Raw genomic sequence first — 144,179 nt, 5'->3', positions numbered from 1 at the left:
AATCATCCAGGTGTCTTGAGCCAGGTTTGCAGCAGTGGAAAGAGAGAAAAATGGTCGGCTTTAGGCTCTTTCTTAAAGGCAAAGATGAGAACACTTTACTGATGATTGTGGATTTTAAGGGAAAAAAAAAAAGAAAAATCAAAAAGGACTCCAAGGTTTTTAGCCAGAGCTACCAAACTAGAAATAATAGATGTTGGTACTTCTAACCCAAATGAGGAAGGCTTTGTGGAGGAAGAATATGGGTATGCGGTGAAAGGGAAATCAATAATTCTATATTTGTCGTGCTAATTTTGCTATTCCTATTAGACACCCCAGTGGAGACATTACTTCAAAATGTGGATATACGAGTTTAGAGACAAGAGGCGAGACCTAGGCTGGCAAACAAAATGTGAATGCCACGAGCACATCAATGGAATAGAAAGCCGAGGACTGGAGAACTCACCTAGCAGGAGGGCACGGACAGAGCAGAAGGAGGATGGAGCCCTAGACCATTTTTGCTTTTAATGGTCAGCTCGGGGAGGAGACGTCAGCAAAATAAATGGAGACCTAGTGACCAATGAAGAAGGAAGGAAGTCAGGAGAGTGGGTGTCTCAGAAGCCCAGAGGAAATAAAAAAAAAAGTTTTCAGGTGAAAATTGTCTATCAAGGAATTCTACAAAACGGAGAACTTATTTTCAGTCACCGATTCAGATTCATGATGTCTGATTAGTGACAGAGGTCTGAGAGTTAGAGTCCACTAAGCTTAAAAAAGGAAAAGGCACACACTTCTCCACAACAGATCCTAACCAGTTGGAGAGTTTTGTTCAGACAGTGCAGAGTATGAATAAATCATTTGGCATTTTTAGGGCCACTTTATTGCGTTGCATATTATTTTAATATGTATCATGAACATTTATATTGGGCAGATACTGACTTCCTTTCCTCATGACTCTTCAGTTTCTTACAAGTGGAGTCAATATTTTTGTAATTTGTCTCACTTTTGAAAAACTAAATGTCTGAACATTTCTTTCATGAATGCATTTTACACTCAGCAAATTTTTTTGAAATCACATTCTATAAGTAACCTCCCTGGATAATTATAACAGATATTTGGAGCCTCATCTTTTCAAACCTCCTCTAAGATTGGATTCTAGAATTTGAAAGTTTTAGCACATCAGAAGAAGTCAATTACAACAAGTTTCCCAATGTGTGCCTGAGTGAGAGAGAGAGAAAGAGACAGAGAACATGTATGTCTGATGTTCCCCTGTGATTAAATCCAGGTTCTGTGTCATCTTTGTCAAGAATATCATGGAAGTGATGCTGCGTTCTTCTCAATGCATTCTGTCAGAATCTATTATTGGTGATGTTAACTTCTATCACTTGATTAAGGTGGTATCTACCAGACTTCTCCCATGTAAATTTACACTTCTCCCCTCTGTAATTAATATATATTTTGTAGGGAAGTACTTTGAGAACATATAGACATCCTGTTCCTCATCAATCTTTCAAGTTAGTCATTTACTTATTTACGTCATATTGAATCATGGTTCTATTTTATTCAGTGGATTTTAATCCATTCCTATCAAGCTGGATTCTGCATCCTTTGGCACAAGATATTTCAGGCTCATCCTGTGCTTCCCTACCCCAACCCTGTATCAGCCACTTCTCCAAGGGGCCCTGGATCCTTTTAGTGGAGAATGGTACTTAAAAATCAAGACCTCAGTGCTAGATTTGCTCATTGCTATTGATGTGTACTACGTCCAGGCCCTCAAAAGGGGCAAAGCTAGGGAGCGTACGTATGCGTATGCACACGCACATGCATACACACACACGTGCATACACACACACGTGCATACACACACATGTACTCACACACACATGCACTCATCTGTATTGATTCCCATATCTACCCATCTGTGTATATTGAAAACTATGAACTCACAGTAATCTCTCCAATTCCAAACTCTAACAGCAGAGAGCTCATCAGTTTTCTCCCTTTCCATATTTTAACTCCCTTCTCTGACAGTCAGAAACTTTGCTCTTACTCTCCTCCATACCTTGACATATTGGAGCACTGCTATATGTAACATCCCACCTGCTAGGCCCTCACACCGCCTGCCAGGTTGCCCTCCCCTAGGCAGGTCCCTCTCACCCTATTCGGACTCCCACACCCAGCACCAGGCTACTGATTCCCCTCACCTAAGGCCCTCCTCACCCCACCTGGCCTCTGACAGCACATGCTGGGCTACCATAGGAACGTGCACCCCACCTTACTTGGTATCTGATATCCATGCCAGGCCCCCATCACCCCCTCATGTGCATGCCCTCCTCATGCTGCATGCCCTCCAACAGCCACCCTGGTCTTCCTCCCTGCATGCCTCTCCACCTGAACTTGTTCAGACACTGATACCCTACCTTTCGTCACTGACCTGCCCAACCCCATCTAATGGCTTTAGAAATGGATTGTTCTAGAAGGAAACAGAAGGGAGGACAGATAAGAAAAAAGAATAGGACAACATTCTTCTTTAAATGCTAACTATGATTTCAAAGCTGTTTTTGAAAAATATTCTGTAAAAAGTGGTATGTCCCTTTTAAGTAAAGCTGTTTATAAAAGTTGCGTATTATTTAGGGACAACTCAAACAAATGAAATGCTATCATTTAAATTTAGGAACACGGAAGCAATATGTAAGAAACTCAAAATGCAATAGAGAACAGAAATGTTTCCTTTTTTAAGTTATGTAGAAATTGGATTCTTTTTGTTCAGGAGAAAGGAGGTTTTGTTGTCATCAGAGAGAACGTGGGGTTGATCATCTGCAGTCTCTCTTTCTGCTTTGAAGAGAATACACGGGAATCAGGGGAGGTGGCAGCCTCCCAAGACAGTAAGGAGGCTAGGAGGATACACTTAGGCTTACCTTTTATTAGCTTGGCTAACGCCACATGCAAATGAGGCATCCAGGCCGCTGGGAGAAGTGGAGGGGCCCCAAACTGGCCTGAAGTCCCAAAGTGTGTTCCTTCTTCAGGAGAGTCCTGACTCCAAGATAAGCCTTTGGAGTGAATTATAAAGATTAGGACTGGTAGGCTGGGTATGGTGGCTCATGCCTGTAATCCCAGAACTTTGGGAAGCCAAGATGGGCAAATCACCTGAACTCAAGAGTTCAACACCGGTCTGGGCAACATGGCAATACCCCGTCTCTACAAAAAATACAAAAATTAGCCAGGCACGGTGGTATGTGCCTGTAGTCCCAGCACCTCAGGAGGCTGAGATGGGAAGATGGCTTGAACCCCGGAGGCAGAGGTTGCAGTGAGCCGAGATTGTGCCATTGCACTCCAGCCTGGGTGATAGAGTGAGACTCTGTCTCAAAAAAATAATAATAAATAAATAAAGAATAGGAGTAGCTATTTTACCAGGGTTACTTTACATCAGAACTGATAAAATATTAAAGGCTGAATCCAACTATTAGGAAAGTTACCAAATTATACCACAGTGTTTCTTTTTTTTTATGCTAGATATATGTTTAAATTTCTGCTTTCAGCCATGATAGACTAGATTACACCCAACCAATTCTTCCACCAGGAACAACTAGAAAAGTTGGATAAAATACAGAAGTCATTTATTTAAAAGCATCAGAAAACTACCAAACTAGCCAGGAATTAAGAGCTCAAGATCCTGACTTTGAGTTTCCCCTGAAGCAGATCCCAAAGGAAGGATTTGAACATAAGGAGGAGATTTCAGGAAGCATTAGTAGGGAAGTGAGGAAGAGAAACAAGAAAGGGAAGACAGCCAAAAAGAGCTGGTTGTTAAACAAACTGACACTGTGGGTAACTGGAGCTTGAGTCCACTGGGGAAATCGAGACCTCTTTCTTCAGAGTTATCTCACCCAAAGGGCAAGGGGATCTGCGGCATTTATGATCCAACTGCATTTTTTTGGGTCTTCTTGACCATGAGAGCAAAACTAGATAATGATACTACAAAAAAGAAAACCTGTAGGCCATTCTCTCTTATGAACATAGATGCAAAAATCTGAAACAAAATATGAGCCAATCAAATGTGGCTATATGCTATATATCCCATTCAGATTGGGCTTATTCCAAGAATACAAGACTGACCAGGCGAGGTGGCTGATGCCTGTAATCCCAACAATTTGAGAGGCCGAGGTGGGTGGATCACTTGAGCCCAGGAGTTCAAGACTAGCCTGGGCAACATAGCGATACTCTGTCTCTACAAATAATACAAAAATCAGCCAGGCGTGGTGGTACGTGCCTGTAGTCCCAGCTACTCAGGACGCTAAGGTAGGAGGATGGTTTGAGCCCGGGAAGCACAGGCTGCAGTGAGCCGAGATTGCACCACTGCACTCCAGCCTGGGCAACAGAGCGAGACTCTGTCTCAAAAACTAAAATAAAGTAAAATTTAATTTAAAAAAATATTTTTAAAGAAACAAAAGCAGAGCAAAAGGCTAATTTATACTGAAAATCAATCAATGTGATTTTACCATATGACTAAAATAAAGAAGAAAATTATATGATCATCTACATAAGATGGTATTTAATATTTGGTTTGGATATTTATTAAATATTTCTCTCTTCTTTTGAGACAGGGTCTCACTCTGTCACCCAGGCTGGTGTACAGTGGTGTGATCTCGGCTCATTGCAGCCAGGACCCTTCAGGCTCAAGAGATCCTCCCGTTTCAGCCTCCTGAACAGCTGGGACTACGGGCACATGCCACCACACCTAGTTATTTTTATTTTTTAAAAGAACAATACATGTTCATTCCCACTCAGCTAATTGCATGGCTTATTTTAAATATAATAGGTAAAATGACCAGGGTACAAAAGTAACATACATTAATTATAAAATCAAGTCTTAAGGGGCTTGGGTGGCCAGGTGTGGTGGCTCACACAAACCTGTAAGCTCAGGAGTTCAAGACCAGCCTGGGCAACATGGAAAACCTCATCTTTACAAAAAATACAAAAATTATCCAGGCATCATGGTGGGTACCTGTAATCCCAGCTACTCAGGAGCCTGAGGTGGGAGATCATTTGAGCCCAGGGAGGTCAAGGCTGCAGTGAGCCAAGATCATGCCACTGCACTCCAGCCTGGATGACAGAGCGAGATCCTGTCTCAAAATAAATAAATAAATAAAAGACTTGGGGGGGGGGGACTTCTTGAATGGGCAGATCTACATTAAGAATAATGACAATGACAACAAAAGAAAATGTGTATATCTTATGAACCAGTGAATTAAAACCAATTCTCAAGAGGTGACACATTGGAAAAGACTTAGAGAGGGCAAGACCCAGGCCAAATATACAGGTAATTTATAGTATAGCTATGATTGTAGGGACCAGCACATAGAAGCTTCAGTCTAGCAGATGAAGGAAACCAACATATGGGTCCAGAAATGGAGAGATGGATACCTTAAGTCATGATCCAAGTAAACCCTTAAATGTCAGTCTAAGTAGAGATGGAGCAGGTGGAAAGTGCATTCCCAGAAATGTGTGCCTTCTCAATTCCTAGCTGTTTGGGTGGCTTTCTGATGCCTTCAAATAGATGATTTTTGTATTTTACTCAACTTTTCTAGGAATGAAGCTAGTCTAGCGGAGACTCAGGTCTAGTCGGTGGCCTAAAAGTAAAGGCCTAGTCTGTCAGCAGAGGCTCCACTGGTATATGAGGCAGTTGCCAATGTTGGAAGGCCCAGTACTAATCATTCATTCAGTTGACATTTACGGAGGGCGACCAAATTGCAAACCCATTCCTTTCCCTCAAAGTGGGCGCCATCTGGTGGGGAAACAGGCAAAGACAAGAGCAAATGTTAAGAGAAACAAAAAATTAGAGTAATGCAAAACGTATTTTATGAGCATGAAAAGGAGAACCCACCTCATTCTAGAGCTGCACTATCCATTATGCTAGCCATTAACCACGTGTGGCTATTTAAATTAATTAAAATTAAAAATTCAGTTCCTTAGTCATGCTAGTCACATTGGAAGTTCTCAAAATCACATGTGCCTAATGGCTGCCATATAGAACAACACAGATATAGAATATTTTGCTATGGCAAAAAGTTGTATTAGACAGCACTTCAATTCTAGTGAATTCAGAGAAGGCTTTCTAATGCCTAAATTGACTCTAAAAAATGCTTATCATGGCTCATGTCCATAATCTGAGCACTTTAGAAGGCCAAAATGGGAGGACTGCTTGAGCCCAAGAGTTCAAGACCAGCCTGGGCAACATGACAAGACCCATTTCTATGGAAAAAAAATGATAATTTTTTAAATACATATGAACCAGTGCAAGATGTCACTAAATCACACATAGGTAAAAGACAAATTCAAAGTACAAGACAGGCCAATGGGTTTTATGTAATAGAGCTTGTTACTCTGTTTATTATGGTTTCACATTTTATATTGCAACTAACTTTTAAGAAGCTACCATTTGTTTTATCATAATAGCAAAGAATATCCCCCAATTACTTTAAAAGACTCTTAAAATACTCCTACTTCCTTCAACTACATAACTGTGAGACTAGGGTTCATCCATATTTTTTTAAATGCATAGAATTTAGGCAAGCAAAAAGCAAAAAAAAAAAAAAAAAAAAAAAAAAAAAAAAAAAAAAAAAAAAAAAGTGGAATGAATATTAGTCCAAAAAGAGAAAATGAACATGACAAAGAATAAAAAGTGAATCTAGAAATTCAGGCAGAAGAAGATCATTCAGGCTTATATGCCATGTAAATGAGTTTAGGTTTCATCCCATATGTAGGAGGGCCCCAGATTAACTCTCAGTTCAACTCAGAATGCAAAGAAAACGTAGGCTTCTTTTAACCATGACTTATGTAATGTCACAGTGGCAGGGAAAGAAGGTGTCAGAGCGACATCTAGATCTCTTTGCTACTTTTGGATTCTCCCTGGCCTCTGTGGGGATGGGATCCCTCGTCACTGCTTGCCTCCTGATAATGATTCTAGAGGAGTTCATCCCAGCCATCAAGAGCTAACTGTATACATCTTTTCTCACATCTGTGTCCGGTAACATGTTGATAGCTTGAAATCAACTACATTAGGAGTAGTTACACCACAGACATTAGCAAAAACTATGAATCTTTTATACTAGGCTGTTTTGGTTTTGTTTTTCCTGGAGGGCTAATTTACCAGCACATCACCAATTCCCACTTCCACGATACAGTAGCTAGGCTGGCCTCTCAGGTGAGACTCCTTGGCTGCTTCAGCCTGGTCTTGGCCTTCACTTGTCCTGCAGATCCCTCCGAGTCTTCCCTACATCTCCCCAATGACTCTGGGCCCAGGATTCAGGGTCCCCTTGCATTTTGCTGTGGCAGGCTCCAGGGAAACTCCTGGCTCTCGCTTCAGCGGACAATGTGAAGATGGGGCTACAAAGGGGAACAGAAGGGACTAATACTGAGCCCTCAGCTCAAGAGGCTTACATTCAGTGAGTAGTTATTTCACACTTGGCCTGGATTTTTTGTTTGTTTTTGTTTTTGTTTTTGCATGGCAGTTTTGTGATGGTAATTCACTATTTCATAATGTTCAACACATCTTTTTAGCCTAAAAGGTGCTATAGTCCTCCTTTTTTATTTGGCATATAATTAGGTATTCCCAGGTAAGAGGCTTAAGACATGAAATTTCCTGATTTTTTAACTTAAACAACATTCGTAAAGTTCAAAGTGATGTTTTTGGTCACAAGATCCCTCTGAAAAAATTATACCACAAGACATACAGAAGCATAAAGAAGAGAAGATCACTAAGCGTCCCACGGATGACAAGACCTTGTGAATGGTGGCAAACACACCATTCACAAGCCCTCTGAGTCCACCCAGACACTCCTTCCCCTCTGCTGTGTTTGTGAGTTGTGGATTGTTATGGTGATGGGGAGTAGGCTGAAGTGGGAGGTGCTTTTTGAAAGATTTGTAACATGCAATTTACAGTATAGGTCCTGTCAGCATTTACTACCCTGAGCCAGCTTTGAGACAGCACATTCCCCATGGGCACATTTCCAGTGGACCCCACATGGTCAGTGACGCGGCCTGGAGGTCTGCAAGGCAAACTTCTGCCTGATCTCATTTCACTGCCCTGGGACCCAGGGGAGGCTGTGATTATACTGTGAGAAAAACAATCCCAGCAGAGGACCAGCTAATGATGGGGCAAAAGACTGCATCTGGTCTTTCTCCAGTAATGCCTAACCTTATGTCTATAGGAAGAGAGAAAACAGATTTATTTAGGTTTTGAATTATATGGATGAGTGTGACAGAAGGGTAAAGGTGCAAAGGAAGTGGTAGATTACGTGAATAACCATGAAATGGCCGGGTAGAAAATGAAGAAAGCCTAGGAGGCTGAAAAGACGGGAAGAAAACTGAGGGATTTAGCATTACAGATGGTGGAAAGGAGGTTAAGAGGAAGGTAAGGTGGGAGTTAGGCCATAGGAAAGACAGAAAGACAGCTGATTGGTGGAGAAAAATAGAAAATTAAGGTGAAACTTTTTTTCTTTTTTTTTTTTCTTTTTTTTTGAGACAGAGTCTCACTCTGTTGCCCAGGCTGGAGTGCAGTGGCACAATCTCAGCTCACTGCAACCTCTCCCTCCCAGGTTCAAACGATCCTCCCACCTCAGCCTCCCAAGTAGCTGGGACCACAGGCATGCACCACTCTGCCCAGCTAATTTTTTTTTTTTTTTTTGAGATGAGTCTTGCTCTGTTGCCCAGGCTAGAGTGCAGTGGCACAATCTTGGCTCACCACAACCTCCGCCTCCCCAGTTCAACCAATTCTCCTGCCTCAGCCTCCCAAGTAGGGACTACAGGCATGCACCACCATGCCCAGCAATTTTTGTATTTTCAGTAGAGACAGCTGGCTGGTCTCAAACTCCTGACCTCGTGATCCACCCACCTCAGCCTCCCAAAGTGCTGGGATTACAGGCGTGAGCCACCGCATCCAGCCAGACTTTTGGTAGTTGCTTCCAATTTTAACACAATTGACGATGAGGCCCAGGAAGCAGGTAGTTACCAAGGATTAGAAGTGAAACTCATGGGAAGGTCAAGAACTGCAAGGCCAAGTTCTGGGTTGGGAGACTTACAGGCCGTCAAAATATCCTAGTTTGTGGCAGACTTCTTCAACAGGAAGAATAAGCTCAACCCCCAGGTTTTCAGTGAATGAGGGGGATAAACTCCAACTTGCTAGTGGGTGACCCCCAGCAGAACGTGGGGAAAATCTACCTGAACACCAGGCCCTCAAAGGAGGATGTTCTTGGACATGAGAACTAATGATCCACAGCCAAGAAGAGGCTGAGACGAGCCAGGAGGAAGCCAACACCTCCTCCTTCCTTTCCTCCACCAACGGTCCTTGGAGGGGAAGAATAAAAGAGCTACAGAAGAATGTTTTTGGGGATTGAGCCAGGTTTTAGTTCAGGCCAGGAGCGGGAGATAGGAGTCTGAAAGTACAGGAGATGTGGAGGAGTTTGCTAACAATGGAATAAATGCTGCAGGCTGTGCAGGGGAAGGAGGCTGAGAAAGTGCAGACCAGGAAGATAGGAAAAGTACAGAGAGGACGAGGGAGCAGAAACCGGGGCGGGGGTTTGGGGGTGGACTTGGCTTTTCCAGTGATCACAGAAAGGAGAGGACCGGTTGGAAGTGACTGACAGAGCTGGGATTAGGATGAGACAAGGGAGGCACTTACCTGGGGCACAAAATTTAAAAGCGCCAAAAAAAAAAAAAAAAAACCACTCATTAACCAAAATAAATAGTTTAACATAGGGTCGGGTGCAGTGACTCACGCCTGTAATCCTAGCACTTTGGGAGGCCTAGGCAGGTGGATCACCTCAGGTCAAGAGTTCGGGACCAGCCTGGCTGGAACGTGCCTGTAATCCCAGTTACTCGAGAGACTGAGGCAGGAGAATCGCTTGAACCTGGGGGGCGGAGGTTGCAGTGAGCTGAGATCACTCCACTGCACTCCAGCCTGGGCAAAAGAGCAAAACTCTGTCTCAAAAAAAAAATATATATATATATATATAAAATATGTATATATATGTATAGTTTAACATAAATATTTAAGAATCAAAAGTAACGCCAAAAAAAATTCGTGATGAACCAAATATCAAAATTTTAAACAAAGACAAGCTGTGTGTCTTACTACCTGGTGTTATTGTACAATGGGAACCGTCATTTCCAGTCAGCCCACTGTTCTCAGGTCTAGCCCTTCCAGACTGTTGCATCCCTTAAGAGTTGACAGTGGCACGTGGACAGATTGAGCAACACAGGGCTTTATATACAGTTATGTTTACAGACTGTTCAAAATATGGGAGGAAATTTTGATAAATGTACATAGAGGTCCACATTTCTCTTTTTGCCTCAGGCTTCCCTATGCAAGTTAGGACATCTGACCAAGCTCAGATGTCCTAACTTTAGCCCAAATCTCTGTGTGCCAGAGTGATAAAGGGCCCAGGGAGAACCAGCCTGGCCTCAGAGAGGTGAGGAGGGTTTCCCAAGACTGTGAGCAGCCTGTTATTTGAACAGGCTGAGCCACAAAGTGCAGAGCAGTGGAGGAGCCATGGTTAGTGTCAGGGGTCGCACGCATTTGTGAAGCAGATGTGAGGTGTCCACAGACCCCAGAGACCCTGAGCAACTGCTCTGGAAAGCAAGGCAGTGGGAAGCACAGGCAATGCCGAAACCCAGACAGACCAATAAATCGAGATCAGAAACCAGCCACAAAGCAGGTGGGTCACTAATGGGAGATGAACCCATTAGCTGGGTTGCTAAAAAGCTGTGTTCCAAGGAAGCATTTAAGACTTGATTACTTAGGACAGAAACCTGCTCTCAAACACTGGGCCACCAAGGTGAGGGAATATTCAGCAGCAAGATGACTTGATGCTGAGTTCTTGTCCATACTTGCCAGGTGAGGATCAGGCTCAGGGTAGGCAGAGAGGCCAAGATACTGGGAAAGGGGTGAAGGGGGGTAAAGGGCTTATGGCAGAAAGAGAAAAAGACATGGGCCACACCTGATCTCAGGAAGACAGACCACCAAACGCTTTGTAAACTTCGTTCAAGTGAGGTTGGAATTTCAGAATCCAAGTGTTGGTGTCCGGTTTTCACAAATCAGCTCTGTGGTGGTGGGAAGGACATTACACTAGGGGTCAGGAGACTCACCATCCTGAGATATGACTGAGTTTCAATTGCCTCTTCTATAAAATGACGATATTAATTCGGCCACTCACTAAATAGGTGTCAGGATCGAAGGATGTAATATAAGTGAAAGAACTTGGAGAAAAAAGCAACCTGCTCTTAAATTGTATAGTGTCACTTAGTTTTTTTGTTTGTAAAACATATTTACATCTGTGTCTAACTTAGTCCTCAAACTTGCTCATTCATTCATCCAGGAAATAATTTAGAGTTGATCATCTGCCGAAAGTGTTACACCAGGTGCTATGATATTTGTTGGGTGATCTTTTGGTGGCTAGAAATAAAAAATGAGGATCTTTGCAGCTCTGGGCCTCTGGTAAAAACTTCTTCATTTCTTTCCCTTATTTCCTCAGTATCCCTATGAACAGTCTCTGGTATAAGCCTATTTGGGTGTACACAGCTAAATCTTCCACAGATAATAGAAAAATGATTTAGGAATGTCTGCCATAAGCTATGGGTTTTTTCTTATTGTTTTTGTTGGTTTTTTCTTTTTTAGAGTCACTCTCTGTCACCCAGGCTGGAGTGCAATGGTGCAGTTAGGGCTCACTGCAACCTGGAACTCCTGGGCTCAAACGTAAGCTATTTTTAATTAAACTATTATTTATGAAATCGAACTCCTCTTGCTAAAGAGATCAATTTACTAACCTTTTTTTTTTTTTTTTTTTTTTGAGACAGGGTCTCACTTTCTCACTTAGACTGGAGTGCAGTGACATGAACACGGCTCACTGCAGCCTCAACGTACTGGACTCAATGGATTCTTTTTTGAGACTCCGTCTCAAAATTTTATTTTTTAAAAAAATTAAAATAAATGTACTTAAATTGTACCTTTAAACATAGTTTTTCTGGCTAATGAAATTATAATTCATTTTATTTTTCTTGTACGTTAATGTAATTTTATTCTGTATCACATTTGTTATATGTATTATACTTACGAGACAATAATTTTAAATGTTTATACCTTTTGACAACGTGATAGCATTTCTAAGAATCTCTCCCCTAAGGAAATAATTTGAAACATAAATGTATTTGATGATTGTAGTATTATTTATAATAATGGAAAATTGAGACCATTTTGCTCAAGGCAATTCCCTGAATTGTTTTTGAATGACCTCAAAATGTTGCTACTACAATTTGGAGATGGTGCCACTAGGTGGCAATAGAGAGTCTCTGCCATGAGAGTCCAACTTCAAGGTTAGCTTGCAAACTTTTCAGAGCCCAGCCTGATGGAAAATTCATTGAGAATCTTTATCAAAGTGATCTCAAAATGTTACCCAAAAGAACCACAAACCTTTAACCTTGGTTAACCTTTAACCAAGAAACCAGATTGTTAGAGATAAACTACAGAAAATAACAAGACTAAGTGAACAAGATGTATGTATGTGTATTAGTCTGCAAAAACAGAACCAATATGATATACAGATAGATAGATAGATAGCTACAAACAGACTTACCATAAAGTGTCAGCTCACATGATTACAGAGGCTGAGAAGTGCCCAGGAGAGCAAATGGTGTAGTTCCAGTCCAAGTCCAAAGGCCCAAGAACTAGGAGAGCTGAAGCATGCTCCAGCCTGAGTCTGAAGGCAGAAGACCGATGTCCTGGCTCAAACACAGAAAGAGCAAATTCTTCCTCATGAAGCCTTTTTGTTCTATTCGGGCCTATGACAGGTTGGAGGATGCCCACCTACACTGGGGAAGGCAATTGGCTTTACTCAGCCTACCAGTTCAAATGTTCATCTCATCCAAAAGCACTCACCACACTCCCAGAATGTTTTTGTTGTTATTTTTAAAATTTTATTCTTGTTTTTTGTAGAGATGGGGTTTCACAACGTTGCCCAGGCTGTTCTCAAACTCCTGGACTCAAGTGATCTTCCCACCTCAGCCTTCAAAGTGCTAGGATTACTGGCGTGAGCCATCACCCCCAGCCCTTTATTTATCTTTTTACTCTTTAAAACTTTTTTTTCAGAATAATGGTTCTTCTCCTTCTCCTTCTTCTCCTTCTTCTGACAGAGTCTTGCTCTGTTGCCCAGGCTGGAGTGCAGTGGCACAATCTCAGCTCACTGCAACCTCCACCTCCCGAATTCAAGCGATTCTCCTACCTCAGCCTCCCGAGTAGCTGGGATTATAAGAGCATGCCACCACGCCTGGCTAACCTTTGTATTTTTAGCAGAGACAGGGTTTAACCATGTTGGCCGAGCTGGTCTTGAACTGACCTTGGGTGATCTGCCCGCCTCAGCCTCCCCAGAATAATGTTTAACCAAATATCTGTACACCCCATGGCCCAATCAAGTTGACACATAAAATTAACCATCACAGTATACAATAGCAAAAAATGTAAAACAACTTAAATGCCCATCAATGGTGGATTGAATACATACAATATGATACCTAACTAATGACCAAGCTCTATATTGACATGGGAAGATGTCCATTATACACTGTTGTTAAGTGAATAGAAAGCAGATTACAGAACACTAATATAGAAGGTAATTTGCTATAACAGCTAAAAGTACACAATCTAGAGCCAAATGGTCTGGGTTCATAGTCCTACTATTAGCTGTGACCTTGGGGAATTTTCTTAACCTCTCTAGGTTAAATGAAAATGATATTACTATGAAATGAAAGTGATACACTGCCTCACCACATTGTTGTGGAAATTAAACCGAGTATTACAGGTAAAGCTCCAAGAATAGCGTCTGACATACAATAAGCTCTCAGCAACTATAGCTACCATTATAATGTAACGTGCGATCTCACTGTCTTCTTAAACATCCACTATATCTATATTTAGACACATGCATTTTCTAGAAAGACACATATCAAAATGTTATAATTGTTATATCCCAGTGGCGAGATTGCAGATAATATTTTGATTAAAGCTCTTAATAATTTGGTGAAAAAAATTCTGACGATGGCTCTATATACTCAAATACAGAGATCTGTAACTATGACTTCCATACCATCTTTCTAAAAAAATTAAATATGTATGCATCTGTAATATATATATATATTTTTTTTTCTTTTTTTTTTTTAAGAGATGGTCTCACTCTTACCCAGGCTGTAGTGCAGTTGCGCAATCATGACTCACTACAGCCTTGATCTCCCAGGCTCAAGATATCCTCCCACCTCAACCTTCCAAAGCGCTGAGATTACAGGCATGAGCCATCCACACCCAGCCCCAAATTAAAGATTTTTATTCAGAAAAATTTTATTTAATAACAAAAAAAATCAGTTTTAAAATAAGTTCTAGTGTTTCTCCCTTCTAATAATTTTCCTTTTTAAAACAATGTTTGATTCCATCTCTCATCTCAGCAGAGCCTGTTTGGAAAGCTTCTTTACACCGCACCCTAATTGGAGCTTGGAGCAGGGCCCTCCGCCCAGCCCAGAACTGCCCCAGCCCCGCAGCGCGGGTCCCCTTCCCAGAGCCCTGGCGGGCTAAAATGGGATCCTCCCATTCTACTCCTACTTCCTTTCTTCCTACCACAGGGACCCCAAACCATTCCCTGTTTAAGAAAAACTAATTCCTCCAGTTAAGTTCCCTCCAGTCAGACCTCGTCTCAGCCTCTGAACCACCGTTTCCCTTTTTCTTCCCTTTAAACAGACAACAGCTCCTCGCCTACTCCGCGCACTCCACCCACCCTGTCCAACCCCCTTCCTTTTTCATTGTCTAGTCGCCTTGTGTACAACGTCCCAGCGATGAAACACCCTCCAGCTGCTTCCCTTTTCAACCTTGCCAGTTCCTTCAGAAACCAAGATGAAAGTTTCAAAATCCCGACCTACACCAGAACGTTTTGTTTAGAAAATTAACAGCTATTTAAACTGCTTCTATCACTGCAATTCATGGTGTCTGCCTTAATTGCGCTCCACTCAATTGCTAACGCAAACTTGATGCTGGTTATTGAGTTTTTCTCCATTAACTATTTCACCTAATGAATGGCCTTCAAATATTAGCCTCTACTTTTGAAACTTTGGAAGTAGAAGCCAGCAAATTAATTCTCAGTAGTAAAAAGAAACCAAAACTGAAGTTGACCCCCTCTGCCGATTTAAAAGGGCTGGAGCTCTGCTGACACTGGAATTCACAGATAACTGACTCTGGCATAACACAATTTTTTTGCATTTAGCGATTAATGCAATTAGAAGCAACTGCTACTACAATTTTATCTTATTTTTTAATTGAAGCAAGAAGTAGCTACTACATTTTATTAATGTAAATGTATACTGCAGGTAGGATAATGGTATGATTTTGTAAGGATAAAATACAGTAAATGAAAGTAACTTCTGATTTTACTCCCATCAGTCTTACACATTTAGATTGGTTCAAAAGTAATTTTTAACTCGGGTGTGGCTCACACCTATAATCCCAGCACTTCGATAGGCCAAGGCAAAAGGATCACTTGAGCCCAGGAGTTCCAGACCAGCCTGGGCAATATAGCGAGACCTCATCTTTACTAAAACTTCTAAAAATTAGCCTGGTGTGGTGGTGTACACCTGTGGTCCCAGCCACTGGGGAGGCTAAGGCAGGAGGATCGTTTGAGCCCAGAAGTTTGAGGCCTCAGTGAGCCTTGGTGACAAAGCGAGACCCTGTCTCAAAAAATATAAATTAAAAAAAAAATTTTAATTAGCTTTATATTGTTTTATATTTAAATCACAAAGTTCTCACAAGGATAGAGGTTGTTTTCTCGTTAATGAAAAACAAAGCTTATTTTGAGGATTTATTCATTCATCAAACAATAGCTTGGAATTGATAACTAGCATACTGTTGGGAGTGTGGTGGGGGAGGGGTTACAAAAAGCAAAAGACAGTTTCCACTTTCAAGTTTATGATCTACTTAGAGAACAAAGCATATACATAAAATCACTCATAGGAAATTTTGATCACCACCATAAGACAGGGGGAGAAAAACAAAATAAGATAAATAAAAAAGAAAAAAAATTTTTTAAAGAAAATTTTGAGGCCAGGCCTGCTGGCTCACGCCTGTAATCCCAGCACTTCGGGATGCTGAGGTAGGCAGATCGCTTGAGCTCAGGAGTTCGAGACCAGCCTGGCCAACATGGTGAAACCCCATCTCTACCAGAAACAAAAAAAAAAAAAAAAGAAAAGAAAAGAAAATTTTGAAAATAACATAATAAACAAGTATAACAATGGGGATTATGTGTTTTTCATGACCTTTACGACTTGAGTTGTCAGGTGAAATATAGGACCCCCAGTTAAACTTGAATTTCATAAACAACAAATAATTTTTAGGTTATGTATAGCATGCCTCAGGCTAAAAAAAAAAAAGCATTCATCATGTATCTGAAATTCCAGTTTAACTGGACATCTTGTATTATTCTTTGCTAAATTCAGCAGCTCTAAATTTGAGGCATGTGGGTTACAAAAAGGATCTTGACAGAGTGGAGTTCATCAAATGAGCTTCCTGGAGAATGTGAGTTTTCAGCCAACTGCTGAGGAAAGCAGTGGCTGGAAACAGAAGACATTCCACATGTGGCCAATGCATGTCAATGGCTCTGAAACCGAGATGAGCAAGTAATTCCTGGCCAGGACAACAACCGGATCAGCTTTGCTGGAGGGAGACAGATGGACAAAAGAACTGAAAACCAGCAATGGGAGTGATCAGTCATCACTGGATTTATTTCTGTGGAGTTTGTTTAAAGGCTAATATAGCTATTTTCCAATCAATGATAACTTATTCTTCACTATTTCCTCCATATAAGCAAGGACCACAAGCTTTAATGGTTTGGACTCACAGGATTTAAAGTGTAGAGGGGCTGGGTGTGGTGGTTCATGCCTGTAATCCCAACACTTTGGGAGGCTGAGGTGGGCAGATCACCTGAGGTCAGGAGGTCGAGACCAGCCTGGCCAACATGGTAAAACCCTGTCTCTACAAAAAAAAAAAATATATATATATATATATATGTGTGTGTGTGTGTATATATATGTATATATACACACACACACACACACACACACACACACACATATATATACACACCCACACACAAAATTAGCCAGGTGTGGTGTTGCGTGCCTGTAATCCCAACTACTCAGGAGGCTGAGGCGGAGAATAGCTTGAACCCAGGAGGTGGAGGTTGTAATGAGCTGAGATCATGCCACTGCATTCCAGCCTGGGCAACAGAGCAAGGCTCTGTCTCAAAAAAATAAATAAAGTGTAGAGGCATTTATCTCTAAGGTATGTACATGGGCATTAGAACTTGAGTTTTGGAGGTACACATCTTAAAGATCAAAAATGTCTTTGAGATGGGTACCTCTGGGAAAGAAAAAAAAAAGTCTTTCAGAGAAAGAGAGAGAGAGGGCTATTCCAAGTGGCTTCCAACAGTAGGTTTCTGGTATCTGGCAGGTCTTTGTGGCATGGTGCTCAGCAGGGTTGGAGGGAAGAGAAAGAGTAAGACCTTACATGCTCTGTACAATGAAAAGAGCAAGCATGAGAGGGAGGAGTTTGTAGTCTGAAGATTGTTCCTGATGGTGTAGAGAAAGGTTCTTGGGAGAAGTGAAATAATTACAGAAATAATGAAATTAAACTTTTTGTCCTTCTGCTTTCAAATCTTCCATGTCTAATAGCCCTGTTTCTAGAAATTGATCAAAAACATACGCTGGCAAAATTAAAATTAGATATATGCACAAAGCTACTCATTGTAGCACTATTTGCAACAACAAACTGGGAAAAACCTAGATGTCCATGAATGAGGGACCAGGTGAGTAAAACATAGGGCATCCAAACAGTGGAGGACTTCACAGCTGTCAAAGGGAGAGGAGGGGGCGGGGAGAAAGGAAAAAAAAGGGGGAGAGGATACATTGTTAAGTGAAGAAAGCCAGATCTAGGACTGTGTATAGCATGCTCTAGCTACATATAAGGACTGAGTCTAGGCCGGGTGCAGTGGGTCACACCTATAATCCCAGCACTTTGGGAGGCCAAGGCAGGCAGATGACCTGAGGTCAGGAGTTCAAAACCAGCCTGGCCAATGTGGTGAAACCCCATCTCTACTAAAAACACAAAAATTAGCTGGGCATTGTGGTGGGCACCTGTAATCCCAGCTACTCAGGAGGCTGATGCAGGAGAATCACTTGAACAATGAGGTGGAGGTTGCAGTGAGCAGAGATCATGCCATTACACTCCAGCCTGGGTGACAAGAGAGAAACTCCATCTCATAAAAAGAAAAAAAAAAGAACTGAGTCTACAGATTTGTTTATATTTCACACATTTATATGATTATATTTTTAAAACAAAACTAAAGGATAATTATAAAACAAAAAATCCTAATGCCTACCTCTGGGGGAGGGGGGAAATAGGGTAGAGAAAAAAGAGACAGAAGGCTGGGCATGGTGGCTTATGCCTGTAATCCCAGTACTTTGGGAGACCAAGGTGGGAGGATCACCTGAGGTCAGGAGTTTGAGACCAGCCTGAGCAACATGGTGAAACGCCACCTCTGCTAAAAATACCAGAATTAGCCAGGCGTGGTGGCAGGTGCCTGTAATCCCAGCTACTCAGGAGGCTGAGGCAGGAGAATCACTTGAACCTGGGAGGCAGAGGTTGCAGTGAGCCAAGATTGTGCCACTACACTCCAGCCTAGGTGACAGAGCAAGACTCTGTCAAATAGAAAGAAAGGGAGGGAGGGAGGGAGGAAGGAAGGGAGGGAGGGAGGGAGGGAGGGAGGGAGGGAGGGAGGACTTTTTTTTTTTTTTTTTTTTTTTGTGAGACAATCTTGCTCTATAGCTCAGCCTGGAGTGCAGTAGTGCGATATCAGCCCACTGCAGCCTGGACCTCCCTGGGCTCAAGTGATCCTCCCACCTCAGCCTCTTGAGTAGCTGGGACCACAGGCGCACGCCACGATGCCTGGCTAATTTTTGTATTTTTTATAGGGAAGGGGTTTTGCCGTGTTGCCCAGGCTGGTCTCAAACTCCTGGGCTCAAGCAATCCACCCACCTTGGGCTCCCAAAGTGCTGGGAGAACAGGTGTACACCGCCATGCCTGGCTAGACTTCTTAAAATGTGCCTCATTGGGTAGATATAACTTTGGGATCATGTAATTATTTAAATAATGTATCATTAAATTATGAAAAAGCAATCCTCAAAATCAAAAAATAAAAGGAAGCAAATGAACATGTACAACCAGTTGGTGGCATAACACCAAAGAGGAACCACTTTAAATGACTTAAAAACACAGTAATTTCATGGGCATTCCCAATGGTATATACTGTAAGGATAAAATGAACTGTAAAAAAAAATAATAATTTTAAAAATCGTAAAATTTTTAGAGTTTGTGATGTTGGTATCAGAGACTGACATATATATAACTTGGGACAAAGCAAATGAGTAATTATCTGATGTTCATTCTCTCATACCCAGTGTTACTGAGACCAGATTCTTGGCATGGGAGGAAGGAAATAAATAACTTAGGTGGAAGAGGTTAACTAAAAATCCTGTAGTCATGAATTGCAATATGGAGTACCAATATGAACAAATGCGGCATTTTATCTTTAAAACCAAACCAAAAATATTTCCTAGTTCCATTTGACAAGAAGTCCTAGAAATAATAACAAAAAAGGTAGCAATGAGCACTCTAGTGCCCCAGTTGTGACCTTAAATACTATTTCCACTAAAAGAAACAAGATTCTTTAGAAAGAACTAATTCTAGGGGCCAGAGAAATACATGACCTTGGAACATCTTGTCATATCAGACAACGAAGTGGCTACCGCAGACCACAGTATCATGTCAAAAGGGCTCAGGTGCCAACCTAAAGAGACTCCTACTGGCAAGAGATGAAACAATTCAAGCGTAAATATGAATCATAATAGCAAGGGCTTGAAATTCATCCAACGTGTTTGTGAGTTTGCAAAGGCAGTAAAGCAAAATATAGCCTAATTGGTCACTGTTGCAGGATACTCATGAGCCAGCTTATTATTTTGAAAGCTGATAGAGAAAGAATCAAGCATTTATCCTGTCTTTCCTATACAAACTATGCCATTGTGTAACCAAATTGTATTCAGCTGGAAAATGAAGAATGAGTGACAGAATTAGAATGTCACCATTCTGCAATCACTAATGAATTAATGGACGTAGGCATTAACCATCAATGGCTGCTAGTATCACAGAGACAATCAGACCTACAGATGGAAGGACTATATAACCTATGAAGTGGTCTCGCTGAAAACTCAAACTTGAAGCTGACAAAGCTTCAAGATCTAACTACCAGGTCATAAGAACCTTAGCAGACGAAGGAACATGCTACACACTATGGGGGTGCAATTAGCAAAATCCACATGACCTACTATCTTCGACAATTAAATTGCAAGGGGAAAAAACAAAGAAAGGGTGAGAACAACTATGGATTAAGCCAGACTTAGGAGACATATCAACAGTCACAATGTGTGGACATTAATTGCCTCCTGAGTCAAATAAGTAAATCAATTTTTTTTTAATTATGATCTTTCAATTAGAAATTTGAACAGTGGCTTTAAAAAATTTTTTAATTTTTTTTCTCGAGACAGGATCTGTCTCTGTCACCCAGGCCAAAGTGCAATGGTGAGACCTCAGCTTACTGCAACCTCCACATCCCAGACTCAAGCGGTCCTCCCAACTCAGCCTCCCAAGTAGCTGGGAATGCAAGTGTGCATCACCAATACCAGCTAATTTTTTTTGTATTTTTGTTAGAGACAGGGTTTCATCATGTTGCCCAGGCTGGTCTCAAACTCCTGAGCTCAAGTAATCTGTCCACGTTGGCCTCCCAAAGCGCTGGGATTACAGGTGTGAGCCACGGTGCCTGGCCTGTAGGAATTTTTATTAACGTTAATATGTGATAATGGCATTATGGTTATTTTACAACATGAGGCTTTTTTAGCTTTTTTATCTTTCAAAAACATATACTAGGGCTGGGCTCAGAGGCTCACTCCTGTAATCCCAGCACTTTGGGAGGCCGAGGTGGACATATTGTTGAGGTCAGGAGTTCAAGACCAGCCTGACGAACAGAGTGAAACCCTGTCTCTACTAAAAGCACAAAAATTAGCCAGGCATGGTGGCGGGCACCTGTAATCTCAGCTACTCAGGAGGCTGAGGCAGGAGAACGGCTTGAAGCCAGGAGGCAGAGGTTGCAGTGACCCGAGAGCGCACCATTTCACTCCAGCCTGAGTGACAGAGTGAGACTCAGTCTTAAAAAATAAATAAATAAATAATAGATAAATAAATAAATAAATACTGAAATATTTATGAGTAAAATTATATGAAATCTGAAATTTGCTTCAAATGGGTAAAGAGTGAGAAATAAGATGAAATAAGATAGTCCATGAACTAATTATCATTGAGGCTGGAAGACCAGTACATGGGAGTTTATTGTACTTTTCTCTTTACTTTTATATACACTAGAAACTTTCCTTAATCAAATATTTTTTAAAATCTATATTACCAATTAAAAAACAGCTACAATGTATTGAACAATTAACATAAATCATCATTTTTTAAATCTTAGCAACACAGTAGTACCTACTGTGAGGTAGGTACTATTACCATAATCTCCATTTTAGAGGTAAGGAAACTGAGGCTTGCAGAGGTTAATTAATGTATCAAAGATCACATAGCAAAAGACTCAAATCCACGTACTAAGTAACCGTTGTCTCATCAGTGGGTTTTCTGGAGACTGCATAATGATGCCAAGCCATGTGTCTAGGTTTGCATGAAATGAGAACAGAAGCTGTCCTTGGGGACAGTTGGCATCTGGGTTTCAGCCATTCAAAAACTTCGGCTGGGCACAGTGGCTCACGCGTGTAATCCCAGCACTTTGAGAGGCCAAGGCGGACGGATTACCTGAGGTCAGGAGTTCGCAACCAGCCTGGCCGACATGGTAAAACCCTATCTCTACTAAAAATACAAAAAATTAGCCTTACGTGGTGGTGCACACCTTAATCCCAGCTACTCAGGAGACTGACACAGGAGAATCGCTTGAAGCCGGGAGGTGGAGGTTGCAGTGAGCCAAGATCATGCCACTGCACTCCAGCCTGGGCAGTGGACAGAGCAAAACTCTCTCTCAAATAAATAAATAAATAAATAAATAAATAAATAACTCTCCAAAATACATAACAAAAATAATTGGGAAAACAATAGCATGTCCAAGCCGGGCCAAGGAAAATGTATCACTACTTCTAATCATAGTAAAAAGCCTATTTAGACCAACACGTTATCAAAAAAAGTATTACCGAGCCTTTCAAGGAATGAAAAAGCAGGCATAATACTTGTAGACAGGCAAAGAGACATATGGTCCTCAAGGGAATATGAATTTGAATGGAAAAATTTGAACAATGGAGAACAGCCTGCCTCTTACATCCCCTGATGTATGAAGTTTGGTCCATTTCCAATAGCAATCAGAAGCTTCTGGCAGTGGCCCAGCTGGCCTGCCTGTAAGACCATCTGGGAGAAAGGGAAGTGTCTGCCACACACTGGTCAGGCTGACACCAGCACTGAACTGTTTGTTCATTTCTGCAGTGCCTGCGGAGCTGCTATATAAGGTTGGAGGAGTGACATCAACTCTAAACCATTCACAACTCCAAAGAAATTAACTTGTCTGATCAAGATATTAAAGGGGACTTTTGGTCAGGCACGGTGGCTCAGACCTGCAATCCCAGCACTTCGGAAGGCCGAGGCAGGAGGATTGCTTGAGCCCATGAATTTGAGACCAGCCTGGGCAACATAGCAAGACCTTGTCTCAATTTTTTTTTAATAAAATTAAAAAAAAAAACTAAAAGGGTCATGTGAGGTGGCTCATGCCCGTAATCCCAGCACTTTGGGAGGCTGAGGCAGAAGGATTACTTGAACCCAAGAGTTTTAGATCAGCCCAGGCATATAGGGAGATCTCCTCTCTACAAAAATACAAAAACTAGCTAGGCATGGTGGCACACACCTGTAGTCCCAGCTACTCAGGAAGCCGAGGTGGGAAGATGACTTGAGCCTGAGAGGTCAAGCCTGCAGTGAGCCATGCACGCCACTGCACTTCAGCCAGGGTGACAGAGACCCTGTCTCCAAAAAGAAAAGAAAAGAAAAGAAAAATATAAATAAATAAAGAAGACTTTTCAGAAACGTAATGAACAAGCTTAGAATAACTTAATACCAAGTTTTTAAAAAATTGGTCTGGAGTTCATCCCCGGTCTAATTAAGACCACTATTATCTTTTCTCCTAAATATAAGTCAGGATAGCTATCTTCATTATTCTGCTTGTATCTAACGACCCAGACATTAAGTCTCTGACTTTAATATATAGCTTTGAGGTTGAAAACTGTTATCTACCCAACACATTCGGTTGTGGGAGGAGAATGCTTTTTATGTCATAAGAGACCAGACTAATTCTTTATTCTTTTCTAAGAAACAGAGATAAATATTCACAAGGATTCTTCAAACACCAGAGATAAAATACTGGATCATAAAAACGTGATTTTTAAAAAATTTTACTAGATTCATAAGTAAAACAAGATGAATTTGAACCATATACAACCAGAGTTGTTTCACCACAAATTTATGATTCTAAGGGCTTTCACATGGTAATAAGAGGTGAGAAATTAAAAGAAAGAGTAGAGGCAGGCATGGTGGTTTATGCCTGTAATCCCAGCACTTTGGAAGGCTGAGTCAGGAGGATTGCTTGAGGCCAGGAATTCAAGACCAGCCTGGGTAACATAGCCAGACTCTGTCTCTACAAAAAATTTAAAAATTAACTGACTGTGGTGGTGTATACCTGTAGTCCTAGCTACTCTGAAGGCTGAGGCAGGAGGATCGCTTGAACCCAGGAGTTTGAGATCACAGTGAGCTTTGATCACACTACTGCACTCCAGCCTGAGTGACAGAACAAGACCCTGTCTGTTAAAAAAAAAAAAAAAAAAAAAAAAAAGTAGAGAAAATGCAGAATCAATCACTATAATTAGAAAAATCTAAAATATTATAGATTTCCTATTTTATCAGTTTTTTCCACTGAAGAGAATATGTCAACATTTTGTGTGCAATCAGAGAAATAATAGGTGCCCAATTGTTGAAAAGACATAACTGCAAATCAAGTCCACCATCACACTCAGATTACTGATAATGTAGATGCTGTCATCCTCATTTTCAGTTTTGGAAAGCACTTATTTATCATTCACTTACGTAACTCTCTTCCCTTCTATAGGTCAAAGCAATATAGATTGTATACATATTCATTCATTTAACAAATGCAGCAGTAAGTTTGACAAACTACTGTATTATATGCCAGACACTGTGCTCAGAACTCGGAATACAACTCTGAATAAAACAGACATGGTCCCTGCCTATATGAAGCTCTGGGAGGGACAAATAACTGAACAGATCATTACAATAGAGAGTAAGAAGATATTAGGAATTAATGTAATCTCAACTATGGTGATGACTAGAAAGGGAAATACAGCGTGCTATGAGAGAATATAAGTGGAGTCTAAATTTGAATGTTTATTGTACCAGGAACCTCAGAAATACTTAATGTTGTTAGAATATCCTTATGATCCCTCAAATTTCCCAAACTTTCTTCCAAATAGGCAGTCATGTGATTAGTTTTGGCCAATGGGTTGGGTGGAGAAGTGTATCATTTCTAGGAGGAAGCATTTTTTTTCCTTTTTTTCTTTGTCTCACTCTGTCTCCCAGGCTAGACTGCAGTGGTGCGATCTTGGCTCACTGCAACATCTGCCTCTTGGGTACAAGTAATTCTCCTGCCTCAGCATCCCGAGTAGCTGGGACTACAGGCGCACACCAGCTAATTTTTGTATTTTTTTGTAGAGATGGAGTTTCGCCATGTTGGCGAGGCTGGTCTCGAACTCCTCACCTCAAGTGATCCACCTGCCTCGGCCTCCTAAAATGCTGGGATTACAGGGGTAAGCCACTGCACCTTGCCAAGCAGGCACCATTTAAGAGACAGAGCTACTCTCTAGCTCTTTCCTCTCCAGCCACTACAGTCATGGAGGCCATGTATTGAGATGAAGTTTCAAAAGATGGAGGTAGCCTACATTGCTAGGTCACAACAAGGACAGGTACCCTGGAAAGTTGCTGACATTCATCAAATGTCCACAACTTTGTTGTGCCAAACCACTGAGATTTAGAAGTTATTACCACAACATGGCTTATTCTTCCTTGCCCATACTCTCAAAGGAGTCACATTCATTCTTATGACATCTCTCCATTTTGCCAATGCAGAAATGAAGACAGAAACATTTAGAGAGTTGCCTAAAATTAGTCAGTAGTGAAATACAACATCCTGCCTTCCACGTAAGAGCTGTAGTCAAAAGATCAGTATTTTTCGAAACCAGATTGAGACATACTAACTTTAAAATCAATCAATTTAAGTCACAGTTAGGAATTTTTATTTTATTTATTTATGTTTGCTATTCCATAGGGGTTTTGTGGATATTTTTATTATTAATTTAGGTTCAGGGGGTACATGTGCAGGTCTGTTACTTGGTTATATTGTGTAAGGCTGAGGCTTGGGCTTCTAGTGAACTCATCACTTGAATAGCGAACACAGTACCCAATAGGTCATTTTTCAGCCTTATACCTCTTCCCTTCCTCCCCCATTTTGGAGTCCCCAGTGTCTATTTTTTCCATCTTTGTGCCCATGTGTACCTATCGTTTAGCTTCCACTTACAAGGGAGAATGAGTAGTTCTTAATTTTCTACTTCTGAGTTACTTCACTTAAGATAATAACCTCCAGCTTTACCCATGTTGATGTAAGGGACATAATTTCATTCTTTTTTATGGCTGCATAGTATTCCCAGGTATATGTGTACCACATTTTCTTTATCCAAACAACTGTTGATGGGTGCTTAGGTTGATTTCATGACCTTACTATTATGAACAGTGATAAACATACAAGTGCAGGTATCTTTTTGATAAAATAATTTATTTTCCTTTGGGTAGATACCCAGCAGTGTGATTGCTGAGTTAAATGGTAATTCTATTTTTAGTTCTTTGAGAAATGTCCATACTGTTTTCCACAGTGGTTGAACTAACTTACATTCCCACCAACAGTGTGTAACCATTGCCTTTTCTCCGAATCCTCCCTAGCATCTGTTATTTTTTACTTTTTAATCATAGCCATTCAGGTCGGGAGCAGTGGCTCATGCCTGTAATCCCAGCACTTTGGGAGACCCAGGCAAGTGAATCACTTGAGTTCAGGAGTTCGAGACCAGCCTGGCCAGTATGGTGAAACTCTGTCTCTACTAAAAATACAAAAATTAGGTAGGCATGGTGGCGCATACCTGTAATCCCAGCTACTCCAGAAGCTGAGGCAGGAGAATCACTTGAACCAGGAGGTGGAGGTTGCAGTGAGCCAAGACTGTGCCACTGCACCCCAGAGTGAGACTCTGTCTCAGAACAACAACAACAACAAAAAAACCATAGCCATTCTGTCTGGTATGAGATGGTATCTCATTTTGGTTTTAATTTGCATCCCTTTGATGATTAGTGATATTGAGGATTTTTTCATGTGTTTGTTGGCTGCTTGTATGCCTTCTTTTGAGGAATGTCTGTTCATGTCCTTTGCCCACTTTTTAATGGAGTTATTTTGTTTTTTCTTGTTGATTTGTTTAAGTTCACCATCAGAAGTTTTTAAAAAATAAATTAGGACACACTAACCTTGGGTAAAAAAACACCAAGGTGCACTCCATTAAGTGTTTTGCTTTAGGAAACTTTTGTTAAAAACATATATACATATAAACATTTTATTACATTACACATACATACACATATGTATGCATCAGAGACCTGTCATGTAAAATGCATTTCTTACTGTGTCATGGACAAATAGATTTGAAAAATATTACATTAGACTGCACAATAATTGTTTAATGAGAGCCATTTAGATGAAGCAATATAAGAATATTAATGAAGTGGCTGGGCACAGTGGCTCACGTCTGTAATCCCAGCATTTTGGGAGGCCAAGGCGGAAGGATCACTTAAGGGCAGGAGTTTGAGACCAGCCTGGCCAACATGGCGAAGCTCCCTCTCTACTAAAAATACAAAAATTAGCCTGACATGGTGGTGGGTGCCTGTAGTTCCAGCTACTCAGGAGCCTGAGGCAGGAGAATCGTTTGAACCCAGGAGGTGGAGGTTGTAGTGAGCTAAGATCGTGCCACTACACTCCAGCCTGGGAGACAAAGTGAGCCTCTGTCCTAGAAAAAAAGAAAAAGAAAATAAAATAGTATTTATGAAGTGAATGCATTGTTTTTATACCATTTAACAAGAAGATTTGTTATCGGGGAAAACATAGTACAGCATAATTATAGATTCATTCTAAGATGTCACAAAAAAATGTTATTACATAATTAAAGTTAAATGTGTAAAATTAAAGTTAAATGTTTCATAATTGATATTAAATGTAAGAAAATGTTAAGTGGCCAGGCATGGTGGCTCACACCTGTAATCCCAGCACTTCGGGAGGCCAAGGCAGGTGAATTGCCTGAGCTCAGGAGTTCGAGACCAGCCTGAGCAACATGGCAAAACCCTGTCTTTATTTTTTTTTAATTAAATATATATATATATTTATAAGAAAACATTAAATGAATCATTGGCAGCAGGAAAACAAAAGTCAGGATTTGGATTCACTCATTCATCCATCCATTCATCAAAAAAAAACATTTACTGAGCATCTGCCAGGTGCCAAATACTGAGCCAGGGTCTGAGAAAATGGCTATGTATAAAACAGAAATGTGTTCTGCCCTTATGGAGCTTATATTCTAAGCAAGGAAGACAGACATGAGATTTTTTTTAATACACGTTTAGTTATTGAGCTATGATTGTAGTGAGTGTAAGGAAGAGACGAAGACCTCAAATGCAGCAGTGTGCTAGTAAATGATTAACAACCGGAGCTCCAAGAAAAAAACTTTTCGCGGCCGGGCGCGGTGGCTCACGCCTGTAATCCCAGCACTTTGGGAGGCCGAGGCGGGCGGATCACAAGGTCAGGAGATCGAGACCACGGTGAAACCCCGTCTCTACTAAAAATACAAAAAATTAGCCGGGCGCGGTGGCGGGCGCCTGTAGTCCCAGCTACTCGGGAGGCTGAGGCAGGAGAATGGCGTGAACCCGGGAGGCGGAGCTTGCAGTGAGCCGAGATCGCGCCACTGCACTCCAGCCTGGGCGACAGAGCCAGACTCCGTCTCAAAAAAAAAAAAAAAAAAAAAACAACCTTTTCGCATATCTAGATACATGTGTTTGTTATAAATTTTACTGACATAAAGGATATATAGTACACAATTTTAAAATAACAATAAAACATACAATACTCTATTTTAAATTCAGTGTACACCATTGATTCTCATGGAATGTTTTCACAGGTTTTTTATGAATTCTTTTATCTGTAGCCAATATATGGTTGCAACTAAGGAAAGATTTCATTCTAACATAAGTGTTGGTGGATACTTTCATTTATGTTGAAGAGTAAGATGAAAGAGAAACAATATTTCTGTCAGAACTTGACTCAATTGTCAATTAAGTGAGTGACTTTGCAGAATCAGATTAATAGCTTCACATACTTGAAGAATATTTTCTCAATTTCTCAATTTTTGTGCTAGTCACAAAGGAACTGTTTTAGCCATGAAACACTTTTAAGTTTAATCTGCATTACTAACATTTTCTCTATCAGTTTTTTAAGTATAAACAACCAGTAAAACAACAAATCACATTCCTGCGACATTTGCAGATTTCCCTGGTGGAAATGTCCATGGGAACACGGTAACTGATTTCAGCCACCAAGGTGGCATCACAGGACATGGGAACACAGGGTTGGGAAGAGCTTTCTTTGCAGTAGCACATCATTACATAATGTTTCCATCATACAGATGGAATAAATACAAATAACCTCAAGATCTCAAATAATAGTAACACATTGTAAAATAATTGGGGCATGAAGAACTTTTAGTATTGATCTTTGTTTTGAATATAACTTATTTGATTGTAAGGTGTATATAATTTATTTATTATGTATTTATTTATTATTTATTTGTGGAGACAGGGATCTCACTCTGTTGCCCAGGCTGGAGTGGAGTAGTGTGATCTTTGCTCACTGCAGCCTCGACCTCCCCGGTTCAAGTGATCCTCCTAAGTAGCTGGGACTACAGGCGTGTGCCACCACACCCAGCTAATTTTTTTGTAAAGACAGAGTTTTGCCATGTTGCCCAAACTGGGAAGGGGTATATAATTTAATTCTTAATTATGGTTGCGTTTGACAACTGCCCTACAAAATTCTTGAAATTTTAACAATAGGTTCTTTAGAACACACCCTGCCTAAACCCCACAAGATTTGAGAAAGAGTAAACTGAAAATGGGGGAGGATCTTTAGGGAGAAGCGCTGCTCTTTGTGTCCTAGGACAGGGAGGGCTGGATATCATGGAAGACATTGGTGACAGTGGGACCCAAGCCCACTGATGCCAAGTGTAGCTCCCAGAAATTATTCTCCATCAATACCAATAGCCAAGTGAACTTCTCTCTGGCTTCTCCTCCAGAGTAGAGAAAATCCTCCAGAGCAGAGAACAGGCTATGCAGGCAAACAAAAAAAATACTTCTTTTTCTTTTCTTTCTTTTTTTTTTTTTTTTTTTTTTCTTACCAGAAGCCCAAACCTCACCAGAACAACAAAATATTTCTAAAATCATTCCTGGCCAGCCACAGTGGCTCATGCCTGTAGTCCCAACACTTTGGGAGGCCAAGCTGCTTGAGCCCAGGAGTTTGAGACCAGTCTGGGAACATGGTGAAATCCCATCTCTATAAAAAATGGAAAAGTTAGTCAGGCATGGTGGCAGGCCTGTAGTCATAGCTACCCGGGAGGCTGAGGCAAGAAAATCACCTAAGCCTGGGAGGTCGAAGCTGCAGTGAGCCATGATCATGCCACTGCACTCCAGCCCAGGTGACAGAGAGACAGCTTGTCTCAAAAATAAATAAATAGATACATAAATAAAATCATTCTCTCTTTAGTCCCTTCTCATTATCTCTTTATTCTCCTTAAAACGGCTGCTGGATTTTTTAACATGGAGTATATTTCAGATTTTACTTCTCTTACCTCCAACATCTCTCTATCAGCTTGTTGAAATCCCTTTAACAGCACAAAAATTATTTTATTCCAAAGTTTAATTTAGGCTGGGTGGGTGGGCATAGTGGCTCACACCTGTAATCCCAGCACTTTTGGAGGCTGAGGCAGGAGGGTCACCTGAGCCTAGGAGTTTGAGACCAGCCTGGGCTACAGAGTGAGACCATATCTTTGCAAAAAATAAAAACACTAGCCAGGCATGGTGGCACACACCTGTGGTCCCAGCTACTCAGGAGGCTGAGCAGGGAGGATTGCGTGAGGCCAGGAAGTCAAGGCTTCAGTGGGCTATGATCATGCCACTGCACTCCAGCCTGGGCAACAGAGCAAGATCCTGTCTCAATAAATAAATAAATAAATAGGCTGGGCACGGTGGCTCAAACCTGTAAGCCCAGCACTTTGGGAGGCCAAGGCAGGTGGATCACTTGAGGTCAGAAGTTGGAGACCAGCCTGGCCAACATGGCAAAATCCTATCTCTACTAAAAATACAAAAATGCATGTGCCAGGTGTGGTGACTACTCAGGGAGGCTGAAGCATGAGAATCGCTTGAATCTGGGAGGTAGAAGTTGCAGTGAGCCAATATGGCACCATTGCACTCCAACCCAGGCAACAGAGCAAGACCCTATCTCAAAATAATTAATTAATTAATTAAAATAAAATTGAATTTAAAAGACTAAAAAATGTGTTTTTAAGTAACACAGTCATGCGAATAGTCCATAGTAAGGGATAGGCTCACAGTCCATCAGTAAATAGTGATGCATGAGATCCTTTCCTGTTTGATAGCCTGATGAGAATACTGGGAAATACAAAGACTACTGAGTAGGGTAGGAAGCCAACTCAGAGAGCTAAAGTTGCTACTGTTTACCAACTTACTTGGACCAAACAGAAGATGTTAATGGGGATACCTTTAAATATCGTCGCTTGTGGCCGGGCTCAGTAGCTCACATCTGTAATCCCAACACTTTGGAAGGCCAAGGCCGGTGGATCACCTGAGGTCAGGAGTTCGAGAACAGCCTGGCTGACAAAGCGAAACCCCGCCTCTACTAAAAATACAAAAAATAGCTGGGCGTGGTGACATGCACCTATAGTCCCAGTTACTTGGGAGGCTGACGCAGGAGAATCACTTGAGCCCAAGAGGCAGAGGTTGTAGTGAGCCAAGATTGCTCCACTGCACTCCAGCCTGGGCAACAGAGTGAGGCTCGTCTCAATCAATCAATCAATCAATATCATGGCTTGAGACAACACAGCAACATCTCCATAACCCAGCACTTTGTGTTTTAATATAATGCAGCAAAATAAAGAAGTCTCCTTCTCTGCTGGGAGTGGTAGCTCACGCCTGTAGTCCCAGCTATTCAGGAAGCTGAGGATGAGGATCAGTTGAGCCCAGGAGTTCAAGGCTGCAGTGAGCTGCTATGATCATGCCACTGCATTTTATCCCGGAAGAAAGAGTGAGACCCATCTCCAAAAAAAAAAAAAAAAAGAGAGAAAAAAAGTTCATGAATCACTAAAAGGATTCCCTGCAGTAGTTAAGACAAACTTTCATCTTACTAAAAAGGTATGTAATGTTTAAATTACTTTTTAAAACATTACGTTGTAATTATTTGTGTATATGTTTGCCTTCCCCAAAGAGAAGTAAACTTCTCTTCTAAATTGTGTCTTGGGCCGGGCACGGTGGCTCATGCCTGTAACCCCAGTACTTTGGGAGGCCAAGGAAGGCAGATCACCTGAGGTCAGGAATTCAAGACCAGCCTTGCCAAAATGGTGCAACCTCATCTCTACTAAAACTACAGAAAATTAACTGGGTATGGTGGCCAGCGCCTGTAATACCAGTTACTCTGGAGGCTGAGGCAGGAGAATCACTTGAACCTGGGAGGTGGAGGTTGCAGTGAGCCAAGATCACGCCATTGCACTCCAGCCTGGGCAACAAGAGGAAAACTCTGTCTCAAAATAAATAAATAAATAATAATAAATTGTGTCTCCCAAAAATTTGTATGTTGAAGCCCTAACCCCTAATATGTTGGTTGTATTTGGAGTAAAGAAATAATTAAGGTTAAATGAGGTCATAAGAGTGGGGCCCTAATTTGATAGGAGAAACCAGAGGGCTCGCTCGATCTCTCTCCAGCATGCTACAAAATTGAGAAGGCAGCTGTCTGCAAGCCAGGAAGAGGGCCCTCTCCAGGACCCAAATCAGCCCACACCCTGATCTGGACTTCTCAGGCCCCAGAACTGTGAGAAATAGGTTTCTATTGTTTAAGCCCCCCAGTCTATGGTATTTTGTTATAGCAGCTGAGGCTGACTAATCCAGAGGGATTCTATGCTATGTATGTTTCTAGATGTGACACATAGAAGCACCCGGCACAGAGAAGGAACTCACAAAGAGGACCTTGAAATAAGTGAGGCAATATATATTGTATCTGTTCTTTGTGTTTAAGATCCTCAGACCCTCAGTCTAGCTTGATTCCCTTCTGTCCATAGCACCAAGAAAAATTATCCTTTTCCACCGTTCACAGGAATCTATCTCACCTAGCAAATAACTCAGGACAAATGTTTAAGAGGCTTTCTGTCCTCACTTATTCATTAATCTCCCGTCAGCTAGATTCACTGTTTCTTAATTGATACCTTCTCTAACACAGCTATATCCCATCCAGTGGTATGCTGGTAAATGTTTAACAACCAGCTCTTAGGCAGTGGCATGGGAGAGAGACCCGATTGGTAGGTAGCACTTGCCAGTTTCAGTGGCATAGATATGCTTTAATGAGGGCTGATTTCAAGCTACTAGTGTGACTTCATTAAATGCATATTTGAGAAGAGATGAACATAACAGACTCTCACAACCCTACTTTAGCTCACCATTGATTTTCATCTTATCAATAGACAGTGGTTACCAGCATGACCTTGAAGTTGGACAAAGCTAAAATCTAGTCCCAACTCTACTACTGTGTGATGCTGGGCAACTTGTTTAATGTCTCCAAGCGTCCATTTCCTTATTCATAAACTGGAGATAATAATAGCTACCTTAGTTCATAAGTATTAAATGAGAGAAGGCATATCAAGTGCTTACCACAGTGGCTAGCACATAGTAGGTGCTTAAGAAATATTAGCTATTTCATGTTCAGAAGGCAGATTTTAAAAAAAGAAATATTAACTACTATCATCGTCATCGTCGTCTTTATTAACCCCTACCCTCTGAGGTCACCATTCAGCGCTTACTCAGATCCATAGATATCACCTGCTCATCTGCATGGCTTGCTAGGGATCACAGGCATCCATACTTCATCTGGTTTATTGTATAATATTTGCATAAACATTAGCACCCAAAAATCCTGTTTTATTTTTGTTACTCAACTTTAAACTAGTAGGACATAGGTCTGGAATATTTGCCACTGACCATGAATGAGACTAATTTACTTCTGTAACAGGAAGAGAGAAACAGAGCCTGCCATTTGTTGAGTACCTACTTTGTGGCCCACAAGGCCTTGTGCTAGAGATTTTCCCTGTTATCTCAGGTAATCCTCATAACAACCAGGAGATATTAAATATTTGTCTCATTTCTATGGATGAGAAAACTAAAGCTCAAAGAAATTAAGTCACTTGCCTGAGGTCACACAGCTGGTGATAGAAACCCAGGACTCTTCTGGCTGATCCCAAAGACACTCTTGGCAGTGTGCCATGGCACTAACCTCAGTAAGAATACCCAGGTGGTGAGATGACAGGCTAAAGCAATTGAAGAATGCACTGGCTGCCTGCCATACTGGCCAGTAGCGAAGGTCTTGGACAATTAACTCCAGATTAAATTGAAGCATTTTTGCCCATTATTCTAGTTAAGTTTGAGTTAGCCTGCATGTAACAGAAATTCAATTACAGTGTCTTAAGGAAAATTCTTCTTATGTAACAAGAAGTCCAGAAGGAGGCTCCTTTCACTTCCTGATCATCCATTGTTTGTGTGTGGCTTTCTTCTTCATGGTCATAAAGAGCTACCCCATCTCCAGGTATTACATCCATGTTCCAGGCACAAAGAAGGAAAAACACATCTATTCCTAAATATCCTTTTTTTTTTAATAAGGGAAATCATCAATCTCCCAGAATTTTCATCTTGTGGATCTTGCTTATATCTCATGGGCTGGAACTAGGTCACAAAGCCGATCCTAGTTGCAGGGGACCCAGAGAAGATTATGTCTCCTTAACTGGACACTCTAATTCTCTAAGCACAATTGAGACTCTGTTACAAAGGGAAATGGAGACCACATACAGGAAAAGCAAGCAACAGGGCGTACCCTTGCATAGATACTCAGAAAAGCCTGGAGTTTTTCAGGGTTCAAAGGAGCATAGAATCATAGGATGAAAATGGAACTTTGTGATCATTGGTCTAGTCCAATTTCTTGCCTAATGAAGGAATTACTCCTTCAACTTCTCTAACAATGATCACCCAGCTTCTGCTGAATACAGATAAAGTGGCAATGTCTGGATGCTTGGCTATTATATGCAGGAGAACAGGATTTAGGGTCAAAGTGTTCGGGTCACATTTTTCTATTGTGTCAATGGGGGCAAGTCCATCCCTTTTGTCATACGTCTCCTCTACATCTTTCAGATTTTTATCCTTACTCAATTCATTGCTAAAAAAAAACTTCCCCCCAAAATTTTTAATTGTTTGTTCCATAAAACTGTATCATTAATACTAACATTGATGTGTTTTTGGGTTTTTTCCTGAGACAAGGCCTTGCTCTGTTACTCAGGCTGAAGTGCAGTGGTGCAATCACAGCTCACTGCAGCCTTCACCTCCCAGGCTCAAGCAATCCTCCCAGGTCAGCCTCTCCTGTAGCTGGGACTACAGGCATGTGCCACCACACCCAACTAATTTTCTTAGTTTTTTGAAGATGGGGTCTCACTATGTTGCCCAGCCTACTCTCAAACTCCTGGGCTCAAGCAATGCTCTCACCTTGGCCACCCAAAGTACTGTGATTTTAGGTGTGAGCCACTGCCACAGGCCTATTAATATTATTTTTAAATGAATCAATAAAAAATTTTAAAAATTTTCTCAGATTTAATTTCTATTGTAGTAAATATCAATAGTTATAATCCATATAAATAAAAGCTCTTTAGGGTTCTCAATAATTTTTTAGGGTAAATGGGGTCCTGATGCCCAAAATTTTGAGAACCACTAATCTAATTCAGAATCCAAAGGGGGATTTTGAGAACTAGTAATGCCGGCCTAAGACGGTAAATCTACTTATTGGGTAAGTGACTCTACAACATGAAAATAAGAATAAGGATGGTGAAGGCCAGGTGCAGTGGCTCACACCTCTAATCCCAGCACTTTGGAAGGCTGAGGCACAGGATCACCTGAGATAAGGAGTTCGAGACCAGCCTGGCCAACATGGTGAAACCCCATCTCTACTATATAAAAATACAGGAATTAGCCGGGATTGGTGACAGCCACCTGTAATCCCAGCTACTTGGGAGGCTGAAGTGTGAGAATCATTTGAACTGGGAGGCAGAGACTATAGGGAGCCAAGGCTGCAGTTGCGCCACTCCAACCTTGAGCGACAGCACGAGACTCCATCTAAAAAAAAAAAAAAAGAAGAAGAAGAATGGTGAAAGGATGGTGAAGTAACCAAACCCATGCATTAATTATTTTGTGCTTAGTAATAAGTTTCATAAACATCAAGCACATCCTCGTGAGTTTGCAATTGAAGGTGTTTGGAATGTTCAAGAGAATCTGACATATTATAGAAATTTTCCCTTTTTTTAACTTATTGCAGAATGTGTAACAGAGTTTGGTTACATTTATAAACAGTACTTAAATATTTAATATATACTACATTTAGAAATCTGTATATTAATTTAAATGTGTTTAGATTCACAAGAGCTGTGTAAATGCTTACAAAGATTTTGCTTGTTTCAAACCTAACATTTGCACTATTTGAGATATCAGATACATAGTGTTTTATCAATTCTAGATGCACATTTCTTCCTCATTTTAGCAAATGTGCAAAATGGATCTGCATGTCTTACAATCAATATACGATTGTACTGGTGGCAGTTTCCCTTTCTGGTAGTACATAAAATAATGGTGCATTTTACAACTAGTGGCAGTTTAGATTTGATGCTATAGTATGAAACTTGTAAAAGTAGTTTAAAATGTTTAAGAAAACTCAATAAACTACTTTTATTTAGGGAACTTTAACTTGTTAAATTTATAAATTGATGAAACATGGATTTTTTAATGAAAGCAATTTTTCTTAATTTTTACAAAAATGTGTAACATTTATTAATAAAATAACAAGTTGTAAATTTAACTAAGAGGCATAAGAGAAACAAAAGTCTCCAATTTATAATTCTAATTAATTGGACATTCATTAAATATAAGCAAATATAGGCAGCCCTTTCCATGCATAATTTCACCCTCAGCTAAAAACTCAAAAGATGTCATAGAATGGCATGCAGAATGGGGTAACAATCTGCATTGAGAGTTCTTAGTACCAATGGGTTAAGAAATATATTATTGGCTGGGTGCCATGGCTCATGTCTGTAATCCCAGCACTTTGGGAAGCCAAGGTGGGCGGATCACTTGAGGTCAGGAGTTCGAGCCCAGCCTGGCCAACATGGTGAAACCTCATCTCTACCAAAAATACAAAAGTTAGCTGGGTGTGGTGGCACATGTTTGTAATCCCAGCTACTGGGGAGGCTGAGGTGGGAGGATCACTTGAACCCAGGAGGTAAAGGTTGCAGTGAGCTGAGATCATGCCACTGCACTCCAGCCTGGGCGATGGAGTGCGACGCCATCTCAAAAATAGTAATAATAAATTAGCTGGGTGTGGTAAGGCACACCAGTAATCCCAGCTACTCAGGAGGCTGAGGCAGAAGGATCACTTGAGCCCAAAAGTTCAAGTGAGCTACGATTGTGCCATTGCACTCCAGTCTGGGCAATAGAGAAAGCCCCTGTCTTTAAAAATGTGTGTGTGTGTGTGTGTGTGTGTGTGTGTGTGTATAATATATATATATAGGCCTTACACAAACTTTTGGACTTTTTTTCCATAACAAAAATGTTATATACAAGGAGTCCAACTGCCCTGGATAATATGTGGTGAGTTTACAAAGGTTATCCTAGGGGAACACTCATTGTAAGCACTACAAAGACAGAAGAAAATCACCTTACTAGAGGAAATTCTCTGACTGTAATGGTATTACCTACAAAAGCAAGAAGCAAGCCAATGAGAACACCTTGGTGTGAACCCCTTGGCTTGCCTGTAGTTAATAATATTACCGGGGCCGAGCACAGTGGCTCACACCTGTAATCCCAGCACTTTGTGAGACTGAAGCAGATGGATAACTTCAGTTCAGGAGTTCAAAACCAGCCTGATCAACATGGTGAAATCCTGTCTCTACTAGAAATACAAAATTAGCCAGGCGTGGTGGTGCATACCTGTAATCCCAGCTACTTGGGAGGCTGAAGCAGGAGAATCGCTTGAACCCAGGAGATAGAGGTTGCAGTGAGCCAAGATTGCACCATTGCACTCTAGCCTGGACAACAAGAGCGAAACTCTGTCTCAATAATAATAATAATGATAATATTACCTGCCATTCAGGTTATCAAGCTTGAGTCCTTCTCTGTTCTCATATCCAATCAACAGCCAAATTTTGGTTCTTTGTTTCACAGAGCTTGTCTCTACCCTTCCCACCCCATTCTCACAGCCACCATGACACAATCCAGCCTTTATTCCTTCCCATGAAATGCCTTCTAATTATGGAAACATTTAAAAGTTCAAAATCTAAGTGTGACAGGCATCTCTCTCGATTATTACAAAATTTAATTTAAATAAAAGGTTTGTTTTGCTTTTTTAAGGCGTTATCTATTTTGTCTTCAGCAGATCCCTAAAGAACTAATACAGTACCTGTATGTGGAAACAGTATCTTAAGAGTTCTGCAGTTCTCTTTGCAACGCCCAATCTTTGGTCTCCTGCTGGGACACCGGTCCTTCCAATGTCCATCCACTGTCCCTTCTAAAGCGTCAGAGCAGAAGACTCAGGCTGCCCTCACAGTTGCTCTCAGAATGACCAGCTCAGCCTCTCCAGCCAGGGTCAGAACACCCCAACAAGACCTTCACAGCCTATCAGCTGTTTCTTCTGGCTCCCTTTCAGTCCCAATCTGTAGTCTGTTTAAAGGACTGAAAGTTAAATTTGAGCCAAAGAAATAGCTAGAAGGTGACAACAGCTAAGTCCCCACGGCTTTAAATAGAGTGAGCCGTGTAAGGAGAAGCCTCCCTGGAGGCGCCTACCCGATGAAAGGGATCTCAGGAAAGTCACTGTCTGTGCATCATTCACGCGTGCACGGGAGTCAAAGGCCAGGGCGCAGCCAGTTTAGGAAAACAGTGGAGGCAGCAGTGTCTGGCTTTGCTGGGAGACAGATTACTGTCGTTATAATGTATGGGAAACATTCCATTTGTTATGCCAGAGAAAAAGATATTTCACACAACAAATAAGAGGAATGGATCTATTGGTCAGTTATTTCATCTTACTCCAGGAATTACTGAACTTCAGATAAATGATTCTTCATCGTGGAAGATATTTGTTGCCAAAGAGTCCTCTGAAGATAAGGCCAGGCAGGCCTTAAATGTGTGAAATACAAATGTGTAAAATAGAAGTTAACAGGTGAGTGCACCCCCACCTAAAGGCATTCAGATTTTAAGATATTTGAAAACATTGATCTGGTCATACAAAACCAAAACATAGCTGTATGCAAATCTGGCACACAGATGCCGGCTTTCCTCTCTGGCTCTCAGGTTAAGCAAAGAGATTATTAAAATAATCAAAGATCTGGAAACATTTTTGTTTCTTTCTTAACTACGTGGTTTAATTTTAGACAGCACGGGTTGACTCCCTGCTGAGAAAGATGAGGTGATTACACTCAAAACAATTTCTCCTACCTACATTTTTCTCCATTTCTCTTCTCATTAATTATAATATATTTTACTTTGCCAGGTTATAAACCATCACATCATGTTCTGTAATTATGATACCCCTAGTTACTTAGTTTTTGTTCCATTTTTAAAAGGGTCTAATGCTCATTTCCAGTTCTTTTACCACTCCTACATTCTTGATTTTGATTCATTTCTTTGGCTGGATTTCAACGTCCAATGGTTTTGTTCGTTAGAGGCTTACTTCTATATCTTTTACACACTAGATTCTAAGTAATACTTTCCCTCTGTCTTTTCATATTTGAGAATGCCTGCTTGTTGACTTTATAACTGAACAGTTTTGTTGGACTACACTTTTTTTTTTTAACCGGCTTAATTCATTTTATTTTACTTGTATAAAAACCTTATGTTGTAGCCACAGCTGGAGCCTGGGTCCTCTGCACGTAGACTCTGGGGTGGGTCTTGACAAGGTGGTCAGTGAATTCATGATAGGGAGACTTGTTGAATCCAGTCTCCTTCCAGAGGTCGGGGGTCAAGTAGCTGTAGGTCTTGGAGATGGCATCAAAGGTGGCCTTGGCAAAGTTGCCCAGGGTGGCAGTGCAGCCCTCAGCTGAGGCGTGCAGTCATGGATACTGGCCATCATCAGCAGCTTCTTAGCTACCAGGGTCGAGACGATGCCAGTGTCCCGGGCGCAGGGATGAGGTGCACCAGCACAGAGCCGCAGCGGCCTGTCAACTTGCAAGGGACGGTGTGGGGCTTGCCCAACTTGTGTCCCCAGTAGCCTCTGCGCACGGGGACAATGGAGAGGTTGGCCAGGATAATGGCCCCTCAGGTGGCAGTGGCTACCTCCTTGGAGCACTTAACACCCAGACCAACGTGGCCATTGTAATCCCCTATGGCCACCAGCGCCTTGAACCTGGTGTGCTGGCCAGCACGGATCTGCTTTGGCACCAGCATAATCTTCAAAATCTCATGCTTGAGAGAGGCCCCCAGGAAAAAGTCAATGATCTCAGACTCCTCGATGGGCAGGGAGAAGAAATAGATCTCCTCCAGGGACTTGATCTTCATGCCCTTGACCAGGCTGGCCCAGCTTGGTGATGGGCATCTACTCCTTGGCCTTGGCCTTGCCTCCGCAAGCTCTGCGGCCTCGGCCACGTCCATCCCCAATCATGGCAGCAACCCCGGCCGAGGATGCCACTGCCGCAGCCTCCGCAGAAGACGCCGCGGTTCCCCATCCCAGGGCCCCTTTCTCTCTCCGCTGCCCCCGAGCCATCTACCATTTGGTGTTTTCTCGGAGAAGAAGCAGGCTACACTTTCTTGTCCTCAGAAGTTAGTGGATATTGCTCCATTCCCTTCTGTACTACAAGCCCAGCCCACTTTCCCTCCTTATAGGAATAAGTGTATTAACATGCATAATATATGAGTATTTTATATATAATATATATATTTATGAGACTCTATATAATATACATATTTCTTATTATTTTACAGTCTATGACCTCCATATTGATTGCCTTCCACTTATTTTAATCTCCTTGTCCATTTTCTCTGCATTTACTGATTATTATTGTTGTTGTTTTTATCTTTTTTTTTTTTTCCAGAGACAGTGTGGTCTCACTCTGTCACTCAGGCTGGAGTGCAGTGGTGTGATCATAATTCACTGCAACCTCGAACCCCTGGGCTCAAGCAATCCTCCTGCCTCAGCCTCCAGAGTAGCTAGAACTACAGGCATGCGCCACCCCACCAAGCTAATGTTTTGCAGAGGCAGGGTCTCACTATTTGGCCAGGCTGGTCTCAAACTCCGGGGCTCAAGTGATCCTCCCACCTCGGTCTCCCAAAGTGCTGGGATTACAGGCATGAGCCACTGTGCCTGGCCCTGCATTCGCTGATTATTGTCAGCATTTCCTCCATGACACTAATTCTATTTTCAGTCATGTCTATCCTGTTCCCTGCTCTTCCTAAATTATTTATTAGATCTATGGTGGCTGTCTTTGGGGTCTCAATTAGTTTCCTTAGCTCTGAAAATTTCTCCATTCTTTTCATTCTGTTATTTTATTACCTCATTTTGGTGCCTTAGTTTTCTAGAATAATAGTACCATAAAATTATCCTATATCTTTTTTGTTTGTTTGTTTGTTTGTTTTGAGATGGAGTTTTGCTCTTGCCCAGGCTGGAGCGCAATGGCATGATCTCGACTCACCGCAACCTCCACCTCCCAGGTTCAAGCGATTCTCCTGCCTCAGCCTTCCCAAGTAGCTGGGATGATAGGCATGTGCCACCAAGCCCAGCTAATTTTGTGTTTTTAGTAGAGATGGGGTTTCTCCGTGTGGGTCAGGCTGGTCTCAAACTCCCGACCTCAGGTGATCCGCCCACCTCAGCTTCCCAAAGTGCTGGGATTACGGACGTGAGCCACCATGCCCCGTCGTTATCCTATATCTTAAAGTACTTCCAGAGGATCTTTTCTGTTTGTTTGGAGGAGGTGTATTTTCATTATTTTAAAAGCTATTTTTCACCTTTAAACACTTGTCTTTTTACACCATGTTTTGTCTTCTTTCTTTCTTCTTTTCTTCCTCTTTTTATTTTTCTCATTCTTCTTCTTTTCCTTCCCTTCTTTTTCTTCCTGCTCTAATGTGTTTGCTTACTTGCCTTGCCTTTATTTCTTCCATTCTTCTTTTAAATTACATAGCTCTGGCCGGGCTCAGTGGCTCACACCTGTAATCCCAGCACTGTGGAAGGCCAAGGCAGGTGGATCACCTGATGTCCAGAGTTCAAGACCAGCTTGGCCAACATGGTGAAACTCCGTCTCTACTAAAACTACAAAAATTAGCTGGGCATGGTGGCACACTCCTGTAATCCCATCTACTCAGGAGGCTGAGGCAGGAGAATTGCTTACACCTGGGAGGTGTCAGTTGCAGCGAGCCGAGATTGTGCCACTGCACTCCAGCCTGGGTGACAGAATGAGACTCTATCTCACATGGAGAAAAAAAAAAAAAAAGAAAAATTGCATAGCTCTGTACTGATTTGACTTCTCATTGGGTCTGATATAATGTTTCCACATTAATATTCAGAGCCAGTCTGTCTGCTTCATTTGGAGCTATTTAAGTTGTTGGTGTTGCTTTCAATCCACTTATCTTTAGCCTGAGGACATGGTGAGGGTCATGTGAAGGGAGACCCACAGTAGGTCAAGAGGAGCTCTGATTTCTCAAGTCCAGTTAAACATCCTGTACCAGTGCCTCCCACTGCCCCCCGCCCCCCCCCCCCGCCCCCGCCCAGCTAGCTGTGGGTATATCCGTCTTGTTCTTCTAACTCATCACAGAGACCTGGAAAGATGGGAAGCCAGGGAGGCCCTTCCTGCCTCTGTCAGGCCCGGAGGGGTAAGCAGGGTCTGCCACACATGAGGCATTTCCTTTACTTTTCCCAGGGCCACCTACTCACTCCTTCCAACTGTTTCTTTCTAAATTGGAAGACATTCATAAAAATTATCAGAGTTCTCAGCATTATTCCTGAGGGGTGGGTGTGAAAAAAAAGCTACCCCAACAATATCACTTTCCTTGGCTCTCACTCTTTGGAGTTTATGGTGTAAAGTTGTTCTCCTTTGTTTTTTGTTTTTTCACTACTTCTGTTTATTTCATTAAATTTGGAGGCAGATGATTTAATCTGACTTTATTTTGCCACTTGCATTCAGAGATTTCTTTGCTTTTTATACTGTCAAATTTTATATACTTACATAATGTAAGGATACAAAATACCTAGAGAAGTATTACCAATACATAACTTTTTTAAAAGCAAAAAATCTCCATTCTGTTTATTGCTCTTAAATAAACGTTCCTCAGAACTGCTACTGTGTGACAGTTAAAGAGCCAGCATAGACCTCAGCCCCCAAACTCCGGACCCTGACGGACCTGTGTTTAAGATCCCAACTCTGCCACTTGCTAGTTGTGGGATAACTGACCAAGTTACCTAATGCTCAGTTACTTTTAATGGCAAAGCCACAATTACTTTTGCACCAACCTAATATTAAAAAGAGGATGATAATAATACCTACCTCATCAGTTGTGAGGATTAAATGAAATAATGCACACTAAATGCTTGCCACGGTGCCTGGCACGGAACCCACCTATTTTCTAGGTTTTGCATGCTGCTTCCCCTTTCCGTGACGCAGGCCGTGGAAAAGAAATGTTTTGAATTAAAGGAACCTTAAAGGTTATCTTATCCAAGCCTCTCACATCACAAAAAAAGAATTAAGATCATGAGAAATTGCATCAGATATATTATACCTACTCCTCAATACTGTGACACTGGAATTAGATTCTTGATCAATGGACATGAACATTCTGATCCTTGTGAAGGGGCGTTTCTCGTTGTAAATTATTAACTAGATATCCAATTTATTAAAAACACAACCAAATCATTTCAACAGGACCTGTGACAACAACCTGAGACCTCTGAATCTAGGTCCAGTGTACTCTCCACTAATTGACAGCTTCACTTATATTATTAAAGGAACTATCTTCAATCCCATAAAGGATGACAAAAATATTTATATAAAGAAGTGTAAAATTTTAAAAATAAAGAATTAGGCCAGGTGCAGTGGCTCACGTCTGTAATCTCAGCATTTTGGGAGGCTGAGGCAGGCAGATCACCTGAGGTCAGGAGTTCGAGACCAGCCTGGCCAACATGGTGAAACCCCATCTCTACTAAAAATACAAAAATTAACCAGGCATGGTCGCGTGTGCCTGTAGTCCCAGCTACTCAGGAGGCTGAGGCAAGAGAATTGTTTAAACCTGGGAAACGGAGGTTGTAGTGAGACGAGATCGTGCCACTGCACTCTAGCCTGGGCAACAGAATGAGACCCAGTCTTAAATAAATAAATAAATAGCCAGGTACAGTGGCTCATTACCTGTAATCCCAGCAGTTTGGAAGGCTGAGGTGGGAGGACTGCTTGAGCCCAGGAGGACTGCTTGAGCCTGGGTATTCAAGACCAGCCTGGATAATACAGCAAGATCTTGTCATCACTAAAAAAACAAACAAACAAAAAAACACCTTAAAAACAAAACTTAGCTGAGCGTGGTGGTGCCCCGGCAGAAACATGCCTAAGCCGGGGAGGCAGAGGTTGCAGTGAGCAGAGATCATGCTGATGCCCTCCAGCCTGGGCAACAGAGCAAATACCCTGCCTCAAAAATAAATAAATAAATAAATAAATAATTTTTATAAAAAGAAATAAAGAAATTTTATTGGGGTTTTTAAAAGTATGTTAAAGTGGATAAGGAGACATATCATTAAATATCCAAACTATTCAAAAGATACAGGACTCTCACAGAGATACACTAAGCTTGTGAAGGCTTAGCTACTAAAAAGAAGGAAAAGATATAGATATAGATATAGATATATAAAGATACACTAAGCTAATGAAAGTCTTACCTTTGTCCATACCCACTAGTATAAAAGTTTTAACACAAATTTATAATTCATCATAAGATATTCATTTAAAGGTCACAGAACTAAAAATGTAATGTAATTAGCTCAAAAAAAGTAATGAATCCTTAGAGGAAAAAAATATTTAATATATTAGACCACGGTGACTTGCACCATCCTAATAATGTACATTACCTCCAACCCAGATGTTCTTAGCCTAAAAGATGTCAGAGAAGGAGCAGCCTTGGGGAATACATTTCACTACATAAAGCTCCTGTGCCACTCAAGCCTCTTTGGCGCACAGCCACCAGGTGCTCTTCTTCGTGCAACACGACACTCAGACCCTGCCCTCCTCAGCTCACACCCTAAAAATGGCCCCTGGTTGTTCAGATTGTATTGTTGCTGATATTCTTGTCTCACTATTCCAGCATGAAATATAGATGCCATTAATTCAAATTTGTCTTACTCCTAATGTGACAACCAGTTAACCAGATAAACAGGTCAGCTTTAAATGGTTAAGAGATAAAGGAAACTAAGGCCAGGTGCGATGGCTCACACCTGTAATCCCAACACTTTGGGAGGCTGAGGCAGGTGGATCCCCTGAGTCAGGAGTTCAAGGCCAGCCTGGCCAACATGGCGAAACCCCATCTCTACTAAAAATATAAAAATTAGCTGGGTGTGGTGGCGGGTGCCTGTAATCCCAGCTACTCAGGAGGCTGGGGCAGGAGAATCACTTGAACCCAGGAGGCGGAGGTTGTGGTGAGCCAAGATCACACCATTTGTATTCCAGCCTGGGTGACAAGAGTGAAACTTCATCTAAAAAAAAAAAAAAGAGAGAGAGACAGATAAAGGAGACTAGACATACAACATCCCACTCCCTTCCCCTCTCTGGAAATATATATGAGTAAGACTGACGCTTTCAGATATGGTGTCTTCACCTTTATTGCTTAACCTAAAGAAATGCCTTCAGTGGTTAAGAAAAAAAAAAAAATCTTGCTACAGGAGGCAGAAGAAAGCCATGGCATCCCATATTTGTTAGAGGTAACTGAGGGCTATAGTAGACTACTACAGTAAACATGGGCAGGGCATGGTGGCTCATGTCTGTAACCCCAGCACTTTGAGAGGCCATGGTGGGAGGTACCCTTGAGGCCAGGAGTTCAAGACCATTCTGGGCAACATGGTGAGACCTTGTCTCTACAAAATTAAAAAATTAGCCAGGTATGGTGGCATGCATCTGCGGTCCCAGTTACTCGGGAGGCTGAGGTGGGAGGATTGCTTAAGCCTAGGAGGTCGAGGTTGCAGTGATCTGTGACAGCACCACTGCACTCCAGCCTGGGTGACAAAGTGAGACCCTGTTTCAAAAAAAAAATATATATATATACACATATATATGTGTGTATATATATATATATATATATAATATGTCTGGGTGAAATTTGGAGTACTCCTCAAAGAAGCCCAAACATATGGTTACTTAGTCCTGGTCTGTCATCAAACATCCAAAGCCACAGTACCTCTAGTATTGCAGGAGATGGCCACCCGCAGGTACTCCCTTACCGCCTGCTGAGGTTCTGCTGCTCCCAAATGGACTACAGCAGAGAAGTATTATGTGATTTCATTTTCCTGCTATGCTAGGACCCCTGACCTTTCTGATCATCCTTTTCTCTGGGCCACTTGGACACAGGCTGGGACTCCATGCTTCTTGGCCCTTCACTTGCTCACAGGCTGCACTCTTCTTCCCCTTTCCAGTCAGGGGTGACAATGCTGCAACTGAGCATTGACCAGGAGACTGGAGAATGCTCTGACTAAGGTGAGCATTGGCACTGCCTGACAACAGTGACTTCCCTGAGCTCAACGTACTTTCTAAGGCTCGACAGAGATACCCTATTTAGAAAGTATTGAAATCCACTACATTCTACACTTAACTGAAACGCTGGCCACTCAAAGCCTCTAGCTTTCTCAGAAATGCTGATTCAACCATAAAATTTCAGAACAACAAATAAGCCAGAAATGTCCACACAAATAGGTTGTTCATTACTTTCATGTAAAGTTATGTGACTCTTAAGTGAATTCAAAGGCCAAATCTTTGAAAGTCAAGATCCATAAAATAAATAAAAGAGTTAATTATACTTCATCGCTTACACTTAGTTTTTGACAAAATATTTTCAGCATTTGCTGATGATGCACAAGGTTGCTTTTGTTTTCTTCTTCACAATTGAACATGCAGTCGAGCAGCTTAGTCAAACAAGCAGTAATTTGAGACTAAAGAGTCATAACTTTTGGCATGCCAAATTCATAGTTCACGTATTCCCTTAAGAAATATAATTCATAGCCAGGCATGGTGGTGTGCACCTATAGTCCCAGCTACTCAAGAGGCTGAGGTGGGAAGATGGCTTGAACCCAAGAGGTTGAGGCTGCAGTGAGCCACGATCCTGCCACTGCACTCCAGCCTGGGCAACAGAGCAAGACCCTGTCTCAAAAATATAAATAAATAAAATAAAATAAATAAACAGAACCAGGCTGGGTGTGGTGGCTCACACCTGTAATCCCAACACTTTGGGAGGCCAAGGCAGGAGGACTGCTTGAACCTCAATTTCTTGGGGTTCAAGAACTAGCCTGGGCAACAAAGCAAGACCTGATCTCTACAAAAAAAAATAATAATAATTAGCTGGGCCCACTGGCGAGTGCCTGTAGCCTCAGCTACCTGGGGGGCTGAGACAAGAGGATCCTTTGAGCCCAGGAATTGGAGGTTGCAGTGAGTTATGATTGTACCACTGCACTCCAGTCTATATGACAGAGTGAGACCCTGTCTCAAAAAGAAGAAGAAGAAGCAGCTAGTTATTTAAAACTAAGCTGCTCGACTGCATGTTCAATTGTGAAGAAGAAAACAAAAGCAACCTTATGCATCATCAGCAAATGCTGAAAATATTTTGTCAAAAACTAAGTGTAAGCGATGAAGTATAATTAACTCTTTTATTTATTTTATGGATCTTGACTTTCAAAGATTTGGCCTTTGAATTCACTTAAGAGTCACATAACTTTACATGAAAGTAATGAACAACCTATTTGTATGGAAATTTCTGGCTTATTTGTTGTTCTGAAATTTTATGGTTGAATCAGCATTTCTGAGAAAGTTAGAGGCTTTGAGTGGCCAGCGTTTCAGTTAAGTGTAGAATGTAGTGGATTTCAATACTTTCTAAATAGGGTATCTCTGTCGAGCCTTAGAAAGTACGTTGAGCGCAGGGAAGTCACTGTTGTCAGGCAGAAGAAGAAGAAAAGAAGGAGGAGAAGGAGGAGGAGGAAAGAAGAAAGAAGAAGAAGAAGGAAGAAGAAGAGGAGGAGGAGGAAGAGGAAGGAAGAAGGAGAAGAGGGAGAAGGAGAAGAAGAAGAGGAAGAAGGAGAGAGAAGAAGGAGAAGAGGGAGAAGTAGAAGAAGAAGAAGAGGAGGAAGGAGGAAGGAGAAGAGGGAGAAGGAGAAGAAGAAGAAGAGAGAAGGAGAAGAGGGAGAAGGAGAAGAAGAAGGAGGAGGAGGAGGAGATGGAGGAGGAGGAGGAAGAAGGAGGAGGAGGAGGAGAAGAAGAAGAAGAAGAAGAAGAAGAAGAAGAAGAAGAAGAAGAAGAAGAAGAAGAAGAAGAGAAGAAGAAGCAGAAGCAGCAGCAGCAGCAGAAGGAGGAGGAGGAGGAGAGAAGAAGAAGAAGAAGAAGAAGAAGAAGAAGAAGAAGAAGAAGAAGAAGAAGAAGAAGAAGAAGAAGAAGAAGAAGAAGAAGAGAAGAAGAAGAAGGAGGAGGAGGAGGAGGAAGAGGAGGTGGAGGAGGAGGAGGAGAAGAAGAAGAAAGCAGAAGTGACATGCAACTTCTGGGTTGTGCCCCTTAAATGGATAACGTATCTTTTTATTCTACTTTGTCTTCTCCCATCTTGCTGCCTGGAACTTGGACATGGCAACAAACCATCTAGGACCAAGCAGATGAGGCTAATATTTTACGGACGCTTGAATGGCAGCATGGAAGAGCCAACATATCAGCATTATTTGAGAAAGGAATCAGACTATTAAATGAGAAATAAAATCATTTTTTATTATTTTTACTCTACCCCTGAGTGACAGATTAGAGAAATAACATTCTATCCTATTTAAATTTTTGCTGTCTTTGTTAAAACAGCTAAATCTGTATCCTAATTGAAATATCTTGCAATTTCAATGTCACATTTAGAATTCATGTTTTTGTTACTAATTGCTATTTCATTTTCACTAATTGTTACAGAGTATTTAAGGCAAGGAGCAATAAAACATTCAAAAAATTATACAAATTTCTGTACAAAGAGAGATGGTAACTTTACTAAAATTGATGGGCATTAACATGACGCAATAGTTCAAAATGGTCATTATATCAGCTAATTATAAAAGTTCTAACCCAATGATCAAATCCTTTTCTCAAGGATTTGTGAGTAGGCAGCATTTTGTACAAATAGTACTCATAAAGAACATTAACACAGTCTGGAAGGGGAGTGTGTCTAAACACTGATTTTGGTTTTTGCCCTTTTGAAGCAACTAGGGCAAAGGCTAGAAGAAAGCATTCCAATCATTCATAATAAACAAGTAATTTCTTGGGGCTAACTCCTATTAGCAGATGTTGTCCAGCTACTCTAAATCTACATTTAATAATCTTTTGAGTTTCAGGCTTTGTTTTTGTTTTTGTTTTTATTGAGACTGAGTCTCACTCTGTTGCCCAGGCTGGAGTGCAGTGGCTGCAATCTCGGCTCACTGCAACCACCGCCTCCCAGGTTCAAGCAATTCTTCTGCCTCAGCCTCCTTAGTAGCTAGGGTTACAGGTGCATGCCACCATAACCGGTTAATTTTTGTATTTTTAGTAGAGATGGGGTTTTACCATGTTGCCCAGGCTGGTCTCAAACCACTAACCTCAAGTGATCTACCCGCCTCATCCTCCCAAAGTGCTGGGGTGACAGGTGTGAGACACCGCACCTGGCCTTGAGTTTTGGTTTTAAAGTTAGCTAAGAATAGTCTGTTCATAGAGATATGTTCAAAAGAAATATTCATAAGAGATACGTTCAGAAAGTTCAAAAAAATTGAAATTGTTGTAATTATGAGCTCTTTCAGAAAGTAGATTGCCATTAGATGCAAATTTCCATTCATAAATAACTCAGCTAGAGAACTGAGAAAGTTAGTTTTGAGTCATTCTCTCCGGATTATAAATACAAGGAAGAAGTGAAGAAAAGAGAAATAATCTTGAAATGAAGAGCAGTAGTACTTAGAAGTTTTATGTCATTGTGATGCCCAACATGACCATAATTTCTTTTACTTTTTCTTTTTTTTTTTTTTTTTTAACAGAGTCTTGCTCTGTCACCCAGGTTGGAGTGCAATGGTGCAATCTCGGCTCACTGCAACTTCACCTTCTGGGTTCGAACAATTCTTCTGCCTCAGCCTCCTGAGTAGCTGGGACAACAGGTGCCCACCACCATGTCCGGCTAAACTTTTGTATTTTTAGTAGAGACAGGGTTTCACCACATTGGTCAGGCTGGTCTCAAACTCCTGACCTCAAGTGATCTGCCCGCCTTGGCCTCCCTAAGTGCTGAGATTACAGGCGTGAGCCACCACGCCAATGACCATAATTTCTATTTCTACTATAGCTATCACAAATCAAAGAAGTAGTATTATTAAGAGAGATGGGCACAGTGGTTCACGTCTGTAATCTCACCACTTTGGGAGGCTGAGGTGGGAGGATTGGTTGAACTCAGGAGTTTGAGACCAGCCTGGAAAACATAGGGAGACCCTGTCTCTACAAAAATAAAAAAATTAGGCGAGTGTCGTGCCACGCACCTGTGGTCCCAGCTACATGGGCGGCTGAGACAGAAGGATCACTTGGACCTGGGAGGTCGAGGCTGCTGTGAGCCATGATTGCACCACTGCACTCCAGCCTGGGTGACAGAGGGAGGCCCTCTCTCAAAAAAAATAAAATAATAAAAAAGAAAAATAAAAAACAAGAAATGTATATTTCCAGCCCTTATAATTTTCTTTGTTGTTGTTGCTTTGAGATAGGATTTCACTCTATCGCTCTATCAGGCTGAAGTGCAGTGGTGCCATCACAGCTCACTGTAGCCTCAACCTCCACGGGCTCAAGTGATCCTCCCATATCAGCCTCCCACATAGCAGGGACTACAGGCATGCACCGCCTTACCCAGTAAATTTTTTTGTATTTTGTAGAGACAGGGTTTTGCCCTGTTGTCCAGGCTGGTCTTGAACTCCTGAGCTCAAGCCATCTGCCCACCTCAGCCTCCCAAAGTGCTGGGATTACAGGTGTGAGCCACCTTGCCTGGCCTAGTCCTTATAATTCTCTTTGGGCTACCAAAGTAGGGTAAGAATGGTAAGAATACAGGGTCCCTGAATGTTGCTGGAGGGGAGAGAAATCACGTCTTAGAGAACATTCAGGGAACATCTGGGAGAAGCTATGAGAACATACAGCTTTACCAATCATGAATAAGTCCTAAATTAATGACAGTAATCTCATTTCAAAGTGAGGATTAGTAGCAATGAACTAACTTTTCTCAGTTTCTCTATTTAAACTAATGGGACAGTGATCACCAGGTCACTTAGTCACAGAGCATTACACACCCATGATTCTTCCCTCCCCTTTATCCCACTTCTTACTGCCACTACTTATTGCCATTCATTGTCAGCCTTTCTCTTCATTACCACCAGCACTGCATGAATTTAGGTACTTGGGGTACCTCACATCTTAGACCACTGAGATAGCCTTCTTTGCACCCACTTTCCAATGCCACATTCACTAATTCATTCATTCAATACATATTTACATGAATAGGCACTGCAGTAAGTGCTATGAGTACCATGTTATACAAGTCAGACACCCTTCCTGCCCCAGTGGAGCATATGATCTAGCAAGGGATGCTGGCAAACTAGTTTTATTACATACTTGTCCTCAAAGACTATAGAATAGTCCTGAATCTTATCCTATGTTATTAACTGAAGTGTATCCTCCCATCCACAAATTCATACTTTGAAGTCCTAACCCCACAATGTGACCGTATTTAGAGATACAGAGTCTTTAAGCTTAAATGAGTTCATAAGGGTGGGTCACTAATCTGACACCACTGATGTCCTCACAGGAAAAGGAAGAGACCCCAGGGAACTCTCTGTCTCTCTTTCTCTCCAAGGACACACAGAGGAAAGGCCACGTGAGGACATGGCAAGAAGGCAGCCATCTGCAAGCCAAGGAGACAGGCTAGGAGAAACTAATCCTGGAGTCATCTTGATCTTGGACTTCCAGCCTCCAGAACTGTGAGAAAATCAGTGTCTGCTGTTTAAGCCAAACAGTCTGTGGTATTGCAGGTTATGGCGGCCCAAGTTAATACATCCTGTTACTTTTGTTCACACCAGACTTAGGTACTATTCTCTATTACCATCCCTCAGCTCCTGTTAAGTAAAATTCTCCAAAGGCTTTTTCTTCTTTCTTCTTCCCCTTCTCCCTCTTCTTCTTCCTCTTTTTTTTTTTTTTTTTTTTTTTTTTTTTTTTGAGACAGGGTCTGGCTCTGTCACCCAGGCTAGAGTGCAGTGGCACAATCTTGGCTCACTGCTGCCTTAACCTCCCAGACTAAAGCAATTCTACCACCTAAGCTTCCCAAGTAAGCTGGGACCACAGGTGCATGCCACTACCATGCCCAACTAAATTTTTTATTTGTTGTAGAGGTGGGGTTTCGCACATGTTGCCTAGGCTGGTCTCAAACTCCTGGGCTTAAGTGATCCTCCCGCCTCAGCCTCCCAAATATGCTGGGATTCCAGGCATGAGCCACTGTATCAACCTTTTTTTTTTTTTTTTTTTGAGACAGGGCCTCACTCCATAGCCTAGGCTGGAGTGCAGTGGTGCGATCTCAGCTCACTGTAGCCTTGATTTCCCAGGGGCTCAGGTGATCCTCCCACCTCTACCTCCCCAGTAGCTAGGACTACAGGTGCACACCACCACGCCTGGCTAATTTTTTGTATTTTTTGTAAAGACAGAGTCTCCCTATGTTGCCCAGGCTGGTCTCGAACTTCCGGATTCAAGTGATCTGCCCTCCTTGGCCTCCCAAAGTGTTGGGATTACAGGTGTGAGCCACCGCATCCAGTCAAGAGGGAGTGTTCTCATTTTAGTTATAGACAAAGTACACACTCCCTGCACTTTGGGAAGCTGAGGAGGGAGAATTGCTGGAGGCCAGGCATTTGAGACCAGCCTGGGAAACATAGCAAGACTTCGTTTCTACAAAAAATGTTAAAAACTAGCCAGTCGTCGTGGTGCACACCTATAGTCCCAGCTACTCAGGAGGCTACACCAGAAGGATCACTGGAGCCCAGGAGGTCAAGGCTGCAGTGAGCTGTGACGGGCACCATTGCACTCCAGCCTAGGTAAGACCCAGAGTGAGATCCTGTCTCTAAAAAAATAGAAAAAGGTGGGAAATGTGAGGTATAAAGGCCGTGGTCCACAGCAATTCTGAAATGCAACACAGCAAATATTGGAAGTTCTTTGATTTGATTTCGATGTGTGGAAAAATTTTCTGTGGATCTTGGCTCCACCCTCTATGCTCCTGGTTCTGCCTTCTAAGTTTCCCTTCCTTTTTCATGAAAGGTGAAAAGTTTGATGCTCAGTGGTTTTCTTAGGCTGCTTCCTGCTAATAGAACTTTGGAAGTCCAATGACTTCATCTGCTACTCTTTCTGTCCCTTTCAGTCCAAACTGGCAGTGTTTTTGGTGATACAATTTTCTTAAAAATTTTGTAGGCCTTCTGTGAATTTCACTGGCGTTCACTCCATTGAATAAAAGCTACATCCAAAAATCTCATCTAGGTAAGATCTTTTTCTACCTTGGGCTCCTGTTGATTTTGCTGAGGAACAATGTCCTTAAACTTCCTAGAAGACCTATGGTTTCACTGAAAAGTTCCTTGAGTAACACTCTTAGTCTCTTTCAAGGGCCTTTTATGTAACTGAATACTGATTCATTCAGTTTTCTGAGATTTTAACAAAAGGCTACATAGTCACACCTCCAACATTTCCTCTGCCATTTATTTTTCTTTTTCTTTTTTTCCTTTTTTTTTTTCAGGGTCTCGCTCTGTTGCCCAGGCTGGAGGGCAGTGGTGAAATCATAGCTCATCATAATAATCTCAAACTCCTGAGACTGAAATCAAGAGATCCTCCTGCCTTAGCCTCTCAAGTAACTGGGATTACAGATGCTCACTACCACACCCAGCTAATTTTTATTTTTTGTAGAGATGGAGTCTTGCTGTGTTGCCCAGGTTAGTCTAAAAACTTCTGGGCTCAAGCAATCCTCCCACCTCAGTCTCCCAAAATGCTGGGATTACAGGCATGAGTCACCATGCCCAGCCTCTCTGCCATTTTTCTTGACAGTGCTTGGAAGCCAATTCTTGTTCTAGCATATTCTCCTCTCTGAAGAGACTGAGAATTTTCAAAATCATCAAGTCCTAACTCCTTTTGTTTCATAGTTCTTTCCATTTATTTCTCTCCTCTCACATTTTACTATAAATATTAAGAAGAAATCCAGTGGGGCCTTCAACACTTTGCTTTGAAATATCCATTCCTACATAACCAAACCCATGACTTACACGTTCTGCATTCCACATAATTGCAGGAAACATTTGACTACATTTTCCACCATTATATAACAAAGATATATCCCTTTCTCCAGTTTCTAAAAACGTGCTCCTCATTTCCTTTTGAACTTGGGAGTATTTTTAAAATCCATAAAGTCCTTTAGAGTCTTTTTTTTTTTTTTTTTTTGAGATGGAGTCTCGCTCTATCGCCCAGGCTGGAGTGCAGTGGCACGATCTTGGCTCACTGCAAGCTCTGCCTCCTGGGTTCACGCCATTCTCCTGCCTCAGCCTCCCGAGTAGCTGGGACTACAAGCACCCCTTTAAAGTCTTTAAAGTTTCTACTAACAGTACATTCAAGCAATTTGGATTTTACCATGCTCCTCAAAATTATTCCAGCTTCTTACTATTCCTTGGTTTCAAAGCTACTTCCACGTATTTTGGTATTTTTTATAGCAGCATGGCACTCCCAGGTACCACAATACCAAAATCGGTTCTCTCTCACTAGGTAACAATGTTATCACAAATTTAGTGGCTTAAAACAAATACACATTTATTATCTCATAGTTTTTGTGGGTCAGGAATATGGGAACAGCTGTGCCTGCTCCTTTGTTTTCAGGTCTCTCAAAAAGAGTTAGCCAGGACTCGGGAGTCATTTGATGACCAACCAGGGAGTGATCCGTTTCCAAACGCATGAGGTTGCCAGCGGGGTTCAGTTCTTTCTGGGTCAGTAGGCTGAGGGTCTTGCTTCCTTGCTGGCTGCTGGTAGGAGGTCACCCTCAGTTCTTGCTACATGGGCTTCTTCTGATGGATATTTACTTCACCAAAGCCAGCAAGGGAAAGAGAAAATAGTCTACTAACAAGATAGGAGCACCAATTTTATGTAACATAATGATGCAAGTGACATCCCATCTCATTTTGCCATATTTTATTGGTTACAGCAAACTACAGGTTCCTCACATATGCATGGGGACAAGATTACACACATTATTCACGTTAACATTAATCATCAATATAAACTATTCTTTCAAATATATTTTGAGCACCTACCAGGTGCTAGGCATTATGCTAAGTATAGGATATGGTACGAAGGCGAGCAAAAACAGACACAGTTCCTGTTCTCATGAAAATTCTAGTTAGAAGGAGAGAGAAAATAATTACATGAATAAATATGAAATTATGATTTTGACAAATACTATGAAAGTTTATGGTACTATGAAAATCCGTAAGATGAGGAAATGACCTGATGTAGTGGTTGGGCACAGCTTCTGGGAGAAAATGACATTTCATTTGAGATATAAAAAAATGAGCCAGAACTAACTAGAAAAAGCAAGGAAATAAATACCATGCATTCAGAAGATCATGTAGGTACTGCAAGGGGCAGTACCTATAGAGAGCATCAAATTATTGAGGGATGAAAAGCTGGAGCAAGGAAACCAAGAGGTACCCCCAACTCTGATTACCACTTTGGGGTCTGCACCCATATATCCACCTGCTTATTTGTCCTTCTCAAAATCAATGTGTAGAAAACCAACCTTGGCTTGAAAAGTTAGTTCTTTCCCAACATTCCCTACTTCAGTGAATGGCACCAACATTTGTAAAACTGGAAGTGAGAAACCTAGGAGTCATTCTTGAGAGTTCCCTCTTCTTCACTCCCTCACCAAATACTATGCGCTTTACTACTAGTTACACGACCGGTGTCTCATAATCCAGACATACCATGTTCTCTCCTGTCCCCAGGCCTTTGCTTTTGCTGGTCCCGTGCTTGGAAATCCCTCTCCATCCTCACCCCCTTCTCTTCTTAGCAATATCCTAATTCATCCTTCAAGACGTAACCCAAACATATTGCATTTAGTGTTCTACTACATCTATGCGTAAATAATAACCTCTCTCCTCAGTGATATAAAACACTTTTCAAATACCTCATCACCCCTGTTACAGGTTGGTTGTCTGGGAAGCAGACTTTCAGGCAGATCGGCAAGCAGGAAAACATTAGGCAGTGCTCCTGGAACCAATGCCAGTAGAAGGAGAAGGAAGTAGGACTGGGCAGAGGGAGAGCTGAGTTGAGATGTACCAAGAGTCCTCAGCCAAACAGTGCTCTGGGCTGGGATGGTCCTTGGATCTTTCCAAATTGAGTCAAGAAGGCCAGGACTTTAAATCCTCCTTCCCAGGATGATCAGTCCATTGGATGCGGGTTATCCCTGGAAGGAGGCATGACTTTGGCTGAAGAAGTTTTCTTCAGTAATCTACCCTAAAGTATGACAGCTTAGGGATGTCTTCTAGATGTTTCTTAGAGTTGGAGAATAAGTCCTTCATTCCCAAAGAGGGATCCAGGAGATGCACTGCAGCATCCACTACAATCCCCAGGCTCAAATCAATTTACTAGAAACACACTCCCTTGTATTAAGGAAGGCTCCATTGTCCTCACTAAGTATTTTTTCGGTGTGTGTGTGTGTGTGTTTTTGTTTTGTTTTGTCTTGTTGTTTTTTTGTTTTTCTGTTTTTGAGACTAGATCTCGCTGTGTTGCCTGGGCTATTCACAGGGGCTATTCATAGGTGCGATCATAGCATATTATGACCTTGAACTCCTGGACTCAACCATTCCTCCTGCCTCAACTTCCCAAAGAAGCCTAATTAGTTTTTGAGATTTTTGCTTCCTTAAAGCAAAGAGTTGGGATTTAATAGAAATCTGGTAAAGGAATTACAGAATAAATGACCCAAGGAGACTGATTAACCAAAAACACAGGACCTTACTTGAAAAAAAAAAGAGTAAACCTGGCACAGGGGCTCATACCTGTAATCCCAGCACTTTGGGAGGCCAAGGCAGGTGGATCTCTTGAGACCAGGAGTTGGAGACCAGCCTGGCCGACATGGTGAAACCCCATCTCCACTAAAAATACAAAAATTAGCTGGGTGTCATGGCTCATGCCTATAATCCCAGCTACTCAGGAGGCTGAAGCAGGAGAATTGCTTGAACCCGGAGATGGAGGCTGCAGTGAACTGAGATTGTGCCATTGCACTCCAGCCTGGGCAAGAGTGAGACTCCATTGAAAGAAAGAAAGAAAGAGAGAGAGAAAGAGAGAGAGAGGGAGGAAGGAAGGAAGGAAGGAAGGAAGGAAGGAAGGAAGGAAGGAAGGAAGGAAGGAAGGAAGGAAGGAAGGAAGGGAGGGAGGGAGGGAGGGAGGGAGGGAGGGAGGGAGGGAGGGAGGGAGGGGAAAGAAAAAGGAAAGAAAGAAAGAAAGAAAGGAGGGAGGGAGGGAGGGAGGGAGGGAGGGAAGAAAGAAAGAGAGAGAAGAAAAAGAAAAAGCAGTGCAAAACAGAGTGCAAATATCCTTTTTTTTTTCTCCGCAGACCAGGTCTCACTCTGTCTCCTAGGCTGGAGTGCAGTGGCAAGATCTCAGCTCACTGCACCCTCAACTTCCCTGGGCTCAGGTGATCCTCCCACCTCAGCCTCCCAAGCAGCTGGGACAACAGGAGTGTGCCACCATGCCCAGCTAATTTTTCTATTTTTTATAGAGACTGGGTTTTGCCATGTTCAGGCTGGTCTTGAACTCCTCCGCTCAAGCAATCTGCCTGCCTCAGCCTCCCAAAGTGCTGGGATTACAGGCTTGAGCCACCACACCCACCTGTCATTTAATTTTTGTCACTTAAATTTAATTACAAAGTATTTTAGGCATACAAAAAGTAGAGACAAGGAGTACCCGTGTTTTCATAACTCTTAACCTAGTTTAAGAGCTACAGCATTATATATTTGTAGCTCCCTTGTATAGTTTTCACTTATCCCATTTCTCTCCCACTCTTCCTAGAAATAATCACTATCTCAAACTTTGTGCTCATTATTCCCATGCACGGTTTTATATTCTTACCACACATGTATTCTACTGAATGAGTGTACCATTCAGCAGAATGGTACACTTTTGTTATCACTTTCACAGCCTCCATGCTTCCCCCTGCCCCCACCCTGATGTTCCCTTGAGGTACAGTTGATAAAATCTAGTTTTCAGTTCCATACAGATTCTTAGCTTATCTTCTGATCTCTTAAAGGAAACATCTTGGCCCTTGCAGCAACACAAACTAGCTTAGGATTCTGAGCATACTTCTGCAGGCAGTTTAATTATTTACTAATTCTTCCTTTATTCTGAGAATAACCCTTTCCGGACTGTGTCTTAAAATTCTTGGCACACTTAACTATAGTTCCATGCTTTACCATAAAATCATTCTCCTAGGTGTGTAACTCTGTGATCCGGTAGTTTATAATGGCAAGAATCTACATTTTGAAGACCCAAGCCATTATTTTTCTTTCACCAGCCATCACAAAAGCTATTTCTGCAACCAGGAAGAGGGATCTCACCAGAACCCAACCAGGCTGCCACGTAACTTGGGACTACCAGCTCCAGAACTGTGAGGAAAAAAAACTTCTCTTGTTTAAGTCACCCAGTATGTGGTATTTTGTCATGGCAGCCCTAGCAAACTAACATGCACACTAATCCCAATAATTGACTGCACAGTATACTGAAAAAGAAGAGTGATCAAAGGTCAAGAGCAGTGGGAGGTCTGAGCTCCTGTTTGGGCTCTGTCACTCAGCACTCAGACTCTAGGGTATAACACTTGACCCTTTGAAGCTCCCTTTTCCTCATCTATAAAATGAAGGGCATTAGGTAGCACTTCATGTCCCTTAAAATTTTCAAACTGAAAGTATTTAATTCACAAATTGTGAGCTATGGCTCAGGCAATTATAGCACCACTGCTGCATCTCAGGAAGTAATCATGGATATTCACCGAGATTTAGTTACAAACATATTCATGACAGAACTGCATTTAATGGCAAAAAACAAAAAATCCTGTCAATAACCTAACTATACAATATAGTATGTTAAATCAGAGACAGACAATATCTTGCCATTATAAATGATACTTTAAGTGAACATTGTACAAACCCATTAAAAAACGTTTTTGTGGCCGGGCACAGTGGCTCATGCCTGTAATCCCAGCACTCTGAGAGGCCCAGGCGAGCGGATCACCTGAAGTCAGAAGTTCAAGACCAGCCTGGTCATGGTGAAACCCCGTCTCTACTAAAAATACAAAAAAAATCAGCCGGGTACGGTGGTGCGCATCTGTAATCCCAGCTACTCAGGAGGCTCAGGCAGGAGAATAGCTTGAACCTGGGAGGCGGAGGTTGCAGTTAGCCAAGATTGTGCCATTGTGCTCCAGCCTGGGTAACAAGAGCAAAACTCCATTTCAAAAAAAAAAAAGTTTTTGTTAATGACCATCAAAGATATAGTGTTGAGAAACCTTGTTCTTTAAAATCATAGTTTGGCAAAAACTTTGAAATCTCAGCAGTGAAAATGGAACATCTCACTCTTGTAGGATCTGAGCTCTATGAGTCATTTTATTTTTTAATTTTTGGGGGTACATAGTAGATGTATATATTATAGAGTACATGAGACATTTTGATATAGGCATACAATTCATAATAGTCACATCAAGGTAAATGGAGTATCCATCACTTCAGCATTTATCCTTTGTGTTACAACCCAATTATATTTTTATTTTTAAATGTACAATAAATTATTGCTGACTATAGACACGCTGTTGTGCTATCAAATACTAAATCTTCACTCTAACTATATGTGACTTTTTAAAATCTTTTTTGAACTGCTTTATTCAAGTATAATAGACACGAATTAAACAATACTTTATATATTCGATAAATTTTGAAATATATACCTGTAAAACCATTACCACAATCAAAATAACGCACATATCCATCACACCCAAGGGTTTCCTGGTACCCCTTGGTAATCCCTCCCTCTCTCCCATTTCTCCTTCCTCCCACCACCCTCCACCCCCATACCCAAGAAATCACTGATTTGCTTTGTCACTACAGATTAGTTTGCATTTTCAAGTTTTATGCCAACGGAATCATACACCATGTACTCTCTTTTATCTGGCTTCTTTCACTCAGCATAATCCATGTTGTTACATGTATTCATAGTTCATTCCTTTTTATTTCTGAGTGGTATTCCACTGTATGGGTCACTCCCAGAAAAAGCAGTCCTTATTTCCAACCAGGTGCAGAGCTTCAGGTAAAGGGTTTCAGACACAACAGCTTAACTTTGTCATTTACAAGGAATTAGAATTCTCACTCTATTTAGGCCAGACTTGATATTAACTTCTTTACATACTGCATCACTTTGATTTGAGGGGTTTTGTTTTGTTTTGTTTTTGAGACAGAATCTCCTTCTGTCGCCCAGGCTGGAGTGCAGTGGCACGATCTCAGCTCACTGCAGCCCCCGCCTTCCCGGTTCAAGTGATTTTCATGCCTCAGCCACCTGAGTAGCTGGGATTACAGGCGTGTGCCACCACGCCCAGCATTTTTTGCATTTTTTACAAGAGACAGAGTTTTGCCATGTTGCCCAGACTGGTCTCGAACTCCTGGCCTCAGGTGATCCACCTACCTTGGCCTTCCAAAGTGCTGGGATTACAGGTGTGAGCCACCATGCTCGGCCTGCTTTGAGTCTTTCAAGGCATTGCTTCATTTAAATTTTACCCAAACTCCAACCTATTGCAAATGAATAAACCTAACATTTTGGGACTACAGGTATGTTCCTGGTGGGCTTTATCACTTCCAATAAATACTCATGGCTACCTTAAGTGCAAAAAAGTGAAAATATATGACCTTATTTTTGCTTTTAAAATATATATTTTTGTTTGTTTTCTATTGTTAAGATTAAAGGACAGAAAAAAAGGTGATTGATTTTACTGAATCAATACTCGGTAGGCTGCCAAAGGGACTGACGAACCCCACTACTATTATTGTTTTATATTTTTATATATATACACACACACACACACGCACATATATATATATATATATATATATATATATATATATATATATATATTTTTTTTTTTTTTTTTGGAGACAGATTCTCCCTGTCACCCAGGTTGGAGTGCAGTGGCGCGATCTTGGCTCACTGCAACCTCCACCTCCCAGGTTCAAGCGATTCTCCTGCCTCAGCCTCCCAAGTAGCTGGGATAACAGGCAGGTGTGACCACGCCTGCCTAATTTTTGTATTTTTTTGTAGAGACAGGATTTTGCTATGTTGGTCAGGCTGGTCTCAGACTCTGAGCTCAAGCAATCCGTCTGCCTCGGCCTCCCAAAGTGCTGGGATTACAGGCGTGAGCCACCGCCCCTGCCATTATTGTAATAGTTTAATTCGAAAATTCACAGGTGGACCGGGAGCAGTGGCTCAAGCCTGTAATCCCAGCACTTCGGGAGGCCGACGCACGCGGATCACAAGGTCAGGGCGACTGCAGCCTGCGCGACAGAGCGAGACTCCGTCTAAAAAAAAAAAAAAAATTAAAATTCACAGATGTTCATCTAGAATGGGCAGAATTGTCAGTGGAACTTCCTAGGAAAATCATGACCCTTCACATCTCTAGAACCAAAACACATGTAGAATTATAAATCTTATTTCACAAATATAAATAGAATTTGGAAACTTTTACAGTTAAAGCAGATCCCAATAACATTTTCTAAGTTTTTGGCCTCCTAATTTAATTTAGTCTTTAATTATAAGTCTTGGCAGGTGTAGTATACTTTTTTTATTTATTATTTACAAAACTCCCACACATGAATCACAATATGCATTACTACACTGTTGCAAAATAGGTCAAGACATATTTTTGGTATTCGGTGGTTATTAATATTACCCGTTGTATTCCTTGAGAAAGCCTGTACTTAGTTCACTTAAGACAGTTGCTTACACGCTAATTATCATTTACCGATGAAATACAGAGTTTCCTTATAGCAAAATATAATCTTAAAACTCTAAGGCAGCCTTCAAACATTCTCCTTATAATTAAAATCTGAAGGCCGGGTATGGTGGCTCACGCCTGTAATCCCAGCACTTTGGGAGGCCGAGGAGGTCAGATCACCAGGTCAGGAGATCGACACCATCCTGGCTAACACGGTGAAACCTCGTCGCTACTAAAAACACAAAAAATTAGCCTGGCGTGGTGGCGGGCGCCTGTAGTCCCAGCTACTCAGGAGGCTGAGGCAGGAGGATGGCGTGAACCCGGGAGGCGGAGCTTGCAGTAAGCGAACTTAGTGCCATTGCACTCCAGCCTGGGCGACAAAGCGAGACTCCCGTCTCAAAACAAAAAAAGGCAGTTCCTTTCCTTCCATAGCTGCATCCCAGAGATGGTCAACATAGCATATAAAAATGGAATTTTTGGAAATTCCTTTTGCAGTCTTGTAGAAAAGCTTAAAATAAAACGTAACGGGAAAGCTCCCTCCATAAGTAAATACAATCTAATGTGCTTCCTCTTATGTGTTATTAAAGCTCCAAATTAGTAGGAAAAGAATAGTGCCGCCCACTGGCGTTCCAACTTTTGAATTCTGGGGACTAACAACACTGAGAGCAAGAGTGAATGAGCCAAACGACGCAAACGTGCCCTCGCCAGGCTGGCAACTGGCAGGCATGCAGTGTATTAGTTGCCCTGGGGAGAAACACTCTGGAGAGAAATACCCAATTTGTGAATTAAACCTAGGTCCCGGAAGAAGAGTGTTCGGCGTCAGACTCCACCGAGCTCATTCTGGAAGGATCCAGCTGACTGGCGCCCCCAGGGAGAAAATGCGATTCCACCTCAACAACACTCCAGAAAAAGGCATGAAGAGCCCTACACCTGCCAGGGCGACATTGACCTAGACCCGGTGACCCCGTTCCTAGCGCTGCAACCCTCCCCCCTCCCCCTTCTTCACGAAGCCCCTCCCCTGTACTCATTCGTCGCGCCACGTCTCCTAACAGCGCCACCAGCCACCCCGCGGAGGCGTCCGCTAATTAACCCCTCCCAGCCTCTGGTCGATAGTCACGGGTCCTCAACGCCGCGTCTTAACCAGGCCCGAACCCACCACAGCCAACCTTCCGGGCCGCGCCTCTGCCCCACCCGACCCCGCCCGCCCCCACGTGACGCCCACGCCCCGCCCACTGGCGCCACGTGACCCACGGTAGGCCCCGCGCGCGGCGTGGATCGCGGCCCAAGCCGCCATTGTTCCGCCGAGGGAGGACAGCGGGGCCTGGCGCTGGCGCCTAGACGCCGCTTAGCGGCCGCCACTGGAGACACTCCCTCCCGCCTCCCGGGTCTCCTGGCGGCGGCGGAGTGAGGCTGACAGCGGGGAACCTGGGAGACCCTTCCGCCCTCCCCGCGGTGGCAGCGGCCGATCCCCGGCTCCAGCGCGAGGGACGGCCGCGATGCGCTCGGCCTGAGGCTACCCGGCCCGGCCCTTCCTCGCTTCCCTTGACTATTCCACGGCGTCTCCGCGCCCCGGCGTCATCCTGCGAGTCCCTCTGACGGGAGGGAAGATGGCTGCACGGAGCTGGCAGGACGAGCTGGCCCAGCAGGCCGAGGAGGGCTCGGCCCGGCTGCGGGAAATGCTCTCGGTCGGCCTAGGCTTTCTGCGCACCGAGCTGGGCCTCGACCTGGGGCTGGAGCCGAAACGGTACCCTGGCTGGGTGATCCTGGTGGGCACGGGCGCGCTCGGGCTGCTGCTGCTGTTTCTGCTGGGCTACGGCTGGGCCGCGGCTTGCGCCGGCGCCCGCAAAAAGCGGAGGAGCCCGCCCCGCAAGCGGGAGGAGGCGGCGGCTGCGCCGGCTGCGGCCCCCGACGACCTGGCCTTGCTGAAGAATCTCCGGAGCGAGGAACAGAAGAAGAAGAACCGGAAGAAACTGTCCGAGAAGCCCAAAGTGAGTATGGGATGAGCGGCGGTAGAGAACGGGCGAAGGGCGGGCGCGGAGACCCTCGAGCTGGGGGGAGGCCGCGCCCCAGCCGTGAAGGGAAAAGAGTGCTTAGTCCAAAGCCGAGAGGCAGCTCTCCCAAGTGGAGCAGGCGGTGATTAGGGGGTCATGTTATTTGGGGAGTGGGGGAAACTCAGGAAGTATAGGATGGGTGGGGAAGCCCAGTTTCGAGGAAAGAAGTTAGGAGGTCTGAGGGGTCCATTCGGATAGGCGCCCAGAGGTCAAGCCATCTTTGGGAACCTTGACTGCTAGAATAGCACAGCATCCTTCCTTGAGGCCTGCAGAGGAGGCTGCATGTGGAGCGTCATGGGACCTTAAGGTGGTGTTGGGAAGTTGTGGAAAGCCTGCGCTCGGAAGACAGATGTCTGTCTCAAGTCACATTGAGACAGTAGCCAGTGGAGGAAGTACGGTGACCTAGAAATTCTAAGGCTTACACAGGATTAAAGGTGTCCAGGTCTAGACGCGCTTCCATTTTAGTTGGGACTGTTAAAGGGAAATGGTTGCCCACTCTTGTTCTGGCACATGTGGCCAACAGAGGCCGGAACAGGAGCAAGGCAAGAAGGGGTCGGTTACCTAATACGCTTTGAGGTGTATGGTCCTATGAGAAAGAGCTAAGGCGAGTTCAACGAACGAGTCTGTTGCACACTCTGTGGTGTGGTAGATTTGTGAAACAGAGTAAAGGGAGATGACAGGGCAGAATGGTGAAAGCCGAGAGAGGAATTCAGGCACCGATTTGCTGGGCCACGTGTGGAAGTCGCAGAGGGCATCACATCTGTCTTAGGCCTTCGTGTTGTAAGTTTACATTCTTTATTGCCATTCCCATGGTTCTCCCATTATATCTTTAATAGTTTTATGTATTTTTAAAAATATTTTACATTTGAGCAAATTGAAACTATGGAGAGTATGCAGTTAGAAACAGCACCTAACCTATTTTTATATCCACCGAATTAAGTTCTTCGCCTTTTCAGTACAGTTCAGTAAGCCAGTACGGAGGCCCTACTATGTGAAATTTGCACTCTGGTGTTTGGAGGGCAGTGCAAGGTATACACATAGAGTCAATCTGGGAGACATATTCATAGCTAATTAGAATTTTGCATAGACTGATAGGTGTTAAAGAGGTTTGAACTGAGTGTTAGGTTTGGAGGGTAGGAGACATTTCACTGGAGGGCTTGAGGAAAGTTGTTGGAGGAAATGGGGTTTGAGTTCAAACTAACAAGAGTTTTGTTGGTAACAAACTCTAATCTCTAGATTACAGATGTGACAGTTAGTGCATTATGAGGCCTGGATAAGCCTTCACGTTTTGCCTACTGATTGAGAAAGATGCAAGATACATATGAAACCTGGAAAAGGCACAACTTTGTCAATGTAAATACTACCATACGTTAGGAGAGGAGAAAATAGAACTGGTTTGGAACATAAATAATTTAAACATTTGTGGAGACTATCAAGAATTACCAATTATCAAAGTAATGTTATGGTGAAAATAGAGAACCTTGCTCCAAGGTAAGGAAAGAAGGTGATCTTGAAAGAAACACATTCAGCACAAACCCATGTGGATGAAGCGCGTTGTGAAAATTTCAAAACCCTATTTGGGACATCTAGAATTTCAGATAAACTTGAGTTGAGAGAGATGGGTGCTCCAAGAACCCATCCGAAGTGCATTATAACACTCAAATGACTCATCTGAAGGAATACAGACTCCAGTGAATGCTTATACAGTACTGTGAAGAATGCTCGGTAGACTTAGGACTTACCCCTTCCTTTTCATTCGAGTTAAGGAAGTGGGGAGTAAATAAGTAAACCTAGCGTTAGCTTTGAGGAGTGGAGAATGGGAAGACTGTATGGCTGAATGTTAATTGGGTGAGAAAATATCCTTATTTACCAAATACTGAAGATGTATTCGAGAAGTTTAACATTTACAAAATTGGGACTTCAAGCTTTTGTGACTGAAACCCACAGTAAGAAATACATTTTACATTACACACATAAAACTGTTCTGTTTTTCTTTAATGTTCATGACCCACTAAATTCATTTCACATTTGACTGTGAGGCATGACCCACAGTTAGAAAAATGGCAGCTTTACAGGGCAAAGAAGTACAAGCTGCCATTTATTTAGGACTCTTTAGATACCTTTAACTGAGCTAAGTATTGAAGAAAAGCAAGATACTACTTACAAATTGAAGGTGGTAAAAAGGAATACAATATTGGCATATCTCTCTGTGGCGGGGATACAAATGTAAAAGCTCGGTTTCTCCCCAGGGAGCTTTTTGTTTCAGTTGTGGAAAAATATATACTTAAGTTAATGATACAACTAGATGTGAACCCAGGTGGGCATGAAAGGCCTTATCACAGAAGCTGACTTTGAAAGTGGGTAGAAGTGCCCAGGAATTCGAGAACGACCTGGGCAATATAGTGAGACCTCATCTCTACAAAAAATTTTAAAAATTGTCCCAGTGCGGTGGTGCGCACATGTAGTCCCAGCTATTCTGGAGGCTGAGGTTGGAGGATTGCTTGAGCCAGGAGGTGGAGGCTGCAGTGAGCCAATTCGAGGCCCTGTCTAAAAACGGGGGGAAGGGAAGGCAGTAAGAGCAAGATAATGTGAGAGGCCTGAGAAACAATAAAAGCTCAGGATTGAAAGAAGACAACTCTGTCAGCCTGACAGGAATGGGAAACTCTAAAATTGAGTAAGGCATTTCACCTTGCTCTATTCAGTGTATCTTGTTTACAAATTGAAAATCTTAGTTGAGTTAAAACACTGCAGGATTCTTCAAAGTGTTATCCTTGGCTACTTGGATTGAGAGTCACCTTGAATGCTTGTGGAAATGCTTGGGCCAGGCGCAGTGGCTTATGCTTGTAATCCCAGCACTTTGGGAGGCACTGGTGGGAGGATCGCTTGAGCCCAGGAGTTTGATGCTGTAGTGAGCTATGATCAGGTGACTGCACTCCATCCTGGGGAACACAGCAAGACTCTGTCTTTTAAAAGAAAGAAAAAAAAAAAAAAAAAAAAAAAAAAGCTTGTAGATTCCTGATCTCTGATCTTTTCATTCTATTATTTTTAGGTTTTTCTTAAATCATTCCAAATTTTGCTGCTCCTGTTTTCAAATTTTTCATTTGTAAAGTAAATAGTGGCTAAATCTGTATTTACCTCAACCTGTTTATAAGCAATTTCTGAAATTATTTTATCAATTTGTTTTTTATCCCCTAATAAAATCATGCCATAGATCTTTTAGGGTATGAATTACAGTTTGTTCCCTAATTGAAAGTGGGGGAGGGGGGCACTTTTTACTTGCCTCAGTTCTTGGCATTTTTTCTTTTCCGCCCTACCCCATTCTTGGCATTTTTGGAAATAATTATATGTATTTTTCATGACATCTACCTCAAAGTCTGTATTGAATGGACACTCAATAAGTATTTTTTCACTTAATTTTTAATCTGAGTAATGACTTAGATTGAAGTGAAGTCTGCGAAAACTGGTCTGTAACAATTGGCTTTGAATTCCGGAAGCACATAATTAGGATTAATATCAAAGAAAATTGTCTCTTTTTTTTTTTTTTTTTTTTTGAGACGGTCTTGCTCTATTGCCCATGCTGGAGTGCAGTGGTGGTTATAGCTCTCATAGCTCACTACAGCCTCAAACTCCTGGCCTCAAGCCATCCTCCTCCCTTGGCCTCCCAAAATGTTGGGATTACAGGCATGAACAACCAGCTCAAAAATTTATTTTAGGGAACAAGTTATTTGCATATTAGTGTAGGAATGTTCATAAAGATTTGCTATAGTGTAATTTCCATATCTCTAAGCTCAATGAATAAAATAATAATTCCTTTTGTTTGCTACCAGATAGCCTTGCACAATGCTTGGGACTAAAAAAAAAAATAATTGTTGAATGCATAATATAGTAAGATATCCAACAAAAGTATTTATACACCGTATTCCTATTTTTCATGACTGGTAAGTACCTATGTGAGCCCCTTTTTCTCTTTAAAGTGGAAAATGGCTGTTTGCCTCATCTGGCTATAATTTTGTGAGGTGAAGGACTGCCTATTTGATGACCCCATAAGATTATAATATTGTATTTTTACTATACCTTTTCTGTGTTTAGATACACAAACACCATTGTGTTACAGTTGCGACAGTATTCAGTACAGCAACATGCTGTACAGGTTTATAGCCTAGGTTTGTGTCAGTATACTGTGTGATGTTTGCACAAAGATGCATTTATCAGAATGTATTCTCCTCATTAAGCAATGTATGACTGTATTCTAATAGTATGCAGTGGTTTTTGTAGTCATTACTTCTGTTCCAGTTTCACTGCCACTGCCCTACTTTAGGACTTTATTACCTTTTGCTTAGACTATTCTAACATCTGGTTTTCCTGCTTCCAGCTTCTTTTTTGCCGATCTTTTCTACCCACTCATGCGAGTTGAGTCTTTTGAAGCCTGACCCTGATCATGTGACTTTGATGTTCACATCGTTTCAGTAGTTTCCCCATCACCTGCTGAACAAAATCCAAAATTCATGACATGGCACTCAAGTCTCTTCATGATCTAACCCTACCTTAGGCTTGTCTCTCACCGTTACTCCTAAGACGAAATAATTCTGCTTGGCTAGATTTCTGTGTCTCTTTATTATTATTTTCATTTTTGTTGTTGTTGTTTTTATTGTTGTTGTTTTTGGAGACAAGAGTCTTCACTTTGTCCCAGGCTGGAGTGCAGTGGTGTGAACACAGCTCACTGCAGCCTCCACTTCCCGGGCTCAAGCAGTCCTCCCGCCTCACCCCCTCAAGTAGTTGGGATTACAGATGCACAATACCACACCTGGTTATTTTTGTATTTTTTGTAGAGATGGAGTTTCACCATGTTGCCCAGGCATGGTCTCAAACTCCTGAGCTCAGGCAGTCCACCTGCCTTAGCCTCCCAAAGTACTGGGATTACAGGCATGAGCCACGGCCCCTGGACATTGTTTTTATCTATTAAAAGGCCCTTCTTTCTATCTGTCTACCAATTTTTTTTTTTTTCTTTTTTTTGAGATGCAGTCTCACTGTGTCACCCAGGCTGGAGTGCAGTGGTGCGATCTTGGCTCACTGCAAACTCCGCCTCCCAGGTTCTCATCATTCTCTTGCCTCAGCCTCCTGAGTAGCTGGGACTACAGGTGCCCGCCACCACACACCCAACTAATTTTTTGTATTTTTAGTGTAGATAGGGTTTCACCATGTTAGCCAGGATGGTCTCGATTTCCTGACCTCGTGATCTACCCACCTCGGCCTCCCAAAGTGCTGGGATTACAGGCATGAGCCACTGCGCCTGGCCAATTTCTTTTCTTATTTTTGTTTTTAAATTTCTTTTCAAGACAGCGTCTGGCTGTGTCAACCAGGCTGGAGTGCAGTGGCATAATCTTGGCTCACTGCAACCTCAACCTCCCAGGTTCAGGTTGACTCTCCCACTTCAGCCTCCTGAGCAGCTGGGACTAGACGCACACCACCATGCCCAGCTAATTTTTGTATTTTTTGTAGAGATGGGGTTTTGCCATGTTGCCTAGACTGGTCTTGAACTGCTGAGCTCAAGTACTCCGCCTGCCTAGGCCTCCCAAAGTGCTGGGATTGCAAGCGTTAGCCACTGTGCCCAGCCTGTCTCTACCAATTTCCACCTGTTCTTCAAGGCCCAGCTGTAGTGCTGGTTCAACTGTAAAGCCTTCCCTAGCTCCTCAGCTAGAGTTATATATTGTAACACCTAGCATAATGTTTCGTGTTTAGTGGAAACTATGGAATTGCCTTTAAAAAAATTTTTTTTTTTTTTATTTTTTGAGCTTGGGTCTCACTCTGTCACCCAGGCTGGAGTGCAGTGGCGTGATCTTGGCTCACTGCAACCTCTGCCTTGCAGGCTCAAGTAATCCTTCCACCTCAGCCTCCGGAGTAGCTGGGATCACAGGCACGCACCACCACACCTGGCTATGCCATATTTTTTGTATTAGAATGGTCTAATATCGCCATTTCATGTGGTTCTGTCTAATAATCATTCTGCAAGTATCTGAGTGTCTGCCCATTACCCATATTAGGAGCACAAAACGCGTTACTAGTGGTCACACACATAAAAGGTATGTTGTAAATAGTACTGGAACAGATCAGTGTAGTTGATTTTCTTTATCTGCAGAAATTCTGTAAAGTTCCCACTGAATTAGCAAGTACTAAACTAGTGCTTCTAGGGAAAATGCAAAATTAGGTCCAAGCCTCTGGTCACAATATTTTCACCAATAGCATATACAATACATAGTCTTGTTTTATATGTGTTTCTGTTTACAGACATTTAATTTAGTTGATTCACATAATTGAACTCATGGCCAACAGCACTAGAACTCATGCCTGAACAAAGCTTATCTAATGCATTATTTTCTTTGTAAGGTATATCACAGCCTTCTTATGCTTAAGAATGCTAGGCAGCACTTCAGCACTACAGTTGGGGACCATTTTAAACACCAAAATCACTAACGAAAAGCACCAAAAAAATGCAAAATAGGTGGCACTAAATAGTCCTCAGAAAGGATCCTTATTTACAGTGATGAGAGCTGAAATAAGAAGGTGGAATCTTGACCTCAGCTGGGAAGGTGCCTGCAGAGTGACTTTGCAGCTCTGTGCATGTGCATGTCCACAGATGACCGTGAAAGTACCTCAAGCATTGATTTTGGAGTTATAAATTTTAGTGAAAGGGTAAATTCACTAATACAGAATCCATTAATAATGGGGAACAACTGTATATTAGTCTCTATCTATATCTACACTGTTCTGTCATCTCCAGAACCTCATGTCTGCATGTATGCTTGATTTCTCTGATTGGGAGTCTGATATGTATCTCAAACTTTTTAAAAATTATCTCAAACTTTTAACATCTCCAAAACAGAACCTGTTATTTCTTGCCTTCTCCCAGTCTCCCCCATTTCTGTAAGTGGTAAAATACTCTACCATCCATTCAGTTATTCAAGCCAAAAATAGAAGAATCATCCTTGATTCTAATCTTTTTCTCACCTCGTATCTTCCTCACCTTGTATCTAACCCATCAGCAAAGTACCATCAATTTTATCTCTAAAATATATATTCAATCTGACTACTTTTTCTAGTGTCACCTTAGCTCCCCTAACCTGCAGCAGTAGCCTTCTTTTTACTGCATCCAGTCCTTTCTCAATGCACTAGTAATGAGATTTTTCAAAGCAAATCACCATGCTGCCTAAAACCAGCACTTAGTAACTTTTGCGTTTAAAATCCAAACCTCTTTCCATGGCCTGTATGGCCCAGCACCTGCTTGTCTTTTTAAGCTGAATTTGAGTGAGTTTCCTGTCATTTGCTATTCTGTTCTTCAGACTCTTTCACAACCCAGCGTCTTTACATGAGCTATTATTAACACTTTTGTAACAATCTTTCCCTCAGCCTTTAGTTTTCACCTTAAAAGTCACCTTCCACGAAAATCTTTTCCTGATCACCCTATTTGAAATTTAGACATCCCTTTCTATTTTCTGTCTCAACCCCTTAGATGTTTCCTTCATAGTGGTTATCACAGTTTGTACATTATTTGTTTACTTACCCATTTACTTTTTTGGGTTCTCTCCCTCCCCAGATTGTAAACCAGTGGCAAACTGCTTGGCATGTAAGTGCCTTTGGTAATTATCTGTTGAACTGAAAGCTGAATGAAGTGGCTAAAATAACGTCTCAGTTAATTGGATAATCTGTCATTGAGCTAAATAAATTTGTCTCTTAATATATTCCCAATAGAATTGTGTTTTTTTATTCTTAGGTAATGGTTTTGCTGGTAATAATAAAAACAAATTGTATCACTTGCCACCTATAGAGTTTTCTTTTTTCCTTTAAGTCACTCTTTGTCAGTTTTAATTCTTAATAGAATAATCAGCCAGACACGGTGGCTTACACCTGTAATCCCGGCACTTTGGGAGGCCGAGGCAGGCGGATCACCAGGTCAGGAGATTGAGACCATCCTGGCCAACATGGTGAAACCCCATCTCTACTAAAATCTACTAAAAATACAAAACTTAGCCAGGCGTGGTGGTGTGCACCTATAGTCCCAGCTACTCAGGAGGCTGAGGCACGGGAATCACTTGAACCCGGGAGGCGGAGGTTGCAGTGAGCCAAGATCGCGCCACTGTACTCTAGCCTAGCGACAGAGTGAGACTCCATCTCAAAAAAGAAAAAAAAAAGAAAAAAAGAATAATCATTTGCTAAAAATTTCCAAATGATAGGTAAAACAAATATTCATGATTTTACAGAAGAGAAATCTTGAGATTCAGAAAAATTAACTGACTTATTCAAGGTCATAGAGCAAAGGAGTTTCAAAGGCAAAACAGTATCCTAATTTCTAGTCTAAGAACTTTGTTATTTCCACTATACCTCTCTGGTTTCGATGGCATGTTCCAGGATATTAAATTGTGTTCAGAGAACAAATTCAATTTTCCCAGTGAGTTATAGCTTTATTGCTTTTAAAATTTCAAGTCAGAAGTTTCTGCTGAAAATTATTATGACCTTACAAAAGCTCCAGAATTTTGACTCCATTTGTTTGCTTATGTGACAGGATTTTTTCATCTTTTCTTTTCATTCTGCCAGAGGCCTAACAGAAAAGACCTTTTACAGTTCTGACAGAAAAGACCTTTAGTAGTTGTGCCCATCTTAGATACCAAGAACAACAGTAAACCCTATGAACATTAATTTTAGTTGTGCTTTGGCGTTATTGGTTAGTGTACTATTCGCAAGGCTGTAAAAGCCTTGAGAGTATTTTTAAATCATTATTCAAGCAAAATTCAGAGACGTAAGTGAGGAATTGGTGTTACTTCATCAGTTTTAAAATGCACCTTTTTTTTCTCTCCAGCTATATTAGTAGTTTTCAAACTGTTCCATGGAATGCCAGGCTTCCCAGAAGGCATCCATCAGAATCTCTTAGACGTCTTTCTTCTAAGAAAGAATTATACAGACGTGTATTTACTGTTTCACTTGTAGTCCTTATCATACCCATCAGATGTAAAATATTGAAAACCAATGCTTGTATTTAGTTTTTCAGAAATCATCTTTGGCATGTCTTGACCATGTGATAGTTATTATCATCTCCCCATCATCTCATAAAGGTAACCCTGAGCATCCCTGCTTCAGTCAACAAGGAGACAGTTTGGAATCCTGAGTTGAAATTTTGGCTGTTTAGAAAGCACAAGGATCTTTACCACTAAAGGAAATATTTCAGTATATAGTGAGGTTTTGCAAATTTGAACCATAGGTTATATTTGTAAGATTGTTCTCTCAGTTATTAAGAGTTTGAAATTGGGATTGAACTGTGTCTAAAGCTATGGTTTATGTGTATGTTTAGTTTATGTAGTTGATATGTGCATAACATTTGGCAGGGGAAAAAGTTTTTACTTTCAAACAAACTGACAAGAAATTGTTCCATCTTGAATTGTGTAAGAATATTTCACAACTAAAACAAACTTACCAAAACTAGGTCTTGTCCATTAAATGAGATAATACATGTAATGTGTCTAGGAAGTACTTGGAAATTATTATTGTTAGACTATCTTATATTCTAACCTATCAGCTACAATGATGCCTCTTCTGAATTTCCTAATTTCTTGCCTTTTATCTTTTTTTTTAAATTGTACTTTAAGTTCTGGGATACATGTGCGGAATGTGCAGGTTTGTTACATAGGTATACGTGTGCCATGGTGATTTGCTGCACCCGTCAACCGGTCATCTAGGTTTTAAGCCCCACATGCATTAGGTATTTGTCTTAATGCTCTCTTGCCTCTTATCTTTTTTATGATGAGGATAATATATATATACTATGCCTCCTGTATGCTCAGTATCACTTTTAGCCAGTAAAATTGAGATTCTGGCCATGCACAGTTGCTCACACCTGTAATCTCAGCATTTTAGGAGGCCAAGGCAGGCAGATTGCTTGAGCTCAGGAGTTTGACACTAGCCTGGGCAACATGGCAAAACCCTGTCTCTACAAAAAATTAACTGGGCATGGTAGTGTGCTCCTATAGTCCCAGCTACTTGGGAGGCTGAGGTGGGAAGATGGCTTGAGCCTGGGAAGCGGAGGTCGCAGTGAGCCCAGCCGAGATCACATACCACTGCACTCCAGCCTGGGTAACGGAGCCAGATCCTGTCTCAAAAAAAAAAAAAAAAAAAAAAAAGACTTTCCAGTGTTTGTCCAGGGTGAAACACATTTGGGATCTCTATCCTGGTCTCTCAGCTTGCTTTCAAAACCTGTACTCTTGAGAGTGTGAGGAAGAGTATACCTTTTGTTTTGTACTTTACTATGTGTTATTGTATACCTGTCTTCCTTTACTAGGTTCTAAGCTTGAGTGCAGGCATTGAGCCTTACTTGTCTTTGTTTCAAGGTGCTAGGGTTCTACTCTCACTCTACTGAGTGAGTATTATGTAATTTTCTTAGAAAACAGCAGCTTTTTAAAAAGAAAGATAGCATTACCATGCTTCTAGAGCAAGCCTGGACTATTTTAAACCTCTGAGATAATATATTTGCTTATTATTTTTAATCCATTAACTTCCCAAAAGAATTTGCATCTGGAGCACTGGACTTGATGGATGCCTGTCCAGGCCCTTTTGACCACCAGGACTTAACATTTATCTGAGCTTGTTAATATAAAATATGGCCCAAATGCTTGAATGTGGGAATAAAGGACATAGGCCATCATAGCTTTGGAGAGAAAAGGATATTAGAACAGAAGATGGGCCAGGTGCAGTGGCTTATATCTGTAATCCTAGCACTTGGGGAGGCCAAAGTGGGAGGATTGCTTGAGCCCAGGAGTTCAAGACCAGCCTGGGCAATATAGCAAGACCTCATCTCTACCAAAAATTTAAGAAAAATTTTAAAAAGAAGGGAAAAACTGTTTCTGGAGAAGTATGCTTTCCCATGCTCTGTCATTTGGTGTAATTCTAACAAGAAATTTGTAAGACAAAATACATATTTTTCTCATATTTACAAATGATGAAATCAAGGGTTAAGTGAAGGAAAATGCGTAAAATCACAGTAATTAAATATGGAAGCCTTAATCCCAGGTTTGTCAAACTCCAAAGCCCATGGTCTTCTCATATTCCATTTTTTGGAGGAAGTTGGTAGACTGCCCTTCTAGTTTCTAAACCTAAGAAGTGTCTAGGTCATTTGAATAATGATCTTTACATGTTGTGGCTAGAAATATAGTTTACATAACTAAGGGTTCTATGTGATTTCATTTTAGCAGTCAGTGTACCTTATATATGCTTACCTCAGATACAGGTTCTTTTGCAAGTTGGAATCAGTTTTAACAAGTGAAGAGTGCTGAAATGAAATCTGTTATTAAGCATACTTTTTTTTTTTTTTTTTTTTTTGAGACAGAGACTCGTTCTGTCGCCAGGCTGGAGTGTAGTGGCACGATCTCGGCTCACTGCAACCTCAGCGTCCCAGGTTCAAGTGATTCTCCTGCCTCAGCCTTCTGAGTCTGGGACTACAGGCGCATGCCACCACGCCCAGCTAATTTTTGTCTTTTTAGTAGAGACGGGGTTTCACCATGTTGGCCAGGGTGGTCTCAATCTCTTGACCTCGTGATCCGCCCGCCTTGGCCTCCCAAAGTGCTGGGATTACAGGCGTGAGCCACCGCACCCGGCCTGTTAAGCATACTTCTTATTCAGAACTTTAAAACTCCTTGAGGCAGAAACTCTTTTCATATGTCCTTGTTCCTACAGTCCTTAGCCTAATGCCTGGTACTTGAGTACCAGGAATTGAGGCCAGGTGCGGTGCCTCACACCTGTAATCCCAGCACTTTGGGAGGCTGGGACAGGCGGGTCACTTGAGGCCAGGAGTTCTAGACCAGCCTGGGCAGCATGGCGGAATCTGCTCTCTACCAGAAATACAAAAATTAGCCAAGCATGATGGCATGTGCCTAATGCTGAGACATGGGAATCACTTGAACCCGGGAGGTAGAGGCTGCAGTGAGCCAAGGTCATGCCACTACACTCCAGCCTGGGCGACAGAGCAAGACTGTGTCTCAAAAAAAAAAAAAATTATGGAATTATATAAAATTAATAAATTGAAGATTAACTAGCATGAACAATTTTATATCCTTGAAATCAAGAATCATGAAATAAGTTCCTTCTCTTCTGCTATGTGGCCCCCTCTTCCATTCCATTTTCCTGTTATATATAGATAGCCTCATTCCGATTTACTACCACCCCTGCCAGCACATACTGGCTCTTTCATGTATGAAACTGTTCTTTCATGCATGCGTTTTGAAAAAAGAAAGATCCAGGTGTGGGGGGTCAAAGAAAATTATAACAATAAGATAAACATGGTGATGTCTACAAGGAGTTTATCCATCTAAAAAAATGATTCTATCATTTTTCTGTTACTGGTTGATTTTCAACAAGTTTGAAAGACATCTTTAGTCTAATTTAAGACATAGATTGTAAGCTATATATGAAATTAACTTTGGCTCTGGTGGGGAAGATCTTAAAGTTCTTGAGAGAACTTTAAACTGGGGTACAATGAGAGGCTTATGTAATTGCTAATCTGTAGAAAGCCACCATATAAAAGTTCCATGATCAGAGAAAACTACTTTTTTTTGTTGTTTTTTATTTTTTTTCTTTTGTTGAGACAGGGTCTCACTTTGTTGCCCAGGCTAGAGTGCCATGGTTCAGTCACAGCTCACTGCAGCCTTGACCTGCCAGGCTGAAGTGATCCTCCTATCTCAGTCCCCCGAGTAGCTGGGACTACGGGGGCATGCCACCACACCTGGCTAATTTTTTAAATTATTTTTTGTAGAGAAAGAGTCTCTGTGTTACCCAGGCTGGTCTCGAACTTCTGAGCTCTTGCTAATCCTCTTGCCTTGGCCTCCAGAAGTGCGAGAATTACAGCCATGAGCCACTGCACCTGACCAACAGTACTTTTATATAAAACCCATATTGACAATCACAAGGGTAGAAACATTGGATTTGAAGTTTTGGTTTGTAATTAGTTACTATTCATGTAAGTAGAGGTATATAATATGCTCCCATTTAGGGATTTGCTAATTTAAATATGATTAGTGATTTTCCAGGGCAAGGCCTTTTCAACCAGCTGTTGGCAAAATAAAAGGACACACTGGCTCTGCTGTATGAAGGAGAACCACCTTAGTGTATTCTTTTTTCCAGCAACCCAAGAATTACATTGACTTTACTTTTGGGATAGGAGGCTTATTGTTTCATGGCATCAGGCATGTGTGAGAAGTTGCTGATGACTTCTGGAATCCCAGTAATGATGAAAGCTATATAAATTCTAAGAGTTTAGTAGAAAATTGGGAGATCTACACAGGTCAGAGAGAACAGCTGCAGTTAGAGCTATTATGTAGGTTGATGTTGCAAAGAAGGAACTAAAATTGGCACAGATAGGAATGTGTGAGCACCTTTGGCTTGCTGATCATTTCAGAGCCTATGGAAATGGGAACTGAGTGTTCCTGAATCTATGGGAATGCAGTTGGTCACTTTCAGACTTTGTGTTGTTTGAAAGAAAAGAATGTTTCATATTTCATTTGGGAGGCTACATCAATATCGTTTGCAATTGGTCTCAAATAAATGGCATTGAACTTGTTGGTGAGTTTTTAAGACAGTTTTTGACCGCATAATTTCTTATCTTCCTAGTATTTAGTAAATAAATCCCAATGACTCAGTGTCATTTAAATGAGTGAAATGGAGGTGGTATATGGCAGTATATAAGTGATTATGATGGAGAGTTTCCTGAAGGGATTAGTTAAATGAAGTTTAGCCGATGTAAGTTTTGTGAGTTGCCAGTTGAAGAGATGGGAGACTATGGAATTGAAGCTGCAAAATTGTTCAGTTGGTATAAGTCTTACATGGAAAAGTGTGGCCACAGGAAAGTCAGAAAAGGCAAGTTTGGCCAGAGAAGATAGTGTGAACTAAAAGTAGCGTATAAGAATAAGATGATGATATTAGAAAGTAAAATTAAACGAAGTTTTGTATTCCTAATGTAGATACGGCCCTAAGTCCGCATTTCATTCTGAGGTTTCTTACCTTTGCGCACATATACATAAATACACAGAAGAGAGATTAGAAGAGGCAACATTAGAAGTGGCAAGACAGCATAGAAGAAAGCAAGCCAAATCAAGGGTGAGAAAACCTGGTTTTAGCATTAGCTGTCTGACTTTAACAAGTTGATTCAGACCCAGCAGATTAAATTTGGGTTAATTAGGAATTTAACCAGCTAAAAGACAGCTTTTGTTTTGATTTTCTGCCACAGATCTTTGTAAAGCCTACAAATTGGATTTGAGAATATGAATGGTCTCCTTTTCCAACTTTGTAGCCCTGATCATTGTTAACAATTGCATGTTAAGTCATATTATAGAAATTTTGAACACTTTGTATTGTTTTCTTGAGTATAGCTCTGCCGTAATGAGTAGGTAGCTGGTAAAAGTGTGTTCTGCAAAAACTGAAAGCCATTGAAACAAGTATATTGACTGACTTACGTGTTGAATTTGAGGGGCCTGCACAAGTGAAAAAATGTAGGATCCAGAAAGACGGTTAGAGTACAGATACCTCGGCCCCATTCTCCCAACTTCTCAGTCTGGTGATGGGGCTCAGAAATTATTATTTAAAAAGTAAAAAAAGAGGCTGGGCACAGTGGCTCACGCCTGTAATCCCATCACTCTGAGAGGCCGAGGCGGGTGGATCACCTGAGGTCAGGAGTTGAAGAACGACCAGCCTGACCAACATGGTGAAACCCCGTCTCTACTAAAAATACAAAAATTAGCCGGACGTGGTGGCTTGCGCCTGTAATCCCAGCTACTTGGGAGGCTGAGGTAGGAGAATCGCTTGAACCTGGGAGGCAGAGGTTGCAGTGAGCCGAGATTGCACCTTTGCACTCCAGCCTGGGCAACAAGAGCGAAACTCCGTCTCAAAAAAAAAAGTAAAAAAAGAATGATTCTGGTTAAAAGCCAGATTTGGAAATCACAGACTTGAGTCTACTCATGAGCATCTCTAAGTGCTATCTGTCATTTTATTTTAGGAATGTTAGGAAAGCTTCTGTATCCTTTTTTAGGCTGTGGTAATGGGTTGGAAAGCTTCTTACTCCCAGAACAGTAGAGCCATGAAATTACTGAATTAGAGGTTCCGTTAGAGATTGCCTAACATTCATTTGTTTATGTATCATCTATGGCTGCTTTTATGCTACAATGGAGGAATTATGTAGTTGCAACAAAGACATATGGGCCAAAAAAATAAAAATAAAGAACAAAGGCATATGGCCCTTAAAACCTAAAATAGTTGCTATTTTGTTTTGTTTTTGCTGAGGACTGTTGATGACAATCAGTAAAATATTTTTTTTTCTGAACTTTATTTTGCCATACAGCCTGATTATGTTTGTAAATAAAATATTTTCTATTTGGCTGTTTACAGAACAAGTTTGCTGACTTTCGAGTAGATCATACCTGTCACTTTATAAGCCTCAGAGACGAGGGAAATATTCCAAGATTACACAGTTAATTGGTGGTCAAATTGCAAACAGTTTCATTCTCCTTTTAACTGTCTCCATTCCATTATTTTTGTTACAGGGACTGATAGCTTGGTGAGATAAGAAAATTTGTGGTACAGAATTTTGCTTACGAATGTTACATATATATATGTGAAAACATTAGGGACAATAATCTACCAACTCTTAGATAACATTGGTGTACAAAAACTTTTTAAATTTAGGTACAGAGGTAGGATTTGATTGTAGTATATATGGTTTCCTGCATATAAATCTTTGCATCGATCTGCTAAGCAGTTGGATAATATGATACTTTTTGTTGCCTGTGCAGCCAAATGGGCGGACTGTTGAATTGGCTGAGGGTGAAGCTGTTCGAACACCTCAAAGTGTAACAGCAAAGCAGCCACCAGAGATTGACAAGAAAAATGAAAAGGTAAGTTTGAGAGCATATGAAATTATATGCAAGGCTCTTAATAGAATGACATAAAAGGATGATGCTTTTCTGTTTCATAAGATTGTATGTATACCCCTCATTTAAAGAAAACTCTGAAAAGCTGAATTAACCATAGTGGATGGGTGGTAAAAGTTTAACTGAGTTGTTTTTGTTTTTTTAAAGGAAAGTTGTATCACCAAATATTTTAAACATTGCTGTGGCAATACTAAATATTCATTATGTCAAAAACGATTCATTCACAACTTGAACATCTTGTGTAAGTTTCCAGATACATAACATATGTATCCTTTATTCAAAAACAGAACTGTGGAATTGTGTTACCTTTGTTAATAGGGCACATCTAGCATGAAAACCTTAGCACAATTGTTCAGTGGTGTTTAGTGTTGAAATAGATTTCTGTTGTGTTGGAAACATAATTGCTTACTAGACATAGATTAACTTCATTTAACAAAAGAAAATGTGGGCCTGGTGCTATATCTCATGCTTGTAATCCTAGCACTTTGGTAGGCCGAAGCAGGTAGATTGCTTGAGCCCATGAGTTTGAGACCAGCCTGGGCAACATGGCGAAACTTTGTCATTACAGAAAATATGAAAATTAGCCAGGCATGGTGGTACATACCTGTAGTCCTAGCTACTCAGCAGGCTGAGGTGGGAGGATCAGTTTCAGAGAGCCAAGATTGTGCTAATCCACTCCAGCCTGGGCACCTGAGACCCTGTCTCAAAAAGAAAAAAGATATAGCTATAGATTTCATTTGGATGTGAAATTTTCCAAGTAAGGCAATCTATCATACCACGTAAATGGTACATTCCTGGGATTTTATTAATTTTCCAGTTGCTTGGTGTCAGAACTGACTCATTTTTACTTAATCTAGCTTGGAAGTAGGCAAAATGAATAAGAAGTTCTTAACAGTAGTTCCTTCTACTGTGAGAAAAAGACTTTTCATTCAGTTCCCTTTTGTACATTGAATTACCCTCCCTTTCCTTTTTTTTTTTTTTTTAAATGTAGAGACAGGGGTCTCACTGTGTTGCCCACACAACATAGTCTTGAACTGCTAAGCTCAAGTGATCCTTCTGCCTCGGCCTCCCAAAATGCTGGGATTACAGGCATGAGGCACCACATCCAGCGCCCCTCCCTCCTTTTTAAAAAAATCCTGTCTATGCATAGCTCCTTTTCAGGAAAAAAAAAAAAAAATGAGACAGTCACCAATAGGTAAGCGGTTTCTAGGAACCACAGTGCAGCAACTCTAGCTTCTTGGAATAGTGGTATGAAATGGTTACTACCAGCTGGGTGCAGTGGCTCACGCCTGTAATCCCAGCACTTTGGGAGCCCGAGGTGGGCGGATCACCTGAGGTCCGGAGTTTGAGACCAGCCTAGCCAACATGATGAAACCCCGTCTCTGCAAAAACAACAAAAATTAGCTGGGTGTGGTGGCACATGCCTGTAATCCCAGCTACTCGGGATGCTGAGGTAGGGGAATGGCTTGAATCCAAGAGATGGAGCTTGCAATGAGCAGGGATTGTGCCACTGCACACCAGCCAGGGCGACAGAGCGAGACTCTGTCCCAAAAAAAAAAAGAAAAAGAAAGACATGGTTGCTACAGTTTCTTAATGCTTCCGATTTCAAAATGTCTTTGAAGAAGTGGTTTAGCCACCAAGACAACTGCCGGCAGAATGGCTTAAAATGAAGGATAGTTTTGGGAAATAATTAAATTTATGTCTGACTTTGTGTTTGGCAGGAAAGTAATGACTTGTGTTAACAAGTAAGCATGTAACGTAAGGAGTGTGAGTTTATAGAGTGACTAGCTGATATGCCCAATATAGATTTACACATCTCTGACCTAGTGTTTTCTTTTTTCTGGGCTTTCTCTCTATTAGTGAATAATGTATACTTACTCCTGCTTCTACTCCCTGAATTACCCTGAAAATTTTGTAGTTGCAATAATTAAGAAACTACCATTAACTTCTTAGTGATTAATTTATATAAATTGAATGTGACAGGGTATAAAATCACAGCTTAAAGTTTATAATCATTACTTTGAAATGTCTTGTGGTGGGAAATAATTATAATAGTTGACATTTACTTACTTAAGTATAATCTGGCAGGCACCATGCAAGGTGAGGTATGTTTGTATGTATAAATATATTTACATATCTAGTAGGGACAGCTTTTTGAGTACTTACTAGATATACTTTTAAGACTTTATAGTTGTTAAAAAATAATCTATAGATATTTCCTTATTTTCACAAGGGCTCTGAGGTGATGGTACTATATCCATCTTACAAATGAGAAACCTGAGGCTTATGTTATCTGAGCTATTGAAAGTATAGTCAGTTCTAACCCAGATCTATCTGACTTGAAAGTCTTTACTTTTTACTGCCTTATATTATTTCTAATGCTCTCAGAAACTCTGCCAGGCAGATAGTTATAGCCCCATTTTACAGATAAGGGCTCAAGTGCCTAGAGAAATTTTGTGATTTAATTAATTTGATACAGTTGGCCGGGCACAATGGCTCAAGCCTGTAATCCCAGCATTTTGGGAGGCTGAGTCGGGCAGATCACCTGAGGTCAGGAGTTTGAGACCAGCCTGGTCAACATGGTGAAGCCCTGTCTCTGCTGAAAATACAAAAATTAGCCAGGCATGGTGGCATGTGCCTCTAGTCCCAACTACTCAGGGGGCTGAGGCAGAAGAATCACTTGAACACAGGAGGTGGAGGTTGTAGGGAGCTGAGATCATGCCATTGCACTCCAGCCTGGGCGAGAGAGTAAGATTCCGTCTCAAAAAAAAAAAAAAAAAAAATGGATGCAATTTCTGGACGAGGATCTGAACCCAGCTTATTCTGATTCCAAAAAGTTCTTTTTGTCATTTAGCAGTGCCACCTTTCAGTTGCTGTTGCTTTTTCAGTACAAAGTTTCTACCTTTGGTTTCTTGCCTGTGCTATTTAACTTTTCAAATAATAATAAATGCTACAGCTCATGGCTGGTGTTCTGTTTTTGCCATCCAGTTTTGCATTTCGAATTTGTGCTTTTTAACTTGGTTAGGTCTAGGTAACTCAGTTGATTTTTTATGGTATTGCCCTATGTGTGTATTGCACTTTGTGTTTTAAATAGGTGGTATTTTTTAGACTTATTTTCTTTCCTCCTTTCCTTTCCTTTCCTTTCCTTTCCTTTCCTTTCCTTTCTTTTCCTGCCTTTCTTCCTTTCCTTTCTTTCTTTTTTTTCTTTCCTTTCTTTGTTCTGTCATTCTTGTTGCCCAGGCTGGAGTGCAGTGGCACAATCTCAGCTCACTGCAACCTCTGCCTCCCAGCTCAAGCAATTCTCCTGCCTCAGCCTCCTGAGCAGCTGGGATTACAGGCACGCACCACCACGCCCAGCTATTTTTTGTATTTTTAGTAGACACGGGGTTTCACCACGTTGACCAGGCTGGTCACAAACTCCTGACCTCAGGTGATCCGCCCACCTCGGCCTCCCAAAGTGCTAGGATTACAGGCATGAGCCATCGCACCCGGCCTACCTTTCCTTACAAAGAAATACATCTTAGATCTTATACACCTTAATATATATTATCATATTTTTGTTTTTGCTCTCTGAGCCATATCTTGGGCACTTTGAGAAGTACAATTTTTGTCTGTAGAGTAGTTGTACTCTTAAGCTGTGATATTGATTACCTTGCCGTATCACTTGAGTAAGCCTTGTAGATAAAAGTTTGCCTAGAAACTGTATATGACAAGATCTTAGGTCTGTAAAGCAGGTTAAACTGCCATAGTTTTCTAGGTCTTTATTTGGGTTTGAAGGTCAGTGTTTCATTAGAACTAGTCTCTAGTAGAGTACACGTAGGACCATTAGCCAGACTGAATGCATTGTGCTAATAGATGCTAAAGGTAATAAAAATGTAAGATGTGCTTACCCTCAGATTACAGTCTAGTTAAGGAAAGGCAAGCAAAGAGAAGATATCTAGTAATACAAGGCATTAAGTGCTGCGTGTTCAGGGGAGAAAGGTTATCCTACTTGGGTAGCCAGAGAAGATTGACTTAATTAATCTCTGTAAGTATAGGAATGATATTTCAGTAAGTAGGCATGGGGAGACAAGTTTTAGAAGGGAAGAGAAACAAATGAACACAACCTGACATTATTTAGATTAAACAAATGGACATATTCAGACATAAGGGGAAGCCTTAGTCAAGTTTGACTGGTCAAGATAGGGTAGGCATATGATAAAAACTTAGAAATATTCAACTGGCAGCAACATTGATGATTAATGAATCAGTTTTGCGTCTCTGATTGTAAAAAAGTCTTAATGTAGAAATGTAAAGATTGCTAGTGAGAGAAACAACGGAAACAAAATGTGTGAACTTTCGTCACCACCAAATTGTTAGGATGAAGTCAGTGATATCCACTGAACCCTGATATCATTTGTTACAAGTATTAATAAGGTCTTACATTTTTATGATGCTACACAATATACAAAATATTTGTACAAAACATTTTCACATCTCTTAATCCTGATGAACAACTCTGAGGACATTATCATTTCTTTTACGTAGCTCAATAAAGAGTTTTGTGAATTGTCCGGGATCACATAGCTGATAAGTAACACTCCTTCAATTTCTCTAAGGCAGCAATTTTTGAAGCATGGTCAATGAACCCCTAGAAAGGGGCCCTAGGGGCAAAACTATTTTCATAATAATTAAGACATTATTTGCCTTTTTAACTATGTTGATGCTTGCACTGATGGTACAAAAGCAATAATGGGTAAAACTGCTGGCTCCTTATCATGAACCAAGACAGTGGCACCAAACTTCCACTTATTGTATTCTTGTTTTGGTTTGTTTTTGAGACAGCACTCTGTCGCCCAGATTGGAGTGCAGTGGCACGATCTCACTCACTGCAGCCTCCGCCTCCCAGGTTCAAGCAATTCTCCTGCCACAGTTTCCTGAGTAGCTGGAATTACAGGTGCCCGCCACTACCCCCGGCTAATTCTTGTATTTTTAGTAGAGACGGGGTTTCACCATGTTGGTCTTGAACCCCTGACCTCAGGTGATCCATCTGCCTCTGCCTCCCAAAGTGCTGGGATTATAGGTGTGAGCCACCACGCCCTGCCATTTTGTTTTGTTTGAAGAGACTCTCACTCTGTTACCCAGCCTGGAGTGCAGTGGCACAGTCATGCTCACTGCAGCCTCAACCTCCCAGGCTTAAGCAATCCTTCTGTCTCATCTTCCCAAGTAGCTGGGACTGCAGATGCACACTACCATGTGCCCAGCTAATTTTTTGTAGAGACAGCATGCCTCCCAGGTTCAAGCAATTCTCCTGACTCAGCCTCCCGAGTAGCTGGGATTACAGGCGCCCACCATCACGCCCACCTAATTTTTGTATTTTTAGTAGAGATGGGATTTCACCATGTTGGCCAGGCTGGTCTCGAACTCCTGACCTCAAATGGTCTGCCTGCCTCAGCCTCCCAAAGTGCTAGGATTACAGGCATGAGCCACCACGCCCGGCCGTAGATCTTCCAAAATGTTAAAACATTCCATTAAACAACATGTATTTTTTAAAATTACATTTGTTAATATACCAACTAACGTCACCAGAAATTCCTTACGTACCGGTAGGTTGTCAAGCTCATGGTAGCAGACACAAATTTTCCAAATTTCATTTTTTTTTTTTCTTTAATATAGAGACAGGATCTCGCTATGTTGCCCAGGCTGGTCTTGAACTTATGGGCTCAAGCAATCCTTTTGCCTTGGCCTCCCAAAGTGATGGAATTACAGGTGTGAGCTACTGCACCAGCAAATTTTTCAGATTTCTAATTTTCACTTGCCAACAAAGTCATGTTATCATTTGCAACAAGTACTCTCCGCTTCCTTTAAGTGACAAGATAGCCTTGTTCATTTTTGAGAAAATGTCTGCAAATACACAAGTCTGAATAATCACGGCTTGTCTATCAGTCATTCTTTCAAGCCAAAAAGGAATAATATGAGTAAGTGGCTAATTTGGCACACAAGCCATTGCATAAGTGTTTTTCCTCAAGACAATCATCAGTCTTCATTTTGCAGCATACTTTATGCATATATTCCATTTCATCACACAGAATAATTAAAAAGCCTGTGTTTAAGAATTGAGATTTAATGAAGTTAATAATAATTTTTGCTGCTTCATTAAGGACACACAAGTGCAACTAGCATTTTTTTTTTTAAACTGTTGAGTAGATGGCAGTAAAGAATACAATGATATGCCTGTGATCCAGCACTCTGGGAGGCCAAGGCAGGTGGATTGCTTCGAGCTCGGGAGTTCAAGAGCAGGCTGGGCAACATAGTGACAGAGTGAGACTCTGTCTCAAAAAAAAAAAAATAAAAATAAAAATAAATGCCTGAAACTGGATAATTTATCAAGAAAAGAGGGTTCAATTGTCTCACGGTACCACAGGCTATACAGGAAGCATAGCAGCATCTGCTTCTCAGGAGGCCTCTAGGAGCAACCCATGGTAGAAGGCAAAGCATGAGCTCTCTCTGTTGCCCAGGCTGGAGTGCAGTGGTGCGATCTCAGCTCACTGCAACCTCCACCGCCTGGGTTCAAGCAATTCTCCTGCCTCAGCCTCCCGAGTAGCTGGGATTACAGGTGCCCACCACCACGCCTGGCTAATTTTTTTATATTTCTAGTAGAGACAGGGTTTCACCATGTTGGCCAGGCTGGTCTTGAGCTCCTGACTTCAGGTGATCCTCGTGTCTCGGCCTCCCGAAGTGTTGGGATTACAGGCGTGAGCCATAGGGCCCAGTGGGGGATAACATTTCAATATGAGATTTGGGTGGGGACACAGATCCAAACCATATTGTGCCTCAGTCAAAATAATGTGTCACAGTAAATTGAATACAAACACAGATATGTGAATCCAGCTGTCTTAAGGTAGACATTAAAGATATTTGCAAAATATAAAATCTGCCACTCTTCTCGCAGAAATGTTTTGTTTTGAAAAAGATATAGGTATCATTACATAACGTATAATTTATGATTATTTTGTTATAAATTAATATATCTAAACAATTTATTAAATTTGTGTGATAAATATAACCCACGTAAACAAAGGCTCTTGGCCAGGCACAGTGGCTCAGACCTGTAATCCCAGCACTTTAGGAGGCGAAGGTGGGAATTCAAGACTAGCCTGGCCAACATGGAGAAACCCCGTCTCTACTAAAAATACAAAAACTAGCTGGGCCTGGTGGTACGTGCCTGTAGTCCCAACTACTTGGGCGGCTGAGGCACGAGAATCACTTGAACCCAGGAGGCAGAGGTTGCGGTGAGCCAAGATCATGCCGCTGCCCTCCAGCCTGGGTGGTAGAGCAAGACCCCATCTCAAATAATGATAATAATAATAATGGCTCTTTGACATCCTTAATACATTTTAAGAATCTAAAAGAGTATCATGTGACCCAGAGGTTTGAGAATTGCTCTGGGAGAGATCAGTGTCTAGAAAGTAAAATACAAAATAATTTTGAGGCAACATGCGTTTAAACAAGTATAGGCTAGAACAGCTCTTAGCAAAAAGAATTATCTGCATGCCCAGAGAGTTTATATACATGTGTATTTTCCTTCCATAATGCATCTTAGAAACTATAGTTTAAAACCATAGGTTGGCAAACCATGGCCAAATCTAGTGCTCTGCCTGTTTTTGTAAATAAAGTTTTATGGGAACACAGCCACACTTACTTATTTATCATTAGCAGTTTTTTACTATAGCAGTGGAGTTGGATAATTTCAACAGAGCAGCCTTATGATCTGCAAAGCCTAAAATATTTACTGTCTGGCTCTTTTTTTCCCCCTTCCTGAACCTATTAAACTCCCATTGTAGTCCTTTGGAGTCTTTAAATGTTTTATATGAGTGCTTTGATATGTTCTCTGAGCCTTGGACTATTAACCTTTTGGGTTCTCTTGTGCCACAGAATTTATAGCTTCATCATTTCTTGGGTTCCCACCCAAGGAATTAGTTTTCAAGGTTCCCTTTAAGGTAAACAAAACTGTTTTTCTGTAAAAGAGAATACCATACCAGGAAAACCATATTTATCCCTCTAGACTTTTATGTCTAAACTACAAATAGCGGAACAGAGACCAGAACCAGGATTTCTGCCCCAGTCAGTCATTTTCCCACTATACCATGGCTTTACCTCACACAGGAAGTGGCAAGAGAGGATTGAAAAACAGTGAAATGGCAAATTTGGTTTTAAACATGCTTAGATTGAGGCGAGAGTGGGATCCTTATACTGGAATTAATTTGTTTGTCGGGAATGTAAGAACTGTATCTGGGGAAAAGTTCAAAGCTAGATAAAAGGAGTTCTTAAGAGAGGTTTCTTATAAATGTCTTAAGATTGTGAGTTTAGCCATGCTGCTTGTGCCGTGTACCATGTCTTATGAGCCCACACCAGACATATTTAAATAATTTAATGACTTGGATGGTGGATCATGTATACAAAGATAATAGCTCAGAGGTTTTAATTGAGTGGAGGAACCGAGTAAGAGTTAGGTAGACAGGGCTATATGTAATTCAGTCTAATTTTAGGCTCTTTCATTGGTTACTCTTAAATTAACTGAATATCTTCTATGTGCAAGGTACTACTATAGGCGTTAGAAATACAACAGTTGATAAAACAAGAGCCACTACTCTCGTGAAACTTAGTCGGGAAAACAACTAAAAATATAAGCATATTCTCTACTATCTGGTAATAAGTGCTATGAAAGAAAACAATTAGGTCAGGCATGGTGGCTCACATCTATAATCCCAGCACTTCAGGAGGCCAAGGAGGGAGGATCTCTTGAGGCCAGGAGTTCAAGACAGAGCCTGGGCAACATAGTGAGACCCCACCTGAACAAAATTTTTTTTAAATTTAGGCCGGGCACGTTGGTTCACACCTGTAATCCCAGCACTTTACGAGGCCAAGGTGGGTGGATCACCTGACGTCAGGAGTTCGAGACCAGCCTGGCCAACATGCTGAAACTCCGTCTCTACTAAAAATATAGAAAATTAGTGGGGCGTGGTGACTGGCACCTGTAATCCCAGCTACTTGGGAGGCTGAGGCAGGGGAATCATTTCAACCCAGGAGGCGGAGGTTGCAGTGAGCTGAGATCGCACCATTGCACTCCAGCCTGGGCAACAAGAGCAAAACTCTGTCTCAGGGTGGGGGGAGAAATTGGCCAGGTGCAGTGGCTCACACCTGTAATGCCAGCACCCTGGAAGGCCATGGCAGGCAGATAGCTTGAACTCAGGAGTTCAAGACCAGCTTGGGCAACATGGCAAAACCCCAGATCTACAAAAAAATGTAAAAATTAGCCAGGCATGGTGGTGCATACCTGTATTCCCAGCTACTTGGGAGGCTGAGGTGGGAGCATTGCTTGAGCCGAAGAGATGGAGGTTGCAGTGAACCAAGATCACACCATGGCACTCCAGCCTGGTCGACAGAGTGAAACCCTATCTCAAAAATCAGTTAATTAAAAAAAATTTTTAATTAGCGAGGCATGGTGGCATGCCCCTGTAGTCCTAGCTACCCCAGGAGGCTGAGGTGGGAGGATCACTTGAGCCCCAGAGTTTGGGACTGTAGCAAGCTGTAATCAAGTCACTGTACTCCAGCCTGAAAAACAGAGAGCCTGTCTCTGAAAAGAACAAAAATGAGGAAAAAAAAAAAAAACAGGGTAAGGAGATAGAGATAAAGTGCAAGTTGTGGGCACTTCCCTGCACCTGCAGTTCTCCTACTACTTCCATTTAGGAAAATAGCAGTAGTACCAAGTGGAATAACCTTGAATCTCCTTTAAGTTAAACCCCACCAAAAGAGGGGAATCAATTACAGACTTTTCTACTTTTTTTTTTTTTTTTTTTTTTTTTTTTTGAGACGGAGTCTCGCTCTGTCGCCCAGGCTGGAGTGCAGTGGCCGCATCTCAGCTCACTGCAAGCTCCGCCTCCCGGGTCTATGCCATTCTCCTGCCTCAGCCTCCCGAGTAGCTGGGACTACAGGCGCCCGCCACCTCACCCGGCTAGTTTTTTGTATTTTTTAGTAGAGACGGGGTTTCACCATATTTAGCCAGGCTGGTCTCGATCTCCTGACCTTGTGATCCGCCCGTCTCGGCCTCCCAAAGTGCTGGGATTACAGGCTTGAGCCACTGCGCCCGGCCGACTTTTCTACTTTTAAGGAGATTTGTGACAGTTTTCACACTCTCATCCTGATATTGTGTGACAAGGTTATTAAGATGGAGAACTACTGGTATAGGCAAAATAGCGAAATATAACTAGTATGCTTCTTGGATAATCCATGTTTTCCCATTTAACCATACCCAATTTGTATATATATTTGGGACAAGTGAGAAAAATAATAACAAAATGTGAAGCAATATAAAATAGGAACTTGCCATATTTGGCCAGAAAGTGGATGAAATTGACTCTAAAGCAATTTTAATTTCATCAAGTACATTTTTAAAAACATTGTTACAATTACAAAAATGAAAGAATATTGACACAATGGAAGCAGAAAAAACAAAAATCTCAAAAAATAGAACACTTTTTTCCTTGAGTTAATTAAAAACCTTATACACCAGTCAGTAGTCTGCAGACCAAAACATCACAGTAAAAAATACTCAGCATTCTTTTTTTTTTTTTTTTTTTTAAAGACAGAGTCTTGCTGTGTCACCCAGGCTGAAGTGCAGTGGCATGACCAAGGTTCACTGCAACCTTGCCCACCCTGGCTCAAGTGATTCTCCAACCTCAGCTTCCCAAGTAGCTGGGACTACAGGCATGCACCACCACGCCCGACTAATTTTTTATTTTTTGTGGAGATGGGGTCTCACCGTGTTGCCCAGGCTGGTCTAGAGCTCCTGGGCTCAAGTGATCCACCCACCTCAGCCCTCCCAAATTGTTGAGATTACAGGTGTGAGCTATTGTGCCCGGCCAGCATTCCCGTTTATTCATGCTTTTGTTCCTTTATCACTTCTGGCGTTACCACCAAAATCTTTAGATGTTTATAGGGCTATAAATATTAAAGATGTCAGTTCGCCAAATTTTTAGGGACCAGTACTTCCAGAATAGAGAATTAATAAATTGAATAAGAATTACACTCAGGGCTGGGCACAGTGGCTCATGCCTGTAATCCCAGCACTTTGGGAGGCTGAGGCAGGTGGATCACCTGAGGTCAGGAGTTTGAGACCAGCCTGACCAACATGGCGAAACCCAGTCTCTACTGAAAATACAAATATTAGCTGAGTGTGGTGGCGTGCACCTGTAGTCTCAGGTACTCAGGAGGCTGAGGCACAAGAATCGCTTGAACCTAGGAGGTGGAGGTTGCAGTGAGCCTAGATCGTGCCACTACACTCCAGCCTGGGTGACACAGCAAGACACTGTCTCAAAAAAAAAAAAAAAATTACATTCAGGGCCAGGCAAAGGTGGCTCATGTCTGTAATACCAGCACTTGGGAGGCTGAGGTGGGCAAATTGCTTGAGCTCAGGATTTCGAAACCAGCCTGGACAACATGGCAAAGCCCTGTCTCTTCAAAAAGTACAAAAATTAGCCTGTTATAGTAGCATATGCCTATAGTCCCAGCTCCTTGGCAGGTTGAGGTGGGAGGATGCTTAAGCCCAGGAGGTGGAGGTTGCAATGAGCTGAGATCATGCCACTGCACTCCAGCCTGGGTAACAGAGCCAGACCCTGTCTACAAAAAAAACAGAATTACATTTAGAACCTGGCTACATATCTTGTATAAATGGCTAATTGCAATTGCAAACAGGTTATCTTTTTTTTTTTTTTTTTTTGAGAGAGTCTCACTCTGTTGCCCAGGCTAAGTGCAGTGGTGCAATCATGGCTTACAGCATTCTCAGTCTTACGGGCTCAGGTATCCTCCCACCTCAGCCACCCAAATAGCTGGGACTACAGGCATGCACCACCATGCCTGGTTAATTTTTGTATTTTTTGTAAAGACAGGGTCTCACTGTATTGCCCAGGCTGTTCTTGAACTCCTGGATGCATGTGTTCCTCCCACCTGTCTCCCATAGTGCTGGGATTACTGTCTTGAGCCACTGCACCTAGCTACAGAAAGTGGTTTTTTTTTTTATTTATTTATTTTTACCGTTATGGTTTGTCTCTGGCATGTAAAAAGTATCTTAGTGATAAGGATGGTGTCACTTAAAATTTGTACAGTATCCACCTTGTGATAGTTTTGATACTGCGCAAATAATAAATTACACTCTTAAATTGGTCTTTTTGGCATGAATTGTATGCTATGCCATTCTTTGTACTTTGCAATTCTCTGTCAAAATCTGCTAAGGGGGCAGTTAGCCGTTTGAATAGATCTACTCTTACTGTCAGCATGTACTTTTTGCCACTCTAATAAGTGATATCACTTATTGTTTGGGTATTGGCTAATATTAGAAATACTCAGCTGGGTGTGGTGGCTCACATCCCAGCACTTTAGGGGAGGCCAAAGCGGGTGGATTGCTTGAGCCTAGGAGTTTGAGACCAGCCTGGGCAACATGGTGAAACCTTGTCTCTACAAAAAATACAAAAATTGGCCAGGTGCAGTGACTCACACCTGTAATCCCAGCGCTTTGGGAGGCCAAGGTGGACAGATCACAAGGTCAGGAGATCGAGACCATCCTGGCTAACATGGTGAAATCCTGTCTCTACTAAAAAATACAAAAAATTAGCTGGGCTTGGTGGCACATGCCTATAGTCCCAGCTACTCAGGAGGCTGAGACAGGAGTATCGCTTGAACCTGTGAGGTGGAGGTTGCAATGAGCTGAGATTGCGCCATTGCACTCCAACCTGGGCGACAGAGTGAGACTCCGTCTCAAAAAAAAAAAAAAAGAAAAGAAAAGAAAATATAAAAATTAGCCAGTTGTGATGGGACATGCCTGTAGTCCCAGCTACATGGGAAGCTGATGTAGGAGGATCACTTGAGCCCAGGAGGTCTAGGCTGCAGTGAGCCTTGATCACACCGCTGCACTCCAGCCCGGGCGACAACGAAAGCCTGTCTCAAAAAAAAAAAAAAAAAAAGAAAGTGGACACTGTTATTTCTAGTAAGAACTCTATCAGCCACATCACCGTTAAGTTATGATGATTTCATCGGATGTTGTATAAGTTGGTCCAAATAGCGAAATCATCAAGAAGGGGTTTTGAAATAAAAGTATATTTCTACTTTTGGTACTTAAAATAAAAACTTTGCCTAATTATACCATGCCTTGAAATTTAAGCTAATGATATTCTGAAACTATTTTAATTTAGCAAGATATCTAAGCATTCAGAATGTAAAAACTGGCATTTCTAGTTTTTTTTAAGATGTTTATGCATTCTTCTATATGACAAAATTTTACTGAATTTAATTATAAATGACTGGATGCATTTCTTGGGGGTTTCTTATTTAAATAGAGAAAGAAGTACTATGGGGAAACACTTGTTCCTTCTGATGTGGTAATTAGCAAAAAACAGTATTACAACCAACCAAAATGCATTCATTCCTTAGCATATACTGTTTGATGCCACATAAAAACGTTGCTAATGATACTAAATAAATTAGTACCAGAGCAAATTACTCAGCCTGGTAGGGATAATGTACAGATGTTTCTAACATTAAAGCTTGGGGGAACTTGCTAGATTCTATTTCAGTAATGAAACACATGAAGGACCACTTTTGTGAGCAACTGAAGAGAGATCCGCAAAGATATATTCTCAACAGTAAATCACTTATTTAACTTTTTTAAATGTTTGTGGAAAAACTAAACAGAAACCACTGATGGAGGGATGGCTTTGACTGGAATTAAACAGAGGGATGGCTTTGACTCGAATTAAACAAAAAAATAAATGGGGAGTTAGGAAGAGATAACACCATGTGTGAAATTTATTTACTACGTTATTTCTCGGAAACTATGACGACAAAAGAGATTAATGCCAGATTGCAAATTGGAGGACCTTCAAATTACAATAAGGGTGAAGGTGATAATCATCTTTAATGATGCAAAGATTTTACAAAGAGGATTCATTGACTTTTTTTTTTTTTTTTTTTTTTTTTGAGACGGAGTCTCGCTCTGTCACCCAGGCTGGAGTGCAGTGGCCGGATCTCAGCTCACTGCAAGCTCCGCCTCCCGGGTTCACGCCATTCTCCTGCCTCAGCCTCTGGAGTAGCTGGGACTACAGGCGCCCGCCACCTCGCCCGGCTAGTTTTTTTGTATTTTTTAGTAGAGACGGGGTTTCACCGTGTTAGCCAGGATGGTCTCGATCTCCTGACCTCGTGATCCGCCCGTCTCGGCCTCCCAAAGTGCTGGGATTACAGGCGTGAGCCACCGCGCCCGGCCTCATTGACTCTATTCTAGCAAAATACTTTGATAAAGCTGAGCAACTTTTAAAAATGAGTCATACATTTTTCTCCTTTCTTCCTCTTTCTTTCTTTCTCTTTTCTTTCCTTTCTTTGACATAGGTTTTCACTCTGTTGCCCAGGCTAGAGTGCAGTGGCGCAGTCATGTCTCACTGCAGCCTGGAACTTCTGAGCTCAAGAGATCCTTTCCCCTTAGCCTCCTGAGTAGCTCCCCCACACCATTTTTTTTTTTTTCTTTCTTTCTTTCTTTTTTTTTCTTTTTTTTTTTTTGTTTTGGAGAGACAGAATTGCTTAGTCACCCAGGCTGGTCTCAAACTCCTGGCCTCAAACAATCCTCCCACCTTGGCCTCCCAATATTTTGGGATTACAGGCATGAGCAACCTTGACTGGCCTATTTTTCTTTTATGAAAAATGAAGTGTTCCAAGTCTGTAGAATCTTTTCTATAAAGACAAATGGTTGTCTGCTTACCAGATACTTTTACAAAGAATTTATACTGAATCTGCCCCTTCACGGTTAAGGAAAGCTTGCTTAACAAGATGTCAGAAAATAGCCAATTTTTGGAAGAAGCTCATGCAGTGAAGAGTGTATGCTGACAAATTTACATCATTGCGTGATTTTGTTATTAAAGAGCATTTGTATGTTAGATGTGAAAATCCTCATATCTGCCCAGCTTGGAAGCAATTTTCTAACAGAAAAATAGCCAACAGCCCAGATTCTAGAGCACGAGTACATGAGATCCAATTCCAGTTCTGACACTTGACTAATGATGTGATTTGGGGGTTGGTTAGTAATCACTTGTGCCTCTGTTTTCTCATCTACAAAATGGAGAGAATAACATTTACCTAGGGTTACTTTGAGAATTTAAATGGAACTATGTAAGTGATAACTATAAACCAGATGTAAAATTTTGTCTTTTTAGTGAATTCACTTGTTAAAAATAAAAAAAAAAAATTATCTCACCCTTGGTAATAACAAGAACAAATGATAATAATAATAATAATAATAATAATAAAGTAGAAAAGTACCAAAAAATGTAGAACTTTCTGATTCAAGTAGAAACAATGTATTGATGTTAAAGATTAAAATTTACTGGCTGAATTTTCACAAAAACCTTTGCATACTTGGAGAATTAGATGGAAAAATTAGTGTCATATTTCAGTAAGCATGGCCAATCGTGTCTTCCATTTTGATCTTCTTACTTTTTCAGATATAACAATATTTAATACCAAATATGAAAATGAATGGATTTAGATGATATTCAGAAGAATAAAGCATGTTCATTCATATTGCTATAACTAAAAATAGTTATGTTTTACAACTGTATACACTATCAGTGTAGTAGAATGTGTATAAAATTTATAAATAAACATTTTGGGGTATATGCTCAATTTTTTCCCATAGAAGTATAAGAATAACAAGCTTATTTAACCCACTGTTACAAGAGTGATAGCAGACCCCTTTATCTGGCATATTTAGGTATTTAAGCGAGTTACCATATATTCCATATATTGATTAGCAATTGGGTATTGGCACTGCTTATTTGAATATTTTGAGTAACTCCTGATAAGATCTTAGAATTTTTGGAACTTACTTATCATAATTTCCTAAGGAATTGTCAATCTATCTTATTTAGTATATATCTTTAGCAGTTTTAGAAAATTGTAATGGTGGATCTAATGATTATTTATCAAAGCTTTTTCATCATCTAGATTTGTTTGTTTGAGACAAGGTCTTGCTCTGTCGCCCAGGCTGGAGTGCAGTGGTGCAACCCTGGCTCACTGCAACCTCGACCTCCTGGGCTCAAGTGATCCTCCCACCTCAGTCTTCCAAGTAGCTAGGACTGCAGGTGTGTACCACCATGCCCAGCTAATTTTTTATTTTTTGTAGAGACAAGAATTTTGCCGTGTTGCCCAGGCTGGTCTCAAACTCCTGGCCTCAAGCAGTCGGCCCACCTCAGCCCCTCCAAAGTGCTGGAATTACAAGCACATACCATCACAGCCAGCTCATCATCTAGATTTAAAAGAATGAAGCCATTTACTGTTCCAGGTGCAAATATTGTTTGTAGTCCCAATGGATATGTATTCATTGTCATTTAACTCATTCCTCCTTTAGGAGTGTTATGGTGTGTGTATGTATACATGCACATACATGTGCATACATGCGTATACATGTACTTAACATATAACATAGACCAAGATATTTATCCAATGGGGCTGTGTTATAGCCCACTTTGTTGTTAACATCTGTATTATACATATGAGATGGAAAGAAGAATAATATGAAATTTTAATGAAAGCTAATAGGAAAATTTACATACAGATTTTTTGAGATGACTCCTGATACATTGAATGATGTCTGTTTTGAATAATTTTGTAGGTTTTGGGTTAAAGGTCGTTTGCTTCACACAGCATCTGAGCCCCTACTAATTTCAGATGCTAGGCAGACTTCCTCAGAAGCGTATTTCAATCAGTGCCGAGCATGCAGCATTCAAATAAAGGGAAGTAGGGATTCTGTTGAGAATATAATATATCTCTTATTCTCTTGCTTTTAAGAAGCTTGTATTATTATTGGAAAACTGGGAACACTTGAACACATGGAAAGGTATAGCCATATTGGAAATGTCCCAAGGAAGTTTGTGACAAATGGCCAAATCTTTGTCAGTTTTAAATGTTTTGAAATGCAAGATTATGTGTACTTAGGGGAAAGGAAAAGGGGGACAGTGGTAGAGATAAAGCAAATGGAGTGGAACTTGAGCTGGGTAAAAAAAAAAAAAATGAGTACAGGCCATTTCAGGCATTGAACATCAGTAGGGGAGCAGATGTTTCAGGTGCAAAGAAAATTATCCCAGCACTCTGTCTGTAGTGCTTTGTTCTGAGAAAAAATCCACAGTCAATCCAGCTTGGTCGAAAACAGGAGTGTTCAAAAAGATACCAGTCTTGGAATCAAATGCTCATGTGTATGAATAAAGGAATACAAGGTTGAGATCAATTTGTGGAAGACGTCATATGTCATATAAGAAAGTTAGACATTATAAAAGGTAGGAAATATCTGTAGTGTGCGTTTTTTTTTTAAGAATGAAAACTAATTGGATTGATAAGATACATTGGGAAGGAAACTCTTGAAGATAAGAATTTTTTCTTTTTCCTTTTTTTTTTTTTTTTTTTTTGAGATGGAGTCTCTCACTCTGTCACCCAGGTTGGAGTGCAGTGGTGCAATCTTGGTTCACTGCAACCTCCGCCTCCCGGGTTCAAGTGATTGTTCTGCCTCAGCCTCCTGAGTAGCTGTGATTACAGGCATGCGACACCACGCCCAGATAATTTTTGTAAAATAACAAAAGGAACTAAGATGTTTGCTTCATTAGTATGGCCAGGTCAAATAGCAGTATATATCACATATTTGTTTTAAAGCTTTTCATAGGATATTATTTTATTTAATCTTATCAGGACGGGTGTTATTGTTAATTACTTTTTTTTTTTTTTTTTTTTGAGATGGAGTCTTGCCTTGTCGCCCAGTCTGGAGTGCAGTGGCGCCATCTTGGCTCACTGCAACCTCCGCCTCCCGGGTTCAAGCGATTCTCCTGCCTCAGCCTCCCGAGTAGCTGGGATTACAGGCACCTGCCACCCACCATGCCCAGCTAATTTTTGTATTTTTAGTAGAGACGAGGTTTCACCATGTTGGCCAGGCTGGTCTTGAATTCCTGACCTCCCATGATCTGCCCACCTCGGCCTCCCAAAGTGCTGGGATTACAGACGTGAGCCACTGCACCCGGCCTATCGTTAATTACTTTTAGAGGCAATAGTAAAATCAAATAATATTTAAGCCTAATCTACGATAATCTTTTTTCTACAGATTTTTAGTTACAAATCCCCAGATATTTCTGTGTAAACATAATTTCTGTGATTTCTTCAAAGTCTCCCTTCTTTAAAAAAAAATGTATTTATATATACTACTTTGTAGTTAACAGAGTCTTTTCACTTTTTGTTTTAATTCTTAAAATAACCTTATGTGAGGTTAGTAGGAATTTTTGTCCATATTTACAGTTGGGGAAAAGGGTTTGGAATGATTTAGCCCAAAGCCACATAGCTAATGTATGATTAAATTTGTATTTAGAGTTAAATGTAGGGAGACTAAATAAGAGGTTATTTGTGAGGGTAAACTGGATCAGAACTGGACTTCAGTCCTAGTTTCACTGCTTTACCGTGTAAAGCTCTTAGACACTCTTTTTTTTTTTTTTTTTTTGAGATGGAGTCTCTGTCACCCAGGCTAGAGTGCAGTGGCACAATCTCAGCTCACTGCAATCTCCACCTCCTGGGTTCAAGTGATTCTCATGCCTCAGCCTCCCTAGTAGCTGGGACTACAGGCCCCTGCCACCACATCTGGCTAATTTTTGTATTTTTAGTAGAGACGGGATTTCACCATGTTAGCCAGGATGGTCTCGATGTCCTGACCTCATTATCTGCCCGCCTCAGCCTCCCGAAGTGCTGGGGTTACAGGTGTGAGCCACCGCGCCCAGCCTCTTAGACACTCTTCTTTGTCTTTTGTTTGTTTGTTTTTTGGGGTTTTTTTGAGACAGGATCTCACCTTGTTACCCAAGCTAGAATACAGTGACATGATCACAGCTCTCTGCAGCCTCAACCTCCCAGGCTTGAGTGATCCTCCCACCTCAGCCTCCCAAGTAGCTGGAACCACAGGTGTATGCCACCACCCCCACTGATTTTTTTAACAGATAGAATCTCCCTGTGTGTTGCCCTGGCTGGTCTCAAACTCCTGAGCTCAAGTGGTCCTCCCACCTCAACCTTCCAAATTGCTGGGATTACAGGTGTGAGCCACCACACTCAGCAATATTAAACACTTTTTATGGCGTCAGTTTCTATCTGTAAAATGGGAATACCTACTTCAGTTCCTGTGGACCTGCACTGTCCAATATGGTAGCCACTTGCCACATGTAGATATTGAGCATTTAAAATGTGACTAGTCTGGCTGGGCGCGGTGGCTCACACCTGTAATCTCAGCCCTTTGGGAGGCCAAGGCAGGTGGATCACCTGAGGTCGGGAGTTTGAGACCACTCTGACCAACGTGGAAAAACCCTGTCTCTACTAAAAATACAAAATTAGCCGGGCAGGGTAGCGCATGCCCTGTAATCCCAACTTTTCAGGAGGCTGAGGCAGGAGAATTGCTTCAACCCAGGAGGCAGAGGTTGCAGTGAACTGAGATCGTGCCATTGCACTCCAGCCTGGGCAACAAGAGTGAAACTCTGTCTCAAAAAATAATAATAATAAAAAGCAACTAGTCCAAATTGAGATAGCCGTTAAGTGTAAAATACATACCAGATTTCGAAGACTTACTTTGTTTTCTTTTACATACTGTCTTATTGTGTTTCTTTTTTAATATGAGTTCCATGTTGAAATGACAGTATTATAGATGCGTTGTGTTAAATATTAAAATTGTCACCTATTTTAACTTAAAAATGTGTCTACTAGAAATTTTTAAAAATATATATGTGGTTTGCATTATACTTCTGTTGGCCAGCACTGCTCTAGACCAAGGATAGCAAACTCTGACACCCCAAATCCAGCCAGATGCCTGTTTTTGTAAATAGAATTTTATTGGAACATAGTCACACCCATTTGTTTATAAATTGTATGTGGCTACTTTCATGCTATATGAGCAGAGTTGTGTGGTTGCTCCAAAACTCTATTACGGCCTGCAAAGCCTAACATATTTACTGTTTGGTCCTTTGCAGAAAAAGTTTGCTGCCTCTGCTCAACTGTAATTGACAGACGTTCAATATGTTACCTTTACTTAAGAGTGGCTATGGTAAAGACAAAGACGGAAGGTAGAATCATGGTTGCCAGTGAGAAAGAGAAGCTGGGAGTAAACACTAATCATTACAGAGTTTCTTTTTTGGGATTAAATAAAAATTTTGAGGCTGGGAGCAGTGGCTCACGCCTATAATCCCAACACTTTGGGAGGCCAAGGCAGATCACTGAAGGTCAGGAGTTCGAGACCAGCCTGACCGACATGGTGAAAGCCTGTCTGTATTAAAAATACAAAAATTAGCTAGGTGTGATGGTGGGCACCTGTAATCCCAGCTATTCGGGAGGCTGAGGCAGGAGAATTGCTTGAACCTGGGAGGCAGAGGTTGCAGTGAGCTGAGATCACGGCACTGCAGTACAGCCTGGGTGACAGAGCGAGACTCCATCTCAAAAAAAATAAATAATTTTGATAGTTGTGCAACTTCAGATATACTAAAAACCACTGAATTGTGCACCTTTAAAAGGGTGAATATTACGGTATGTGGATGATATCTCCACATACCTTTTTTTCTTAAGTAGATGTGAGTCTAGTTTGGTACATGTAATAAAGCAGTATATTAAATATACATACTGTAATAAAACAGTATATTAAACATACATGTTAATGATGAGAACATGCAATGAAACGAACAAACGCAAATCAATTATGAGGTCAGTAAAAAAAATTAGTTTTTTAATGTAATCTTTTGTCAAAGACAATTTTTAATCACTTTCAAGAGATCATGTCACTTGAGAATATATGCAGGTTTTTTATTGGTAGGAAAAGCAATTTTCTGTCATTGCTTACTAACTTGCTCAAATTCATTTACTGCCTCTTAAGATAGTGTGCAGTACTTTGGGAGGCCAAGGCGGGCAGAGCACAAGGTTAGGAGTTCGAGACCAGCCTGGCCAACATGGTGAAGCCCTGTCTCTACTAAAAATACAAAAATTAGCCAGGTGTGGTGGCGGGCACCTGTAATCCCAGCTACTCCAGAGACTGAGGCAGGAGAATTGCTTGAACCCGGGAGGCGGAGGTTACGGTGAGCTGAGATCGCACCACTGCACTCCAACCTAGGTGACAGAGCAAGACTCCGTCTCGGGGGGAAAAAAAAAAAAAAGAGCGTGCAGTAATACATAAACATAGCTGATGTCAATAAATAGCTAAATAAGTGAATACAAAGTATAAAAATACTATTGTATAAACATTAATTCTCTTTTGGAAGCACTTATCTAAATACAGAAATTATGGCTTATTTCGTTTTTAGCAAGCTTTTGAAAGGATAAAACAATATTAGCAGAAGGGAATTGGAAGATCATTCGAAAACAGCCATAGCTTGTCTGTGTATAGGTATTTTATCTATTATTAAACATCTATATACAAATCCTAGGTATTTTAACATTGCTTTGAAACTGACAAAATAGTACCTGCTATGTACAATTGACCCATTAATTTGTTATACATAGGATATAGCAACAATCTGCTTTATGCAATCCAAAAACAATAATCATCACATAATTTTTCATCTGAACATGTTGCAATAGGTTTTAATTTTATTGCTTCGATATTCGACACCATATTACAGTACCTTATTTATGATGTAACTTACATTAGCATGATGTGGAAGGGCACAGACTTTGGAGCCAGACAGACCTACTTCCTATTATGACTTAGTTTACTAACATTGTGATGTGGTACAATTTAGTTAATATTTAACATCTCTGAGTTTTCATTTCCTCATCTCTAAAATGGGGCTAATACCTTCTCCAGCAAGTTTCTTTTAAGGAATACATAAGGAAATGAGTACAGAATACTTAACACATAGTAACCACTCACTCAATGGTAACCTCATATGATTATTATTGCCACTTAATATGTTAAGTTTTTTAAATCGAACATTAAATTTTTTTTAGTTGTCAGCATCATACATTTCATTATGTATTTTACTGACTCCTTATCAAAAACATAATGAAATATTAAGTAACATTCTATTTTACTTTCAGTCAAAGAAAAATAAGAAGAAATCAAAGTCAGATGCTAAAGCAGTGCAAAACAGTTCACGCCATGATGGAAAGGAAGTTGATGAAGGTACTTGAGCAAGGGAAAGGACTGTAGAAAATTTTTTAATCCTTTTTTTATCAAAGTGTATTATATAAAAACTGCATTTGTTTTACTTTATTTTGTATTTAGCTCTTTTTTTATTACTGTAGACCTTAATATATAGAGCTGTGACACTGTTAGGAAACACTTTTGTTAAGGATCCAGTAGTGCTTTTTCTGAAGAGAACTGCCTTGAAATTTAAAGTCAAGCTCAGTATTTTGAGCAATTAAAAAGTCATTCATCTTGTCTTTGTCTACTGGAATTATGGTTTGTTTGTTTGTTTTCTCCCCATGGTTCTTAAATATACCATTCCTGAAAGACTTTGTACAAAATTCGCTAGAAGTCATTTATTATCATCACCTAATAAACCCATGTATTAGTGATTATATATAATACTCTCCTATCACTTCTACCTAGCAAGATAAAAAAAGATAGACAAGATGACTTATATATATCACTTTTTCTAAACCATAGATGACAGATTTGATAAAAATTACCAGAATAAATAATAGCAGTTGCCTAAAACAACATAATGAAATTAGAACACATTCTTAGGATGAGTTAATATAATCAACACTCTTGGTTTTAGCTTAACATCTAAATTTATCATGATATTTTATGTGCTCCACCCCATTTTCTCCCCCAAAACTACAACTTTTTTGTCTTCCCCTTACTGAATAACATTTTTTTTCTGGGGCTGTGTCAGGAGCCTGGGAAACTAAAATTAGTCACAGAGAGAAACGACAGCAACGTAAACGTGATAAGGTGCTGACTGATTCTGGTTCATTGGATTCAACTATCCCTGGGATAGAAAATACCATCACAGTTACCACCGAGCAACTTACAACCGCATCATTTCCTGTTGGTTCCAAGAAGAATAAAGGTATATTAGTGGAACATAAGACAGTGGTACATCAAATCAAACTCCTTTTATTCGGATGTACAAAATATCATTATGTCAAAATCTGACTATTTTGAATGCTAACATCATTGTGCTGATATACCCTTCTTCATGAGAGTATTGTGAACCGTGTATCGGTTTACCGAATACCAGCAGTGTTACTTGTTACATATTGCCTAATGAATGGCCTATTAAATTAAAATTTGCCTTTCTGCCTTGAGTCATATGAGAAAATGATGTTGCCACTTTTCTAGTGTGTATCACTTTGCCCCAACTCTCTTGCATCTCCGTTCCTTAGAGTGGATAAGACATTTATTAAATGAAATGATTTATCACCATTTTGCATGTTGAGAGCTTTCATTCCAAGATGAATCATGCATGTTCTGGTTAGTACAGGTTGTGTCTGGATTTCTTATCACCCCAGCTTTTTGAGAATATCATAGATGTTTGATAGAGCTAGACCACAGCTTCAAAGATTGAGATAATGTTCTTTCTCTCAAGTATTAATATTTCATATGTTCATACTATCCAATACTGGTGGCTTCTTGGTAGCCCGCTCTTTACATTACCATCATTTATACCCTGGAGACACCAGCCTGCAAAGTGATACTGTTCAATTTGCTTGAAAGCATTGGCGTATCTTCCTTGTCTTTTTGTTAATGACCTTCCCACCTCCCCACACCTCAGTTGTTTCCAGACCATTTTCTTAGCCTTGTTACCTTTTATTTTTTGCTTGATAACTTGGTGGAATTTATTGCCATGGTACAGCAATGACTTCTACTTACCCATTTTCACTGTTACATATTAGCTATGCTTTAGTATTTTTGTTGATTCTTTTTCACTGTCTTGTGCATGCCATCCTTGCTAGCACAATCCTATGTCATGCTGGTTTTTTTAAACATTGTGATCATTATGCTTTTTAGTGTCAAAGAAATAGTATTTTTGTGTTATAATGTGTATTCTCACCTCTTGCCATATTTCCTAAGTCCTGGTCCCAAATACTGGCAAAATTCTTCATAAGTTGATGTGTTTGCTTCCAGGATTGTTGAAAAGGCAGCTGGTGTTGTTGAGAGGTGGCAAAGTTGAATCCAATTACAGAGCCCAATACTCCAGTTCCTACTTAAAATAATCTTGATAACCGTTATAGAATAGCAAACTCTGTCTGTCCATAAGCAGTTTTCCAGGTTCTTTATTGGCATTTTAGTTGACTAAGAATATGGTAACCAGAAAACTCAATTCCTTACCAACAGGGAACTTGACTTTTTTCCAGTGGAAGAATTTAGCACTTGAAGGAGCAATTTATAATAGATAATAAGTAAAAATTAATTTTTGTGTTACTCCTAATTTAATGTGCATAGTGGCCTATTTAGTATTAAATAAATTTTATTTCTATTTTAACCAGGTGATTCTCATCTAAATGTTCAAGTTAGCAACTTTAAATCTGGAAAAGGAGATTCTACACTTCAGGGTGAGAGAAATTACATATAACTTAAATTGAAGGCCCGTCAAAATAGAAATTTATATACATACCTCTTTCCTCACATGAATGACACAGAAGGAAAGAAAAAAGTCTTAAAATGATTTTTAATTAATAAAGTAACATAATCACAGTCCAGAGATTTTGGAAAATAAATAAAAAGAAAAATCACTCCCACTTCTAACAATCTTTGGTATGTTCTAGTCTTTTTTCCCCCATATATAAAAACATTCTGTAGTCGCTTATATGCAATTTTGAATCTTGTTTATATCACTACTAAGTCAGTAGAGAAGAAAGATTTTTGTTGGGCTTGGGTTTAATATAGCATGTATCGGATAAAATACTTGATGCTTGTATGTTTAAAAAAGAAAAAAAGCCTTAGTTCCTATAATGTTTTAACTGCTTCCTTGACAGTTCAAATATTTCATAATGAATGGACTATAGCCTAAAGTTTTTCATTGTTTTATAAATGGAAAATGTTTTATTTACTCATTTATGATAAAGATTGAATTAAGTAGAGTATTACGCCTGACCTGAAAACAAAAGTGTTGTAGTAAAATAAATTTGGAAATGAAAAAAGCACCTTCTCATTTCAGGCTTTTTTTTTTTTTTTTGGAGATGGAATTTTGCCCTTGTTTCCCGGGCTGGAGTGTAATGGCGTGGTCTTGGCTCACTGCAGTCTCCACCTCCCGGGTGCAAGCGATTCTCTTGCCTCAACCTCCTGAGTAGCTGGGATTGCAGGCACCAGCCACCATACCTGGCTAATTTTTGTATTTTTTAGGAGAGATGGAGTTTCACCATGTTGGCCAGGCTGGTCTCGAACTCCTGACCTCAGGTAGTCCACACACCTCAGCCTCCCAATGTGCTGGGATTATAGGCATCAGGCTTTTTTTTTTTTTTTTTTTTTTTTTTTTTTTTTTTTGAGACAGAATTTTGCTTGTTGCCCAGGCTGGAGTGGCCTGGCACTATCTCGGCTGTGGCACTATCTCGGCTCACTGCAACCTCCGCCTCCTGGATTCAAACAATTCTGCCTCAGCCTCGTGAGTAGCTGGGATTACAGGCACTTGCCACCACGCCTGGCTAATTTTTGTGTTTTTAGTACAGGCAGGGTTTCACCACGTTGGCCAGGCTAGTCTCAAACTCCTGACCTCAGGTCATCCGCCTGCCCCCAGCCTCCCAAAGTGCTGGGATTACAGGCATGAGCCACCGCGCCCAGCCTCATTTCAGGCTTTTCAGTGCTTGTTCTTAGCACTGTCAGCTTCCTTCATGCTCATGGTTCTCAACCCTGGCTACACATTAGTTATCCAGGAAGCTTTAAAAAACAACGCGTACACCCATATATGTAAAAAGAAACATGTACTTACCTGTACACACACTTATGTGTATTCGTGTATGTGTACATACCTACACTATAATACATACATAATGATATGTGGGCTCCACCACAAAGATTCTGATTTTAATTGGTCTGGGCTGAGGCTCCAGAGTCTATTGTTAATTAATTTTTCGGTTAATATTAATGTGCAGCCAGGTTTTAGAATCATTGCTTGATACATAATGTAATATACATAAATAATTAAGGAAAGAACATGTAACTAAGGAGATGTCTTCATATTCTTAGTGGGTGAGTATTCAGAATATGTGTCATTTTCCTGTTTGCTCTGTTGTACTTCCTTCGAGCAAGTCATTCTGCTGTTGACAACTTTGTTAGTATATATGTTATGTTCAAGCCTCCTGTTTTTAAATTAAAAAGGCAATCCTTGGTGATCAAAGGATACTAGGGGAAGTGAGTGATAAATATAAGTCAAGCAATCATAGAAATGTGAAAATATCCCAGTTTTAAGAAGTCATGTACCTGTTTTTTAATCTTCATTCTCTTTTCTTTAAGTTTCTTCAGGATTGAATGAAAACCTCACTGTCAATGGAGGAGGCTGGAATGAAAAGTCTGTAAAACTCTCCTCACAGATCAGTGCAGGTGAGGAGAAGTGGAACTCCGTTCCACCTGCTTCTGCAGGAAAGAGGAAAACTGAGCCATCTGCCTGGAGTCAAGACACTGGAGATGCTAATGCAAACGGAAAAGACTGGGGAAGGAGTTGGAGTGACCGTTCAATATTTTCTGGCATTGGTAAGAAGTGTTAGAAAAATTTAAGTTTATTTAAAATTACTAATCTTGTACATTGTTAATTTTTCAGAAATAGGAAAAAATCCTATGAATAGAAAAATAAGTACTGCTCTGCAGAAATAATAGTAATAATTAACTCATCTCACATCCTTTTTGTAGAGGAAGGTGGGAACTAAATAAGTAAATAACATTTATCATTTACTCTTTGCATAGTGCTTTCACATACTTTATCACATTTGATTATCAACGTAGCTAACTGGTGTAATTATATATTCTTAGTGATGGGATACATGTAATGTGTGAGTAGACTTTTTGATTAATTTCAGCAATTCTGTTGAGTCTAAATAAAAATAGTAAATGGAAATATAGTTGATAACATCCACTTACAGAGTATTTTACAGTCTGCAAAGTGCCCATTGATAATTAAATTTTCCTCTGGATTTTAATATAAAGACCAATAGTTGAGAAGCTTATTTCTGTTGAGAGCCATTAAGTTAAAAGCAAGTTAATTTTCGTGTGTGTGTGTGTCTGTCTGTCTGTGTGTGTATTATAGAAAAGAAATCTACATTACACGTGGGAAACTGCAAAATGATAAGGAAAATCCCACAGTTATCACTGTGCCACCTAGTGACAACCACTGTTGTTTATATTCCTTCTCCCTCACTTTCTCCTGTCCGCAACTGTGTATAGTGTTTTTTGCTGTTGCTGTTTTTTGTTTGTTTGTTTTTTTAATGGAGTCTCGCTCCGTCTCCCAGGCTGGAGTGCAGTCGTGCGATCTCAGTCCCCACTTAACATTGTAACATGAACATTTTCCTTACTTTTTGTAAGTATATTTAATGGCCCTATAATGTTAGCATAATTTACTTAACTATTCCCATATTATTCAAGAAGTATTTTTTTTTTTTTTATTTGAGATGGAGTCTCACTTTGTCGCTGCCACACTAGAGTGCAATGGCGTGATCTTGGCTCACACCACCCTCTGCCTCCTGGGTTCAAGCAATTCTGCTGCCTCAGCCTCCCAAGTAACTGGGATTACAGGCATACGCCACCACACCAAGATAATTTTTTTTTGTATTTTTAGTAGAGATGGGGTTTCACCATGTTGCCCAGGCTGGTTTCAAACTCCTGACCTCAAGTGATCCGCCCACCTCGCCTCCTAAAGTGTTAGGATTATAGGCGTGAGCCACCACGCCCAGCCAATTTTCCTTTTTTTAACCCGTTGTAGATAATGTTTTACTGAACATATGTGTTTGGGATTTTTTTGTTGTTGTTTTTAAGATGGAGTCTCACTCTGTTACCTAGGCTGGAGTGCAGTGGCATGATTTCAGCTCACTACAACCTCTGCCTCCTGAGTTTCAGCATTTGCATTTCTCATGCCTCAGCCACCCGAGTAGCTGGGATTACAGGCGCACACCACCACATCCGGCTAATTTTTGTGTTTTTTTTTTAGTGGAGATGGGGTTTCACCATGTTGGCCAGACTGGTCTCCAACTCTTGACCTCAAGTTATCTTCCTGCCCCAGCCTCCCAAAGTGTTGGGATTATAGGTGTGAGCCACCATACCTGGCCATGTTTGGCAGTTATTTCTTAAGGACAGAGTCTTGTGAGTGATACTGGATTAAAGGGAATATGAATGTTTGTGATGCTCTACTACATAGTGCCTAAGTATTTTCTAAGAGAGTTGTTCTAATTTATACTCAAAGCATCAGTGTAAGTGCCCATTTATCATATACTTACCAAGGTTGGGGATTTTTTTTTTTTTTTCGCCTTTTCTAATTCGATAAGCAAAAAGTACATAAATTATTTTGGTTAACTTTTTAGAATCACTAATGAGATTGAAAATTTTTCCATAACTTTCTTGGTCATTTATTTTTTTGTTTGTTTTTTTGTTTGAAACCGAGTCTTACTCTGTCGCCCAGGCTGGAGTGCAGCACAATCTCAGCTCACTGCAACCTCCATCTCTCAGGTTCAAGTGGTTCTCCTGCCTCAGCGTCCTGAGTAGCCGGGATTACAGGGGCCTGTCACCACAACCGGCTAATTTTTGTACTTTTGGTAGAGACAGGGCTTCACCATGTTGGCCAGGCTGTTCTCGAACTCCTGACCTCATGATCCGCCCATCTTGGCCTCCCGAAGTGCTGGGATGACAGGCGTGAGCCACCATGCCCGGCCCTTTCTTGGTCATCTTTCTTTCTTTTATGAATTGTCTGTTCGTGTCATTTTCCCATTTGTCTAATGAACTCTTTGTGGTTTTTTTGTTTTGTTTTGTTTTTAATTTTTTGAGACAGGGTCTCACTCTGTTGTCCAGGCTGGAGTGCAGTGGTGTGATTATTGCTCACTGCAGCCTCGACTTCCAGGGCTCAAATGATCTTGCCGCCTTAGCCTCCTTAGTAGCTGGGACCACAGGTATGTGCCACCACACCTGGCTAATTTTGGTATTTTTTGTAGAGATGCAGTTTTGCCATATTGCCCTGGCCGGTCTCAAACTCTTGGGCTCAAGTGATCCACCTGCCTCGGCTTCTCAAAGTGCTGGGATTACAGATGTGGGCCACCACATCTGCCTACTGTTTTATTTTTTAAATCTAGTTATACTTTCCTGTGCATTAAACATACAATTTTTTCTCTCATGCTTATTGCAGATATTTTTATCCCTTCCAATTTGAGGGAGCAATAGACACTAGGAACTTTTTAGTATGTAAGTAGAAAAATATTTCTTTTTTTTTTTTTTTGGAGATGGAGTTTTGCTCTTGTTGCCTAGGCTGGAGTGCAATGGTGCAATCTTGACTCACCGCAACCTCTGCCTTCCAGGTTCAAGCAATTCTCCTGCCTCAGCCTCCTGAGTAGCTGGGATTACAGGCATGCTCCACCACGCCTGGCTACTTTTGTATTTTTAGTAGAGACGAGGTTTCTCCATGTTGGTCAGGCTGGTCTCAAACTCCTAGCCCCAGGTAATCAACCTGCCTCGGCCTCCCAAAGTGTTGGGATTACAGGCGTGAGCCGCCAACCCCAGCCCCTCTCTTTTAAAGCTAATACCCTTAAAAATCAAACTCTAGATCATTTAATTACATTGTTTATAAGTTTGCTCTCCCTTCCTCCCCATTATATTGAAAAATTGTGTAGAAGTATCAAAACTTGTTTGAAAGAGATATTCCCTTGCCTGGGTGTGGTGGCTCATGTATGTAATCCTGGCACTTTGCAGGGCTGAGGCGGGGAGATCACCTGAGCCCAGGAGTTCAAGACCAGCCTGGGGGGCATGGTGAAACTTTATCTCTACTAGAATACAAAAAATTCGCTGGGCATGGTGGCACGTGCCTGTAATCCCACCTACTCGGGAGGCTGAGACAGGACAATTGCTTAAACCCGGGAGGCGGAGGTTGCAGTGAGCCAAGGTCTTGCCACTGCACTCCAGCCTGGGCAACAGAGTAAGACTCCATCTCAAAAAGAAAAAAAAAGAGACCTTCCCAAAATTCCCACTGTCATTTTCAGCAAAGAAGAAAGCATTAATTTCTATGCTGTGAAGCATCCTTTCATATTTGGTAAAAGAAATGGTTGAATTATATGGAGTAATGTTAGGAACTATGTGACCTTTTGGGATATTTACAATCTGCAATTTTTTTTTTTTCTTTTAGATAGAGGCTTGCTCTGTCACCCAGTCTGGAGTGCACGATCTTGGCACGATCTTGGCTCACTGCAACCTCCGCCTCAGTAACTGGGATTACAGGCATGTGCCACCATGCCCAGCTAATTTTTGTATTTTTAGTAGAGAGGGGGTCTCACCATGTTGGCCAGGCTGGTCTTGAACTCCTGACCTCGTAATGGGCCCACCTCGGCCCCAGAAAATGCTGGGATTACAGGCGTGAGCCACTCCACCCAGCCTACAATTTACTTATAAAAACTATATAGCATTTCATAATTAGGACATAAATTAGATGGTATTTGCTTAATGTTGTTACAGATAATATTAAAAAGCAAATTAAGAGTTCCTGCCTAGATAGACTAGGACCTTTATTGAAATTGAAAGGGAACTATATTCAATTAGGTTTGTAATGGGTCACTGAAAAGAGACAGATGTGACTCATCTCATGGAGGTTTACGTTCTTCAAAATAAGAAAGAAATGTCTTGAAAATAATGAGGCTAGTTATTTAACCTGTATGAACCTCATACTTATGTAATTGTGAGGATTTGTTGTAATGAAAGTCAAGTACCAAGTTCAGTGCTATCCCAAAGTAGCTGCTTAATTATGATAGATAATAATGCAGCTTGGTACAGTGGAAAAGAGCATAGGCTTTGGGAATTGACTTCAGTTGCATTCGTGGCTCCTCTGTTTTCTAGCTATCAGCAAGTCACGTAATTGCTCCAAAACTCCCTAGCAAAGTTGCTGTAAGGATTAGAAGTGGTTGGTGTAAGGGGCCCAGCTACATAATAAATATTCAGTAAATAGTAGCTATTGCTATATTAAGTGATTCTCATTTCTAAGGTTATCTTTAAATATTCTCATAGTTTTAAATCTTTACATATCTTTCAAATCTGATTGCAAATTGAAGGTTCCAAGTGATGTTTTTTATTTTAACAGCTGCTTGGTCTAGTGTGGATAGGGGAATGAATACCTCTGAACAGAATTCTGCTTCTTTTGCATCTCTCACACTTAACTCTGCTGTTTCTGGTATGTGAAAACAGTCTTTTGTTCAGCTAACAAAAACATTTGTTTAATTTTAGTGCTTGTTATTTGAAGAGCTAATCAACATCAAGTACTGCTATCAATATAAACAGCAGGTATTATAAAGTGGCAGAGGCCTTTACAACAAGAAGAGAAGACCTAAAGTCTTATGTGCAGATGGCTTAATTCCTCTCTCTAGGGGAGTAAGGATTCTGTAGCTTGAGATCACTGACAGTGCATTGGCACACAGACAAATAACACATGCAAGGCCTTCCCTTCAGGTTCATATTCTTCTCTTGCTAAGGTAGCCCTACCATACTTTTAGTTAAAATTTGACATTTTATTTCTGTTCACTGTTACTCATCATGAGTTTAAAACTAACCCTTTCAGGTTATAGATTCCCACATAATAACTCTTAAGTATCTGTTGATTTATAAAATACATGATTACTAATAAACTACTGTTAATTCTGCATTACTTAAATGGATATATGTTTTGTTAATCATATAGAAGCTATATGTATTTAACAAGTATTACATAAATATGGGAGGCCAGGTGTGGTGGCTCACATCTGTAATCCCAGCACATAGGGAGGCTAAGGTGGGAAGATAACTTGAGCCTAGGAGTTCAAGACCAGCTTGGGCAACTACATCACTACATAATTTTTTTAAAAAAATTAGCCAGGCATGATGGTGTTTGCCTGTCGTCCCAGCTACTCAGGAGGCTGTGGTGGGAGGATCGCATCGGTCCGGGAGGTTGAAGCTACATTGAGCAATGAGTCGTGAGTGCTCCATTGCACTTCAGACTGGGTGACAGACTCTGTCTTAAAACATATGTGTGTGTGTGTGTGTGTGTGTGTGTGTGTGTGTGTGTGTGTGTGTGTGTGTATAAAAGTTATGGGAGACATTGTTTAGTTTGGAATTCATGGACCCAGTTTACTAATTTTGTAGTTCCACAGTGTCTGGAATCACTAACCTAAAAGGGGATCAGCAAACTTTTTGTATGAAGGGACAGATGGTAAACATTTTAGGCATTGTGGGCCATGCAGCCTCTGTTGCAGTTACTCAACCCTGCCGTTGTAACAGGAAAGCAACCTGAGACAGTAAGCAAATGACTGTCTGGTTCTAAAATATTATTCTTTTGAATTATTATTATTATTATTGTTTTTTCTTTTGAGACGGAGTCTCGCTCTGTCGCCAGGCTGGAGTGCAGTGGCGCAATCTCAGCTCACTGCAACCTCCGCCTCCCTGGTTCAAACAATTCTCCTGCCTCAGCCTCCCAAGTATCTGGTACTACAGGCACATACCACCATACCCGGCTAATTTTTTGTATTTTTAGTAGAGACAGGGTTTTAACGTGTTAGCCAGGATGGTCTCCATCTCTTGTCCTCATGATCTGCCTACCTCAGCCTCCCAAAGTGCTGGGATTACCGACATGAGCCACCGCGCCTGGCCTGATTTTTTTTTTCATCATTTAAAAATGTAAGAACTATTCTTGGCTCATGGGCCATATTAAAAACCTGATGGTTGGATTTGGTCTGTGGGTCATAGTTTGCTAAACTCTGATCTCATAGACCACATTTCAGTTCCAGAGGTACAAGTTTATTGCTTCCTCATTTGATGACTCTGTACAACACACATGCTATTCCCTTCATATATGCAGAGAAAGCAATGTGGGCTGCTAAAGGAATAGCACCAGTGTTACAGTACTGCTTCTAAGCAGATAATATATTTATTACATGTGAATTTTATAGGGTTACTCTGTTGGTTAAAGTTTACATTAAAATATACATGTTAAACATATATATATAGAGAGAGTGTATATCAAGCGGATAATATATTAGTGGAATGCTGCTGGTAAGATCATCTGTAACCAAGAAGAAATTTATAAATTAGTAAGGACTGTGGTAGGAGGACGTGATTGTATGTAACACTTTTATACTAATCAAGTATCTTTTCTTCCTAACCCTTTCTTTATATAGTGGCTCTGAATCCAAAATACATATCAGAGTCATCTAAGGACTCCAGTACACAAGTAAATTCCGATTCAAAAAGGGGGGGTGTGTGTGTGCGTACGCGCGTGCACGCGCGCACCTAATGGAGAACTACTGCTTTACATTTACATCCTAAAATGAATTTATATCTATAAAGCAAGGGATTTGACCTGGCATCAGTGGACTCATATGCCCCCAAAACTACATGCAAAATTTTGTGTTAAGCTCTGGACAGTAGACTACCACAGCTTTCATCAGGTTCCTAAAAGACTGTGTGAACCCACTCTCACCCAACCTACTCCCTTCACCTGAGAAAAAACAAAAACAGACAAAACTTATGAAATAATATTTTGTTTTCTTTAAATGCACTTGAACTTAGTCTCTAGACCTCCTGCAACTCTTCTTGTCTCTTTGGCTTCTCTCTGCCTCACCTCTCTAGATAACCACCTATTTTTTTAATGTTTCTTAGCCAAAACATTCTAGCTAACGCAGACGTTTTCTAGTTCCCTCTTTCAGGGTTCTGAGGATACATAGCCCTGAAACATCCAGGACTAAAATGATCAATGGCAGAGATTTCTATTGTGTTTTATTTTCCATTAAGAAGAAGGAAAAAACAACTTTTTTGACTTCTTGAAATTTGTAGGCAGGGCACAGTGGCTCATGCCTGTAATCCCAGCACTTTGGGAGGCCGAAGAGGATCCCTGGAGGCCAGGAGTTCAGGACCAGCCTGGGCAACACAGGGAGACCCTATCTCTACAAAAAAAAATTAAAAAATAAGCCAGGAAACCAGGCATGGTGGCTTATGCCTATATTCCCAGCACTTTGGGAGGCCAAGGCAGGAGGATCACTTAAGCCTAGGAGTTCAAGACCAGCCTAGGCAATGTGGTAAAACCCCATCTCTACAAAAAATACAAAAATTAGCTGGGTATGGTAATGTGTGCCTGTAGTCGCAGCTACTTGGGAGGCTGAGGTAGGTGGATTGCTTGAGCTGAGGAGGCAGAGATTGCAGTGAGCCAAGACTGTGCCACTACACTCCAGCCTGGGCAACAAAGCGGGACTCTGTCTCAAAAAAAGAAAAAATTAAAAAAGCCCAGCATGGTGGTACAAGCCTGTGGTTGCAGCTGCCTGGGATGCTGAAGTAGGAGGATCTCTTGAGCCTGCGAGGTTGAGGCTGCAGTGAGCCATGATCATGCCACTGCACTTCAGCCTGAGTGACAGAGTAAGATCCTGTCTTAAAAAAAAAAAAAAGAAAGAAAATTGTAGGTAACGAGTTGATGTGTAATACAAAACACAAAATCTAATGGATTGGTGCTAGGGAAAACATAAATTTCTGATCATTGAATTTGATCAAGTGATTATCATAGTTAATCTAAAATTACCCTCAATTCTACTTTTCCTTTTAACTTAACTCTTTTTCTAATGTCTGAATTTTTCCTTTTAGGAGAAATTTTTAAAATAAAGTCTCCGTGTCAAAGTATAGAACTATTGTTATGAAACACCATTAGGAAATTCCATTTTTAATTTTATTGCATTCGTTTTTCATTTAAGGGTCTACTGCTGAGCCAGTTTCTCAGTCTACCACTTCTGATTATCAGTGGGATGTTAGCCGTAATCAACCCTATATCGATGATGAATGGTCTGGGTTAAGTATGTCCTTTTAAAAATTATCAGTTATTTTTTTCAGAATTTTCTTTCTAGCACCCTGAATTCATGCTTTATGTTTTAATTTTAATTCTAATTTCTCACCTTTAAAGGTCATAATATAATTTAATACCAAATGTACTACTTGAAACCTGATTATTGAATACCTGTAGAATTAAAACTGAATTTTCATAATTGAGGCAATATTTAAACCTAAAATTTTCTTCTGGTTGCTCTGTAATATTTCTAGTTTTTAAATTTTTTGTTTTAAATGAATGTCTGTTTCTCCTCCTAGGTAGTATAATAGACTGACTTCAATATACAGGAATGGCTTTGTATTTGTGAAGTGTACACACATTTTTGTGCTGGTGGAAAACTACTTTCCTAACCCAGTTGCCAACAGAAGTTTAGTTAAAGGAAAACTCATTTTAGAAAGGAAGAATATGGTTTGTATGTTCAGAAAGTTCATGCCGTCTTCATTTAAAAAAAACAAAAATACGAGGTTTTTCCCTCACAAACCTAAATCTCAAAATTTACTTTCTCTGAATTTTTATTTCACATCCTTTTTTACTATTTACTGTTTTCTACTGTTAGCACTTATATGTTCCCTGTGGGGTTTTCCACCATTTTTAAGCATATGTTTTGCTTCTCCAAGTAGAGTTAAGAACCCTCTGAAAATAGGGACTAGTACTGTTATATACACTCAGGACCTAGTGAAAGCCTTTATACATAGGTGCTCGGTAGTAATAAGAATGACAATAAAAACACTGTACTGTGTGCCAGGCACTGGTTTTAGTCTTTTGGATTTTATCATCTCATTTAATGCTTAAAACATTTCTGTGTGGTAGGTTTTATTTGTTTCCACACTTTCCAGATGAAAAAAACTGTGACAAGGGAAAGTTTAGCTTTCCCCAGGCCACACAGTTAGTTAAATGGAGGAAGGTGGTATTCATACCTTGCTAGTCTGGCTCCAGAGTTCATGCTCTTAACCACTCTCTGGTACAGCCTTGGTGATGATAGTAATCATCAAGGTAAGCTTGCGACACGTGGTTAAAGCACAGTTTTTACAGATTAAGGGAGATGAGGGGAGAAAGATCAGGGAGGACCATATTGTAAAGTGCCATGCCTTGAATTGCTGGCTAAAGATTAGGGAGCTGGGGGTTTTCAGTACTAGCTTAGACAGTAGATATGAATTTTAGTCCTGACTCTAAAATGTAGTACCTCATATGGTTTGGGCTTTGTCACTTATCTGGGAGCTGTAAAATCGAGCACATAACGTGTCATATCTGTTTTCATAGGTTGTTATGAGGTTTTAATGAGGTAATGGGTGAACATGAAAGCTCTGTAAATTACAGTCATCTCTCACTATCCATGGGGGGTTGATTCCAGGACCCCCCTCAGGTTCCAAAATCCCCAGATGCTGAAGTCTCCTATGATAAAATGGCATAGTATTTGCATATAACCTACATATATCTTCCCATATATTTTAAATTATCTCTTGATTACTTGTAGTACCTAATATGGTGTAAATAGTTGTTATACTGTATAGTTTAGGGAATAATGACAAGAAAAGAAAGTCTGTACATATTCAGTACAGGCACAGTTCATTCTTTTTTTTCCTGTGGATACGCAGGGCTGACTGTGTATGAAGTATTTAAATCCAAGGTTTTACAAGGATGTGAAAGCACTATTTTTGGGAGAAAAAAAAAAACGTGTATTTGTGCTTTGGAAGAATTATCAGCTACATGCAGAATAGAATTGAGGAGTGATTATAACAATGATAGGAGTGACTATAGAAAAAGCAGAAAGGTATCTTGGGCTGCTGTGGGTTGAGGCAGAGGAAAATTGAGTGGACAGGTCTCCAGGCTTTCCTGTCTGGACAGAATAGATCCACTTTTTATTTTATCCATATTAAGATACTTTGAATATGAAAAACATGATTGGCTGCTAAAATAAAAGATTTTTAAAACATGTATCCACAGGATTCTGTACTTAATCAAAGTAATATGTATCAGAAACACCATCTTCCTCAAGTTTGTTATGCTGTATTGGCAGTCTTTTTAAGTCCAGAGTTTTTCTTCAACGTTTTCTCTGTAAACTTTATTTTCTGTGTCACCATCTTTAATTCTGCTCTATTATTGGTGCTCAGTGAATTTAATTATTACTTCTGAATTTCCAAAATGAATGATTTAGTATTTGAGATTACTAATCCACAAAGTATATTATGTCAGATTTACATTTACAGTATGATACAATTAATATATTGACCCTCCAGTTTGAAGACATACATTAATCCATTACTATCTTAACCATAAAGGAACAGCATTATTGTAACCCATGTAAAAAGTCAGATGTTGAATAGAACTTTTTCTTGGCACACAGGAGTGAATGAATTCACTGCAGCATAATGGAGTGGTTGAGAGCATGAGCTTTCAGGACAGACTACCTGGGTTTCAATCTTAACTTCCTTGCCTTTGCCCTTACGCAGGTTACGTGATTATTCTATGCCTCAATTTCCTCATCTGTAAAAATAGTAATTCCTCCCCAACAGTACAGCTGAGAAGATTAAATGAGTTAATACATATAAAGCACTTAGAACACTGCCTCACATATAATAAATATAATAAATATCCAGTAAGTGCTGCTGTTTCTGCTGTTGGTGTCCTTCTGGTGGCAAAATAAGTCTACCCAATGTGGTTAACTAACCCAATGAGGTTAACACTGGAGAATGTCTTTCTAACATGATTGTTTTCTTTTATTAAAAAGTTATTAAAGTTTATGTTGAATTAAGTTCTGACAAGAAACAGCTGACAACCAAATAAAGACCAGCAATGAGATGCTTAAACCTAAAACATTATTCCATAAGCGAATTAAATGGAGAGACAAATTCCTTACCCTTTTGAAAAAAAAACCAGTATGGCTCTTTGAAAAGACATTGGCAGACTAATGGGAAACTTTAGAGATGAGAGATTATAATTGAAGCAAACTATACTGTGAATCATTTTTAAGGGAACTATGTCTAAGAAGTTTTTTAGTATATTAGGCCTATGAATCTTAAGAATTAGTTACTCAGGCCGGTGCCATGGCTCACACTTGTAATCCCAGCACTTTGGGAAGCCAAGGTGCAAGGATGTCTTGCGTCCATGCATTCAAGACCGGCCTAGGCAACATAGTGAGACCCCATCTCTACAAAAAAAAATTAGCTGGGCGTGGTTCACATGCCTGTAGTCCCAGCTACTCAGGAGTCTGAAGTGGGAGGATCACTTGAGCCTGAGAAGTCTAGGCTACAGTGTGCCGTGATCTTGCCACTGCACTCCAGCCTGGGCAATAGAGCGAGACCCTGTCAAAAAAATACTTTTACTAAGCATTTTACTTGATTTTTATTTTTCACCACCACCTCCCACCACATGTATTAAGAAGATGGGTGAAATGTTGGTATATTGCCCACTCAGTTGCCTAAACTTTTTTCTACTTAATAGTTTCTTTTCTGGCAAGAAGTCTTAGAGACATGGCTTATGGACAGCAGTTTTCAAAATCTGAGTTTCTTATCTGTGAGAGTTAAGCAAAACCAATGATAGCTTTGGTATGTGAACCTCCTAAATGTATTATTAATGAATGCTTAGTATAAGATGAGTAGCTGGTTCTAGACATCTACTAGATTGAATTGAAGTTTATCTTACATATGAAGTATATCTTACTGAGAGGTTCATCAGAATTGTGAGAAATAAATTTTTAGCTGTACATGCCTTATAGATTAGAAACTGGTTTTAATATCATCAGTGGTAATAAAAACAATAGCTACCACTTATTGAGTGCTCACTGCATTGCCATGAATTGCTTTACATGTATCTCATATAATCCTCTCAGCGATCCTATGAAGTTGATAATAGAGCCCATTAAGAAACTTAACCAAAATCATCTTGTTATTAAGTGGTAGAACAATATTCAAATGTACATTTGTTTGATGTGAAGGCCCATGCTCTTCGCCTCTGTGTTACTATGTAATACTCCAGATACTTGCTCATGGTGGTGAATTTAGAAATACAGGAAGGAACTTCCTTTTTTGTAACACATTTCACACTTGTAATCACCTGTTCCATGTTTTTCGTCCACTAGACTATAAATTCTTATGTTGTCTCTCCCTGTCCTCCACTAGCTTAGCTCTTCTCTGTTTCCACAGCCCTCATGGCAGAATCTATCACTCTGTATTTAATTGTTTGTTAAGCTTACCTGTCTTCACCCCTGAATAGACAGACTACAAGCTGCATGTGCAGAGGGATTCTATTTTACTTATTTTTATATCTCTAATACCTACCTAGCTCAAGTTCTAGCACATAGTAAGTGCTTAATAAGGATTGAATAGATGTAATTTCACTATTAAAATATATTTATTATTCCAACCTGGGCAATATAGTGACACCCCATCTCTACAAAAAATTTAAAAATTAGCCAGGCACGGTGGCACACGGCTATGGTCCCAGCTGCTCAGGAGGCTGAGGCAGGGGGATCACTTGAGCCCCAGGAGGTTAAGGCTGCAGTGAACTATGATTATACCACTCCAGTCCAGCCTGGGTGACAGAATAAGACCCTGTCTCTTAAACTAAGACTATATATATATATATAATATATATAATGTTTTATTTTCTTCTGTCTCTTCCTCATATAAATTTGAGATCATACTGTGTAGACAGTTTTGTCTATGGTTTTTTTTTTTCTGTGAGCATTTTCCCAGATTGTTATATATTCTTCCAAAATGTGGGTTTTAAAACCTTCATAAGAATGTATTATACCTCCCTGTTAAAAACAATAATAGAGTTCACCTGGAAAAATAAGAATAGCAAAAAGTAAATAAGAGTACTAAATAAAAGTAATGCAAACAAATTTGTCCTTCTAGATACAAAAATATATTGCAGAGTTATGTATAGCACTGTCCCAGGAATAGATCAGTGGAATAGAATAGAAATTCTAGAAACAGACTGAAATGCATATAAAAGAATTGAGTAAGGTCGGGCACGGTGGCTCATGCCTGTAATCCCCAGCAGTTTGGGAGGCCGAGGCAGGTGGATCATGAGGTCAGGAGTTCGAGACCAGCCTGACCAACATGGTGAAACCCTGTTTCTACTAAAAATACAAAAATTAGCAGGGTGTGGTGATGCACACCTGTAATCCCAGCTACTCAGGAGGCTGAGGCAGGAGAATTGCTTGAACCCAGGAGGCAGAGGTTGCAGTGAGCCAAGATTGTGACACTGCACTCCAGCCTGGGTGGCAGAGTGAGACTCCATCTCAAAAAAAAAAAAAGAAAAGAAAAGAATTGAGCATTGCTGGGTGCGGTGGTTCACGCCCATAATCCCAGCACTTTGGGAGGCAAGTCGGGCAGATCACAAGGTCAAGAGTTCGAGAGTTCGAGACCAGCCTGGCCAACATTGTGAAACCCTGTTTCTACTAAGAATACGAAAATTAGCCCGGGTGTGGTGGCGCATGCCTGTAATCCCAGATACTTGGGAGGCTGAGGCAGGAGAATCGCTTGAACCTGGGAGGTGGAGGTTCCAGTGAGCCGAGATCGTGCCACTGCACTCCAGCCTGGGCGACAGAGCAAGACTCCGTCTCGGGGAAAAAAGAAAGAAAGAATTGAGTATTTAATAAAAGTAGCATTAGGTATTAGTGGGAAGTGACTGGATTTTTCAGTTAAGCATTGTTGGGACAACTTGTTAACCACTTAGAAATAAAACTTAACCTTTGTCATCTTAAACCATTGTAAATGAAACCTGACTATAAGTAGATTTACAGGAACATATATAGGAGTATATAATGTGCAGAGAGAGAAGGGAAGAATTAACTTTGAAAGCTACTTATTTAACCTGGGTAAAAGCAAAGACTGGTTTTTCCTTTTAGAATAAGTCATTGATAGCTTCCTCAAGGAGTTAAAAATTTAGTGCCTCCTATAGTGAAAGAAAGGGATCTAGAAGTCTAGAATAAAATTTATTTTTGATAATAAATGATGAGTGAAGCCCTGAAAGTTACTCAAATGCTTTTGAAATAATTGGATAAAAAACATATTGAATGATCTGAAAAATATAAGAAAGTATAGGTTAAGTATTAAAAGGAGGAGGGAAAAATAAGAGATTGAATATTGTCATGACTTGGTGAATTTGAAAAACCTAATTTTGAAAAGCTCATAAGGATAGGAGAGGTGTAGTATAAAATGACAGGTAGGGATTATAACTTTGGTACTACTGTTAAGAATTAATTCCAAACCCTAGAAAATAAATCAATTACAAAAATGTTGTAATAATCAGGGGAGAAAACAACCAGGTCCTAGACCAAGTTAAAAATGGATAGAGAAAAGAAATTCAGGAGACTGATGATAAAGGAATCAGAGAGAGTGGAATCAAATGGCTAATAAATTTTCTGGAATTTCTTAGAAATTCCATTTAACCATATGATATGCTTAGCAAAAATTGAATAAAGATTGTTACCATCATGTTACTTTTTTTTTCTGGCTCTTAAAATGTGTTTGGGAGACAGAACAATAACTTAAAATTACAGCTTAGTTGAACATAAGGAATTTTTAGTTTTTGCCTTTTAACTTATGGCAAAAATGATAGACACCTAATTCACACTGTTAAATTTTAGATGGTCTGTCTTCTGCTGATCCCAACTCTGATTGGAATGCACCAGCAGAAGAGTGGGGCAATTGGGTAGACGAAGAAAGAGCTTCACTTCTAAAGTCCCAGGAACCAATTCCTGATGATCAAAAGGTGAGTATAAGAGATTCCTGGGTGTTTATTTGTTAATGGAAGAGACAGGCTGGGCATGGTGGCTCACACTTATAATCCCAGCACTTTGGGAGGTGCTGTGGGAGGATTGCTTGAGCCCGGGAGTTCAAGGCCAACCTGGGCAACATAGTGAGACCCCATCTCTATTTATAAAATAAAGCAACCGAAGGAGAATTCTGGGTCACAGAGGCTGACACAGTTGAGAGGGTCAGGGAAGCAATAATCAACAGCATCAGAAACAGCAAACCCAAGTTTGGATAGGAATGGAGGAGAGATAGTGGATAATAGCAACATGTGGTATCAGGAATGGTTTTGCTGGGATTGGGGGGGTTGTATTTTAAGATAGGGGAGATTTTGGTATAGGATCAGCAGGGTTTTTTTGTTTTTTGTTTTTTTTGAGTCAGAGTTTCGCTCTTGTTACCCAGGCTGGGGTGCAATGGCATGATCTAGGCTCACTGCAACCTCCGCCTCCTGGGTTCAAGCAATTCTCCTGCCTCAGCCTCCCAAGCAGCTGGGATTACAGGCGCCTGCCATCACGCCCAGCTAATTTTTGTATTTTTAGTAGAGATGGGGTTTCTACATGTATGTCAGGCTGGTCTCGAACTCCTCACCTCAGGTGTTCCACCCACCTCGGCCTCCCAAAGTGCTGGGATTACAGGTGTGAGCCACCGCGCCCAGCCAGCAGTCTTTTTTCTTTCTTTTTTTCTTTCTTTTTTTTTTTGAGACATTCTCATTCTGCCGCCCAGGCTGGAGTGCAGTGGCATGATCTCGGCTCACTGCAACCTCTGCGTCCCATATTCAAACAGTTTTCCTACCTCAGCCTCCTGAGTAGTTGGGATTACAAATTAGCCTGCCACTATGCCTGGCTAATTTTTGTATATTTAGTAGAGCCACCATGCCAGGCCTTTTTTTTTTTTTTTTTTGAGATGGAGTTTCGCCCTGTCTCCCGGGCTAGAGTGCAGTGGCACGATCTCGGCTCGCTGCAACCTCCACCTCCCAGGTTCAGGTGATTCTCCCTCCTCAGCCTCCTGAGTAGCCGGGATTGCAGGCATGCATCACTACGCCCAGCTAATTTTTGTATTTTTAGTAGAGACAGGTTTTTGCCATGTTAGCCAGGCTGGTCTCAAACTCCTGACCTCAAGTGATCCGCCACCTCGGCCTCCCAAAGTGCTGGGATTTACAGGCATGAGCCACTGCACCCAGCCAGGATTGGTCTTTAAAACAGGATATAGGCCGGGCATGGTGGCTCCCACTTTGGGAGGCCAAGGTGGGTGGATCACAAGGTCAGGAGTACAAGACCAGCCTGGCCAAGATGGTGAAACCCCGTCTCTACTAAAAATACAAAAATTAGCTGGGCATGGTGGCGGGCACCTGTAATCCCATCTATTCATGAGGCTGAGGCAAAGAATTGCTTAAACCCGGGAGGCAGAGGTTGCATTGAGCCAAGGTTGCGCCACTGCACTCCAGCCTGGACGACAGAGCGAGACTCCATTTCAAAAAAAGCAGATATAATACTAATGGTAGAAGGAGGGGTAAATAAATGTAGAGGGGGACAGGTAACAGGCAATATGAAAGTCAACAGCGGAGAAAGGGGTTTTAGATCGGACCTACAAAACGACTTCTTAGTACAATATCTTAATGTATAGTACCTTAATACATAGTAATCATTCAGATGTTTGTTGGACATTTAACACAATAGAACCCATGAATGGAGTAAAGACTTTATCATACATCATAGGAATTCTTTTTCTGAATATATTCAGAAATTACCTTTTACATTTCTAAGCAAAAGTGAGCTGTCATCAAAATGTTCATCAGTTGGGGAATGGAAAGATGTGATATGTTTATACAATGGCATATTAGAAGTTAAAAATGAGGCCAGGCACAGTGGCTAATGCCTATAATCCCTACACTTTGGGAGGCCAAGGTGGGCGGATCACGAGGTCAGGAGATCGAGACCATCCTGGCTAACACAGTGAAACCCCGTCTCTACTAAAAACACAAAAAATTAGCCAGTTGTGGTGGCAGGCGCCTGTAGTCCCAGCTACTCTGGAGGCTGAGGCGGGAGAATGGTGTGAACCCGGGAGGCAGAGCTTGCAGTGAGCCGAGATTGCGCCACTGTACTCCAGCCTGGGCAACAGAGACAGACTCCGTCTCAAAAAAAAAAAAAAAAAGTTAAAAATGAACTAAAGCTACATTATTAGCATTACGAATGGAATTTCAACATACTGAATGATGAGCAAGTTATAAAAAGATAGAATATGTCATTTATAAATTTTTATATGTGGATACAAATAAATTTATAGAAAAATTGATTGGATAGACACAGAAATTGTTCACAATTTTGGTTACCACTGGGAAGGGAGTGTGAAAATGGGATTGGGAAGCGGTATAAAGGAATTTGAAATTTATCAGTAATGTCCTTTTTATTTAAAGATTTAAAATACATTTATCAAAATCTCAACTCTTTCATGGGACTTAAAAGATGTAGAGCTGATTTCAGCATCTTCCCATTAACAAAAATAGTATTTTGCCATGGGGAACTACATTTCTTTCATGGTTGGATTATAACGAAGTGGTAAGCTGACTGAAGAAAGTTCTTGTGACCTGAGTATCATTCATGGCATGGATCTGTTCATATGGCATTTTAATCATTACAAGACCTTGAAACAGCTTGTGGTGAAAACTTCTAGGGACATTTCTGCACAACTGGTAGCCAGCCAGCCTAGACTGAAAATCTCTTAGCTAAGTTTATGCCAGATTTTGTTTTGTTTTTCCATCTGCTTGTAATTTCTGTAAGCTATTTGGTAGTTTGTGAGACCACCAAAATCATTATAGTGACTATAGTGCTGAGCAGAGAAATGGCAGCTACTTAGAATCATCTCTTCCTGTAAAGATAGTCTAGGAATCTAGGTTGTCATTTGTGAGAATAAACAAACAGCATTTTTCCGTAGAAAGTTAAACTACAGTGCTTACTTCAGCAGCACATACACTAAAATTGAGGCCAGGTGCAGTGGCTCACACCTGTAATCCCAGTACTTTGGGAGGCCAAGGTGGGCAGATCACCCGAGGTCAGGAGTTTGAGACCAGCCTGGCTAACATGGTGAAACCCTGTCTCTACTAAAAATACAAAAAAAAATTAGCTGGACATGGCGGTGTGCACCTGTAATCCCAGCTACTCAGGAGGCTGAGGCACAAGACTCACTTGAACTGGGAGGCAGAGGTTGCAGTGAGCCACTTCACTCCAGCCTGAGCAACAGAGTGAGACTATCTCAAAAAAAATAAAATAAAAGAATAAAGCCGGGCACAGTGTCTCATGCCTGTAATCCCAGCACTTTAGGAGGCCAAGGTGGGTGGATCACCTGAGGTCAGGAGTTCAAGACCAGCCTGACCAACAAGGTGAAACCCTGCCTCTACTAAAAATAGAAAAATTAGCTGGGCATGGTAGTGTGCACCTGTAATCCCAGCTACTTGGGAGACTGAGGCAGGGGAATTGCTTGAACCCGGGAGGTGGAGGTTGCAGTGAGCCAAGATGGCACCATTGCACTCCATCCTGGGCAACAGAGCAAGACTCCATCTCCAAAAAATAAATAGATAGAAAGATAAGATACAAAGAAGATTGGCATGGCCTCTGCATCATTATGAATATTAACATAACAGTGCTAACTTGATAGGTATTTTTTTGTCCTGCAGAATGCTATTTTCAATGACATGACTTCTCAAATTCAGTTATTTAAATTAAACCTTTTATTTTGAGATAATTGTAGATTCAAATGCAGTTACAAGAAATAATACAAGCCGGGCGCGGTGGCTCAAGCCTGTAATCCCAGCACTTTGGGAGGCCGAGACGGGCAGAACACGAGGTCAGGAGATCGAGACCATCCTGGCTAACCCGGTGAAACCCCGTCTCTACTAAAATATACAAAAAAAACTGGCCGGGCAAGGTGGCGGGTGCCTGTAGCCCCAGCTACTTGGGAGGCCGAGGCAGGAGAATGGCGTAAACCTGGGAGGCGGAGCTTGCAGTGAGCGGAGATCTGGCCACTGCACTCCAGTCTGGGCGACAGAGCGAGACTCCGTCTCAAAAAAAAAAAAAAAAGAAAGAAAGAAAGAAATAATACAGGCCAGGCACGGTGGCTCACGCCTGTAATCCCAGCACTTCGGAAGACCAAGCTAGGAGGATCACTTGAGCCCACATGTTTGAGACTAGCCTGTACAACATAGCAAGACCCTATCTCTAATATTTAAAAAAAAAAACAAAAAAAAAAAACAGAAAAATCAGCCTATAGTCCCAGCTCCTCAAGTGGCTAAGGCAAGAGGATCAAGAGGTCAAGGCTGTGCAGTGAGCCTTGATTGCACCACTGTACTCCAGCCTGGGCAACGGAGCAAGACGCTGTCTTGAAAAAAAAAAAAACCAAACCAGACAGGAATGAAACAGAGTGATCCGCTGTACCCCTTCTATCCAGTTTTCTCCAGTAGTAACATGTTAAAAAACCATAATACTGTACAGTCATGCAGTAGCCATCCCCACCGCTCCCCACCTCCACTTATACACAGGGAATACATTCCAAGACTCCCAGTGGATGCCTGAAACCAGTGTCAAACCCTATGTATACTATGCTTTTTCCTATACATACCTCTGATAAAGTTTAATTTGTAAATTAGTAAAAGATTAACAACAGTAATCATAAAATAAAACAGTTATAAAATTTACTGTAATAGATGTTTTGTGAATGTGGTCTCTCTCACTTTCTGTCTCTTTCAAAGTACTTTAATATCAGACTGAGGTTGACCCCAGGTAACTGAAACTGCAGAAAGAAAAACTGCAAATAAGAGGGAACTACCTTTTCACAAGTGGCATGTTTACATTGATGCAATCAAGATACAGAACATTTATCATTTCAAGAATGTTTTATTAATGGAATTATATATTATATATAGAGAGAGAGGGAGACACACACACACACACACACACGTATGTATATATCCTTTTGCTATGGTTTTTGTTTGTTGGTTTGATTGAGATGGAGTCTTGCTCTGTTACCCAGGCTGGAGTGCAGTGAAATGATCTTGGCTCACTGCAGCCTCCGCCTCCTGGGTTCAAGCAGTTCTCCCATCTCAGCCTCCCGAGTAGCTGGGATTACAGGTGCATGCCATCAGGCCCAGCTAATTTTTTTATTTTTAGTAGAGACAGGGTTTCACCATAGCGGTCAGGCTGCTTTTGAACTCCTGACCTCAGGGGATCCACCCGCCCTGGCCTCCCAAAGTGCTGGGATTACAGGCTTCAGCCACTGCTCCTGGCCTTTGTATGTTTTTTTGTTTGTTTGTTTTGTTTTCACTCAACATATTTCTCTGGAGATTCATCCAGGTTGTTGTATGTATCGGTAGTTGTACCTTTTTACTGCTGAGTGATATTCCATGGTCTGGATGTACCTCAGTTTCTTTAACCATTTACCTATTGAAGGACATATGGGTCCTTTCCAGTTTGAGACTATTATGAATAAAGCTGCTAAATATGTAGGCTTTCAGAAGTCTCTGTCTAAACATAAGTTTTCATTTCTCTAGGATGAATGCCCAAGAGTACAATCTCTGGGTATTATGATAGTTGCATATTTTAGTATTTTAAGAAACTGGTTTTTCTGTATCCTCACCTAAATTTGCAGTTGTCACTGTTTTTTATTTTAGCAGTTCTAATAGGTGTATAGTGATAACTCATTGTGGTTTTAATATGCATTTGCCTAATAGCAAATGGAGTTGAGCTTTTTTCCATGTGTTTTTTTGCCATCTGTATATGGTCTTGGGTGAAAGAACATTTGTCTGTTCATGTCTTTTGCTTATTTTCTAAGGGGATTTTTTTTTTTAATTTGAGTGTTCCTTATATTGTATGGATACTAGTTCCATGGGTGGAACTATATGGCTTGCAAATATATTCCCCCATTGTGTAGCTTGTTATTTCATTCTCTTAACAGGGTCAGATAAATTTTAATGCAAATTGCACTACATTTGAACTTCAAAATAGAATTACCTATTCAGTGAGTTTTTAAAACACTAAAGTTTACACAGCTCTCTATGTTGCAGTGAGTGATGGGTGACATAGACACACTGAGAGAATGAGGTTCCATGTATTTTGTTATTTTTTAAGTAGGTAGTTCTTGATCCGTTTTATTACTTATTACTAGTTTTTATTTAGATTTTGGGAAACGAAGACTGTACCTAATGAATGAAATTATTTCATAATAATTTTCTAAATAATGGAAATATAACCATTTGGTTCTCTTTAATATTTTTGCTTTTAACCTAAGGTCTCAGATGATGATAAAGAAAAGGGAGAGGGAGCTCTTCCAACTGGGAAATCCAAAAAGAAAAAAAAGAAAAAGAAGAAGCAAGGTGAAGATAACTCTCACGCACAGGTAAAATGTCAAAACAACAACGATTCATTAAGCGCCTCCTGCTTAAAATGTGAAAAGATGAGGTACAGATGCTAAGAATATATAGAGATAAAAGACAATATGAGACATCATGTTTATTTGGAAAGTCATGGAATGTTTTACATATTCAATTCATCTTATTGTAATAAATGTTATTGCTCAAAAAATTCATGTTAAAGGTGTTGCTAAAGTCAAAAATAATTAAAATTCCAAATTATTCATGCATTTTTTTATTATATAATGGTGAAATGGGAAAAGATATACAGTATTTTACACATGCAAAAATTCCTTTTGAGTAACTGGAAAGTAACATTTAGCACACATAGAAAAACCATGTGTATAACAAGTGGAGTCTTTCACTTGACTTTGAGTTTGCTGGTTATTTCACTTAGTAGTATTCTTTCCTTCTTTTTTGACAGCTACCCAACAGACATTTTCTCTTTCCATCACTCATACATTTTCTTTTTTTTCTTTTTCTTTGATCTCTCCTATCTGGGGGAAAAAAAGTAAATTATACTAAAAATGAAGTCAGAGATGAAATTTTAACCGGGCACAATGGCTGACACCTGTAATCCCAGCACATTGGAAGGCCAAGGTGGGAGGTTTGCTTCAGTCCAGGAGTTTGAGACCAGCCTGGGCAACATGGCAAAACCCTGTCTCTACAAAAATTAGCCAGGCATGGTGGCATACGCTTGTAGCCCCAACTACTCAGGAAGCTGAGGTGAGAGGATCACTTGCGCCCAGGAGGCAGAACTTGCAGTGAGCCAAAATCACACTATTGTACTCCAGCCTGGGTCACAGAGCAAGACCCTGTCTCAAAAAAAAAAAAGTATTTTAATTTCAAATGTATCAGATTATTAGAAACATATTAGTTTTTTTTAAAGCACTAATACTGTTACATTATAACTTCTTAAAATATTTGTAGGCCGGGCGCGGTGGCTCAAGCCTGTAATCCCAGCACTTTGGGAGGCCGAGACGGGCGGATCACGAGGTCAGGAGTTCGAGACCATCCTGGCTAACACGGTGAAACCCCGTCTCTAGTAAAAAATACAAAAAACTAGCCGGGCGAGGTGGCCGGTGCCTGTAGTCCCGGCTACTCGGGAGGCTGAGGCAGGAGAATGGCGTAAAAACCCGGGAGGCAGAGCTTGCAGTGAGCTGAGATCCGGCCACTGCACTCCAGCCTGGGCGACACAGCAAGACTCTGTCTCAAAAAAAAAAAAAAAAAAAATTTTGTATTCCTTACTATAACTGTAATTAATTGTTCAAATGTAGGAGACAGGGAGCCGCAATTTCTAGGGATAGACCACATAGTAGTTTTTCCTACTTACTGTTCTGTTTATCTTTTTTTTTTTTTTAATTTATTTTTTGAGACAGAGTCTGGTTCTGTTGCCCAGGCTGGAGTACAGTAGTGCGATCTCAGCTCACTGCAGCCTCTGCCTCCCGGGTTCAAGCAATTCTCTTGCCTCAGCTTCCCAAGTAGCTAGGATTACAGGCACATGCCACCACGCCTGACTAATTTTTGTATTTTTAGTAGAGACAGGCTTTCGCCATGTTAGCCAGGCTGGTCTCAGGTGATCTGGCCTCAAGTGATCCGCTCAACTCGGCCTCCCAAAGTGCTGGAATTATAGGCATGAACCACCGCGCCCAGCCTTATTTATTTTTGAGACGGAGTCTCACTGTGTCGCCCCAGCTGGAGTGCAGTGGCACAGTATCACCTCACTGTAACCTCCGCCTCCCAGGTTCAAGTGATTCTCCTGCCTCAGCCTTCCAAGTAGCTGGGATTACAGGCATGAGCCACCACACCCAGCTAATTTTTGTATTTTTAGTAGAGAGGGGATTTCACCATGTTGGCCAAGCTGGTCTGGTCTCAAGTGATATGGCTTCAAGTGATCTTCCCACCTCAGCCTCCCAAAGTGCTGGGATTACAGGTGTGAGCCACCAAGCCCAGCCACTTACTGTTTTTGGAAGAAGTTTCTACATGGCTTTTTAAAGAAATATGTATTCAGTTATTTTTTATTGTGGGAAATACAAGCCCTCATAAATGATACAAGCTTATTATCAACACTTACTTTTTCAGTAGTAAAAATGGATGGGCATTAAAGTTGTAACATAGCTAAGATCAATGGATATGAACAAACTAAAACTATATGATAGGTATGCGGTTCTTGTTAGCTGGAGCTGGGAGATGAGAAATGTTACATCTATCCTTTGTTAGTAGTACTACCTGAAAACCATTTTAGCCAAGTTCTTCTTGAGTTTCTTTGACTTAGAGTATTTACTAATGATAATTTTGTGGATTGTGGATTAGTTGAGTTCCTTTTAAAAGAAATTTTGTAGGATGTATTCTGAAATGTTTCATGTATTGGCAAAGGTCATTAACATGAACGTTTCTTTGGTATTCTGATTATCCTTTTTAAAATGTTGGCTGTGTTTTTAAAAATATAATGAATGAGTATTCTAGATTTAGAATCAGATCTATATTCTGAATCTTGTTCTGTCATTCTTTTTTACCTTGCACAAGTTACATAACTGCATAAGTTGTTTGGAGAATTAGATATCCATGAAGTTCTATGCTGAGTACATAGCACATATATCCTACTAATAAAAGGTTATGACTGGCTGCAGTGGCTCATGCCTATAATCCCAGCACTTTGGGAGGCCGAGGCGGGCAGATCACCTGAGGTCAGGAATTCAATACCAGCCTGACCAACATGGAGAAACCCCGCCTCTACTACAAATACAGAATTAACCGGGGGTGGTTGCATGCGCCTGTAGTCCCAGCTACTCGGGGGGCTGAGGCAGGTGAATCACTTGAACCCAGGAGGCAGAGGTTGCAGTGAGCCAAGATTGCGCCATTGCACTCCAGCCTGGGCAACAAGAGTGAAACTCCATCTTAAAAAAAAAAAGACTGGGTGCCGTGGCTCACGCCTGTAATCCCAGCACTTTGGGAGGCCAGGGCAAGTGGATCACAGGGTCAGGAGTTCGAGACCATCCTGGCCAACATGGTGAAACCCCATCTCTACTAAAAATACAAAAATTAGCCATGTGTGGTAGCTGGCGCCTGTAGTCCCAGCTACTTGTGAAGCTGAGGCAGGAGAATCGCAGGTTACAGTGAGCTGAGATTGCACCACTACACTCCAGCCTGGGCAACAGAGTGAGACTCTGTCTCAAAAAAAAAAAAAAAAAAAGTTATATTGTTGTTTGTTTTTGTTTTGTTTTGTTTGTTTTTTGAGACATTCCATTCTGTTGCCAGGCTGGAATACAGTGACTTCATCACAGCTCACTGCAGCCTCGACCTCCTGGACTCAAGGGACCCTCTTGCTTTCTTGCTTCAACCTCCCAAGTAACTAGGACTACAGGCAGGCACCACCATGCCCAGCTAATTTTTTTTTTATTTTGTTGTAGAGACAGCATTTCCCTGTGTTACACAGGCTATCCCAGACTCCTGGGCTCAAACAGTCCTCCTGCCTTGGCTCCTTGACAAAGTGCTGGGATTGCAGATGCAAGCTACCACACCAGACCCAAAGTCCTTTTTGGTGTTCATGCGTGGCTGATGGGGTCTTTCACTGTTGAATTCAACTTAGGATGGAAATAAATTGATGTCTTCTGACTTTGTAAGACTGCAAAACTTTGAAAAACTTTGTGAGATTACAGACTTCACACACATACTTCCAAAGCTATCTGCTCAGCCTAAATATATAGAAAATTTTGACTATCTAAACCCACTACTATACTGAATAAATATCATAGAATAGAATATTAGTGTTAGAAGAACATTAAGATCATCTTAGCCATTTGTTAAAAAGAACTTCCATTTTATATGGATGCATTTGCCAAAGAAAAATACAGGAATGTTTCTATTAAATATATTCTAGTTCATGTTTACTTTACATACCTAAGCATATAATGTGCTCTAGAATTATTTTGCTGAAACTTCGTGAAAGTTTGAAAATCTAAGAATGGAAATCTTGCTGCCTTGATGTCTTGTGGTGTTTGGCATGTGCCCTCCCGTCTCCTGATTAATCAGAGTGGCATGAGGCCCACGCCACCCAAACCTTTCACTTTCCAAAGGGCTAGCCGTCCTCCACCCTGTACCATAGTGTCTTGGCCTGTCTGCATTTGTTAGTGGTGATATTCTTTATGTATAATAAATTTTTATACCCCTCAAAAAATGGAAATCTTAAAGCTTATATGAGTTTTTAGATAGGGTAAATTTTACCTTACAGTTGAGGAAACTGAGGTCTGGGGAAACTAAGTGACTTGTCCCTGAGATGTTTGTTTGTTTTTGAGACAAGATCTCTCACTCTGTCACCCAGGCTGGAGTGCAGTGGCGCGATCTTGGCTCACTGCAACCTTCACCTCCCAGGTTCAATCTATTATCATGCATCAGCCTCCCAAGTAGCTGGGATTACAGGCATGTACCACCATTACTGGATAATTTTTGTATTTTTAGTAGAAACAGGGTTTCACCATGTTGGCCAGGCTGGTCTTCAACTCCTGACCTCAAGTGATCCGCCCACCTTGGCCTCCCAAAGTGCTGGGATTACAGGCATGAGCCACCACGCCCAGCCTAATTTTTGTATTTTTAGTAGAGATAGAGTTTTACCATGTTGCCCAGGCTGGAGTGCAGTGACGAGATCTTGTCTCACTGCAACCTCCGCCTCCCAGGTTCAAGCAGTTCTCATGCCTCAGCCTCCCAAATAGCTGGGATTACAGACATGCGCCACCACACCCAGCTAATTTTTGTATTTTTAGTAGAGACAGGGTTTCACCATGTTGGCCAGGCTGGTCTTGAACTCCTGACCTCAGGTGATCTGCCTGCCTCAGCCTCCCAAAGTGCTGGGATTACAGGCGTGAGCCACTGCGCCCAGCTGTGCCTGAGATTTTGTAGCTAGATTGTGGCATGGCCAAAATAGGAATTTCCTGTCTATGCCCTTTCTACTGTGTAAGCTTAATTTATCTTGAAAATTAACTTATGTATAAACATTTTATTCCTTGAAATTGTTAAGTGAAGTGTTTTTGTGGTTTTTTTTTGGGACGGAGTTTCCCCCTGTTGACCAGGCTGGAATGCAGTGGTGCGATCTCGGCTCACTGCAACCTTCACTTCCCGGGCTCGAGCAATTCTTGTGCCTCTTCCTAAGTATCTGGGATTAAAGGAATGCACCACCATGCTTGGCTAATTTTTGTGTTTTTGTAGTTTTGGGGGGTTTTTTGTGTTTTTTTGAGACAGAGTCACCCAGCCTGGAGTACAGTGGTGTGATCACAGTTCACTGCAGCCTCGATCTCTCAGGCTCAAGTAGTCCTCCCTCCTCAGCCTCCTGAGTAACTGGGACTACATGTGCACACCACCACATGTGACTAATTTTTGTATTTTTGTAGAAATGGTTTCACCATGTTGCCCAGGCTGGTCTTGAATTCCTGAGCTCAAGCAATTCACCCACCTCCGCCTCCCAAAGTGCTGGGATTACAGCCATACACCACCATAGATTTTAATTAATGAAGAATGAATGATTTATATAATCTAATAGATTGTTTTTCTCTGTAGGACACAGAAGAATTAGAAAAAGAGATTAGAGAAGAGCTTCCAGTGAATACCTCTAAAACCCGTCCAAAACAGGAGAAAGCTTTTTCCTTGAAGACCATAAGCACTAGTGATCCAGCCGAAGTACTCATCAAAAATAGCCAGGTAATTTTTAAGAATAATAAAGTTGCCGGGCACAGTGGCTCACACCTGTAATCCCAGCACTTTGAGAGGCCAAGGCAGGCAGATCATGAGGTCAGGAGTTCGAGACCAGCCTGGCCAACATAGCAAAACCCTGTCTGTACTAAAAATACAAAAAATTAGCTGGGCGTGGTGGCGGGAGCCTGTAATCCCAGTTACTTGGGAGGCTGAGGCAGGAGAATCGCTTGAACTCAGGAGGTGAAAGTTGCTGTGAGCCGAGATCGTGCCATTGCACTACAGCCTGGGCAACAGTGCAAGACTCCATCTTTTTAAAAAAAAAAAAAAAAGTAACAAAGTTTTGGCCGGGCACAGTGGCTCATGCCTGTAATCCCAGCACTTTGGGAGTCCGAGGTGGTCAGATCACCTGAGGTCAGGAGTTCGAGACCAGCCTGACTAACATGGTGAAACCCCGTGTCTACTAAAAACACAAAAATTAACCAGGTGTGGTGGCGGGTGCCTGTAACCCCAGCTACTTAGGAGGCTGAGGCAGGAGAATCTCTTGAACCTGAGAGGCAGAGGTTGCAGTGAACCAAGATCATGCCACTGCACTCTGGCTTGGGCAACAGAGTGAGACACTGTCTCAAAATAAATAAATAAAGCATAATAAAGTTTTGTTGACTCAAGTATTTTATCATAAATAATGTTTTAAGCACTGTGCTAACCATTTAAAATATAATGACTAATTTAGTCTTCGAAACAATCCCAAGAGAAAGGTAAGATGCATTTTATAAATGAAGCTAGAGAAGTTGAATAACTTGCCCAGAGTCACATAACTATCAGTAGTGAAATCAAGAACCACTGTACTGTATTTTCTCCTGCTAAATATCTAGGCATACAAGGGATAGATAGCTTAGAGAAAATACGATTGGTTTCATTTTCCCCCAATATATGTATATAATACGACTATGATTCAGCCTCCCAAAATGGAACATTTGTTTAAAACTTGGTCATAGGCTTTTGAAAGATGTGCCTTCTATGGAAGCTATCTGTATGGTAGAAGGGACCATTTTATAAAAGGCCTATGTTGGCGACACAAAATCTGATTTCTAATTGGGTAAATTAATTACACCATATTAAAATAAATTTAGGGCTGGGTACAGTGGCTTACGCCTGTAATCCCAGCACTTTGGGAGGCCAAGGTGGGTGGATCACAAGGTCAGGAGTTCGAGACCAGCCTGGCCAATATGGTGAAACCCCGTCTCTACTAAAAATACAAAAATTGGCTGGGCGTGGTGGCAGGCACTTGTAGTCCCAGCTACCTGAGAGGCTGAGGCAGGAGAACTCCTTGAACCCGGGAGGCGGAGGTTACAGTGAGCCAAGATCGCGCCACCGCACTCCAGCCTGGGCAACAGAGTGAGACGCCATCTCAAAAAAATATATATATATTAAATTCTACTAGAGTTGCCTGGTTTATTTGCGCTTTTTTTTTTTTTTTTTTTTTCCACCTTTTTGTGGAGAACAGGGTCTCGCTATATTGCCTAGGCAGGTCTTGAGCTCCTGGGCTCAAGCTGTCCTCCCACCTCTGCCTCCCTAAGAGCTGGGGTTACAGGCATGAGCCACCGTGCCCGGCACCTGGTTTATTATTCAGAAAAAATGTATTGAGAACCTACTGCGTACCATACTCTATTTGAAGTGCGGGGATACAGCAGATAACAAAACAGACCAAAAACCACCTGCCCTTGGGAGCTTACATATTTAGTGGAACAGCTTTAGACAAGAAACTTGAGTTACTGCTAGAAAAGTGAATTTGTAACTGTCTTGTACTAAAACAGTTTTAATAATACTCCTTATTTAGAGTTGATGCTTTTATTTCCCTATGCGTATTTTGAGATAAAACGATGCAGTCTTGGGAGATTTGTTTGTTTGTTTGTTTGTTGTTTTTTCTAACAGAGTCTTGCTCTGTCACCCAGGCTAGAGTACAGTGGCACAGTTTTAGCTCACTGCAGCCTCTACCTCCCGGGTTCAAGTGATCCTCCTGTCTCAGCCTCCCGAGTAGCTGGGACTACAGGTGCACACCACCACACCCAGCTAATTTTTGTATTTTTTATAGAGACAGGGTCTCACCATGTTTCTCAGGCTGATCTGAAACTCCTGGACTCAAGCAGTCCTCCCACCTCAGCCTCCCAAAGTGCTGGGATTACAGGTGTGAGCCACCACACCTGGGCTACAGTCTCAATATAATAAATGGCAAAGGCTGGGCGTGGTGGCTCATGCCTGTAATCCCAGCACTTTGGGAGGCTGAGGCAGGCGGATCATGAGATTAGGAGTTTGAGACCAGCCTGACAGATACGTGAAACCCTGTCTCTACTGAAAATACAAAAAGTAGCCAGGTGTGGTGGCACACACCTGTAATCCCAGCTACTCAGGAGGCTGAGGCAGGACAATTGCTTGAACCTGGGAGGCGGAGGTTGCAGTGAGCCAAGATCACGCCACTATACTCTAGCCTGGGTGATAAAGAGACTCCATCTCATGAATAAATAAGGAACTAGGTGCAGTGGCTCACGCCTGTAATCCCAACACTTTGGGAGGCCAAGGCAGGAGGATTGCTTGAGTCCAGGAGTTAGAGACCAGCCTGGGCAACATGGCTAGACTCAGTATTTACAGAAAGCACAAAAATTAGCTGGTTGTCATGGTGTGTGCTTGTAATCCCAGCTACTCAGGAGACTGAGTGGGAAGACCACTTGAGCCCAGGAAGTTGAGGCTGCAATAAGCTGTAATTGCGCCACTGCACTCCAGCCTGGGTGACAAAGTGAGGCCTTGTAAATATATATGTATATATATTTGTGTGTGTGTGTGTGTAATAAATAGCAAAGGGTCTATTTGACTTTTTTTTTTTTTTTTTTTTTTTTTTGGAGACAGAGTCTTGCTCTATTGCCCAGGCTGGATTACAGTGACGCACTCCGCAATCTCGGCGCACTGCAACCTCTACCTCCCAGGTTCAGGCGATTTTCCTGCCTCAGCCTCATGAGTAGCTGGGATTACAGGCGCACGCCACCACCCCTGGCTAATTTTTGTATTTTCAGTAGAGACGGGTTTTCACCATGTTGGCCAGGCTGGTCTCGAACTCCTGACCTCAAGTGATCAGCCTGCCTCAGCCTCCCAAAGTGCTGGGATTACAGGCATGAACCAGCGCACCTGGCCTCTGTTCAACATTTTTATATTAAATCATTTTCAGAAGCCATTTTATGAAGAATATTTGATCCGTTCTGTGACTTAATGTAGATAAGTGAGAATAGAGGGGAAAAGGAGATTAAAAATAAGTAATAATAAAACTTCTGGATATGAAATAAATACAGGGAACACTAAGAAAGGTAAAGAGACTAGGCAACATAAATACAACTTCAGGGCCGGCCACGGTGGCTCATGCCTTGTAATCCCAGCACTTTGGGAGGTCCAGATGGGTAGGTCATTTGCACTCAGAAGTTCGAGACCAGCCTGGGCAGCATGGTGAAACCCCCCTCTCTACCAAAAATACAAAAAAATTGCCGGATGTGGTGGTGTGCACCTGTGGTCCCAGGTACTTGGGGGACTGAGATGGGAGGATCTTGTGAGCCCAGGAGGCAGAGGTTGCAGGGAATGAAGATCACGCCACTGCACTCCAGCCTCGGTGACAGAGTGAGATCCTGTCTCTCTCTCTCTCTCTCTCACACACACACACACACACACACACACACAAATACAACTTCAGATACCTGGAATAGGAAGAAAGAATCCTAGTAATTACTTGGGCTCACACCATTTCCTCTTGTATCCTTATCCCATTTTGCTTTCTCAAATCTATGGGGCCTGGAAGAATAGGGTCTAGAGAAGCATTACTTACCCTTCTTTCTATGTTCGGGATAATGATCACAGATAGAGCTAATAGGTGAAATGATCTTCTCATCTCTCACATCCTGAAGGCACTCCAGATTACTGACATTTTTATCATTACCAGGTCCTGATCATTTATTAATGGATATGCCTCAGTGAGGCAAATAAGTTAGTTTACCTCTTTTCTGCTTCCAGGCTGTAGAGAAGTAAGGCTCAAGAATCTAGGCTCTGCCTTAAGCATTCTAATTTCACTACCAGACTGGATAAAACACTGAAAATTTGGACCTGAGTGTTACCAATTGCTTGAATCAGTAGGACCAGTAACCACAGTGTGCTCGTAGGAAACAGAAGCTGTTGCTGCTGCTATTTGAGAAATTCTTACCTGTTGGGAAGGAGATTAGGGGTTGTCATCTACTGGTAGTTCAGAAGTTAGCTATTTTCCTTCTGTTTTTCACAAAAATTTTTGAAGCATTCTGAGTTGGTGGAAATGGACAACAAGCATTGAATCACCAACAAGTATAAAATCAGCCAGTCTCAGTGGTTCACACCTATAATCCCAGCTACTCCGGAGGTTGAAGTGGGAGGATCGCTTGAACCCAGAGGTCAAGGCTGCAGTGAACTGTTTGGTGCCTCTGCCCTCTAGGCTAGGCCACAGAGCGATACTGTGTCTCAAAAAAGAAAAGTATAAAATCATCTTATTTATAATGAAACATGAGAATATAAAAGTTAGGACAGGCGTGGTGGCTCACACCTATAATCCCAGCACTTTGGGAGGCTGAGGCAGGCGGATCACGAAGTCAGGAGATCGAGACCATCCTGGCTAACACGGTAAAACCTTGTCTCTACTAAAAATCAAAAAAAAAGTTAGCTGGGCATGGTGGCGGGCATCTGTAGTCCCAGCTACTCGGGAGGCTGAGGCAGGAGAATTGCTTGAACCTGGGAGGCAGAGGTTGCAGTGAGCCTGAATTGTGCCACTGCACTCCAGCCTGGGCGACAGAGCGAGACTCCACCTCAAAAAAAAGTTAATGAAAATGAAATTATTCATTTCTATTTGAAATTTGGTAGACATTTTGTAATTTCATACCTTCATTTTTATCTCAACATATATTCATAAATGTCATGGGTGATGATTGATTTGGCCGTATCACTAGAGGGCAGGTATGAGTTACATTGCTTATCTGGAAACCATATTAGTATTGAATTGCTGCTAAACAACCTCTTAGTATTACTGTGATATTTAAACTTTATTTGAAAATTTCACCAAAAAACCTGAGATGATTTTTTCCTAAAATAGCCTATCAAGACTCTTCCACCTGCTACTTCTACCGAGCCATCTGTTATCTTATCAAAAAGTGATTCTGACAAGAGCTCCTCCCAAGTGCCGCCAACTCTACAAGAGACAGATAAATCCAAGTCAAATACCAAGCAAAATAGTGTGCCTCCTTCACAGAGTAAGTAATCCTCATTTTTTGTTCCTTTGTACTGTTTACATTTTTCATGTGTTAAGATTCTGATCTTAAAAGTCTAATGGATTAATAAGAGTAGCCCTTTCTTCCTTTGAAAATGCTGAATTTTTTGGACGTTTGTGTACTTAAGTTGTGAAGGCCAAGCTGTTAAAATAACTGAAGGAGGCTGGGTGCTGTGGTTCACACCTGTAATCCCGGCACTTTGGGAGGCCAAGGCAGGCGGATCATTTGAGGTCAGAAGTTCAAGACCAGCCTAGCCAACATGGTGAAACCAAGTCTCTACTAAAAATATAAAAATTAGCTGGGTGTACTGGCCGGCCGCACATCTGTTATCCCAGCTACTGGGGAGGCTGAGGCAGGAGAATCGCTTGAACCCAGGAGACAGAGGTTGTAGTGAGCCAAGATTGCACCATTGCACTCCAGCCTGGGTGACAGAGCGAGACTCAATAAATAAATAAATGATCAACCTATCTATCTATCTGTCTGCCTCTGAAGGAGAGAATACATTGTTGAGAAGAGAGAGAGAGAACTTTCGTGCCTGCCTGCTTGTCTATCTGGTCCCTCTCCCTTTTTCTCTGCACATGTTCTTGAGGCTACAAATTATTCTATGCTTTTTTTCCTCCTTTACTCTCTTCAGCTACCTTTAGTATCCATTTTACCCATTTTTCTCTTTTATTAGTTAGGTTGAGCTGTATTAAATAACAGTTTTTTAGGTCAAAACTGGTTGAGTATCAGCAGTTCCATATTGTTCAACCTAATAATACCATTGAAAAGAAAGGAGGGAGGAAGACATAGAATAACTTAAAATATATAATAAGGGCTTGAAAACTTAAACATAAAATTTGAGTATTTTAAAAGATTTTCATAGTTACTACTTTTATATTATTGAGATGTAACAATATTTACTATCCTAATTTTTTTCTTCATTTTCCCCCCTTTTTCTTTTTAGCCAAGTCTGAAACTAGCTGGGAATCTCCCAAACAAATAAAAAAGAAGAAAAAAGCCAGACGAGAAACGTGAAATTTTTTTTCCTGAATTGGACATGTGTTTGCAAACACTGTCTTGAAGATTATGCTGTTTATGCAATAATTTGTGAACATGTACAGAGTTTTATATAAATTTAAACCAATTTTTAAAACAAAACTGCGGACACAACCACCATAAAAATGGAATCAAAAGAAAGTTAATTTATGAAATTAAGAGGTCAGCAGAATATACTCAGTGATGGAAGACACTTGGGAAAGTCTTTTTAATTGAACAAGAACGATCTTAATTTAAGAATATTATCTTGGTTTTACAGCAGTGCCCTGTTTACAACAGATTGTGCCCTATCTCATCTGCAGCCGAGGAATAAAGGATTCTGATTAGAAAGAGGGTTGCCTACAAATTAGTAAGCAATTCCTTGGATCTTATGCACAGAACTTGTACCATTTGAATCTGTTTTATGCTTAAATCAAAGTGCTTTGATCAAATACATAACCTGCCATATCTTTACATATTTGTTGGTAGCAGTTTGTATTAAAGAAATCACAAGTGCAAATAAAAAGTCATTTATCATTTGTTTAACTAAACTGTCATGGTTTAGTTTACAATTTTTAAAAGTTCTTAAAATACCGAAAATGCAGTTGACACTTGTATGGCTTAGGAAGTTATTTTTGATAGTCTTACATTACTTGAATTGTTCAAAGTACAGTATATTTTAAATTAAGAAAAGTGAACTATATGTATTTGTTTTATACATTTAAGGCTTAGACTCATAAATAATGCTATTGTTTATGATTTGAAAACTTTCAGGCAAAATCCAATTTACATTTTTCCTTTCCCTAGCAATTACTTTTTTCCAGCTTCAACACTTCTTAGTTACTAATACTTTTTTGACTTTAAAAATGAAATCATTCACAAACTTTTGGTATATGATGGAGAATGAAAAACTAGAGTCAGACAGCTTTAATTGACATTGTCAAGACCTCCAGTTATCAGGAATACATTTTTTTACTGCCTTAACCTGTAGTGCGTAGAATATGCATCAATTTCTTGAAGGGGATTCATGTTTTTATAAGAATTTTCATGTAATTATTGCAATTGTGGTCAAATAAGGAACGTTTCCTGCTTGAAATTATATTGATTTAAATGATGTGTGAGATGTTTCACCATTTTCAGGCACTGTGTAATTCTATTGTAATAAACTGGCAGGTATCTTTGTAACTATAAATAGTGCATGCTCAGCCATGTACACTGTAAATAGCCTTTACCAAACGTGTTTGACAAGGACCATAATTAACATCACTTAGTGAATTGTGATAAAGAAAAACAAGCCATGATTTATTCGATGTGATTGGCTTAATTGTTTTTATGTGGCGCCAAGAATGAACCTGTTTAACAGCTGTAACCAATGGTACTGATCTGTCCATCCAATGTTGTCATTATATTTGATTGTGGTTCAATAGTATTGCATTGTCAGACTAGGAAAGCTAAACAAACAAAATGGTTTTAGTTTTGCTGAAGACTGGCCTTATTCATGGACAGCTTTCCTAACAAGAGATTATTAACTTTTATCAGGTGTTAACATCTGTTTCAGGAACATGGCAGTATGTTTACATGTCAGAAGTTTTGTTTAATTCTATGGTATTTCTAAATTGACTTGTTTAAATAAATTCAGCAAATGGATAGCATTGTTTTTTATTTGCTTCAATATGGGGGTAGGTAATAGCTAAAGTGCCAAGGATGGATTTCTTCAAATGACTTTATTCTGTTAGCTTTACATAGGTGTTGGAGGATTCCGAAGGTGTCAGCACTTTGTAAAGGTACCACAAAGGAGAATTTGATAGGGAATCTAATTTTAGAATGTGCCAAATGGTCTGTGCTCAACAATATAATTGAACTCTCTCAACTCTACCTCACCATTTCTTTATCTTAAAATTCTGTTGGCTATGTCAAACGTTGGACTTTATTTTTTTCAGCCTAGTATCTCCCCATTCTACCACCTATGCCAGATGTTAAAGACACCAGATGTTTTGAGGAGAAAGGTGTTGTGGAGATGCAGAGATGCACTGCTAACTTGAGGTGGATCCAGTATAGAGATACCTCTATGTATTCTTTCTGGCTCAAGAGCTAGGACTTGGGTTTTGTTTTAAGAGATGGCAGCTGACTGGGTGCAATGGCTCACATCTGTAGTCCCAGCACTTTGGGAGGCCAAGGCAGGTGGATCACGAGGTCAGGAGTTCAAGACTAGCCTGGCCAAGAGGGTGAAACCCCATCTCTACTAAAAATACAAAAAAAATTAGCTGGGCATGGTGGTGGGCCCCTGTAATCCCAGCTATTCAGGAGGCTAAGGCAGAGAATCATTTGAACCCAGGAGGCAGAGGTTGCAAAGCCAAGATCGTGCCCCACTGCACTCCAGCCTGGGCAACAGAGCAAGACTCCGTCTCAAAAAAGATGGCAGCTATATAAACGATAAAATTAATTACATTCTCTTTCACATGCATGAGGTGCAAACTCTGTCACAAAGTATTTTAATTACCCTTTACCTTGTTTCATAGATCTTTATGTGACATAAAAACTGTTTCTGGGCCAGGCGCAGTGGTTCACGCCTGTAATCCTAACACTTTGGGAGGCCGAGGCAGGTGGATCACCTGAGGTCAGGAGTTTGAGACTAGCCTGGCCAATATGGTGAAACCCCATCTCTAATAAAAATGCAAAAATTAGATGGGCATGGTAGTGGGTGCCTGTAATCCCACCTACTCGGGAGGCTGAGGCAGAGAATCGCTTGAATCCAGGGCGGTGGTGGAGGTTGCAGTGAGCCGAGATCGCGCCACTGCACTCCAGCATAAAAGACAGCGAGACTCAGTCTCAAGGAAAAAAAAAAAAAAAAAAAAAAAAACAGTTTCTGGCACCTGAACAGGAACTAGTTTCCATCATCAACTCAGAAAGCACTAAAATCTAGGTGGTGATTCAGGGAGGAGCAGGGGAAGAGAGCCTATTCTATGGCGGCATGAATAAGATGCTTCCAGAACTAGTAGGGAAGTAAGTAACCTCTTCAGGCTTTATCAGGACTGGAGGGGAACCTTGCTCATATTAGCAAGCAAGGTGTCCTAGAGAAGCCACTCAAAAGGCTCCCTAATCCAGCCTGTCTCCACATACATACTGAAAATTCTTCCCTACTCTGAGGCAGGGTGTAGTGGTTTAGGGGTTTCTCCAGACTGGAATCCTACCTATCTGCACCCACAATTGAGCAAAACAACAGTTGAGAGAGTCCAAAAAAAAAAAAAGTATTAAAATGTGATTGATGTAATTTACCATGTTTACTTTGTGCATGCATTTTATTGGGGAGGGGAAGTCAGAATAATTCACCCAAATCTAATGGTCTTATTTCATAGGCTAATCTGGTTTATATTTGCATTACAGATACTGGAGGGCAATATTTAACTACAGAGTTTAGTTTTTCTTAATTAAAAACAGTCCTCTATTAATATAGTGTGAAATATCTTTCAAAATGTAGAGTTTAGGTTTAAGATGTCTACTAGATATCTTACGATTTTCCTGTAAACTCATTGCACAAACTGGAATTACTTTCCAAAAGACTTAGGGAATGCAAATATGTTATTTGTAAGATGCATTGAGTATTGTAAATAAAACAAACCATTTTTGATTTGTTTAAATTGCTCGTTACAGTTCTCTTGTGGGAAGGGACTTCGTCAGTCATTTTGCATCTTAAGCTAGTCTAAACTTTTTGTTGTTGTTTTCCTAAAACCATAGGTGCAAGCTTTACCACTGGGAAGTCATATTGAATTAAGCACTTTAGAAAATGTCACTGTTTGTGACACACAATGTTCTCTACAGAAAACTTCTTCTATCTTATGTCATTTTAGCAGATGTAACTGCCTGCCACCAGGTGCAATATATCATTTGCATCAGCCTTTCAGTTAAGGAAATTAAAACTTGGCATTATGCGTTAGTTTATATGTATGAGTTTGGCTGTATCCCCAAACAATAATTGCTTGTACAAGATAGAAATTTGTCTCTCAGCTGGGCATGGTGACTCATGACTGTAATCTAAGCTCTTTGAGAGGCTG

The 144,179-nt window shown here is 41.0% G+C and overlaps 1 protein-coding gene and 1 pseudogene across 3 annotated transcripts; one reads left to right on the top strand and one right to left on the bottom strand.

The window, feature by feature from the left end:
* Positions 1 to 39,531: 39,531 nt before the first annotated feature.
* Positions 39,532 to 40,365, bottom strand: LOC105476096 (small ribosomal subunit protein uS5 pseudogene; annotated as a pseudogene).
* Positions 40,366 to 63,189: 22,824 nt separating this feature from the next.
* Positions 63,190 to 141,774, top strand: LOC105476095 (metadherin). 3 transcript variants are annotated; one of them, XM_071067968.1, is made up of 13 exons: positions 63,190 to 63,894; positions 79,776 to 79,877; positions 102,024 to 102,108; positions 102,827 to 103,003; positions 104,424 to 104,489; positions 106,387 to 106,623; positions 111,191 to 111,280; positions 114,816 to 114,914; positions 121,542 to 121,666; positions 127,984 to 128,091; positions 133,655 to 133,795; positions 138,936 to 139,092; positions 140,057 to 141,774. In XM_071067968.1, exons 1-13 carry the CDS (start codon positions 63,514 to 63,516, stop codon positions 140,125 to 140,127), a joined length of 1,839 nt encoding a protein of 612 aa, XP_070924069.1. In that variant the 5' UTR covers positions 63,190 to 63,513; the 3' UTR covers positions 140,128 to 141,774. The 3 variants fall into 3 exon arrangements, with proteins under 3 accessions (XP_070924069.1, XP_070924071.1, XP_070924072.1); XM_071067970.1 differs by lacking the exon at positions 111,191 to 111,280; XM_071067971.1 differs by lacking the exons at positions 111,191 to 111,280; positions 114,816 to 114,914.
* The last annotated feature ends 2,405 nt before the right edge of the window (positions 141,775 to 144,179 follow it).

This window comes from Macaca nemestrina, chromosome 8, assembly GCF_043159975.1.
Source record: "Macaca nemestrina isolate mMacNem1 chromosome 8, mMacNem.hap1, whole genome shotgun sequence".
NCBI classification, from domain to species: domain Eukaryota; kingdom Metazoa; phylum Chordata; class Mammalia; order Primates; family Cercopithecidae; genus Macaca; species Macaca nemestrina.
Note: the sequence above shows the minus strand (reverse complement) of the source record. Positions and strands in the feature narration are given on the sequence as shown.

Excerpts from the sequence above, each read along its gene's own strand:
- LOC105476095 (XM_071067968.1), top strand. The coding sequence starts at position 63,514 with ATGGCTGCACGGAGCTGGCAGGACGAGCTGGCCCAGCAGGCCGAGGAG. Across the intron at positions 104,490-106,386 it reads AGGAGATTCTACACTTCAGG|TTTCTTCAGGATTGAATGAA; the intron begins GTGAGAGAAATT and ends CTTTTCTTTAAG. Across the intron at positions 128,092-133,654 it reads AAGATAACTCTCACGCACAG|GACACAGAAGAATTAGAAAA; the intron begins GTAAAATGTCAA and ends TTTTCTCTGTAG.